The sequence below is a fragment of the Bombus vancouverensis genome, chromosome 4 (assembly GCF_051014615.1).
Source record: "Bombus vancouverensis nearcticus chromosome 4, iyBomVanc1_principal, whole genome shotgun sequence".
Taxonomy (NCBI): Eukaryota; Metazoa; Arthropoda; class Insecta; order Hymenoptera; family Apidae; genus Bombus; species Bombus vancouverensis.
The window spans coordinates 406,976-549,788 of NC_134914.1; the positions used below are offsets into that span (position 1 = coordinate 406,976).

A 142,813-nucleotide genomic window follows, 5' to 3' on the forward strand; every position below is an offset into this window, starting at 1 on the left:
GTGTCTTTGATTTTTACTATGAAGCTTCTGCTGCTTAAGTATGATTTGATTAATTGGTATATCTGCCCCGGAAACTGTTTCCTGATTGATTGTAGTAGGCTAGTGTGGTTTATTTTATCGAATGCTTTTTCGATGTCCATAAAGAGTGCCGTGCAGTATTGTTTTGTTTCCAGCGCCTGTAGGATTTCATTGACCAGTCTGTGCGTTTGTTCTATTGTGGAGTGTTTGTTTCTGAATCCGAATTGGCGATCCGGTATTAATTGTTTCTTCTCTATTATAGGTTTTATGCGGTCGTAAATTACTTTCCCTAGTATCTTAGAGAACACAGGAAGTAATGAGATTGGTCAGTAGGACTTGGTTTCGTGTGGGTCCTTGCCTGGTTTGGGTATCATTATGATTTGTGCCAGTTTCCAAGCTTTTGGAAAATATTGTATTCTTAGTATTGCGTTTACTATTATTGTGATTTGTCTTATCGCTTTTGGCGGAAGGTTTTTCAAGATTTTGCCGTTAATTAGGTCGATTCCTGGTGCTTTATTGTTTTTTGTTTTCTCAATTATGTTTCTGATTTCTTGTGCTGTTGCTTTCGGTATGGTGTAGTGATTGTCAGTTGGTGTACTAGTAGTTAGCGCATCCTCGTCCGTATGACTATTGTGGTTGCTGTTGTTGATGTTGTGTGGGGTGAATGTGTTGCATAGGTGGTTGGAAAATTCTTCAGCTTGCTCTTCTTTGCTTCTTGCCCATGTGTTGTCTGCTCTTCTGATTGCTGGTACCATTTTTGTCGTCTTCTTTATTTTTTTTTTTTTGTGGCTTTCCACAGAGGGAGTAGTTGTAGTTCTCGTGAGCAGATAGTGACTCGATGAACTTTGTGAACTCGTTGTTGTTGTGCTCTTTTATTTTGTTTTTTATTTCTTTTACGAGTTTCTTTAGGTGTTTTTTGTTTTCTTTTGTTCTGTGTTTTTGCCATTTTGCTTTCGCTTGTCTTTTTTCTCTAATTTTTTCGAGGATGTCTAGTGGAACTGTTTTTGTTTGTCTGTTGGTTGTTTCAGGTATAGTGGTTGCCCTTGCTGCTTCTTGGATAGTTTCTGTGAGTGTTGTTACTGCTTGATCGATGTGTTCAGATGTTTTCAGTGGGATGTTGCAGCTGATTTTGCTCTCTATTATTTCTTTGAATATTTGCCATTTGGTGGTTTTATTGCATAGCTTCTCTGTGCTGCTGTAAAGTATTGGTTTGTTTCTGTATGTAGTTATTATAGGCGTATGGTCGGAGTTAAGCTCGAGGCTGGGTGCTATGTTTAGTTTATTTGCGTTTAGTCCCTTTGTAACTGCGAAGTCTAGCATGTCAGGTATTTTGCTCAGGTCTGTCGGCCAGTCAACGCCGTTAGCCGCGCTGGAAACACTCGTTCCCGGCCGATCACGAAAGTTAAGCAGCAGCGGTCACGGAGCGGTCTAGGATGGGTGACCGCTCCGTGAGGCGTTGACGAAGAGGAAGGAGGCGCACCGAAGCCATTTTTCTGGGACTATCCAAGGAGCACGAGGCAGGCAGAAGCCCCCGGGACACAGGACTACCCTGGGAAACACCGATGGATCTGATATTTCTTATAGTCGGGTGGCGGCTGGCCGGTGCCCGCGACACTAGCCAGTTCGCCGATCCGGTGCGGAAATTTCGGAGAAGTTGGTGGCCCCCACGGAGTCCTGTGAGCAATCCCGACGGATCTGATATTCTCTCATAGACGGATGGCAGCTGGCGGTATCCGCGGCACCTGCCAGTGCGCCGATCCGGTGCGGAGAATTTCGGAAAAGTTAGTGGGCCCCACGCCTGTCAGGACCACGTCGAACCAGGAAGAGGCGTCAGGGGACGGGGTCCCCAGGATGACGCAGCAGGAGCGAGGCGCTAGGGGGCGTGGTTCCCCCCAGCGGTCCAAGAAGAGCAGGACGCCTCCCTTCGACAAAGAAGGAGAGATAGACGCCCGGGGGCAACCGGTAGTAATTCGGGAGAGATCCCGGGTGCATCTCGACTCAGGCGTCAGGACAGGCCACCGTGGAGGTTTTAGCCGGTACGAATCCGGCACTACCCAGCGCCCTCTCCCCGGAGGGCGCGGGGTGCGTATGAAGGTTTCCTCCACGAAAAAAAAAAAAAGATCTGTCGGCCAGTATGTGGGTCTTCCTGTGGATAATATATTGAGGTTATTATTTCTAATGTATTTTTCCAAGGTTCTGCCTCGAGGTGTGGTGATTCTTGATCCCCATAGTGTGTGCTTTGAGTTATAGTCTCCCGCTGCAATATACTTGCCACCTAAGTATCGGAAGTAGTCTTCCCACATTTGTGTTGTGATTTTGTGTCGCGACGGTACGTATACTGCTGACAACTGCAGTTGGTTGCTGTTAGTCTGTACGGTAACGGTGGTTGCTTGTATATGTTCCTTACTGACCTGGCTGTGTAGGTGATGTTTAATGTCGTTTTTTATTACTACTGCCGTCCCTCCGTGTGCTTTCCCTGAGGGATGCTTGGTGTCGTATACGGTGTAGTGCGGTATTTTTATGTAGTTTTTTATTGTGAGGTGTGTTTCTGAGACGAGTAGTATATCGATGTTATTGCTGTACAGGAATGTTTTAGTTTCTAGGGCCCTTTGTTGTAGGCCGCTAGGGTTCCAAGCTGCTATTTTAAGCGTGTCTATTTTTATTTTTTGCTCATCATGTTAGTAAGTAATTGTAACATGAATGTTATTTGTTGTATTTGCTGTCTGAGGACTTCGTTTTGTTCGCTTATCATTTTTGTAAGTATTTCGATGTTTTTTATGGAATGTTTTAATAGATCTACGATTTCTGTAGTGTCGTTGCTGTGATTGCTCTATTCTTGATTGTCTAAGGGTGACGACCGGTTGACTACTTGCGCGTAGCTTCGGCTACTAATGGTGTTGGTGTTACTGTGGTTATTGTCCATTACGTGCTGTGGATTTGGTGTTGTCATAGATTCTGTGTTATCCTGCTACGTGTGGAAATTGTTGTGTGTCCTGTTTCGAATCGGCGGAAAATGTTTGCCTTGAAGTTGCTTTCTTACTAGACAGCCTTTGTAACTCGCTGGGTGATTTTCACCGCAATTGTAACATTTTACGTCGTTTATTTTTCCCGTGTGTGGGCAGTTCGCTGTTAGGTGCTTTTCTGCGCATTTGACACTCGCCGGGTTCCTGTTGCAGTAATTTTTAGTGTGTCCATATTATTGACACCTCATGCATTGTGGTATGTCTTTTTTGTGCCTGGGTGGCTCGACTGTGATTAGTGTGTTTATGATTTTTTTAATATCGAAAGTTTTCTTGTTGTTATTTTTAGGTTCTAATTCTATTAAGAATAGCGGTAGTGGTTGCTTCGTATCGTACCTTGTAATATTGTTTATAGTTCTTGTTTGGTGGCCCATCTTTGCTAATTCGTCACTTAGTTTTTTTGTGTTAATTTTTGGGTGCAGTCCTCTTATAAGTACTTTGTAGCTCCTTTCCGTTTTGAGCTGGTATGTGTGGTATATGGCATTTTTCCCCTTAATTCTTTCATAACTTTTCTGTAATTTTCTGGTGTTTGTTTGGATTTTTATTTGTTCTAGTTTTGTTTGTTTTATTGTGTAACTATCCTTTCCAACAATATTGTTAGGTTGATCGATAAGCGGGTCTATTATTTGCGCCTCAACAAATATTGGTGGTGGTTTTGTGATGTGTGTTAATTGGGTTGTGGTGTTGCTTGTTGGGTCGTCGTCTGATTCTTCTGTTAGCGAGCTGAAGGAGTTTCTTAGCGGTAATTCTTGCAGCCATCGCTGCTTTTCCATATCTAGGTTGGCAGTTATTTTTCTTTTTTTGTTATAGCTGGCTACCTTCCAGCTTTCGTCCTGTTGAGTTGTTGCTTTGTTGTTTTCCATGTCAACTTCTATTGTGGCTGAGCAGTCCTGTCCTTGGTTTGTTGGTTGACTTGTTTTTAATATATCTGTTGTTTTGTGTATGTAATATTGATCTTGTTTGTTTATAATTCTTATCGGTGGAATATTTTCCATAGTTGGTTTGCTAGTCTTCTTGATATAGGACACGGGTTTCCACTTCTTGGCTATAGGCGTAACCGTTTGTAGTTTTCTCTTCCCCACTTGCCGCACATTCTCCGGAGCACTGTTTCACACGTGCGTTTAGCTCGGGCAGAACTGTTCCCCATAGTTGGATTCCATAGGTCCAGACAGGTTTTATTGCGGTCTTGTAGAGGATAATTTTATTCTGTATGTTTAGTTTGGAACGTCGGCCCCTGAGCCAATAGAATTTTTTTAGTTTGTCCTTTAGTTGCTTCGTTTTATCTGAGATGCGTTTTTTCCACGTTAGTCTCTTGTCCAGGGTCATGCCCAGGAATCTGACTGAGTCCTTGCTAGGAATTGCTGTGTTGTTGATGGTGACCTGGGGGCAGGTTTGTTTTCGGAGCGTGAAGGTTACATGTGAGGATTTCTTTTCGTTAATTTTGAAGCCCCATTTATGAAACCAATTTTCCATGGAGTCGAGACTTCGCTGGAGAGTGGATAAGGCAATTACCGGGTCTGCGTGGGTAGCTAATAGCGCTGTGTCGTCAGCAAATGTTGCTATTGTTATCTCGTTTGATATAGGTAATTCGGCAGTGTAGATGGAGAACAGTAGGGGTCCGAGGACACTACCTTGGGGTATGCCAGATTTTATTGGGAATGTTGTGGAAGAGGTGTCTAAGCATTTAACCATGAATTGTCTATTGGTTAGGTAGGATTTTAGGATGGAGTAGTAGGGGTGTGGTAGGATTAAGTTTCTATAGTAGCTCTTCATGCCATACTTTGTCGAATGCCTGTTGGATGTCTAGGAATACCGCTGAGCAATATTTGTTCTTTTCGAGGGTTTGACTGATCGTATGGGTCATGCGATGGATTTGCTCTACTGTTGAATGTTGTTTCCGAAAGCCGAATTGGTGATCTGGGAGTGTTTTCAAGTCCTCTGGGAGTGGAAGGAGTCGATTCGTGAGCATCTTCTCGAATAGTTTAGACAGGGTAGGTAAAAGACTGAGTGGGCGATAGGAGCTAGTTTCATATATCGGTTTTCCGGGTTTAGGGATGAGGGAAATCAGTGAGATTTTCCAGGCCTTAGGAAAGCATTCAAGGCGAAGAATAGCGTTAAAAATCGATGTGATTAGTGTAATCCCTTTTATGGGAAGTTCCTTGATTGCTTTATTGCCTATTAGGTCGTGCCGTGCTGCTTTCTTGGGATTTAGACGACTGATTGATTCTATAATCTCTGCAGAAGTGAAGGGTTCAATAGGAGGGGACATTTGGAAGGGAGTGTGCAGGTATTTAGGAATGGGGTTTGAATACTTTAGACAAATATTTAGCAAACAGATTGGCTTTTTCTATAGGGCTACGCGCCCATCCACCTTACGGACGGCGGATTGGAGGGATTATTTGTGGGGGGCGCATGAGTTTCCTGGAGGCCTTCCATAGTGAGTAGTTGGAGTCAGCTGTGGGGGACAAATTGGCAAGATATTTGTGAAAACAGTCATTTTTGTAATTTTTGATGATTTTGGATAGCTTTCTAGTTGCGTTGTTTAGTTTGCATTTGTCATCCGGTGTTCTATGGGACTGCCATACTCTTCTTAGTTTACGTTTTTCTGCTATTTTTTTTAATATGTATTGGGGATATTCTTGTTTGCTGATGGACGTCTTTGTCGGTGTGGAGAGGCGGATGGCGTTTATTATGCTCGTGTTTAAGTATTCCGTGGCTGCTTCAATTCCTTCCTTAGTTTTTAGTGAGGTTAAGGCTGAAGTTGAGTGATTAAAGACTTCTCTAAAGAGCTGCCAGTTGGTGTGTTGGTTGTGAACGGAGCCATTTGGTGTATTCTCGATGATTGTTGAACTGACTGTTGCTATCACGGGGGAATGATCAGAGGAGAGATCAGCCGAGGAGTTGATTTGGACGTGTCTTGATGAGATATTTTTAGTTACGAAGAAGTCAAGAAGGTCGGGTATTTTGTTAGTGTCGGTGGGCCAGTATATGGGTTGGTATGTGGTGAGGTAGTTGAGGTTGTTGGTTATTATGCTGTTTAAGAGGTTTTTGCCTATTACTGTAACCAGTCTGCTGCCCCATTGAGTGTGCTTGGCGTTATAATCTCCTCCAGCTATGAATCTATTGCCCAGGGTGTCCAGGAAGTTATCAAAGTCTTCTTTGGCGATGGAGTGTCTGGGAGGGCAGTATACTGCTGAAGTGGCGATTGTACCATGACAGTCTTCTATTGCTACGTTTGTTGCTTGGAGATAGTCTTCCTGGAATGATGGAAGTTCGTAGTGCTTAATACTTGTTTTGATTATGATTCCGGTGCCACCGTGGGCCTTTCCGCTGGGGTGTTGGGTATGGTAGAATTTGTAACCATTTATTTTCAAATAGTTTTTGTCGGTGAAGTGGGTTTTCGATACGAGCATTACGTCGATTTGCTGGTGTTTTAGGAAGAGTTCTAGTTCAAATTTGCGTTGTGCTAGACCGTTGGCGTTCCAAAGAGCTATGCGTCTTGGTTTTATTTTACGTCGGGGCGTACTAATTTATCCATGATGAGTGTTAGTAGCGATAGCAAATTATTTATTTGCTCTGATTGTTTCTCTATTAGCTTTTCAAGCCTAGAGACGTTGTCTGTGTTTGGTGAATTGGGGACACTATTTTGAGAAAGGTCCTTGTGGCTATTCGGATTATTTTGGATTCCTTGTACTGCTCGGGCATAGGAGGTTGAAGTAGTGGTGAATTTAGGAGTACTGGGTGTTTGATTGGTTAAGGGGATTGAGGTAGTAGTGAATTTAGGAGGACTGGGTATTTGATTGGTTACCTCTTTTGCTCTGAGTTTAGGGTACTTTTTTGTGTACAGGATTTTGTAGGCTGAGCAGCCTTTGTAGTTGGCAGGATGGTCACCCTGACAGTGGATACACTTCGCTGGGGTTTCCGGTGATTTACTGCACTGGTCAGTGGGATGTGTACCTGTGCATTTAACGCAGCGGAAGGTATGGTTGCAGTATTTTTGCGTGTGACCGTATCTTTGGCACCTTTTGCATTGCACTATCTGTTTTTTAACAAGCGGTGGTTCGAATTTTACTATTGCGTTCATTAGGCGACTGATGTTGTAAATTTCCTTATTGTTGTTTTATGTCTATAAAAAATAAGGATAACGGGTCTTTCGAGACTCTATGCCTTATATTACTTACGTTGATGACTTCGTGGCCGAGTTTGGAGAGTTCGATTTTGAGTTCATCTATGTCTGCTGAGTGGTGGATGTTGCGTAGAACCACTCGAAAAGGTCTTTCTTATTTGAGTTGATAAGTATGGAATTTGGCGTTCAAGGTCTTAAATAGCTTGATGAGTTTTCTGTATGCGTCAGGGGTTGTCGGCAGAATTTTTATTTTGTTGTTGTTAATCTTCAGGTTGTAGTCGTCCTTGGAGATATCTCTCTCTAAGGACTTGATCATTGTTTGTATGTCGATGATATCATCCACAAATATTGGTGGGGGAGGGGGGATTCTCTGTGCTTGTTGGCTTGGCGGCGGGTCTGCGATTTCCATGGCGTCGTTAGTGGATTGCAATACGGCGAACCTGTTGTGGGTGTTTATTTGTATCGTTGATTATTCGTTCCGCGTGTCGATCGTGTTTGGTTTTGATGTTTCTATTTTCCGTTTCTTTGTAATATTAGCGTCGTTGGTGCGGAGGGTTCTGCTGCACTTCTGCCACGGGGGAGGTAGCGCGGGGTAGTTGCGATTTTGCTCAGGAGAGCTTGATCGCGATTGCTGGGCCATCATCGAGCTAGTCAATTCAAAATGAATAACTAGTCGTGAGGCTATGAGACTAGTATTCGGGTTGGGGTTAGGTGCGTGGGACTGTCTTCTCCCTAAAGGGTAGGAAACACTTGGCTGTGTTCACTTTCGACGGTTGGGCGACACGTGTTGTTTTCGGACTTCACTGGGCACTAGAGACACGTCTGGACGCTTCCGCACTCAACAGCGAACTGGTCACTAACATATGCAGACGATATTGTGCTGATGGCGGATAGAGAAAAGGAACTAAAAGAAATGTTAGAGAAGTTCAAAAAATTTTTAAAGGAAGCCGAATTAGAACTGAGCACGGAAAAGGCCAAAATAGTAGTCTTTGAAAAAAGAAGGAACAAAAGAATACAAAGAAAATGGAAATGGGGAGAGCAAGAATTAGAAGAAGTGGACGAGATAAGATATACTAGGGTATATACTACAGAAAAACGGCAGTGATGAGAAGCACATACAAGACAGGAAAAGGAGAGCAACAATAGCAATGAAGTAAACATGGAGCGTGAAAGAAAGAATATTCAAACAGGACTACAAAAGGAGAATGAAGATGTTTGTGGGGCTGGAACATGGAAGAAAGACTAGATAGAATACAAAGGAGATATGCGAAATGGATATTAGGCTTAGATATGACAACACCAAATTATATATTGATAGAAGAATGCAAGATAATAAAAATAAAAGAAAAAGCATTAAAAAGAGCAGCAAGGCATGAAGGGAAAGCCCTAGAATCAAAAAAGGAATTAGTAAAGGAGTGTATAAAGGAAAGAGAGAGAAACTGGGGAAATGGCCATGAAGGGAAAAGAGCAAGAAAGAGAAAGAAGGAACTAGAAGAGGTGAGAAAGGGAGTGACGCAGATAGAAGCAGGAGAGGAGTAATGAAGGATGACAACAGACCAAATTATAGAAGAAAGAAGAAAGAGAGAAGCAGGAGAGAGTGGGGAAAGGATAAGGGAGTCCAAGTACAATATACACTACAGAAATATAGCCAAAGAAAAATTACCAAAGTACTTAGAAGGAAAGATGAAGTGGAAAGACAGAAGAATACTGACAAGATTCAGATGCGGAAACGAGACCAAAGCAAGGGAATACTGGAAAGAAGAGGGAGGAAAAAGATGCAGACTATGTAGAAGGAAAGAAGGAGACCTGAGACATGTAATAGAAGAATGTGAAATAACGGGAGGACCAAAGGACACAGGAAAAACGCTAAATGAGACTAACGCTAAATGGAGAAGGTCTAACAAAACTGAAAGCAATAATAGAGAAGAGAAGGGCAAATGACAGGAAGGATGCACAGCAAGGAGGCTAAAGACCGAAGTTGCAATAGTTTTTAGTCATTAGTTGCTAATTTGTAGTTTCTAGTTTTAGTTTTTAGAGATAGAATAAGTAAGGTAGTGCAATAGAATAGAGTGGAAAAGAGGGGAGGTAGACATATAAGAAGAGAAATAGACATAAGAGATGTAAAACCGAAAGTTTGTCCAAATCCGAAAGGCATGGACTAAGCAATAATAAAATAAAATAAATAGAACATTATTTAAATATTATATAAACATTATTTACATATTTTTATATAAATGTTTCATTTAAAGAATAAAAACATTAGTATCTAAAATAAATTTTTTGTAATCTGTAAAATTTATGTTTAAATGTTAATTAAATTAAATTTAAATATTTGTGTAAAAAACATATTTTATATAGTAACATTTTTATTCTAAATAAGCAACTTTCTTATTTTACTTGCTAAGATTTTAAGAAAAATTACAAAGCATTATTCTCTTTCAGGATGTTGATCTTCTGAGAAGCAAACTCAATAATGTGTTCCATGAAGAAGTAGTCAGCCATATTTGAACCTATATTAGACTTATTAATTCTTTATGAGTAAAATTTGCAATACTATGTCTTGAACTACAAAAAGGGAAACAATGAATATAGTTTTAAGACAATATTATTTTCAACAATACTAAGTAAAAATATTATTAAAAATCAATAACGACACTATAAAAGGTAATAGATAAAATAATAAATAAAATATTTTTCAAAAATAGTAATGTTAATATCCTTTTCGAACGAAGATAAATAAATATCTGATTGTAAGGCCTTTATTTAAGGGTTAAAAAACTCGGACATTATTCAAGCAGTATAATTCAACAACGCAGGGTTTAAAATGCTATTATTAAAATTTATTTATACAGTATATATCAGATAACTGATAACAGTCAGACTACAAAACATAAGTTAAAATTTATAAAATTCCTATTAACTTCATATATATAGTAACATTTTGATACAATTTGAGATATAGGTATCAATAAATCATTAGCATTACTAAATATTACTATATATATCATCGATAAAAAAGAATGAATGGAATGTTTTAATTAATTTATCAGTCACTCATTACAATAATTCAAGAAATAAATTTTTCCTCCATTTATTTCCATTTGATTTTTCTTACGCTTATATTTTTTCGTTATAAACAAAGCGACTACACAAAACTCTTCTTCATTTGGGTTTCCATTATTAACTATTATTACTTTTATCATTTTGTTATAAAAACAAAATGCACTACAGAAAATTTCCGTTCTGATCTCGTGGTTATATAATTAATATTTTAATTAATCGTCGAATAATTTTCGAACGTTGTTACTTAACATTAGTAATTACATCAGTGTACAAACTCGTCCTTCGCCCGAATTGAAGTTCAGTACGATGGAAAACTGAGTTTCGAACAGCAAGGCATATACTGTAAAATTCCTTTCATATACATATATACACATGTGTATATGTATATATATATAAATGATAACAAGCATTCTCTTTTCATTTTGAGCGCTAACAATAGAATATTTAAATAACGTAGTTCTATAATTTTTTATCTTCGTAGTCTTTACTTGCAGCAGAAGCCATCTTTGTTTAATATACTCTTTTTTTAATTATATTCTTGGAACTGCCGTATGGAACATATTTTTCGACACACGAAAAAGCATCTCATTGTAATACAAAACACTATCAAATAATATAGAAAATTAATTGTGAATAATTACAAAAAAAAATTGACTGATTCAATTTCGTTTCAACGACAGTGCTACAACGGAAGATAATGCTATCCATTTGAACAACAATAATAATATGTTATAAAGTAATTACAATATTTAAAATGATATCTATATATATATATATATAAACCAAACAGTAAACCAAAGTACAATTATCTTTTTAAATTATGTACATGCATAAATATATATACATTTAGTATACAGGGCGAGGCACTTAAAATACAAGTAGTAGAACCATGTCTTTTAATTAATTAAACCTCATTTCTGTTTATAAAGTTAGTATTCGCATATTATATGACTTCAAACAATGAAGAGTAAAGTGAAATAATAATTATGATCTTCTTTATGTCATTTATGTAATCTCTGATATTAATTGAAATTAATTAATATCTTTTATATAAACACATAAAATGTTAACCTTAAGATACATTTCAATCTTTATTGAATACATGCAGACATATTGTAAATTCTATAATTATATATTTCAGAAGCTTTTATTTTTAAAATTTTCATTGATATGTTTCTTTTTAACACGAATATATACTTATTTTTAAAACAATACTTTGTTATTTATTAGCATAATGCATGTTTCATATGTTTATAATTAAATATAAATATAGCAGCCAATTAATCAGATCATTCAAGTGATAGAAAATAACTTGAATATTAGAAAAACAGTAACTTATACATATGTTCAAAAATTACTTATAAATATAATACTGCTAATACATGATAGAAAATAAAACAATACTTCCTTATTCGTTAGACAAATTATTTTGGAATATATTATTTTACTAATGTACTTCAACTGTACTCAAAATCATTCCTGCCCAAATTAACAAAAATGAAAGTCGTGCAAGGAGTAATGTTTTTAACTCATAATTTTTAGAGAGAAAAAACAATGAAAGCGACTTTTTACACATATTTGTGACCATAATTAAATTTAAAAATAGTTAGTCTTTGCAATCCAAAACTAAAATTTTTAACAGTTAGTCTACAGGTGTGTCTTCCTAACTATTGTATTCTTTCTTAAGAAAATATACATATGTATACCATTATGTTATCTATTGTTTAAAATCTATTTATAATATTATATTTTCTTTTTTTCTCAATTATGTAAATAATTTGTTTATTTCAGCTTCTAATTGCTACTATACTATAAAGAAAAAAATTGGATTTTTGAATTATAGAATGAATAGATATCCATGAGAATACTGATTGCAATATTCGCAACAGCATTAAATTAATATTTATAAAAAATATTACATGTATATATATGTATATATATATTACATGTATATATATATATATATATATATATATATATATATATAATCATATTTACTACTATTACTTTTGCAGTAAGTACGATGAAATACAACATTGTGAAAAGAAAGTATTAAATTTCAATGTTTTAATTTCAATGTGATACATTAAAGAAGCAAATTTAGAAAAAATATTTCATTATTTATAGCTTATAGACATATTTGTGATGACTTTTTTGATAATGAAAGAAGATAAATATTATATTTCCAAAAAAAAGAACGATCGTATTGTTCAACATAAGACTTTTATTTTGATTCAATTAATTCAATTCAAGGATCTTAATTGAAATTTGTAAGAATCAAAATGTCTCACTCTGCATATTATAGTATACATATCCGGCATGTGTGAATTTAAGAAAATGGACTAATTTTTTGTAAAACACCTTCCATATAAAGTGTTTTGATAATTTCATTTTCGTGTGTGTCCTTATTCTAAATTCCTTTCGGATTATCTTAATTTTTATGTCGAATCTTCATAATTCTCTATTTTTTCCAAGACTTTCTAAGGTCTTTTTATATTTATAATCATCACAGGAGTGAATAACCGTCAGTAGTAAACAATTTTGGTACAATGTAACAATAAAAAAATAACTTAAAATCGATCAATGTAAAATGATTAACATCTTGTTTAAACGTAAAGTAGTAATATAAAATTGCACAAAATTTAGGTTGTATTATGTTTATTAATCAGAAGTTAATTTAGATCCTACTCGTAATCTTGTTTGTTAGATTTTACTATAACAAAAGGTATTAACAAAATAACATGGAGGTGAATTTTTTTGCGTTCTTAATCGCGCATAGGGTGATCTAAGGTTTGCAATGGATACAAAAAGATATGGCAGTGGAAGACCTTCATTTTATATCCCTATAAATATCGTTAGCTTACAAAAATGATAATATTTAATTTATATTAGAAATATGAAAATAGTAATAGAAACTGGAAATTAGAATACAAAAACAATCCTTATCATTTTGTGCAATTTTAACTTTTTATTTCTACTATCTTATAACAAAAGAAAGTATTGAACAAAATGCATCGAAAAAATTAATATAATATTACTTATAAAAGAAAGTTTGATACCAAAATTATTTACTATATAACTTTCACATCCTTGGAATGCAAACAAAAATATTTGCAAGATTGTATATGTAATACTAAAAATTGTGATGTGATTAAGATTATTTCTTCCTTCTTCCTTTAATATATTGTGATCAACAATTTCCTTTTAGAAGTGTTTCACTAATGTATTATAACATTAAATACAAAGAAAAAGAAAAATGTAAAAAACAAAAATTAGTTTTTTTTTTTTAGAAATTTTATACTTACGTTCGCTATATTTTTTTTCTCAAACGTAATTAATCTATAATACACAATATTTTTTTCTTAAATAGATATTAGTTCGTTAGAAATATTTTGTTGCTATTGTTTTTAGTGAATACGTTCATGCAAGCGATATAATAGATCGTACAATGCTCGTAAATATTAATAGAACGACTGCGCAACGGAATGACATATTACCTACGAGATTAATCGAAGCAGTCAGGTACATTTTCCATTTTAATTAATTTCTCTTCTAAAAATAGCTGAAAATAATACCCATTAATAACGCTTAAATTGCAGCACCATGTGAAAGAAGAGTTCAACACGATCATATATATGTGACGCAAATTAAATACTTTTTTCTTCCAATACTTAATACAAGGATTCTGTAAACTTTAACTTCGTTACAGGTCTCAAATCTCTTGCAATCTACAAAATTTATATTAGCTATTAATTAGAGGCAATCTCGTAATATTAAATAAGCCTTATTCAGCTTAATTTAATGGAAGGCAAAACATTTGCTTCAAGAGCCCTTTCTTCGGACTTTCATCTTCCTCATCATCGTAATTGTGTTCATCGTAATTACTAATGATCTCATTGTTATTGCTAAAGCCGTACGTAACATCTGTGATACTTAGAGAACTGGAGCATATCGGATTTTCGTACCGGAATGGAAAAGGTGGTGATAACCGATATTCGTTATAATTATTGTCGTTCTCATTCTCTTCGGAGTATGTCATTAAAAAAACATTGTTATGATAACCTCGATTTCTTGAGCCGATGTTCAATAGGGGATCGATTCGAAGCTTCGCAAGTTTGTCTTGTAATTCGTACATGTAACATGACTGTAATTGTTGCTGATTTTGAGTATGACGTGGCACAATAACAAGCGGTTCTTGTCACACGCAGTCTTCTAAAGACATAAGTAATGGGTTCACATACTCAAAGCCTTCGAATTCGCTTTGATCGATCTTGTCGATCACTCTCCTGCAAAATATTTATTTATTTATTATTTATTATTATCAATATATGTATTTATCTTATTAAGAAAGCTTATTCTAGTTTATAAATATATGTTTAAAGAAAAAATATGTAAAGCTAATACAAGTATAAAAGCTTAAGACATATCGTTGTCTATTGTATAAAAATAAAAAAACTTCAAATTGATTTATTTAAAATGGCATTCAAATTATTGACACAATTTCCACAGAAACTAATATTTTAATTTACTTGAACTGAATTAAATTAAAATTTTCAATAATTTTTCTTTGAACTATATATTGTCTTTTCTTTCACATTGAACCATATATTGTCACAAATCACTATTTTTCCAAATGTTATTCTATATTATTTATTCTAGTCATATAGACAGAGTTAGTTAAAACACGGGATCACACAACTTCCTAAGTTGTTACAGGAAATTCAAAACTAGCTTATTAATATATATATATATATATATATATATATATATATATATATATATATATATCGGGTTTACATTAGGGTTAGGTTAGAATTTACATTAGGTTAGAATTAGGGTTAGGGGCGTGAAACGAATCTTCGTTTGGATTACATGTTGTCGTTATGCAACAGAGAAGACATTGACTAGTGCAAATACGATTATCATAGAACTGGACAAGTAACCGTGGTAATCAGACACTCGAGAAGCTAATGACAATGATCCCAGGCTCAATAACGAAACCGCGGTCGACGGGATGATAGATGAACGTGCTCACAAAATCTAAGTCGGACGCGTAATATTCACTGGTCGTAAGGTGTTACTCTTTTCGTCGATGAGATCGCAAGAAGGAATGAATTTCCGTCCCGATGATGCCACAGAGGAAAACTATGATGGAGTGTATCTAAGGGCACGACATCATCGAATTCGTCGAGAAAAGCCTTCGTTCGGAAAGTAAGGGAAATTGGCGTTGCTGCTAATTGGTCAATCTCCATATCGGTGGTTAGAAAAAGATGCTAGTTGCCCTCGAGAGAAAGTTGCTAGTGGGAGACGTTGTTCGTTGGGAAAATAGGTCTCCGCTATCTTCTCCTAGTTGGGACAAAGACTGTTTGTTTGACAGACTTAAGATTTATAACGGACCCTCAGGCTAGCTGAACATGTACTGCGGAGACGCATCGACATCTGGCAATCATCTTACTCGAAGAATAGGGTCTGCGTGTGGCGAGCTACGGGACAGAGACCGTTGGAATGTTTACTATCGCGGGTTACAACTATTTCCTTTTTAAGGAGAGCTATAGAATTACTCCATGCCTTTGTTAGACAAAGCGTTCATCCCGTAACCGCGGCTACGTTCGGCGACTGGCTGTCGCCTCGAGCCCAAGCTCATTATCACAAATCTCGAACAAATACAATCGGATCGAAAGACGACAATTGTTTAATTACTCCTATGATAGAATCTAGATTACGGTGTTAGGGGATTATCCCGAAGTTCCAAAGGGGAGGCTTCGATGTCCTTTCATCTCCGACATATATATAAGTTATATATATAAGCTTATTCTGAATTAGGAAACTTAATATTAAAGACAACTACTTAAAATTTTATTCTTAGTTTAAAACATAAAGATAAATTAGTAAATTCTTTTTAACAAAACTTACGGATCATCCGGTGTTAAATGAACTGGTTCATCTGTAAATTCTGGTGGGAAGTTTGCTAGATCACGATCAGAATCTAATCTTGGTTTATAAGGTGGTGTTACTTGTTTCTGCTCCAACTGAAAATTTATTAATTATGTTTAATATACGAAATACATTTCTTGCATAATTAATATCATACACAAGGCATTTGAAAATGACTTATTACAACCATCGTGGCATTATTCTACATCTCTGGATCAATAGAGATTTGTAAAAAAAAAGTTCGAGATTTTACAATTAGCTTTTCTCAATTTTTACAGCCTCGCTATATCTTTATATATATACTCTATGCTTTAACATTCTAATATATTTCCTTTTATATTATTAGAATTACCATTTCCCAATCTATTGCTTTGAAGAAGGGATGAGCAACAATATCAAGAAAAGCAGTTGGCCTTTTACCACAACCTAATCTTTCGTTTGGATCTTTGCAAAGGAAACCTTTAAGCACGGATGCTGCTTTGACCGATAACGATCTTGGTATACGAATTGTTTTCTGCAAAATAACTTGGAATAGATAATCTTCGGTATTTTGGTCTGGATTTTCTGACGCGCCCGCAATATCAAATGGGCTGCGACCTGCAAGCATTTCATACAGAAGTACACCAAGTGCCCACCAATCTACAGAGAAACTGTAATCTTCACCCCGCAATATTTCAGGCGCTATATAATTCGGAGTGCCACAGAACGTAGCGGTTGTATCACCCTCTCTAACGCCTTCCTTGCACATTCCGTAATCAGTTAATTTCACGTGCCCTTCGTGATCAAGTAGTACGTTGTCTAACTTTAAATCTCTATATATGATACCTGCACAAAGAAATCATACATTACAATCAATACAAATACATTGTACATTGTACATACATCTCGTACATTGAATATATTCATGTATCATCCGATTATTGAAAAATCATGTTAACAATGGATTTATTCTAGAAAATTTAAATCTAAAATTATGTTATTATTCCCCATATAATTATTACTTTACCGTTTTCAATTTTTAATTGTTTTTGTACATCAAAAATTAATCAAATAAATACAATTTTGGAGATGATTTGATATAGTATCAAAGAAACATAATAAAAAGATTCAGTGGAATATACAAAATTTAACAAAGGATATTTCAGTGAATTGTAACAAACATAATTAAATGATAAAATTTTGCCATCATTTTAAATATTCAAAATTTAAGCATTAATATTAATGTAATTATATATAGAATATGTAATCTCTTCCTATAGAAACTATACCAATATGTTCTGTAACTAAGAATAATAAAAAGTTTATAGGCTTATATATGACTCCTATTTCCTATTTTTATTAATAACTACTTACTAATAACTAAAGAAATGGAACCTAGATAGAGATTTGTTTAACCTACTAAACGTTATAACCAATACTTCATTTTCATCAACCAATTTTATTTATTATTGTATATTATGTGCACTCTATGCAATATTTTCAAAATTCTTTTAAATAAAATCCCGCAATTTAATTATTTTGCTTTTTGCATTATTTCATTTTTAAAGGGAAATTAGGCCTAGTTCTTTCTGGAAATAAAAAGGAGCATTTCTTTTACCTTTTTCGTGCAAAAAGTTCAAAGCGAGACTAATTTCAGCTGCATAAAATCGGGCATGTTCTTCCGGAAGACGGCGTTGTCGTTGCATATGGAACATCAGATCACCACCGCGTACAAACTCGATCACAAAGAACAGACGAGAGGGTGTCTGAAAGCATGAGTGAAGTCCCACAAGGAAAGGATGATTCGAGGCGGTTTCGAACACGTGTTTTTCCGTTTGCACCCAATCAATGTCCTCGTCATCAGTTACTAAGGCCTTCTTAATTACTTTCATCGCATAAATCCTCTTTGTACGCTTCAATTCAACCATCAAAACTTTCGCATAGGAACCACGACCGATTACCCTAATCAGTTCGAAATCATTTAACGAGTATTGCCTCTGCATATCATTTGAATTATCAGCATCATTTAATGTATCCAACGGCAATTCCTCCCTTTCTTCACTTCCAGTTCCTAAAAATATATTTAATTCAATAAGTAATCAGATGTATAAATAAGTCTAATCTTATTTTATAATATCTTTTGAATAATAGGTTCATCTGTTTTTATGAAGAAATACTAAAATATTGATTTAATATAGATTGCTTATTTTAATATTTTGTTAAAAATCTTTAAACATATAATATATTATGTTGTTTAATACAGTTTAATCAATAAAAGATTGTTCTCAACAAAAAATTCTACTTGTATTGTTCAACAATATTCTACTGTTACATTTTTAATAATTTATGTACCATCAATATCAAATTCTTATATACTTTCAAATAATAAATCTTTCAGATGCGCCCTTTTGAATTTCCAGACAAATAATCATAGTTTACAACTAATAAAATCATACAAAGTTCATAACTTGTTTTTTTATAATTATCTTGTATATTAACACATAAATAAATTTTTTGCAAAATTATTTGCAAAATTTTTATATATTTATAAAATTATCAATTGAAACCTGATATATTTCAAATTGTCGATAGTCTCCTTTTTGTAATACTGTTTTACGATTCCTAACGAAAGGAAGGTAAAATTCATTTTCTTCTTAAAATTTGCATATAAATATTCAAATATCCTTACGATTGCGTGAATGCTCCTCAATAATTGGTGACTCTGGTATCTCATCCTCTAGATGAGCTACTGGGCTGCATTGAACAGAATCAAGCTGTTGTTGATCGCCATTTCTGTCGATCGTCTGCGATTCGGTGCTTGGCATCTGCTGCTGTTGTTGCTGTTGAACACTCAGGCATGGTTTGCGCACCACCTTGTGACATTTCTTGTGCACTAGTAGCTTGCACTGAATACATTTGAACCCCTGCCGACCTAGCCCCCAAATCCGATCCTGGCAGAACGCGCAAAACGCTCGCTACGAAAGTTAGACAAGAAATTATTTGCGAAAGTCACTGTTTTCACATTTTGAACATAACTCGAGTATCGTATGAAATCTTGAGAATAAGGAAGCAAGCTAACTTAATTGAAAGGTCAAATTATTGCTTAGGACTTCTTGTTTAAGGAATAAAAATATTATATTTGGTTCACTTTTATATTCGCAATATTATGTATTAATCCTTTCCTAAATAATAGGAATACAATAAAAGTAGATTTTTGGTTTAACAATAATTCCAGTTTTTTAAAAAGTATTAAATACTAATATATTAACAAGAACTTTACAGTTCTTATTAAAACCTTAACTTTTGAACAAAAAGCCAGATACTAAAAATTTTTGCATCTAATCAACATTAATATTATAATATTTCCAAATTCTCCTTTGTTACAACATGTATATAGAAAATTCAGTACCATCAAATTTCCATCGAAAACTCTAAGAACACCATCATTCATACAATCAATTTTCTTAATCATTGCCTACAAAAGTTCTATTCTACTCATATAGAAATTACTTATTCCTTTTGCAATTGTAAAACTTTTTACTTATAATAAATCAATAAACTTGTTATTTAATATAAAGTTATTGAAGTTATTTAACTTCTATCAAATAGTACTATCACATTCTTACTTTTACACACTAAACATTACACATGAACCATTCATCTCTGGGAACGACCTACGTTATTTAAATAACAGAAACATTATTCTCAGTCTTAGGTATTCAATGGACAAATCATTACTATAATCAACGATTAAATATAGCATTTGATGTTCAACATTCACTAGCCAGCAAGTTCCTCTGAGCAGAAATTATAATTTTATCCATCTGTGCGATCTGAATGATGATGCATTGCAAACTTGTGACACAGTATAATTGTGCGTGAATGATGTGTGGAAAATGAAAACATAATAATGAGCTAAAAAAAAGAGGGGGGGGGGGAGTAACAGTGGAGCAGTAAGTTGAATGAAATGATGCTTACCCGATTGAAACGTTTCGCCTGAAATATATGACCATTCACTCGGTACAGCTTCCTCCATCTACGAGCGCCGCGTCTGTAGATGCTTCCTTTGGAAAATGAAAAAACATAAATATCACGAATGAACCAGAGAATTGATCTTCAATATTTGTCCTGATTTTGTTCTCTTTTTTAATTTCAGTTTCTCTTATTACTTCATCCGAAATACTAATTGAACAAAATAGGCATGTGTAGGCACGTGTCAACGATATTACATGCGCTATCGTAGAGATTCGAATGCTTTTAACGTTAGTTTCTCCTTAATTATGGCAATATAACACGAATTTCATTTAAAGTTATAGTACAATCTCGTTTATAAAGTTACAGTATAATTGCATTTAAAGTATATTCCCGTTGGAATACCGCATTGAAAGATTTGCAGTAAAACTGCGATTGGCTGAAGTCCCTCCATATTCCCCGATAGTCAAAACTATCCAACTATTGTACAATCTTATAAAGGCAAAACAATCGTGTATAAAACTTGTAAACACGATAAGGTCATCTTGATATTTAAGCGCGCGATATTTGAAATTAGAAATATTGACAAACGCAGTAGAAACATATTAATCGTAATTAGAATCTTCTGTTCGGATTTTGTTAACATGTTAACATATTGAAGTCCAACGTTGCGTTGACCCAACATTTTATATTTTTATTTACATCATCAAATTCTGTTTTCTAATATTATGACTATGAATGGGAATTCCAATTCCTTTTAATATTTCGCTCGCTGTTTCATTTATTCATTTTTTCATTTATTTATAATATTACGATAAACTATGGCTTGGTCCTTAGTGAGTTAATATATATGTTACACCTGATCTTTGATCTGTACGATATTTAGCATCACATGATCCAAAGATTCAAAAGATCCAACACATATATAAAATTTCATTTTCGATAATTATCGAAATATAAAATTTTATATTAACACTCAGATACTTATACATTTTTAAACATTAATTCGGAATTCATTTTTCTATTGATTTTCTACATGAGTAACAAATTGACAAAAAGTTTTTACAGAATCGTAATTAATTTGACAAAACCAAAAAGTCTGTTAATCTTTATCGTATAAATAAAGAATCAGGTGTACATATAAATTCATGTAAGTGATGAAACTAAAAATAAGCGCGCTAAGATTATCCATGTTTTATGAAAACTAAAACAGATCTGCTTGATTTTAAATGTAGCAATATAACATTCGAAAAGAACAAGCATCGACGGAAGAACAGAACGATTCTCCTCAACGTTCTCCATTTTCTTTTATCAACGGTTGATATAGCCAGACTACTCATATTCCTTTATAACAAAATCTTAAACTTATTGTTAATTGAACAACTCGCTGGCTAGTATTATTGAAAAATCGTTGAATCGTGAAATACTGTATGTTAATAGGTTAGAAATTTGTTTCTTTGGTGGTGAAAACTCACTGTCTTCTCCCTGACAGGGCATTCCTGGCGCAGGCGGCACATTAGGAAAAACTGTAACAAAAGTAAATAATTTTTCACTCTCATATCATGTACTGCGTTTTCATTCTGTTAATTAAAATAACACAGACTAAGTTTGAGATAGGAATATGAACATCAAAAAAAACAACTATATACTTCTTTAAATAAAAATTTTATTTGACCTTACTGTTCTTCTCGCGTATTCTTCAGCTCATAATGACCCTCGCAAAAAGAGATTAATGTTTTACAAATATTATGGAATTTATATGATTCGTGTTACTTATTATTTGTAGAAAAAGACACTTTTATGATTACGAGAATAAACATAAAATTGAAACAAATCTGAAGAGAACAGTATGGTTGAACTAGAAATTTTACCTTGAATCCTAGAATATTATATGAATATCCTAGAATATCCTAGAAATACACAATAAATATATAATAAATTGAACATGACTAACTTGTTATGTATAGTATAATATATAGAATCTCTAATTTATTGTAGTGCACTCAGAACGATCAAAAACCCAGCTGTAAGGCACGAAAAGAATATCTTATGAATATTCAGTCATGCAAAACAGGCATCACTATGATAATTAGTCCGGGGATCTACTCTTTCCAATAACTAATTCATTACTAGATTTTTGTTTAAATTAATACGCTTTTGCTTTACGTACATTTACAACGGTTAACGTGACTTTCTTTGCCACTTTTGTTTGATCTACAAGAAGAAAGATTTCTACTTTAGTTTCGGAAAAAGATTTTCTTTTCTATGGAGGTAGTCCAAACGGCATAACACATTCAAAAATAAGAAAAACAGCAGTACATTAAAAATTGAATTTTCTAAAGATATAAATAATATGCTATAGAAACCTGAAATAATAAATAAAAATTAATTGTATTAATAGAGTAGTAGTAATTATATTAGATTTTGTAAACATGTAAATAACATGCTATTTATTATAGAAATCTTAAATAATAATTTAACGTTAATTACATTAATAGATAGAAGACATCTATCACGTCAGGAAATTTTGCTTCATGCTAAGAAATTTTATATTACAGGGATCAAATGCAATGCATTCATTTCAATGTTAGTACACGTATTGTCGAAGCAAGTAAACAAATTAGAAAAAATTAATAAAATTAAAAAGTCTTTGAGATAAAATATTTACTATAATAATATAATGAAATTAAAACAGATTTGAATATCCAACACATTCAACTTTTAGCGATTCATATTCACAATTGCGAAATTTTTCATTATAGGTGAGACGTGAAATAAATCAAGTATATATCGAAATATAAACATGCTTGACTTGTTATTATGACAAATTGTATTTAGTATAAATGATAATTAAAAGTAAGGGAATAATATAAATCGTAACAATACAATATATGAAGTTCTCGATATAAAATTGATCAATTTAACCCGTTCATACTCAATATTTCATATATGCAATATTGGATTTTAAAAATTCTAAAGATTCTAAAAATTAAAAAAATTATAAATTTATTTTCGGTAAATTTTAGTGCATTATGTCTCCCTTACTATTGTTAATAATTGGCAGAAATGAATTATTCCTAAAATCTAAAGAAAAATTTTATCTTAGAAGGCTAAACATACATACATATGTATGTAATGATACAATTTGAATTAACATAAAATAATTAAATATTTTGTATGAATATATAAAAAGAATTATTTTTATACAAGTTTTCTTGTACATAGGGGACATTACATAGTATATATACTTTTTCTATAGTTGCAACAATGAAGAAGGTCAATAACATTATCTTAGTAAATGGTAATCGAAACTTCTGTAATGTACTTCTATAGAATTAATATTTTATTAGCTAATTGTATACACTATTTTTTTGTGGCGACATTTTGTCATTTATTTGTTTTGAAGTGGTTTCCTAATATTTCTTATCATAATGTTTGCAAATTGGAATATATCTAGTAAATAAAACCATTAAAAATTATTTTTCATTAATACACGCGGCCTAACATTTTTATTCATATTTAAACTGTCCAATTTTGAAAACCCTATGAACTTCTCAACCAATTCCAAATAATATAATAGAAAGTATATGTATGAAGATTACATAAAAATACGATATGCGTATACGATATGTATATTTTTATTGATTTTTTATAGTAATCACACTGTACGAAATATTTTAATATAAAATAGCTAAAAATGGAAAAGACCTGTTACGTCCAAATATACGAGAATTATACATTATGAAATATATGTGTGTACGAACGAAGTTTTGTAGAAGCCAAAAGTACAACTGTTAAGCCATCGAATATTTTAATATTTTAGATCTAATATTTTTAATTATTGAGATGAAATAACAATTTTACTAATATGAGAGTGATATTAAGAACATAATAAATTTTAAAAATATTCTGCGATACGTGGAAAATGTAACTTATCGTATTCTTTGTCTGTAGTCTTCGTACAGAACAAATATTACGTATATTCAAAGTTAGCAACTGTCTAGTGACTTATGAAGGTGGCTATATATACGCATGACTATATATATAGTCACAAAATTATAAAGCTGCTCTTCATAGCTAACGAACAGTCCACTTATATAAAAGCATAAAAAATAATTTGAACCACGTTCAACACATTTTGATATATCATATATAACAATAAATGGAAATACTAACGTAGATCGTGCATAACGCATATCGTCGTCATAACGTTATATCTATATTTCTGTTTAGCTCCGTTTAAAACATGGACAAAGTAAAGATGCCGATATTAGGATAATATACGCAACGTGTTCCAACACTACTTCCAAATCGTGTAACAAAGATAACGATCTATATTAGATCTGGAAACTCGTCGCCTGCCACACAAAGTATATCTCCTACTGTTACTTTCAGTCCAGAACCTGATCATAAAACGCGGCCCGATAACGGATAACATTAAATTCGATTGATGCGATCGTTGTTATCGCTTTTATCGCCGTAGACCTCGCTAGCGTAGTTGCAACCGTTGTTTTCAATGTCCGCCGTTTTGTCTCGAGCGCGTTAATCGATCGCTCGAAACTATCGAACTGTGAAGCTACTATTATAGGAATTAAAGGAAATCTTTATATGCTGTTCCAATTTTCACGGCGAAATAAAGGGTAATATAAAAGAAAGGTCAGTAATTGGTAATTTAAGAGCATATCGTAATGTAAGAGAAAATATCTAGTGACATATTGTCAAGTGTTTAGTGCGCATATATTGTGCGCATATTTAATTTGGCATGAAATATCCTCATAAATAATGATTATAAAATGTTTGTTGACAAAATTTAAATTTTTAATAAAGAACTAAATAGAACATCGTAACATCTTAATATTATTCAAGTCATTTAGCTGTCTTAGAAAGTAATTTGAAACTATTTAAACAATTTAAAAATTGTAAATTATTTGAGCGATTCAATTATTTCAACATTAGATCCAGATTCAATACTATATCTAGATTAGTTTGAAGTATTCTTACACGTACACCAAACGATGGCACAAAACGATAAAAAGATTAATCAATAATATTAATAAACAATGATACAAACTAAATTCATTATCAATCAGTATATCATAAAATTTTTTAACAATTTATTTTTTACAAATCATATAAATGAAAACTAAAACAATAGCAATTAATTACAATACTTTTTATTCAAAACACTTTTATGAAATATTTGTATAAAATACTCATGAAATACCACATAGTTTGTAAATCAATAAAACAATTTTGATTTATTTAAAATACACGTCCTTTTACTTTTTTATAAAAGATTAAAATTTAATTACTTTGAACAACATACTTTTATTTTTCTTTCATAAATTAAAAAATCCGTATATTTCACCGTAGAGTATTCTTCTCAGTTACTTTTCTATCGACTCTTTAAGATATATAATACATATGTTCTATATGTTAAAAAAAAAGAAAAACAATTTATTAGTATATATATATATATATATATATATATATATATATATATATATACTAATTAATATATATATATACTAATTAATATATATATATAAATAATATATATATATACTATATTAGTATATATATATATATATATATATATATATTATAATACTAATACTAGTATATATATATATATATATATATATATATATATATACTAATAAATTGTTTTTCTTTTTTTTATATATATATAGTATATATATATAGTATATATATGTCGGAGCGCACATTAGAATTAGGGTTAGGGGCGTGAAACGAATCTTCGTTTGGGTTACACGTTGTCGTTGTGCAATAGAGGAGACATCGGCTAGTGCAAATACGATTATTATAGAGCCGGACAAGTAACCGTGGTAGTTAGGCACTCGAGAAACTAATGACAATGATCCTAGGTTCAATAACGAATCCGCGGTCGACGGGATGATAGATGAACGTACTCACAAAATCTAAGTCGGATGCGTGATATTCACTGGTCGTAAAGGGTTACTCCTCTCATCATTGAGATCGCGAACGAGAATGCCTTTCCTGTCCCGATGATGCCACAGAGGAAAACTATAATGGGGTGTGTCTAAGGACACGAGATCATCGGATTCGTCGAGAAAAGCCTTCGTTCAGAAAGTAAGGGAAATTGGCGTTGCTGCTAATTGGTCAATCTCCATATCGGTGGTTAGAAAAGGATGTTAGCCGCCCTCGAGGGAAAGTTGCTAGTGGGAGACGCCACTAGTTGAAAAATATGTCTCCCCTATCTTCCCGTAGTTGGGACAAAGACTGTTTGTCTGTTTGAAGGACTTTAGTTAACTAAACCTTAAGATTTATAACGGGCTCTCGGGCTAGCCGAACATGTCCTGCGGAGACGCATCGACATCTGGCAATCATCTTACTCGAAGAATAGGGTCTGCACGTGGCGAGCCACGGGACAGAAACCGTTGGAATGTTTATTGTCTCGTGTCGCCCCGAATATTTCTTTTAAGGAGAGCTATAGAATTACTCCATACCTTGTTAGGCAAAAGGTTCATCCCGTGACCGCGGCTACGTTCGGCGACTGACTGTCGCCTCGAGCCCAAGCTCATTATCACGACTCTCGAACAATTACAATCGGGTTGAATAACTACAATTGTTCAATTACAGCTATAGTAGACTCTAGGTTACAATGTTGCGGGATTATCCAAAATTCCAAAGGCTCCGCTGTTCTTTCATCTCCGACACGGCCTTCCTGACTATCACACGTCCTCGTGTGTAACTAAAATATCGTGTTTTCTTTCATTAGATTCAACTGACATTATTTACGATTTAACTAAATGTCCAAGCAAGTCAAGGGTCCAGTGCAATAACAAAATTTCGTTCGGAGGCTTGACAACACAAAACTAAAAGAGAACAAGAATTTGTAGCGTTATAATTTGTATTCAAAGTGCTAGTTGCGTTCTGTGAGTCGCCAGACCGTAATGACACGACAGATCATGTTCGATTTCGTACACTGATGAATCTCAGTTGGTTGGATCATATTGCTACGTTGGGTGTATCACTATGGGTATATTGCAGATGTATGAAACATCACAGTGGATATATTGCAGACACGCAAAACGTCACTGTGGGTATATTACAGATGTATGAGACATCACAGTGGATATATTGCAGATACGCAAAACGTCACTGTGGGTATATTACAGATACATGAGACATCACAGTGGATATATTGCAAATACGCAAACGTCACTGTGGGTATATTACAGATGTATGAGACATCACAGTGGATATATTGCAGACACGCAAAACGTCACTGTGGGTATATCACAGATGTATGAGACATCACAGTGGATATATTGCAGATACGCAAAACGTCACTGTGGGTATATTACAGATATATGAGACATCACAGTGGATATATTGCAGATACGCAAAACGTCACTGTGGGTATATTACAGATGTGTGAGACATCACAGTGGATATATTGCAGATACGCAAAACGTCACTGTGGGTATATTACAGATGTATGAGACATCACAGTGGATATATTGCAGATACGCAAAACGTCACTGTGGGTATACACTACGACCACAACGTGGTGTTAATGATCCTCTGAGGTCAGTGCACTTGCATCGTTATTATCACCATCGTTGTCACCACCACAGACGTCCATCTCAGCAGGGGCGCAACTTTCTAGCATCTTTCTCAGTCTGTCATGTCTGTCCTTATATGATTGTTTGCCGTCTAAGGTTTTTAAAGTATATCTACCTCCTTCCAAAATCTTTGCTATCTCGAATGGACTTCTGAATTTCGGATCTAACTTCGTCTAGTTTCTTTCCTCGTTTTTGCATAATACAAAATCACCAAGGTTAAACCTAACTACCTTAGTTTTAGTTTTGTCAACTCCACCTTTATCGTACCTAGCACTAATTTCTATATCCTCTATTGCCCGCTGTCTTACATCAGAGATATCTACTTCTTTTTCTTCGATATTATCGGGTATCAATGAGTCGTAAGGTCTTTGCTGTTCCACCAATTAATAGTTCCAATGGGCTCGATTTAGTCACGCGGTTGGTGGTGCAATTTAAAGCCAGCCGTATTTTTGCCAACCGCGTCTAGCCACGATCGCCCGGTCGTTTCTATGATCGTGAACATAATTTTCAACGTACCGTAATACGCTCTACCTGACCGTTGGCCCTACTCGCACCGGTTGAGATTAAGTGGAGTTTTAGTGTTCACCTTGCCAGAAATCTTGGAATTCTTTACCCGTTAGGACACCTCTCTTGGTCCGCTATTATCCGGCAAGGACTGCCGAATAAAAATATAGTACTTAAGTGCTTTACCGGTACTAAGGAAATCTACTTTGCGAGTATGATGCAGATATGCGAATTTAGTGAAGACGTCGACCAAAACAATGACATACTCTTTCGAACCACTTTTACCGCTTAGTTTGCCCGTTATGTCCACGTGAACTGTATGCCAAGGTATGCTGGTCTTAGGTATAGGATGTAATTCAGCTTGTATTTTACCTGAACTGGCCTTTGAAACTTGACAAGCGTGACAGTTCTCTACGAATTGGCGAACATACTCCGCCATTCCTTCGAACCAGTAACACTCGCACGGTTTCTCAAGCGTTTTATCCCAACCTAAGTGCATAATTGACTGTTGCACATGGTTAATAACAGATCATCTAAAACCTCTGGGGACAATGGACAAGCAGAGAGTTCTGCCTTTTCTCTGTATTTTACGATGAAGGGTACCGGACCGTAACTCATACGTATTCGCGACGTCTTCCGCGAGCTCTTCGTTCTGTAATTTATTGACGATCCCAGAAATTTGGGAGTCGCGACGTTATTCCACTAATAGCTAGTCTTCGGAGATTTCGGTCAGATTGATTTCCTTCTCTATGACTTCGTTGATCGTAAGGTGATCCAAGTCTACGGGATTTCGCGAGACAAAATTTACGTGGGCCATTCGTTTACCTTCCCGGTACAGAATGTCAAAAGTAAAAGTTTGTAAGTAAGCCCACCACCTGTAAACCCTGTCATTTAAATTTACCTTACTACTGGAAGCCTTCAAAGGATTACAATCGGAGACGACAAGAAATTCTCGTCCGTGGAGATAATGACGGAAGTGCTTGACGGCGTTTACAACTGCTAGCGTTTCTAATTCGTAGGAATGATACCTAGATTCTGCAGGGCTAGTTCTTTTGCTGTAATATTCCACTACTTGATTTTTACCTTCAACCCTGTGCATTAAAATGACCTCCTATCCATCCGAACTAGCGTCGATACGAAGTTCTATCGGGTAGTTCGGGTCAAATACCATTAACACCGGCGCGTCGGTCAGGGCGGAAATTACCTTTTGCCTTATTTTTCCATGCCTATCTGTCCAAGTCATGTTTTTATTATCGGAAGTAAGCGCATACAAGGGTTTCATTACCCGTGAAAATTTAGGGACGAATTTTCGGAAATAAAGGGCTAAACCTATGAACTGCCTGAGCTGTGTGACGGTCGTTGACGCAGGTAAAGAACTCAAGGCGTGCATTTTACCCGGATTGGGACGAACTTCTCCGACGTAAATTACATATTCCAAATAGAGTACCGATGCCTTTAGAAAAGAACATTTTGAAAAGTTAAAGGAGAATCCGGCTTTTACAAGGGTATCTAGTACGGTGTGCAATACTTTTAGAGCTTGATCTATCGAGTCGGCAATAATTAGGACATCATCCAAATAGACGACAACGTACGAATGGCACGTTGGCTGTTATACGTGTTTTCAAAGGAATCTCAAGAACGATCTCTCGTTTCGTTTGTTCGCAACATCGAAATCAGCAGCCGCTGCTGAATACAATGAAGGAAAGTGTAGTACAGATCACTCCGACCAAATGATTTCTTATGTTACCACAATTAAAAAGGGTCAAATGTTACAGAAGACTTGGCACGCGACTACTCCTGAGGGTTTCCGTAGTAAACGCTTTGATGGTTTACAAAATTGTAGCAAGGAAGAACATAAATATTAGAATATTTAGACAAGTATGAGTTGCAAAATTATTAGGGTTGTCCGAAGATATAAGAATCCCCATTTTCGACGGAGTCAGCATAGTATCGCCGTCCCGAAAATGACTTCCGGAAGAAACATTAAACGCGCACGCACTTATGTTATGCAAATAAAGGACATCGAATGGATCGAACAAAGGCACAAAAGAATTCGAAGAAAACAACAACTTATTATCCAAATTGTTCATCGAGGGTAATCAATGCTGTATACTTCCTAGAATTAGGATGAATAGGGGTTTGGAGAAACCCACCGGCCATGTCCAGAATAATAAAATATCTCGCTTTTGCAATCTCGCGACTCGATCCGCAATGAGGGGTAAAGGCTACCGATCCGCGACCGTATGTTTATTTAGTTCTCGAAAATCTGTCTATCATCTATCTGTACCATTGTTCGTCTTCACGAGTAACACGGGGCTCGCGAACGGTGAATTACTAGGCTTTATGATTTTTGGCTGTAATTAAGTCGCTTGTTCTATCACGTACTACTCTGCGCTCGCGAAGTCTATTAGGACTCCTTGTACGGCGATGTTAGGATCAATTAATTGTACTTCTAACTGTCCTGTATTTTTTTGTACGAGTACGTAGGGAACCCGTAACGGATGAATCTCTGAATTTTCGAAAAGAAAGATTAATCGACTTTTATCACTACCACGTACCTCACTGTCAACTTCATTGACATCGATCTCGTTTTCAGCGGTTTTATTACGGGCATGAATTATTTTTGTTTTACACATAGCGAGGCTAGTTTGTGTAATATTACGTCAAGATCTTGGCTTAAAATTTGACGAGCAATCGCGATATCGTATTTTTAAATAACTATCAGCCAGGACATGAAAAATTTATCTCTAACCACTAACACCTGCAACGGGCAAGATTTGAGCGATACGTTTAGTACCAATATCTCTTATTCCTCGCATTACTACTATATCAATCGTTCTTTTGCCAGAAATTCTCAAGACTACGGATTCTTTAATTAGCGAACACTCGGCTCCGAAATCGGGGTAAAATGGAAACGACTCACCCGGATGGCTTGATCTACCAGTTGGCGCCTCCACTACGTGGAAGTCGATTCGACACTCGGTATTGAAATTATATTCAGGAAACTGCTTTGTAAAGGATTTTCCTCCATAATCAGATTGGTAGCTGCGCACCATGCAGCGGAGTCGAAAAATTGTTAGGTTCCACACTCGATTCTTGCACTAGCGACGGAATTAACTCGCGCACGATGGTCGTAAGCTCTTGCACTGTTATAACCGGCACTGATCCCACTTCTGATGTCGGAGCGCACATTAGAATTAGGGTTAGGGGCGTGAAACGAATCTTCGTTTGGGTTACACGTTGTCGTTGTGCAATAGAGGAGACATCGGCTAGTGCAAATACGATTATTATAGAGCCGGACAAGTAACCGTGGTAGTTAGGCACTCGAGAAACTAATGACAATGATCCTAGGTTCAATAACGAATCCGCGGTCGACGGGATGATAGATGAACGTACTCACAAAATCTAAGTCGGATGCGTGATATTCACTGGTCGTAAAGGGTTACTCCTCTCATCATTGAGATCGCGAACGAGAATGCCTTTCCTGTCCCGATGATGCCACAGAGGAAAACTATAATGGGGTGTGTCTAAGGACACGAGATCATCGGATTCGTCGAGAAAAGCCTTCGTTCAGAAAGTAAGGGAAATTGGCGTTGCTGCTAATTGGTCAATCTCCATATCGGTGGTTAGAAAAGGATGTTAGCCGCCCTCGAGGGAAAGTTGCTAGTGGGAGACGCCACTAGTTGAAAAATATGTCTCCCCTATCTTCCCGTAGTTGGGACAAAGACTGTTTGTCTGTTTGAAGGACTTTAGTTAACTAAACCTTAAGATTTATAACGGGCTCTCGGGCTAGCCGAACATGTCCTGCGGAGACGCATCGACATCTGGCAATCATCTTACTCGAAGAATAGGGTCTGCACGTGGCGAGCCACGGGACAGAAACCGTTGGAATGTTTATTGTCTCGTGTCGCCCCGAATATTTCTTTTAAGGAGAGCTATAGAATTACTCCATACCTTGTTAGGCAAAAGGTTCATCCCGTGACCGCGGCTACGTTCGGCGACTGACTGTCGCCTCGAGCCCAAGCTCATTATCACGACTCTCGAACAATTACAATCGGGTTGAATAACTACAATTGTTCAATTACAGCTATAGTAGACTCTAGGTTACAATGTTGCGGGATTATCCAAAATTCCAAAGGCTCCGCTGTTCTTTCATCTCCGACATATATATATATATATATAGTATATATATATATATATATATATATCGAACAAACATTTATTTCCCAATTAGTGGAGTAAAGCTGCAAAAATTATTGAGATATTAATTGTAAATATTCAAAAAAAAGCTACAACCTGAAAAAGCTTTTTATTTCAATTTCATTGAATTTTAGTTAGAAAAATATAGAAAATCAAGCATCATTTTTATTCAGCTGAAGTATTCTAAATCTTCTCTATGAACAGAGAAGATTGAAAACAGATCTTTCAAATTTATGTTACAAAAGACAGCAACAAATAAAAGATAAAAAAGAAATTTTATATATCATATAAATTCAAAAGATAAAAATATTCTTTTTTTGAAAGTGAATACAATATTAAAATCATCTTCGTTTCCTTAAATGTGCTTCTTCATAGTTTTTCTCCTAATATAATACCCTTTAGCATCCTACAAAAATGTGTAACTTTCATATACATATGTACATATATTTTACATCTTTCTTGCCTTAGTCTTTTGAAAACAAAGGTAAGAAAATATTCTGAGTAGTCAATTGTAACTTGTAGTAGTGTACTAAAAGTACACTAATTTGAAAGAAAAAGATATTATATAGGCGATGTTTCATTTATTTCAGATTTTTAAATAGCTTACAATTATTTATTTTTAGTAATAGAAAAAATTATGCCGGATCAAAGTTAGTTGGTTCAAAATTGTGATTCATGATTTTCTTCTCTTAAAATAATTTTATTCGAGTTTTGAAGGATAACAATACCTTTCTCAAGTGAAATTAGATGTATAAAAAGTTATTGAAGCATTTTAACTTCAAGATATTTTAATTTTAATTGTTAAATTCATGAAGTTAAAATTAAATGTAGAAAATATCGATTGATATTTGAAAATATCAAATCCCGCTTTTAAAAAATGCCGCTGTCCTTCAAAACTTGAAAAAAGAAATGACGTTGGAAGATGAAAATCATAAATCACAATATTGATCACTCTAAACCAACTAACTTTATCCTGATACAATTTTTCTACCAATAAAAGTAATTATTTATATATTTAGAAATCTAAGATAATTATAGTACCCTATATATATTATAGAAGAACTATACTATTTTTTTATATATTAAAGATTTCTAGAATTTTGCGAAGTTGAATTCACTTGTTTTTAATGTAAAATGAAAAATTTCGGTACATTATGATATTAACTAAAAATATGAATAACGTTGATAAGATTTAATTTAACATATTCGCGATGACGTGATCCAGCATAAACAAAGAAAATTTATACAAAACCGTATACATGCTTATCTCCATAACGAATTTAAAAAGTTTCAGTCGCTTGCCAAGTAGTTTGCATCATATTCAAAAGTTTCTCAATAGAAAATTACAGAGCAAGCACATTGGATTGAATTATTAAGTTTCTTGTATCTTTAAGCATCGCAATCTTATTTTCAGCGATTCTGAAAAGTGTATTATGTATAGTATTTTGAAAAAATATATTAACAGTATCTATTTATATTATCTTTCGGAAATTGTTATCGAATATTTTCGTCTATGTATTTACTTATAAGGAGATTATGTTTGTACGTCCTGGGTAGCAACATTAGTGGAAAAAATTAACGTGTAAAAGATCATAATCTGAACCTCAATGTTCATAAACTGCTGTTTCATCTTTTGATAGCGAGAATTAAAAGATAAAAATTGACGAACAATAAAACCAAAAAGCAAATAAACCTAAAAAATATAATAATGAAAGTATCATGAGAAATATAGTGTAAGCCACTTAAGTGAATATTCTGTACAGTGCATAAAATGTAATGTATGGATATATGAGAATTGCACCGCATGTAGAGCAGAAGATGATCTTCAATATTACCTTTAGTCTAGATGGAGGGCAATATCGTATAGTGTATAATACAGTTCTAGTCAACGCATGAACTAATATCGGAAAAAGAGATTTTGTTTTAGTTTATTTTTATTAATTTGGACACTACGTTTGAACTTTCGAGTTTTTGTTATTTTTTGTTCATTATGAATTGATTAATTAATAATCCACAAATTCCTTTTCATAAATTCTCTAGATTCTGAAGAATTAAAATAATTAACTGTAGAACTATTTTATACAAATTCTATCCAAACAAAAACGAAATTAATAAACAACCGTTAAATTAAAAGGAACTTCTTACATATTAATAATCATAACTATAACTTGTTTTCAAATATTCATATCTTAATAAAAATGTTCGGTTTCTCTTTAATAAATCGAGAATTCAATAAACTTGTATTCTCAAATAAAATTTACTTTCAATAAAATTCATAAATATTGATAAAACATTAAAAATAATATTAATTAATTAATTTTCGAATGCGAAAGCACGTCATATGTTAAATATCTTAAACTGAAACAACAAACATAATACAATTTATTTGTATGCACAGAGACAGTGAAAAATGCAAGCTAGAATAGATAAAATAAGCGGATACGTAAGAGTCTCAAGTAAGAAAAAGACACTAGATTTCTCTCGATCGACATCGATCGGCTTCCTTCTGTACTCGACTCATTGCTCCATTCTTACCACTAAAAACCAGCTGCTCGTCTAAATCAATACCTATATATCGTGCAATCTGAAACTATCTATAAAACCAGGAAAAGAGAGAGAGAAAGAAAAAGAAAACTAAGAAAACAATAACTTCCAGTAAGTAATTAGAACAGAGTATTCTATTATCGTGCTTCGTAGCAACAAATAATCGGCCTTTTTAAAGATTGAATTGCCTTTAGCGCGGAGCCAGGTGAAAACCTACCCCAGGTGATGTCGTTGAACCAAAACTGCGAAGATCCGCTTGTATCATCGATCAAAGATGGCATAGTCGGTGCAGAATCCGGCTGAGGATTACACGGCCCGTGAACACGACATGTACTAGTCCCTATACCTCGATTAGCGGTCGCGTACATCATCTCTGTTGCAGTAACCTCATCGATATCAACCTCAGAAGTATCATCGATGCCTTTATCGCAGAGTAACTTAATCCTAGACGAGGAGGTTCCAGGCTGCGCGAATATATCGTCACGAGGACTGTTATGAGGCGAACATTCTGTTCTCAAACCGGCAATAGGCTGTTCGTATTCCGCTGAGTCGCTACTGGGCGACGGCGGGTAGGTGCTGGTGCTTGATTTGATTGGTCGATCTCGTGGCAGGACTTGGATAGCAGTGGACGAGGTGGAGGGTCCTCCTTCGACGCCAGGAATCCTTCGCCCAACAGCAGCTGCAGCCGCAGCCGCTGTAGCCGCGGAGTAAGAATAGAAGGAACCACCCTGTATCATCATACTGCAGGGTGGTTCCTCCACTGCGACACCAGGCCCTGTAGGCACGCCAGAGGAAGAGCCAGCGAGCTCACCTTGCACTTGCTGCACACCGTACATTCCCTGTGAAATTCCCGTCTCAGCTTGGTGATACTGTTGTTGCTGGTGCTGATGCAATGTCTGATGCTGTTGTTTATCTTTCTCGCGACGTGGCGACCGACCCCGATCGCTAACCGACGTTGCGCTCCAATAGCCCCACGCCATTTTAATTTAGTAGTATTTATCTTGAAGTATTTTTGTTTCGTCTATCCTGGCTGTCTAATATCGTCCAGCAGTAATACACCACTGGCTCCCGTCTTTTACTCGCTACTACCCTCTAACTCCCACCCCAAATTTTCCCTACTTTCCTTCCTAGAGGTAGATGCGCACGCTCTTTCTCTATCTCTGTCTCGTTTCAACTGGATATCTTTGCCCGGATTGTCTCTCTCCTTCTTGCTCCTCCGATGATCACTGTCCTCGTCTTTTACCCGTGGCCCGACCTCTTGCAGGAGAACCCGGCTGAGAATGCGACGAGTCAGCGCGATCGATGCTGGTTTATCGCCACTTTTGCTACCTCTTCGACAGCGATTGTTAAAGCTGTGATGTCACTAACTCTCGACATGAATTGACGACCATTGAAATCTTCCACCGCGAACTGAGAGGAGTGCTCTGTTATCGTTCCACGTTTCAGGCTAATCAACGTATAATACTATCTTTCTCTCTTTTGCCTCAATTCGAAGTTTTCGCTTTCTTTACTTCGTATTTTTAGTTCGTTTCGTGGTTTTGTTTTCTTTACGTGTCTTTTTGGGTAAATTATAATCTTCTAATGTCTAAATGCGTATGAATTGAGTGTTCAAACGTACTTGCGTGAGAAAACTTCCTAGTTAATCGGTCCGCGTAAGAATATCGACTGCTGTCGCGGGATTCGTTAACTACTGCCGCCGCCCGACGCGCTTTACTCCACGAAATGCGCAAACGCTGGAATAAAGGCATACTCTGGAAAACAGGACTGTTTCCTCTTCAACAAACTACCCGACCCTTCCCCCCCCCCATCTGTTTTCAACTCTTCCTCGTCCTCAATATTCTTCGCTTATTATGGTTCCTTCTTTTTCTGTAGTGCTCTCCTCGTCTTATTATTCTTTCACTGCGTTCACTTTTCACTCTTCCATTGCGTCTTCCGATTAGCACTTTTATCAATTTATTTCATCCTTCTAATAAGCGCTCTATTCTCTAGCGTTTTAACGGAAAATGGCTTTTTGTTGGTTTCTATTGGCATTTTGAATTATGTATTTTTTGTATACTGGTTGTTCCAGCAACCATGATACAATCGGCAAGGGGATGGTTCTATGTGAAAAAATAAATTGAAAATACAAGTACAGAATAACATTTTTTCATACGGTTCTTCGTTTTTGAGAAAATCGAAGTTGAACATTTTTTTAGTATATATACGTAACTTGACTAATTACCGACTAGATACGAATAAACAATCAACAAGAGGTTATTCTGCATGCTAAAATAAGTCAAAAATATAGAATAAAATTTTGTCATTCATGGTCTTGTCTCCAAGAAAATAGAAATTGTACGTGTTTAGTTAGAAACTGACCTGGTACACGTGCATGTACTTAATCGATTTTCAAATTTCACATAACACACGCGCGCGAGCGCATTTTCTTGAGTACTAAGAATTTTGCGAAAAATGTGATTCTACATTTTCGCATGTAAAATAATCTTTTATTGATTGTTACCGCCTATCCAAACCAGAATTAGCTAATTTTAAGTATACTTAACAAATTTAAAAAATCGACTTTTTTGAAAACAAAGTGTCATATGAATAAATTTTATTCCATATTTACGACTTATTTTTTTATGTTGAATCACCCCTTTACCGATTGTAGTTGCTAGGATATCCTGTATACTTAGAAAACTTATTTGTGTAGATTAAACTTAGTATAAAAGCTGATTATTAAATGTAGCACTAATTATTAAATGCGGATAATTATGGACTTACAGTACGTAAGGAAATATGTGATGTTCTCTGTTAATTAATCATAAAGATGTAAAGAATTATTTTTAAATGTTTAAATGTTGTTACAGGAAATGCGAACGAAAACAATGGTTTAAATTCAATCCAGTTAATCAGTAAATTAAGCTCGATTCACCATTCGTGTTATTGCAACATACTACGTAAGTGTATGTAACCAGTTAGAAAACACTATGACTCTCAAACTAATAATGTTTCGTGAAATATATAAAATACTCAATTATACATATTAAATATTTATTCGGATTTTGTCATATAAATTACGCGATATATATATAATGTGAAAAATGTGACATATAATATAGTGTATATATATATATATATAATACATACAATATATACATAGTATGTATAATATATATATATATATATATATATTATATATATACTATTCAATAAAATATGTAATTTTGTAGATTAGTATTATAAATAAATTATAATAAATATTAATATACATCTAGTAATATGCACACAAATAAATTTTCACATGTAGCATTTTCAAACTTATATTCCACTCATATACATACATATAAGGATGTAAGTAATTGAATTAAATTGTATTGTTATTTAAATTTGGCAATATTTTAATATTAATATAAAATAAATTGTTTTAGGTAAAACCTATTATAACTATATTTTAATTTGAAATGTTGCTTATTGCGCTTTAAAAGTTTTAATCCATACATTTGATAATATATTTTGGAGAATTCTTTTAAACAAAAGCTTACTACATGATTATATGGTATAGATCTATTAACCTGTATAATTAATGTATACTTTTGTTTCAAAAGAGGTATATTTATGTCCTTGTATTTGTGTCCTTTTATCTCCGACATATATATACTTCATTCAAATGTAAAAAAGAACTTTGTTAATATTTCTAAATTTCTCAAATAATAAGAAAATTTTATGAAGACACATATTATCTCAAAATATATTACGGTATAATAAACACTTACCATGTATAGTTATTTCAGTATCCTTTTCTAGTTCATAGAGACGCAATGCTTCATCCAATTCATGTTGGGAAGCAATCCTACATGGATCTCCTTCATCATCAACCCATTTCATTGTAAATTGATCTGGCCCTGCAGCACCAAATCCACATATTGTACGCATTTCTTCCCGTAAGGTGTCTACTGAAATGCCAGGAGTGATATACGTAATCTGCACTTCCCTAATACAAACATAAGTCATTATAATTTTTCTCTTTCTTTAAAAACTCATAAAATGATAAAATTTCTTGTTTTGTTACATATAATATACAATCGCGCGCGCATATCAACATGCAGCTTACAAAATTTAAAATCTTAATATTAGTTTTCATTAATGTAAAAAAAATCAATAAAAGAACATTATAGTAGAGATTATTTAAAAAGGTTAGCAAAAATTGATGGCTATGTTTATGTATATAACTTAATATGTTACTTTTATTGATGACTAAAGTTGTTCATTTTATTTTATCGAAATCCTACATGACTTAAACAATAATCTTCTTTTCTTATCTAGAAATAAATAACACTTAAATGATTTTATAAAATTATTTGATTTTAAATAATTTGATGCATCTTTAATTTTGAAGAACAATTATTATCCAAAACCATATAACAATCTTATGGAAAATACTGAATACTAGGAGTTATAATATAAATATAAAAATTATTTACATATAAATAGTTATAAATGGTCAAATAAAATCATAAATAACTGAAATAGTTATTGGTTAAGTTTTTTAAACGTTTTACCATGAAAACCTATTTTATATTTTTTTTTATTATATTTTGCCCTTTTTATTGTACTTTATTAAACTTTGTACATATATTTGGAAGCAAAATGTGTAGGATTTACTTAATTTATTAATACATAACTACTCTATCAATGTGGCTTATATATGCATAAACTCATATATTTTTATGTTTTCATTTTATATTTGATATTTATATTTTATATTTCATTTTATGTTCATCCATTATAAGCTTAGGTAATAAATGAATTTCAAATATAAATTAGAAAATAATATCACAAAAATTATTAAGTAGCTATGTAAGTAGAGAACAATATTTCTTTGTACATATTTTTATATCCATATACAATAAATCCACATAAAAATAATTTTATACCGAAAATATATACATATACACTGAATGCATGAGTACTATATACATTATAAGGTACCTAACGCTAATCCTAGCTATTACTATAAAACTGTATTAATACACATGTATCATTATTATACACAAAATATTTTATCAGCTAAGTAGTAATTTAAATAGTAATAACAATAATGGTGGTATTTTTATTGAGTTAAAAATAAGTCAATTACAAAAAGAAAATATATATATATAAACTAACTTCTTTTATTATTGAACGTTACTTGTATTAAGCTCAATAGCATTAAACTAATAATAGCATAAGTTCATGATTTCAATTAACATTGCCATATTCTAAGCAAAAATAATATCATAAAATAATATTAATTAATATCAAATTAATATTTATTATCATATATATATACTACCTTATCTTTAACAAAAAATTTTTCTATATCTATATTCCCAAATTTTCTTTACTATTTTAACTAACAATTTAATATACTTGTTTTATTAACTCTAACTTATTAAATTAAGATTCCAAATAAATCATTTGTATTACCCATTATAAACGATTTTCACTCGAATATCATCGCTTTCTATTGTCTGTGTAGGCATTTTTATTTGGTACCAGAACTCTTCTTCCTACTGAAAAAAGATTATATTATTATCAAGCAAAGCAACATTAATAGAAATAAATTAATTACACAATGATAAACATTGCAATAGATATTTGATTATAAATTTGTTATTTATTTACAATATTATACATTCTTTCCTAAATAACTTTTCTCCTCAAACTAGTAAAATATACAAATTTTGTAATTAAGATTTTTATATTCAGAAATAATATAATGTAACTGTAATGTTCCTAAATCAGTTACTATAACAGTTTATTATGACATAATAAACGAGAACGACATGATTAAGAACCTACAAATTCAAAAGAACAATTCTCTATATTTATTCTTATACGTTTTAAAGATCAATTAAAATAATTTAAACTTACAAACTAAAGTACTTAATGATCATTGTAATACACAAAAACTAGTTCAATTGAACTGTCTCAATTTTCATATACGTACAAGTTTTAATTCGAGCACGAAGATTTTCTCCGAAATATGCTTGAATTTCTACGCCAAATAAAATATTTTGCTGTATTTCTTCAAAAGAAAGAAACGCTTGTCTTATTTCATAAATTATTTGCTAGAAAAAATCATATAACAAACACAAAATTGGAAAGCACTTAACATAGCAAAACGCGTTATCACTTGGCAGCCGCCATGTTTATTAGATACACATCTTCCTAAGGAAATCTCTATTTTCCCTATAAAACGACGCATATGTATAGGTATATTCCATTTATCAGAAATATTTATCTTTCGAAAGAATTTATTAAAAAAATTTGAGCAAAAATTTAATTATCATCATTATAATTCCGATATCAACTAAATTATTTTATCTCGATTAGTTGATCGTGATCAGTCATGACTATATAATGAAAATTATTCAGTTTACTCAAAAATTATAAATATGTAATACCGCTTTTACAAGTGAATTTATATTGATATGATTTAAATTAATGTATATAACTATAATATTATACAAAATTTATATAGATGCATATAACAACGCTGTATTTAAATATTATGTACTTTTATTTTAAAATTAAATTATATATATAGTACTTGTATTTATATCTTACATGCTATTATTTAATTTTATTACAATATCTTATATATGAGTTATACAATAATTAAAATTTATAATTTATTAATACATCTTTCGTAATTTGTATCAGCAATCTATTTGCATAAGAAATTAAAAATCCTTGCTACTAGCACTTTATATTCTTCTTATTAACTTGGGATAGGATAGGTAATTATAAGAATTTTAAGGCGTGGTGAATTTCTGCAGTTATCTTCAATAACATTGCAAAAATATATAATTACATAGTAATTAAGAAATTTGTTAATAATTGCTATTTTATTAGAAAACAAATTTATATTTTACATACATATCATTTATAATTTCTTAAATAAATAAATATATATATATTTCTATCCTACGATTATTATGTCTTTTAAATAAATTCAGTTATAATCTACTTTACGAAACTATATCATACAATATTACATTTTACAAAATACTTTTTATGGATAGTGGAAATACTCTTTAATTATAAAACTTCCATTTATATACAATAATAATATCAACGGTTTCATATCAGTATATGCATATATTAAGAAATCGCCCGTCTTTTGAGTCGAAAAAAATCAAGATGGAGAAGAAGAAAAGGTTTCGCTCTGTGAAACAGACGGAGATGAATATAGTGTCTCTATCTTTGTCTGAAACATTCATAGTATCTATGTATACATACATGCGTGTTACGCATGCGCAGAACGGAACCTGTTTCTTGTCCTCCATCTTGATTTTTTTTAACTCAAAAGATGGACGGTTTGTAAATGCTTTTAGTATAGAATTGTCTAGATTTGTTTATGCGACCGTACCGTCACCAAATCCAGTGTTACATGTATATCAGTGAGAAAAACAAAAATTCATAAGTAGGAAAACAAAAATGATAAGAAATAAAAAAAAAATGAAATTACAAATAAAGAAATGGAAAAGATAAAGAAACAAGTGCTTCGGACAAAGCAAGGCAAGATCGGGTAGTTGAACTGTTAACATCAAGAACAGGTGGTGCTTGTATACCACCAGCAAAGTTATGAATAACATAAGTTGAGATCATTGATAAATCAGGAAGTCCATGCATAGGAAGTCCTAAAAAAATCTATACACGTTTACATTAATAAAGTTAATGTCAGTAATATGAGACTTATAATTCAAGAACTTGAAAGAAAATATTGTTAGAGGTAGAGGTTTGCTCGCTAAGTCTATTGTATAAGCTCAAGCAACATCATCAATGATTACATCCATTTATGCAGCCCTTACCACAATCATTAATTCTAAATTCTCAAATATAGGACACTTTAATATTGAAACATCTAATAATACAGTTTAAATGTTCTTTCAGAAAGAATGACAAACCTCTCTGTATATCTTCTGGGATATTTATAGCACATTTGCTAAATCAAAGAATAGCACTGAATGAGGCTAACAGTAAGATTATGGCTTTACAAATTTTGGCTTTCTTACTGGGAACTGGTGGATGACATAGTAAAGGTAAGATGGTAAATAGAATGGCTGATGGATGACTTGGTAGAAATACCAATTGCATTAAATTAAAAAATTAATTGAAATTAATTGAAACTTCTAGAAAGGCTATCAAAGCTATATTATAAATGTCAAAAAATATATTATATGAAGGACAAATAGATAAACAAATTCAATACTTAATTGAAGTTATATTTCAAGTTTGAAAAGACAAATTTAAGGATCATGAAGCAGCTTGATCTTGTAGAAGAGGAAAATCCATTTACTTATTTAATAACATTAGATGAAACAACAGATTCTTAAGATATATTAAATGTATTCGTCCGATGCAGAATATATTAATAATGAAGGTAGATATAAAGAATTAAATAGAAAAATATTAAATCCAGATGTCAGTGATTCAGAGAGTAAAGAAGAAAATGACAAAAAAGAAAGTTCTCATGAAAATAGTAGTACTGCTATGGTGGAAAGGAAAGAATATAATCTACAATAGTAGATAACACAGAGACAAATGTAACTGTATTTAAAAGAATCGTATGTTTAATAATACATTCATCAAAATCAAATTGATTTTGAAGAGTATGCGCACAAATTAATGAAAATGCAACTAAAACCTGGTAAAAAAACTGAAGTATATCATATATTCTTAGATTGTTGTGCAGAAATGAAAACATGAAACATTCTCTAGATTGTTGACTAATCAGTTTTGTGCCATAAAATATATCACATCATTTAAGTTCAACTTTTTAAGATTTATATCATATTTACTGTACTATTTAGATACAAATAAATTATGTAATGTATCAAAATTTTTTGCTCATTTACTATTTACTAATTCTATATTGTAGGAAGTTTTCTGTTGTATAAAATTAATCAAAGACATTACAACAAGTTCCAATAGGACATTTATTAAAATTTTGTTTCAAGAACTTCCCGTATACGTGGGACTACGGAAACTTCATCAATATGTGAAAGAAATCACGTTAAGACATGTATTTGATGGATTGTTTCTGATAAAACACTAGTTTCACAAGAAATTCTTTTTTTGTCCATTGATTTGGTTGGTCTCACAGACAATCTAAAGAAGCATTTAAAATTGTATCCAGAATCTGCCATAAAAATTTATAAATAAATATAAAAAAGTATTTTTTATTTTGTGTAAAGTTTTTAAATGACCTTAAGAAAACTTAGCATTGTGTAAAATCTAGCTCTTAAAATTTTTACGAACTATTTCAAAATAACCTGTTAATACTAAAATTTCCTATAAACTAATTCTAAGAAATTATTTTCTATAACAATATTTTGTTTCTTAAGATGTTATAATTTTGTCCCAAGATTCGTTTTTACACACAAGCTAGAGGGATTATAATATTTATACCATAATATTTATATAATATTCGTACAAAATTTCCTTTTATGTCATTCGTACAGATTTACCTGAAAAGTATTATTTATAATATAAATTTATGTTATTAACAAGAATATTAAATTTTTATATTTAAAGTAAGCTATTACGGACACTATGAAGGTATGGTGTATGCGGCGCGTGTTAAGTTCGCCCTGACAATGAACGCGGAATAAATGCACTTCTATCCATGAGACCATGTGGGTGTACCAGCATGTAGCCTATTTTGACGGGGGAATCACGTGATTAAATACTTAGCCGTCGCCACCCGCCACTACGACTGTGAGCAGACCGACACTATGCCACAACCACAACCCATAGATACGTAGCTCAACCATTTCGCATCCTTCGGAAGCAAGCACGGCTAACCGAGGCTCATCTTTAACGTGCATACATATATATATATATATATATATATATATACACATATATGTATATACATATATATGTATATATATATATACATCCACCACACACATACGTATACATCATACATTCAATAGATACGAAAGTACGATAGAGACGAAACTGCTAACGTGGTAGGTAGTGGTTAGACACACAGAGAGCGCGGTAGGAGGCCAAGCACTGGCTTGGTGTTCAGAAGCGGTGTTAACAAGGGCTACAGTGAACTTCGTTTGACGACATGATATTCGCGAGGCTCGTGTACAGTCTACGATAATCGTTTGTACCTAAACTAAAAAAAAACCATGAGTGTTCAACACGATCATACACATATACAAGACTATTATATACTATATACGTACATAAAATTATATATTATACATATACATAATTAAGAGTACAATGCTCTGTATGGTTACAAAGCTACACAATACATACATCTTTTATAAGTGCTATCTTCTCGTGTTTACGTACTCGTACAGTTAGAGTGTACGTGTGTAGATGTGTGCGTGCGCGCGCGCGCGTGTGTATTTGTGTGTGAGAGAGAGAAAAAAGAAGCAAGGTGGAGTATTTGTATCGCAAAAACGACGTTCCATGGGTGAGTGGGGAGGAGAATACAGTCTTGTCATAAGAAGTGCCAGTCTAAACAGTAATATCCAGACGAACTAATATCACGTGTAGACTGTGAATGATTCTTTCTCTTGTCTGTTTCATCGATGTATGTATTACATTGATAATTGACGTACGATGTCATAAAGAATAATGCGTGTCTTTTCGAGTAGTCGGTGTCTCGGTGCGATCGATATTACTCGGTCGCGATGTACCGAGTCGATTTATTCTCCAAGAGTGTCACTCGTCCTGGTGATGATATTCATCGATCGAACGTATCGTCGATATAATTACTGCGACAAATAGCATTAACGAGAATATTTAATTGGTTGTGTCGGTGGTGGTCATACGGTAACGACCGAGAGTGGCCAGTGTAAAGTGTAGAGTGACAGTGGCGACGACGGTGGCGGTGACTGCGACGGCGGCGGCAGCGACAGTGGTGGTAGAAATAGCTGTGGCGGTGGCGGTCGAATGGCGGTCGCGATCGCGATAGCTACTATAGGTGACGGTGGATACGATAATATCGCGGACGGTGACGATAGAAACGAACGCCAGTGATAACCAAGCTCGCGACACAATGCGCGTACATCGCTCCAGAGAACGTAAAACTGATATGAAAATAACGTAAAACATGGGAAAATATGCAAATGAAATCAGCGAGAGGTAGAAACGGAGCAAGTTGCGAGGAATAATTTCATCGATAGTGTATTCCAGTAGTGTATTGGTAATAAATGGAAAATTGAACAAGAACAAAACATTATACGGATTATACGTATATTGGTAGTGGAATGTACTGAAGGATTGAAAGAGAATTATCATGTACATGGAGGTTCCGTTGCGATGGACAATAGACTGCGGATAATATAATATTACAAGGGGAGAAGACACATGAACGGGTTAAGCTTGTTCCCGAGTGAGAAACAGAAGCAATGAAGATGGAACATAAGATGAACACTTTGTATCTTTAACCGAATGTTAAGCTTTTCCGTATAATGAGGAACGGGAGCTAATACGTCGAATTAAATATTCGGAGAGTGAACGTATATATTGTGGGTGTAAATACGCCTATATTATGAGTCGTACAAAATAGCGTGGTATGTCACGAGTCTCGGGAATTTCGTGTGAGGCTGTTTTATCTTCTGCAATTCTTTTCACGTAGATACGAATAATGGAGACGTTATTACCGGGGAATACGAACAGTCAATCGTATAGCCCGCAGCTGAAGACCGTGTTGAAGACATATCAGTTATCCGCTGTGAAAAGCTTACAGGGCCCGAGCTCAGCCCTGCTTGGTATGGACTGCAAAAGTTTACTGCAGGAACAACCTTGTTACTCTCCCAACCGATCGAGTAGTTGCGTTATCGACTCCGAACAGATCTCCAAAGACACTGAAAAGGACAATAATTCGTCGGTGACGCCTATCGGCCCTTGCAAAGTTCGCAGAACCGATCAACCACTCGAAGATTCTGACGAAGACCCGCAATTGGAACGATCAAAAAATATCTGTGAAAAGAGGGAATTGGAGTTTCAGATACCCATTTTAACAGCTCCAGACCAAAGTTGTTCTGAAAGATGTGAGACGATCTTAGAGGGCGAGAGAATATCGTGTTTTGTTGTAGGGGGCGAAAGGAGGTTATGTTTACCACAAATATTAAACACTGTTTTGCAAGAATTTTCTCTTCATCAGATCAATCAAGTTTGCGATGAGTTGCAAATCTATTGTTCACGATGTACCAGAGATCAGTTGGAAGAACTTAAGCATTCAGGAATCCTACCACGCAATGCTCCTTCCTGTGGCCTTATCACTCAAACAGATGCCGAGAGGCTTGTCAGTGCTTTACTACTACGGACAGAGTCGTGCGATCCCTCTCAGATCGGTAATCAAGATAACATCGACAAGAAAGCATGTACTAAAAATGACAATGATGAAGAATCCATTGTCAAGTTTAAGGTGTATCATGAGTGTTTCGGAAAATGTAAAGGCATCTTTGATGCAAGTTTGTTTGAGTCAGATGATTCAGTGTGCATAGAGTGTATCGAATGTGGCTGCCAATTCTCACCTCAACGTTTTGTCAGACATGCTCATAGATCTCTTGAAAATCGTACGTGTCATTGGGGCTTTGATTCAGCAAATTGGCGGTCATATTTGTTGCTTTCACGAGATCAAGAACATTATAATAAGTCACTTACTTTGTTTCGAGAATTGAAGGAAAAACATCTCACATTGGGTTCCAAGCGAAAATCAGAGGTATTGTATTCCCATATTGTTTTCATAAAATTCCTAATTCCTAAATTATTTTTATAAGTAATATAATATATTAAGTAGTATAATTTATAAGTATATATTTATAAGTAATAGAGGCAGAGGATGATATTATGTTATATTCACAAAATATCTAATTTTACATAAAAGAGATATAAACGTCAATTAATATTATGATTTCATGATACTGCTTATATATCAAAAAATAAACAGAATGGAAAGAAGAAAATAAAGAACCCTTTTACAGTTGCGGCATGATTCAGAAAAAATAAAACGAATTAGGAAGGATATAGGAAGAGATGATTGTCCAGGAATTTATAATGGAAATGGCTTAGGCATGTATCATCCTGTATCTCAGGTAGCCAATGCAACTGATCCATATCTACAAATGTCATGGGCAGTCTTTGAATTAGCGGCTAGAGGAGCATCAGCTTTTAGACCATGGAATACCACAAATACTTGCAAGCATAAGGATAAGTAAGTATATTAAATACAGTTAAAACAATTTGAGATGTTTTATAACATGCTCTTAATTTTTCATAAACAGTTCATCATTGGTGCCTGCGTATCTCAGTCGTGGTCCACCTGTACTACAACATCCAGAGCACGTGGTTCCTCTCTCTGAATGCAAACGTTTTGAACCACACTTTCAACCAAATGTAGCCTTAGCACCTATACCTGCACCATCAGTGCCTGTAGTACTTCCACCATCTGCTCACCACCAACGACGACATCATCATGATCATAAACGTTATAACCATCACACATCGAGTTCTAACGAGAAGAAAGAAGTTTCGTCGGATAATGTCAAATCTGAGAAAATATCCCCTAGTTCTGGATCTAGTATTGGTGTATATTCTGCATTCCCTTCTTACACACCTGGAAGCAATCAGAAAGAACTGCCTCAAAAAACTAAATATGAAATAGGTGAAGAAGAAGAAAGTAGTGCTGCTGTAACATCGTCTACGATAAATATAGAACCACCTTTGGCTGAAATTGGAACCTCTTCACTGGAAAGTGATTCTGATTCGGAAGGAACGGCAGCGATAGATTTGGAGGAAAGGTTATTAGCTTTGGAAGCACCACAAGATGTTTTGGAAATGGCGCGACGCATAGTTTTAGAAAATGCACAATTACGACGTCATCGACGTTCGGATGCACGTGAAATATTACGATTACGTAATCAATTGCAAATGCAGCAAATACAATCATCTAATGATGGTGATAAAAAGGAGGAACCAACAAACGCAGCGAGTGCAGCAGATAGTACAGAAGGTAGTGAAGAAACGGAAGCTTTATTACCATCAAATAATAAAGAGTCTGAACCTGTTGTTCTAGCTGTTAGTAAAGAATAAAATCAGTGATTAGAGTTTTTTAAATTATTTAATACAAAACTGCTCAGAAATTTTTTGCAACGCTCATCTTTTATTGGATAAGCATGCATTAAATTTAGTACTAGTTATAATAACGATAATGATGAATTCTAAATAAATAAAAACTGTTTAGGTTATGTGATAAATAGAGAGCCTTAAACATTATAACCATTAATTTGAAATTTTTATTGTAACCATACTTTGTTTATGTCGATTTTAATTAAAATCGAATGTAGATATTGTAATATAGAGGAAAAGTAACATAAGTTAACCAAAATTTACCATGCCATTTAATATAATTATACTTAATAGTCTTTTTAACATGTTCCGTGCCGCGTGGGGTGTATAAGCCCCACGCTGAACTTCCTGTCCAAGGCATTTGGAATTTTAGTGGAATAAATGTTCAATCATGTGTTTGTTAAAACAATTCCACAAATTAAAAAATAAAACAAAAATTAAATTTATTACTTTGATCTCTAATACGTCGTAAACAATACACCCCTTTCTTGATAATTATGTTATTTGCGCTATTATTAATATTAACTTATTTAAAAAAATTTAAGGCATAAGCAAAACTATCAATCGTAATAACGTGGGGCGTATATGTCTGACGCGGCCTGAATGGAAAGTAACAAAAAATCGGTCCAGCACGGAACGTGTTAAATAGGTTTCCTGTGCATATTAAATATGCCGCAAGATTTTTATGATCATTCGTTTAATTGTAAAATTAAACACTGGTCAGAAAATAAGAGATTAGATTGCTTTCCATTTACTTTTTTATAGTCATGATTGCATAATGTAAATATGATTCAAGTACCATAGATGTATGTTTATATTGATAATATTATCATGCAAAATATTGCTAAAGTACAAAAAATCTTTAGGTGCTATATTATTATATTAGGAATGTGCTAAGCAAAAATCTAGGTGTATTTCAACAGTTCGTATTACACCAGAATATCAGAAATCTCGATTATGTTCTAGTTATCGTTTTTATAGCGCGAAACAATAAAATTATATTTTTCGCTAGTAATCTTCATATTTGAGTGATTGTAAATAAAATAAGTTAATTATTTATACATTTCAAAATTATAAAATTATTATTCAAGCGATATACTAAATCGAGGAAATTTAATTTACATACAAAAATTATTAACTTTTTGTATGTTTAGTTATTCTTGTATTATAAAAAAAACTTAATTTCAATTATGAACAGTTGGATAAAGGATTGAAATGAATATTATTTTATAAAAAATGCGTAAAATCGTGTTATGTATATTTTCTCTCTCTCTCTCTCTCTCTTTCTCTCTCTCTCTCTTTCTCTCTCTCTCTCTCTCTCTCTTTATCTATCTTTGGATATCGATATTTATTTGTGACATTGTATCTACATATCATTTTAGTTATATATAAAATTAAAAGAATTTGACCCTGTGGGTTTTAAAACATTAAATGTGATTTATTACGAATATTTTTACACGATCAAAAATTAATTTGTATAGAGATAATACAACCAAGATTTTTATAGAGAATTCTGAAACGAAATTACAAGCACAACTGATTCTTATTCAATGTTATTTTCATTTTTATTTGCTATAATAGCATGTACATGCAATAATAGAAGCAACACATTTTTTCCAACTATCCTTGTAAAACCAATACTGATTTAGAGATGCATATATACCTAGAAATACACACTAGATATCTAAGAATAAAAGAATACGCGAATATAAAAATATAAAGGTATACATACTTATATAATATATATCTTTATATTTGTATATGTTATCACCATATATTTCTTCTTAATCTTATTAATTTAAATATTTGCGTATTCTTTTATTTTCTTAAATCTTTTGTCACTGTTTTATTTGTTCCATCTCACAATATGTAAAGTGAAGCATAATTTAAACCTAAATTTAAACTGAAATTTTGAAAATTCAATGTACTCTTATTAAATTATAACGACATGAATTTCTCTCTTTTTTTAAAGTGCTAGTTAAATATTTTAAATGTGTAAAATATTTTAAAAATTAAACATGTATTAGAAAGGTTGTTTTATAAGCTTTAAAAGCTTTTTGTATCAGGTACATATTAGAACAATATGATATAAATCTTACACATATTTACATATGATATAGCAAAGGAAACAGTAATTATATGTTTGTGTATTTGAAATATACATATACACATATTTCGAGACTGCTTCGGAGATCTCTTATCACGTACATTTTTCTAATGTAACAAGAGTGCCAGTAATTCTTGTATCATATTAAAGCACAACGCATTAAGAAATTTCCATTTTCAATTTTATTATTCATAAAAAAAAAACACTCGCTTTTTAAATCTAAGTAAATCATGAATTTTCAAAGCAATCTGTTAGAGAAAGGAAAAAATTGATAAAAGTGTATAAATACAATTGATAACGTAGGATAAATGCATTCATAATTGTACTCCATATAACATTTGATCAATATATATATATATATATATATATATATATATATATATATCAATATATATATATATATATTGATATATATATATATATATATATATATAACGTATGTTACATCGTATTGTTGTAATAATATAAGCATCCCACCTAAGGTGAACAGTGTAGTAATTTATGATTTTCATACACTCGGTTTATTATAGAATAACTAGAATATTGTGGTAAATAGTACATGTACGAATCGCATAGGAAGGTCGATTTTTTTGCATATATCTGAGATCTGCGTATAAAAATTTCGATAAAAGAATCATGTAACTGCCATGACTAAAGATGTATTTTAATTTCGAATGGGTGATGTATTTTAAGTTAAAAATGGGAAGTTTACAAATAAATACATAATATGCGACGCCTGACTTTATTAACATTTATGCACGAAAACGCGTTAATGTGGATTTCGTTCGTTCGAATAGATATTATTCTGCCAGTCGGCTCTTGAATTAATTAAGGTGATTTATAAAAAATAAAACGAGATGTTATTAAGTGTTTCGTAAATAAGAAATATCGTTACTGTTATGATACATTTAGTTCAATTTGAAAAAACGAGAAGACGTAATCGCGTGCGCGGGTGAATAGTAATTGTAGTATAATTATTGCATTATTATACGCATACGCTCAATATTGTGCGCAATATTGTATTCAATATGCGTATATTAATACATTAATATTAAAAAACTCGTTCGATTCTCATTTCAAATGCTAGGCTATAATAGAATTCCGTGCTCATGTTAGGTGTAGATATGAAATACCAATCGAACGAGTTTCCCATTGTTTTCTCTTTATATATCCATGAATCCAGGATTCAAGAAAATAAACTATTGAGCGATAGATAAAGCGTTCATTATGCTAAATATTCAGATGCAATAAAACATTATTATTCGACGCAATTTATTTCATAGAATTAAACGACCTTATACGTGATAATTATAAGATAAAATATGCGTAAAATATTGCTTTATGATCGAATTTAGTAATAATAACTAGTGTGTTTATTGATCCTTGTTAACATATATAAATAGTGTGCACACTCTTTCGAGGATAATAGAACGTTTTATTTCAGACTGACTTCGAATTTATTTTGTCGGTGAAACAAACAACAAACAGAAGCTATCGGCTATGTTAATTGACTAGTAATATGGAAACCATTTGTATTTACCGGGGACGTGGTATGTATGTATATTATGTTAGTAAAATGTGCTGAGATTCTTGCGTGAATTATCATGCACGCTATCAATAGTTTATTTTCTTAACTTACACTTACTCTTTGATAGATGGCATGATAGAGTTAAACGTACAGAAGCTCATGAAAGTATTTCAACACTTGTCGAAGAAAACTTTTACGTATATATATACGTAATATATATATATTGTATGTATTATATAAAACATTTAAAAATTGCAGTAGCGCTGTAATGAGACATTACTATTATCTTGGTTAAATTTGAAACTAATCTGAAAATGTATATACAAGTTACAAGATATTTATTGCGAACATATATTTAATAAAAAATTAATATGCAGCATGAGAGAGAGAGAGAGAGAGAGAGAGAGAATAACCGTTTGAATATATAATAAATGTTAAAAATTGCACTACATATTTTGTATCTTCTATGTACATTTTCTAATATATTTCAAACTACTAATATACTCATGGTAACTAAATCTCATCACAATGTTAGCGAAATATTAAAATGTCTTGTATCACGCACACAATATATTCATAAAAGTTTTTTATAAGTGTTCGAATATTTTCGTAAGCAACTGTAAATGTGTTTCGTACACTACATAATTAACGAATACTCATAAGAAATTAAATACATAAAAGAAGTGCAATATGAAAGTACAAAATTTGATGTTTTATTTGAATTTTGTATATTTTACAACAAAAAAGGTGCAAAAGTGACAAAAGAAATATATGGATGGCTTCTCCAATATTCTAAATTTTTTTTTAAATATATAAGACTTTCGAAAATGTTTTACTATCAGAATCTTTAATATATGTAAGGCCATGTCTCTGATAACGTACTTATATAGTGTTGAACTTTTGAATAATACTATCTAACTATAAAAAAAAATAATGAAAGCGGTTTAGAACAATTTAACATTATACAATTTTCTAATCACTTTAAACATTATCTTGAATTTTTGTATGATCGAATTTCTATATTCGAACGACGAATTCCATATTCTTATAGGTCGATATATAACGATGGATATATGAAATATAGCTCCAGTATTGATCTGATTTTTGGCATAATTGTAGGGTAAATGTATATATAATTATTTTCCAAAAAAATACTCATTGTTGAATGTATATGAGGGAAAATTGTTATAGATAAGGCTATTATCGTCATTTATATTAATTGAGATAATAAACGACGTTTCGATTAAATAAGATTCTTTTCATGTTATTGCTTCGATTTCTTTTCATTAAACTTATTAGTATTTATATCATAATAATTTATCCAAAAATAGAATCACAATTTATTTTCACGAGTATCTTATTTTTATTATGTAGTAAAGGTATTCTTGTTTCTCATATATGTAAATTTGGGAAATTATTAAGCATTTTTATTTTATTTATTTATTGACTTAAAAAATTCAGTATTACATATTATTTAATCTATGTAATTTTTGTATCAAATTTGTTATATACATATATACTCACATATCAATATATATTCATTAACCAAAAATAATTTAAAGTATTACTCTTTATAAATCTTTTTTTTTATATTTTTAAATTACTGCAAAAGTTGAATACCAGGTATATATTATTTAAGTTCTTGACGAATTATATTATAAACCAGAATATTCGTAATTAATTGTAATTATACAATCATTTATTATAAAATTTATATATAAAAATAACTTTTATATTTCAGTTGGAACGTACATGGCACCGTAAGTTTACAATAATAAGCTATCTATATGATCGTATAAATAATTATATGTATTATATTAATCTTAAATGCGTTTGTCGAATAACATCTTTATGTATTCATAATATCTGCATAATTTAAAATAAGCAATAAACTTTATACTTGTACGTTCAAGCTGTACTATTAAAAATACCAATATTTAAAAAATAACCACCTATCAATAAAATGGGATAACGAATTTTCTTATTTATAAGAAACCTTCTTTCGAAAGATGCATATTTTGAACAATATAAACAAACATTTGTTTGACATATTGTTATACAATAGTATATTTGCTGAAGCGCCGTCTACCTGTTGCATTCACGACTATGAATATCTAAATTTCAGTTTCATCTTCATCTAAAATCCTTCAGGAGAACGAAGGAGTAATTGTGTTTCTGGTTCGAGATTTTACCGTTATACCCACGATTATACCTTTATATCGTATTCGTACTAATAAGTACTAAAATGTTTGAAATACCGATATAATTTTTAAGATGTGAGAAGAGCGGATCATTTTTACTGAAATGTTTAATATATTTACCCCTTGTTATGCTTTACCTCAGTAATACCTTGCATCGAACGATTCATGTTCTGGAAATATAATTTTGTCTGAACTTTAAAAAAGCATAATGGCTTTTTTGTGTCCGGTTCGCATACGTCGAGGAAAGAAAAAGAAACGTGAGTAGTAAAATATCAAATAATTTTGTAAAGATATCTTTCAATCTTATTTTCTATTAAAAATGTAATATATAAAATACACTGTATGTATACATATATGAGCTGCTACATATATTTATTAAAATTGCGTCTATATATAATTACTTTTCATTGTTTATAATAATTAAATATTTATTGAGCGGAAAGAAAATATTTAAGCTTGAAATTTTACTGAAAATATGGTTAAAATTTTCTTATATATATTGAACAATAAGAATATATTAAATAAAAATATTGAGAATTAACAAGTTTATTATTGAAGTTCATAGTCATTTTTAAATATATTATTATCTTAAGTAATGAACACATAATAGTCTTTTTATATATAATTATGTGCTATTCTATATCCCAAAATTCTTTTAGATTCTTATATCCTTATAAACTATTTATTGTCTTGTAACATAAATTTATCCTGTTTTTATGTGTATTATATAATAAATGAGTTACTTAACTCTGCTAACTACTTTGAATTACAGGATCAAATATGTTACATATTATATATATAAAATAATCTTGATAATAATAATATAAAATAATTGTATAACACCATAATTTCATATAACTTTCATTTGAAACATCTTTTTATATAGCAAAAGAAATTATGCTATTTATTTTAGTGTAATTCAAAGTGACAAAGTTAGCCACCTTACTCTGAATATGAAGGAGGAAATATAGCAGTAAAAATTTTGAACTTTATATTACAGCAGGAGTACACAATTTTAATTTGGAGAAAGATTGCGCTGGTGGTGGCAGTACAGGACTTGGTTTAGGGACAAAAGTACCATTGCCTCCTGGTCGTATAACAGGAAGTGCTAGTATTGAGACACTGGTCCGAGTAGGTATAGAAAAAGAAAATGGTCTGTCACCAGATAGTAAGATGGTTATTGTTCATGATTTTACACCATGTGTTGACGATGAACTCCAAGTAAAACGTGGCCAGGTTAGCAATTTTTATAATGTGTCTTTATATATGTGAATAACGTTGTTCTTCACTGTGTCTGTTACTTGTTTACTTCATGTCTTCTAACTTCATGTTTTTATATTTGTTTTGTGTTTATAAATATTATTATTTATAAAATTTGTTATTTAACTTCATCCTTACATATTTATTTGTGTTATTTTGTTTTATTTCTTGCATGTTTTAGGTTGTAAATGTTTTATATAGAGAGAATGACTGGGTATATGTAATAGCAGCTGATACACGTATGGAAGGTTTTGTTCCGCATTCGTATTGTGCACCTTATACGTCTCAGCTTGCTGAATTAACACTTGCTACTCTTATGAATAATGTGAAAAAGAAATTACCAAGATCTAATGAGACTGATTGTGATTTTGCTGGTACAGGTCGTTCACAAATTGTAGATACGCAACAAACTGACACAGGATCAGCATCAGACTGTGAAAGTTATGCTCGTAATGTCACCACTGCTGATGTGAATGTTAATCGATCTAACATCACACAGTCTCAAAATTCTATTCAAACTATATCCTCTCAGCCAGATGTACATCCTTTCTTTAAGGTATGTATACAAATCTTCTAAATTTATATATTATGAATACTGCACAAGAAAATAACTTGTATAGTTTGTATAATCTTTAGAATTTACTAATTTTCAGAAAGATACATAATATTTTATTTCTATAATGCATGTTACAGGATCCATCAGCTGGGAGATATATTGTACTTTACACTTTTGTGGCTAGAGATGAAAATGATGTTAGTGTAGAAAGAGGTGAATTTGTAACTGTACTCAATCGAGATGATCCTGACTGGTTTTGGGTACTTAGACATTGTGATGGTAATGAAGGATTTGTACCATCTGGATTTGTATATCCAGGACATGTTCTCCATTCATATGCAACAACTACTACAACTACCACTACTACTACAGTAGCTACAACATCTACAGAAACACATGGTTTAGGTTGGTCTTCGCTCCTTTTTTATGAAAATTAACGTTAATAAAACGCGAAAAAACTTAAGTTCAGATTTATTTACAGTTTACAATTTTAAATATATATACATGAAGGAAGTTTATGTTAATTTCAATGTTATATAATAATATTCAGAATTTTCATTTGTATATTCTTAACAATTTAATTAATCTCGATTTTTTATTATGTTATTTTAAGGAAAAGGAAATAACAATATGTCAGGAAATGAGTCATTACAGCAAAAAGGTTTGCGAGATTTTCGAGATGAGACAAATGGCACAGAATTAGTTGTACTTTATGATTATAAGGCGCAGGCGCCAGATGATTTATCTGTGAGAAGAGCTGATTGGATATATGCAGATTTAGGAAATCAAACTGTAGATGGTTGGTTGTGGGCATATGCGCCTAAAACTCGAAAATATGGATTTATTCCAAAAGCGTATGCACGGCCTCCTGCTATGACGAGTTTATAACATATTAGACATACTTTTTTATCTTTTTGCATTTTATACATGTATTCAAATAATAATATACTATTACATAGTATTACACTCCAAACGGTATTCAACAATTTGGATAGACATCAAAGATACAATTTTCTCTGTGTAAGTATAATCATTAATAATGTTAATGGGGGGGGGGATAAATTGGAATTTAATTATATATATACGTAAATTTTGTAATATATTTAATGTACAGTAACATTAACATTAAGTGTAGCACAATCTGATGTAATGTGACTGAGGAGACCTTCATGCAGAACTATACAATCACCTGTTGAATAAATGTCTTGAGGACATTGTGCTGTTCTTAATGAATTCACTGGACCTGTGTATGTTAGGCAACGTAAGCCTTCATTATCAATCTTGTCCACAGCCTGTTGTGGAAGTAGTCGATATGCATATCATTTATCATGTACATAGGTATTAATCTTTTATTCAACTGAACTTTTTTATCAATCATATAATATACCTGAATACTACATAAAAGCTTGTCTGTTGTATTTCCAATATCCAGCCCAGCAACCCAAGCGATTATTATATTTTTTTCATGAAAATCTTTTTTTTTATTAATTTTCTCGTTAGATATATATTGGTCTGTACAATGTAGCCGAGCAGCCAGCACTGATAATGGTAAACGATTTCGATATTTTGGGTTGATTTGACTACCATTAAATAATTTTGCAATAGGTTCTCTTGGTATAAAGATTTAATGTTAATCAAATGCATTATTGAAATATTTGAAATTCTCCTTAATACATCTGTATGTCAAAAGTCTTTTCTTTACTATTAAGAATAAAAAAATAATTAAACAACTTTCAAAACATATTTTGTAGAATCATTCTAATATAAATACAATAAAGCCATATCTATCATACATGATATATTCATATATCAGTAGATATATCTCACAAATTGTTACATAATCATAATACTTATTGTTTCAAAGGCAAACTTTTTCTAAATTATTTTTTTTATATTGTTAATAGTAATGATTTTTAAACATACAAATACTTGATATTTTTTTCTACTTAAATAAAAAATTTTCATTTTTGTGTAATAATACTAATAATTTAAGTAATTACTAATAATTTAAATATACTTGTTTATACTCACGAAAGTTTGCCAGAAACTAAAAGAAGAGCCAGGCACCGACTAGTATTGGAAAATAAGGCACTAAAACTGACGATGAGTGTACTTTTGATACCTGGTTCTACATTCAGGATAGGTACCTCTGGATGATCAAAGATAAAATGATGCGTCAATGCTGAGAAAGCTACATTTATAGCACAATCAATTCGTGGGCACCGGATCGGTCTACGAGAACATTCTGCGGTAATTTGTCCGTTGACTTTTGCTTCTAACATATATGACTCTACATTTCTTCTCTTAAATAAGTTACAATAACTTTGTCGCTGTTTTTCTTTATCACAATTTCTACTTCGTTCTCCGCTCGTATTATTTTGGTTTCTAACTTGTTCATAATCAGAAGTATCTTCAAAATCATTATGATAATATGTTAATGTATTTCTATCGAAATTTTGTAGCATATGAGAGTAATTCTGATTCCAAGATTTGGTATATAATTGTTCAATGTTGATAGGATCGTACTGCCGCAATCTTTGATGATGTTTTGAATAATAGTCTGATCCCTGTTGTGAAATTTGCATCTTTTTCATATGTGTATATGTGGAATTCAAGCTGATATTGCTTTCTTGCAATAAATTCATGTTTGATTGTTGGCACTGTGTATAACAAAGAATGCAGCCAGGATCTGGAATATATATTTGTAATTTCGGAAAGTACTCCGTTAATTTATTGCATTAATTGATTAGATGAAATACAAAAATAATATGAAAATATACACCTTTTTATGAAATATGGAACTTCAGTTACAGATTTTTTATATGGTTTATTGTTAATAATATAATTTTAATTTTTACAAATTGTTTCATATGCTATCATTTTATTGAAGATTTAAAAAGATAGAATAAAAATTATGTATACTATAATTGTATTAGAATTGTTAAATTATTAAATCTCCAATAAGATGAAGTAGAATACTTTGCAGAAAAACTAAAATTATTATATACTTAATTATATTGCTAACAATAAACCATACTACTTTTAATAATATTTATCATTAGTTTATTTTTATTTTTAACAATTACTGAAATATTAATTTTAGAAAATTATGTTAAATAACCTGATTGCAGTGCAAAATGTTGAATACAACGTTGACATAAAGTATGCTCATTAGAACAAGGAACATTCTGACTAACATTAGAATTTATATTTTCAAGACAAATAGCACAGAATCCAAGTATCGTGTTTTCTAGCTCGCCGCCTTTTTTCCTCTCATCTTCGCAATTTAGTTCTTTTTCCTTCACGGTTAGAATTCTAAAATTTTTGTTTTCTTGTATCCTCTTTCCGTCATTCTGTTCTTTTAGTTCTTCACGCTGAAAGAATTCTTTCATGCTACTGTTACATTTAACCAAATTGTAAATTATTACTTTTAAAATAAAAAAACAATTCAAAATATACTTTCTTCATTTAATATTTTGTATTCCATTCTATTGTAGATTAAACCAAATGTAAGTTTTAACCAGATTAAACTGAATGTAAGTTCGCGCAATTATTTTTTAAATTAATTATATAAAAAATCTAAATATAATCCATAAAAGTAATTTTTAATTAAAATTGATTTTTCATTTATTTAAATAAATGTCTCGTAATTTTATTCAAATTAGTAACCGCATATGTAAAATATATTTTTATAAAAAATGGTGTATTTAAAATAAGTAAAAAAAATTTCTTGTAAATTTAAGATATAAATTAGTTTCTTCTTTGAAAGGGAATTCTAGTGGTGAAAAATTAAAATGAAATTCAATCTATTTATTCACAATTTCGAATCTGGCTTCCCTTGAATACTAAGTCACGTGCCTCGTTCTGATTTTTTATCGAATTGCAGTTTGCTTTATTAGCTCGCTGATTTTCTTTTTCCATCTTTTTCTTTGGATTCTCAAGTCAGCTCGTATATCACTTTGAACGATACTTCTTCAATTTTGTATATCGCGTTTCGTCGTAGCTCGCTTTCTTTACTACAAAATGTTACGGATATCATTATAACTTTTGCTAACTTAATTCATGCATTTTTTCTTTATTGTTCTATCAAAATAAATGTATATAATCATCGCAAGATTAATTTGAAAAAGTTATGGGAAAATACAAACATATATATTTTTTCATTCTAGACAAAGTTATAATTTCCAAAATGTCAATATGAAAAATGTAACTATATACGTAATTAACCGATGAATATTTTTTACTTATTTAATATTAGTTATAAAATTACAATTTTTATAAAATTAAAAAGAATAATACTTTGATTTCAATTTTTTTGTAAACATTACAAATTTTTTATTTGTATTTTTATTTTATATGTATTATATTTATTATATTTTACTTATTATGTTTTTATTTATACGTGAAAAGACAAATGAGAAAAGAAAATTCAAATTTTATGCAAATTATATATGTAATATTTATAAAATAGCAATAAGAGATTTTCACAGTGAAAAAGTCAGATAATTACCAAATTTCAAAGTATTGCTAAGTATATAATCAATATTGTATTATTAATTCCAGGAAAATTCTTCAATTTTCTTGACTTCCATAAATTCATGAACAATTTCAATATTTCCAATATTTTCGAATAAAGGGATAATTTAAACGTGCATATAAAATGTTCGTTAATGAAAGCTTTAGTTTTCCGTTCGCTGCAATTTACTACTTAAAAACGTTTTACGTACATTGACGATGTAAACTTCGATACGTATGATTTGCCGATTAGATTTGAAAAACCATTTTGACATCTATCTCCTTTGTCACTTCTCGAAACCTTCAAATATTTGACTACCCTTTGAAGATTAGAAATATATTTAACGATGTTGACGAGTATTATTGTCTTTCCTATTTTTATTATCTTTATTTAAAATTTTATTTATTTCATTTTTTCAAATTCTCATCGAAAAGATAATTTAATAATTACCAAAAATTTATGCCAATTATTTTATCTACGTCGTCCCTAATAATATTATTTATAATATAAGTACAAATTTATATAATATAACCATGAACAAATTAAATATTAATGTTAAAATTGGTATATTTATATGTAACACAAAAGTTATATATACATGTAAATATACAATATTGAAAATCTTACAAAACGAAAATCCTACTAAATACTAACGTTAATTTTAATTATTATCTTAAAATATAAAAATTATATTCTCAGTTCAGGAAATGGTACCATACATAGCTCAAGTAAAAAAGAATTACAGGCCAATACAATTTTTATTATCTAAATCTAGAAATATGTATACAATATTTACATAAAAAAATACAAATGAATTTCTATTAAATCATAGATGACAAATCGATATTATTAATGGCATTCATAAGTTTTGCATTTAATTATTAAAATCGGTAAAAAACTGCAAATTTTTAATATAAAGGAATTAAATGTAAATTAATTTGATTAATTTCAGATAATTTTATAATAATTGTATTATTCTAAAATTATGCTGTACAAGAAAAAGCTTTTAATAAATTATACGGCACCAAGGAAGATTGCCTAAAAACTTAATATGAAAACGAAAATTATTGTACAATTATATAAATTAAAAATGAAATAAGAAGTCTGTATAATAAATATAAATTCTACATAACAAAATTAATTTTAAAATTTTTTCTGACAAAAATTACACATCTTTTACATACGTATTTAGATACAATTTTAATTGATTACATTCTTATAAAAATTGATATCACTTTTTCTACATAGAAACAAAATATTTTTCAATTTGAATCATAAATATACAATTTTCTATAACATGAAAATTCTGCAATAAACATAGAGAATTGAGAAAAGCAATATATATAATTAATAAAGTGCGCTAGCAATAAACCATAATGAAAAATAATTTAATGAATATAATTGAACATAAGTATGGATTATGTACTTGTTACAAAATGTTATCATGAAGATACAAATTTCTTGAAATAACGTCTTTTTTTATATATACATTTTTAAAGTCCAAATTAAGTTGCTATATTTGATATGCATGAGATTTGCATACATTTTGCACTAATAAAATGTTGTTTTTATGTAATTACTTTTTATAAATTTCTTTTTTGATAAATAATTCATATTTATTTCTATTTTATAGCTACTTGTCAAACAAAATTTATACAATCAATATTATTGAACTTTTGTATATGACTCAAAGTAAAAAATAGTACAATTCCATTTATGAAATTATGTTTAAACTTATTTAAAAAATTATAAAATTTATAATATATCACATTTGTTTCACTTGATTGTAATTTTTATTCTTTATCTTGTAGACTTAAGAAAGAAACCATCTTTCAAGTTTGCCAATTTTTCTGTGCTTTTTGCATTATTTAAACGTAAGTCACCCGATAGTACGAAATTCCGGTTTTCACCTAAATTAATCATACTAAAACTTTTAGTTTTACTATTGATCAAGGAATTACCTTCCTCAAATAGTGACAATAATGGTAATTCATTAATACTTAATTGCTCTTCTTTTGGTTTTGGAACAGATTGATTACAATCAGTTAAATTTCTATTCAAAGACTTTTCACTTGATAAATCAATCGATTTTACTTCTATTGGCGATAAGCTGGCACTAAAAGATAAGAAATGTGTAGAATTAGATCTAAACTTCGGTTGTAAATTTATCCTGTTAAAGTCATTAAATTGTGCATCATAGACTTTTTTTGCGTTATTTAGGCCATTATCATTAGCTTCTTTTATTTTCAATGTATTATTATATTCTAAATTTGTAACATTATCAAATTTGAGATTCTCACGATCAGTCTTATGATCTATAATATCATCTAAACTTTGTTGTTTTTCTATGGAATTGGTATCAAGATTTAAAGATAAATTAATATCGCTGCTACTTTGAGATTTGTTATTATTAAAACCAAAATTGAAAACATTATTTGGCACATATTTTGCTATACATTGACGTATACTCATTTCTGTAAATTTCGAGCTGAAATTAAGTATATTTGTTTTTATAGGAGTATTATTTAACGATTTCGATACACAATTCTTTAAATTACTTTTATGTTTGTTTAACATTACTGAATCAATAACTTCACGTTTTACTGAATTTGATTCTTCAAAATGTTTCGTTAAACGCGTATTTACAAATGAATTTTTCAACATTTGAAAATCATTTGATAATTTTTTTGATTGACTTAAATTTTGCATGAAATGATCTGTATCTTGCAAAAGTTTATAGTTTAATTCTTGTATGAAATTATTTGATTTTGCATTTTCCTCGTTATAGAAATGTAAATCAGACATACTTTCGTTTTTACTATCATGATCAAGCACAGAATTCTTGACAGATAAATTATTCAAATTTTCTATGTTAGCTCCTAGCTCAAACTCCCATTGAGAAGATATTGCTTCGCTTCCATCAACCGATCTTTTCCCAAGATTTTCAGTATCTTCTTGTAACTGATAATCATTCTGTAATACAAGGGACAATTAAGAATTGATGTTTATCAATGCACAAATTTTTATAACAAAAACATAATAAAGTATTTACTCACATCATAATCTTGTATCCTATTATATTTCTTTAGTTGATTATTCATGAAATCCTTTATTTTACTGCCACTTAATTGGTTAAATTCTACATCATAGTTTGAATTCTTTTGTGGACTAACCAATTCTGCACCAACGCCTGGTTCTCTGGGTCCGTTAGCTATAAAATCTGTAAATGCGATTTAAAAGATATAATTAACATAAAGTTAAAAAATTTAACTATAAAGAATTATTGATCAAAATAATATGAAGTAGTATATACCATAATCTCGACGCTGTTGATGTATTTGATTACTAATCTCTTCCAACCTACGGAGACTTGTGGCATAATTAGTCTTTGCATCTTGTATTGCTTTTTGTAAACATTCGACTCGTTCTTTCTGAGTTGCTAACATTTGATCACACTGTGCTTTGACTTCGAAATATGGTCGCGCTTTTATTATGGAACGACGATGTTTTTCCTCTAGTTGTAACAATCTTTTCTCAGCATTATGAAACAATACTGCCCTTCTGTAATGTTCTCTACCACATTCTGCTTTTTGATTTTCAGCGTCCATAACCTAAGTCATAATGTAATCAAAATTAACTGAACTGAACTTTAATTTTTATTCTTTCTTCATCATATTCATATGTACATGTTTTAACATAATCATCACCATTTTTTTTTTATTATATAGTTTAATGTTTATTAATTTATCATATTTACTTTAAGCGTTGCATGATTTAGCATATCCTGCCATGCTTGATCAAAATTCCATTCATGTTGATGTGACATAAATCTACTCTCGGCTAATGCCACAGTTTCTTTTGCCGCCACATGAATTTCGCTTGCTCTTTGGAATAGTTGAGCTTGTTGTTGACATTTTATCTGTATCAAATTTTGCTCAATTATATCTCAAAATTTAATAAATATTTTAATTATGGTCTCACCTGAGCTTGACGTGCCACTTCAAGTGCTTCATAATAACACCTTGCTTTTTCAACGCAACTATTTCCTACTTTATTTAATATTTCCTTTAATCTTTTGGTAGTTTCAGATAATAGTTGCCTAAAAGCAGTGTGAGCTTCCTGAACAATAAATATTATATATCATTAAGAATTAAATATTATTAAAAAAAAAAACTAATACATTTATATACAAATTGAACATCATAAATGTTATGTAAAATCATTTAATCAATATCCTAATATAGCTTATACACAAAGTACAAAAAGCTTTTAACTTCATTGTCTGAAAGAATTAATACTTACATCCAATTCAGTTTCAAGTTTATTTATATCATCTGTTGCATCGTTCAAATTCTCTAACTCAATCTAAAAATTCAAAATGATTTATACTGAATAATTTTGTGGCACTTATTTTTTAATGACAATTTCTATATGCTATATATAATTTTGTCTAATATGCAACATATTAGTATTTTGTATTTTCAATGTTATAAAAAATTATAACTGGATTTCATATATTCTTTGAGATATTCTTTTTTATATATAGTTAAATTTCATGGAAGTATTTCTAATTATTTTAATTATTATATAATTTCTATTCTTTTTGTTTCTTAGTGGTTGATATTTTTACTATTACAAAGATTTTAATATTTATAATTACATATTTCCTATTTAATAAAAAACAGTGAATTCCAGCAGACAATTTTTACATTTGATAAATTATAGATCAAATAATAATTTTAATTTGTATAAATTACTATTTACAAATTATTCGTTAAAATAATAATAATTATTATTATAATAAAGACAATTATTATTTTGATATTAACAAATAACATTAAGGAAATAAAAATAACTACACGTTATACATTGTTTGCAACAATAGATATTATATATTAAACAACTATTTTAAGAACATTATCAAAATAATAATCTACAATTAAATAACTACTATTAGATATATACATTTATTATTTGACAAACGTTGAGAATGAAAATGAAGTGAAAGCAAAGTGGAACATGGTACCAGGCTGTATTAGGCATTACGTTTGCATTTAGTAATCATTTATTTACGCATATAACCTATAACTTTAAAAAAATATATATTTATTGGCATAAGCAAAACAAATGGAAAAATTATTTTTATAAAGATAATTACCTGTATTCGAGGATCTAAAGCTCCATCAACATTATCCGTAACATCCATCCTTTAATTTTTGGCATTTAAATGATTTAACTCGTCATTGTGGAATTCAACTCAATTATTCCGAGTTTATATGAATATACATAATTGTATAAATTGTAAGTGGTTTTCATAATAGTCTGCATGTAAAATTATTCGTTGTCTTCCAAACTGAAAAAATACACTGTCAAGCAATTATGCGTAACATTAAAGAGACTTCTAAAGAATGATAAACCGAACTAAGTATGTAGGATAGTATTATGTATATAAGTACTACTTACATACTAGTGAATACGGTCGCTTTCATTAACTATATAATTCAATGTATTGCGAAAAGACTCACTTATGGTATCCAACGCTAATAAACAATAAAAGTTGATTTTATGTCGAAAGATATGTCGATCAGATATTTTTTATTTGGTGAATGTTATAAGATCTTTAAGTCTTAAAATCGGAATCTTTTCTAAAACATCCTGTATATTACTTCCATTTACATGAAAATTTTTCTATTATAAAATTGTAATATTTATATATAATTATTATTGGAAAAACATGTATATATTCACAGAAACTTTTGTTAGAAAAGTACTAACCAGTTGTACATAAAGTCAATAGAATACTAAAATATGATTCTTGATGATTACAAAAATTATGTTTGTGTAATAACAACTTGTGCTAGTTTTAAAACAGTTTCTGATAAATCTGTCGTCTGCTATCATCTATAGGAATATCCACAGTAAAATTGTGTGACTTTCAAACTATATTGGCAACAATATGAACCATGGTTCTCATGAAACAGATCTCGACACTCACTAGGGAAAACCGCCCGAAAATTGAATCATGACCAGTCGTGAAAAATCAACATGGAAGACAGTAAAGTTAGTGTTCTTGCCAGATAGACAGAGATGAATAGAGTGTCTCCGTCTCTCTCTCTCTCTCTCTGAGATATTCACAGCATGTTACGCTTGTGAAAAAATGAGAATACTCACGTCACTGTTCTGGTTGTTCTACAATACTAAGCTGGACCACGCGGCCATGTGTGGAAGTTGTTCTATCCTAGTATATATAAGAACCTATTTAGTTCTATCATAAACGAGCCATAATCGATATGGTGTCACGCTACAAAAGCCTATTTCATTGTACGGTTCTACTTTTCTATCTGAGATAGATAATAACAATAATTAAATATAGTTCCTTCTATAATATTTATTTATTTTATATATTATTATTAGTTTATCATATATTATATCTGCTTCCGAATATGCTTCAAATTGTACCGTGTTTGGTCTCATTTTATTTTATTTAGAAAAATATAACAAATATGTTAGTAAAAGTTTCATTCTATGGTTGATACTATGGTTGATCGTTCGGGATTGATTGGCGTTTACACGTGACATATTTTTATATAATATAATGTATATGAACAATATATATGTATTAAATGGTTTCTAAAGATATATTTCTTACTATTTACACTGTCCTTTTTAATTAAGATATAATATTATTGTTCTAAAATGATTAAAACGAATCAAATAATCAGCTTTTTTGCGAAAACTTACAAAACTTTTACTAACATGTTTCTTACACTTTTGTAAGTAAAATAACACCAAATACGATATAAAGTGTATTATAACTAGTTCATAATCTTATATTATTTAAACAATGAAAATATATATATAATATAATGAAGAAAGTGTTATCAAATGATGGCGTTATAATCAACAAATTCTATTAGTTGCTGCTTTTCAAAAATTCGAAATAATATAACATTTTGAATTTTATATTATTATTGAAAAATGTTAAGCTTCACATTGTTATGTAATAGAAAATAAGTTACGGGAAATTATTTCTTAAATATGAAATTTATAAATAAAGTATGGTATAATCGCTAAATACATATAGCATTTGATATATCATTATTCATTTGAAATATTCGCCTACTACTTACAACATAAATGTCAATAAGTATATATAGATATATTAAATGTTTTTGTCGAATTATTGACATTTTTACCTATTTTCTTCTTCACCGTATTATTAAGGTATTACCTTTATATTGATTTAAAATGTAATGTGATTGATAAAATTTTATATTTGTTTCTATGACTCGAAAAATCTTGACAATTCCATGAGAATGATGTCTGGATTTCCGTTTTCTGATAGTTGCCCGCTGAAGTATACATATACACGTGAGTAGCGGTAGCACTCATTGGAGTGATGATCCTTGGATATGATCATTGGATAATCTAGTACATTTTTCTTTTAATAAGGTAGGTTATGAATTCGAAATTAACTTTATATTTATAAATGTATATGATTATAATATTTAAAGAAACACACTTTATTTAAAAAACGATGTTAATTATGATCCATATATATTTCGCAATAATATAAGTGTTACGTCCTGTGAACCAAACGTATGTTTTAATCCATCCTTCGACAGCTGTTTTTTTAACATATTTACTCGCACCCGCAATAATCTCAAAGAACCAAACAGAGCAGATCTCTAATTTTATAGGATATTGTATATGCTAACTTTGACTTCAGCACTTGGCCGCATGGTGCAGCACTAGTTCGGGAACAATCAGGTCTATTAGTGTGAGCATTCTCATTTCCTCTCTGACAGCAGTTCCGCCAGTATGATCGATAACCGCGCTTTCTTCAATCTTCATAAATGACATTATATGATTATCATGATTATTATTACTTATTACATAATATAATAGGATTGTATTGTTATTTTACGTATCCATAGATATAACACAAGCTTAAAAATAAAAATAACATTAAATCTGTAAGTTACAATTTATTAAATATGATATACATTTACGTATATTACTTACTATAAACATTTTGACACATTTTCCTTCACAATTTCCCCTAAGTTATAATTAAATTATTGCAATGTATGGTGGCCATAATATTATTTCATAAATACACATATTTACACGTGACCACTACTATTGCTGGGACAAAGATGTGGTTTTTACACCAATAATAAAGTAATGAGATTGTTATTTTATTTAATGGTGAAATTAATCGTCAGTCTTTTACTTTATATTCAATGAAAAACCACATATATAGTACATTAGGAAAAATATGATCTAATGGTATAATGTCACCTTGATTCCGCAAATATTGTTGTCCTAACAATGTTTTTACATAAAAGAAATACAATGTGACTTTGAAAAATTCGAATCTATCAAAAATTGATGGTTTACAAATGCGTAAAGTAACACAATTCTATATTGTACTATACACAAATGTACAGAATATTCTTGGTCACCTTCCTGAACATAACAATGTTTCTTTGCACCTGTTGAAACTACCCCATTGAACTTCTCAGTGGCTAGATTTACTACAACAACATAGTTGTTGGATTTTCCATGAAGTTCTTAAAAGCTGTTAACCACTGTGCGCCTACTGCACCGTCTACGGTACGGTGATCACAACTGGCAGTGACAGACATAAATTGGGTGGTTGTAAATCTAAAAAAAATAAGTCACTAAAGAATAAAATGTAAAATATTATGTAAAAAAAGAGCTGGAGAAAAACACTTACCCTTTTTCATTTTTGGCGGGTATTAACCTGGTTTCAGTTGTGCCTACAGCTAAAATGATTGACTGAGGAGGGTTTATGATGGCAGAAAAATTTTTAATACCAAACATTCCTAAATTTGACAAAGTGATAGTTCCTCCTTGGAACTCTTGCGGCTGCAATTTTCCTTCTCTCGCTTTTGTAGCTAATTCTTTTACATCCTTACTAATCTGAACTATACCCTTTGTGTCTGCACCAAAAACTATTGGTGTAATTAGGCCACTTTCTGTACTGACTGCTACATTTACGTCAACATTATTGTATCTAATAAAAAAAAAAAAAAAAAAAGGGGGAAAGAAAGAGGAAATTTAATCCATATGATTATAATTCCTGCTACTAATAGCAATTATTTATTACAACATATTACTTACTGTCTAATAACTTCTCCCAACCATGCACTATTACCTTCAGGTACTTTTTTACAAGCCATAGCCATTCCCTTGATAATGATATCATTTACACTAAGCTTTATTTTTTCTTTTTCTAACATCTTGTTAAATTGTTCTCGCATTTCGAGTGCGGCGTCCATTTTTACATCTATTGATAAATAATAATGTGGAATTGTTTGTTTGCTTTCCAGTAAACGCTTTGCAATTATTGCGCGGATACTGGATACTGGAACATCCATCCCTTCTGTTGTAGCTGTTGTTGTTGCTACTGTAGGATGAGCAGCCATAGCTGGTGCACCTACTAAATCTTTGGATGTTATGGATCCATATAGTCCTGAACCTCTTAAACCCTTTAAGAAAGTAATAGAATTATTTAAAATTTTTTAATTTTATATGACCTAAAATTTACCTCCAAAGCAAGGCCTTTTTCAGCTGCAAGTCTTTTAGCCAATGGGCTAATATATATTCTCTCTCCTGATGCAGTAGGCAGTGGTTTTGGGGCGGAAGGTGCTGCAGGTGCTGGTGGCGTTACAGGGGATGGTGGGGGAGTAGATGGTGGAGAAGTAGATGGCGTAGGAACACTTGATGTAAGGGTAGCTGATGCAGTAGTTGCTGGAGTATCGTCTTTAAAATCTTTGAAGGCAGCTACAGAACTTTCATCAGGGACAATTATACAAACTAATTTGCCTATAGCGACATTTTTTGTTCCCGCAGCTACTATAATTTTTGCCAGATAGCCTTCTTCTGGTGTTTCAAAACCCATCGTAGCTTTATCAGTTTCAATTTCAGCAAGTAGATCACCTTCATTCAACTTGTCACCTAAAATGATGATACAACACCAACAATTGTTAATGAGTTTATTATACACATGAATTATTTACATTACCTTCCTTTTTGTGCCAATTGACAATTGTGCCTGTTTCCATAGTAGGTGATAACGCAGGAAGCTGCACTTTGACATGATCTGGATAATCTGCATAATACCTTAACTGTTGTTTCCACGGAGTTACCGTAAAACGTAAGGTGTTATGAATTTGAATCCTAAGTATCAAATAAAAATGAATAAATTATTCTAAAAGAATGTGTAAAATTTTCCTTGAAATGTAAAAATACAAATCTATGCTATTAAGTATCCTGAATGAATAAGAGACTAATGCAAATCAAATATAATAAAATTGTCCTAAAATAGAGAAAAGCAAAAGAGGATTATGAAATCATTTGCATTTATGGCTTTGATTATCCTCATCAATAACAGGTGGAAATAATGCCATACTTGAAAACTTTTAAGTAGAATTGGAAGATAGAATGACTTTAAAATAACCTTAATCATAACCAATGAGGTAAATTTTAATCAGAGGACGACAAAACTTAGAACAATAAGTTAAGATGGTAATAACGGAAAATGAAATACCTTTGTACATATTTTCTGTGAAGACATCGTATGATCACAGATCTTACGGTATTCGTCCGCACAGAACTTCGTAGTATTGCGTTTGCCAATTCATTACGTAGGCCCGTTGTCGTTCGTATCATATCTCGGATGATTCGTGGATCTTTTACTACCGGTTTTAGTAGAAAGTGGCAAGAAATTCGACGTTACTGATCTCTTATTTGAACACTCGGACAATGAACGTGTTCCGAGCGTGTCAATGATGTAGGGGTTATCGTTAAGCACAACCAGAGACAGACGATGCAAATACCAAATTAGAGGTCGTTTGCAAGGTCACGTGGCTACAGATTTAAAGGTAGTTTTCACAAGCAGAAGATCATTTTTCGCAAATTATAGAATATGGAAAAAAAGTAAGAATAAAATAAGACGCAAGACATACCGTTTCCTTGTTGGAAACAAAATGAAAATTTATGTCAAGGTTTTCTGGCTTATAACCAACCGTGTTATTAACAAAATAGGACGGGTGTTCTGATTCGTTAACTAGTATAGTCTGATTTGTGTTTATTTCAGCGCTACGACATTGGTGGCGATTAGAAGAACTTGACGTTTTTGTACTTCTATTTTTCTTTCATACTTCTTTTCATTCATTTCAATTATAATAATAATTTGTGTAAAAAGAAAACGTACAAAGAATTGGAAATTAAACTGCAAAGAGATTGTTTTCTGAAATGAAGAGACGAGGTGTCAGCAAAATGGCGAAGATAAATGAATTTGATATCGTAGATCAAAATGCACAATCGAAAGTCGGAAAATTTACATTTTGGAATGGAGATGTTTACGACGGAGAATATAAAATAAATTATGATCGATTACTTTTGCTTAAGCAAGGTAACATTTTGTGAGATATTGCCCACTTTTGAAACTCTGTCAATTGAATTGCTTGTGTAGGAAGAGGCACATATACTACTGATAATTTTGATACCTATCACGGAGAATGGGACGATGATACGTTTTCTAATGCCGATATTCATATTAAGTAATAAAGTCTATTTCATGATCTATAATTAAATAAAATCACATACAATTTACTTAAGGTATAATAACGACGCTCAGTATCGAGGTAGAATAGATCCGAACGGAACGATGGTCGGTTTAGGAACATACATATTTCCCGATGGGTCCTCGATCGAAGCTATATGGCACAATAATATACCATCTACAAATATTATTTACAGAGAACCTCTTGGATTTGCGTGGATAGTCGAAGATATATCAGTAGATGTAAAAAGTATTTTTTTTTAAATCAAACATATCTATAAATTGAAGACTATAGGCCGAAAACATGATAAGTGATTTAAAAATTAGTTTCATCAAAAATATCGATCGGCATAATATTAGATATATCTTTGATTGTTTAAAAAATTTCATAGATTTATCTACTTAGCTTTTACGAAGCTTATATTTTTGTGCCTAAAGACTTATTCCTTTCTTTTCTAACTACCTTACAATGATTTACCTGTAAGTATATGACGTCAAAAAATTGACAAAAATGCATTTTTCATCTTTTCCATGTAGCTGTCCGATTCTCTATCATAAAAGATTGAAAAAAATGTCGAATTCGAAAATTATTATAAAAGATTCGGATTTGGATTAAAAAATTTCATATGTTGCAGTCCATCACGTTTTCCGCCGGAAACCATTTCTGGAACGATATATTGTCTGATGATAGTACCATGTGTTCTTCCAAATCTTTCGATCAAAGTGAATTGAATTAACCTGCTTAATCGAAGAAATTTGATTTCTCAGTTCTCTTTGTACATCGAAGGAACTGAGTATCGGCTTATAGGCGATTTAAACAGAGGATTTTGGTTTAAACTAAACACAGTTTTCTGTTGCTCCTTCATAAACTTTTCATACTCCCTCCTGTCTTTCATGGATGCCCAACACCTGTGCACCCGATGTATAATCAATATTTGTTTCTAATAAATTGTAATTCAATTAATCTTGGTTGAATATGGTTCTTACTTCCAAATTAGTAGAGAAGCGAGTCCGAGGCATACTGTTCCGATGATGATTACAGATGGGATGACTGCTCCGTGTACCAGAGTGTGACATTGCTAAATGTATCGATGTAGATTTAGAAAAATAGGTATAACAATAATGAGTAACGTGGGTTTTATGCATTTATGGGGAATTTGAAAGTGCAAAACTACACGGAATACACATAATATGCAGAAATATTGGATCACCCCATAAGTAATGCGGTATGATCACAGGTTTATAAAATTTGAATAGAAAACTTAATTGAACAGGATAAAGAATTATACAATATACGGGAAAATTCAACACTTATTAAATGCTAACAGGTCACTTTTTATTTTCATCTAGTATAAAAGAATCCACGACTGTTTTACTTATGGGATGACTTAACATATGTATACGTGCAAAATATCCTAAATATAATACTCTCTATATTTAATAGGTAAAACGATTTCATACTTAAAATAATTATGTTCACAAAAATATAAATTTGCAAAGAGTACCCGCAGTAATATTTACGAATATGGATATATACCTTGTTACCAATTTTTAAGGTGACAACATTATTTTTCTGAAATTCGTATACATAATGAATGAAACAGGTCGTTCTCTCCATTACTGTTTTCACGAAACAGTGGTGTCCGTTTCCTAAAATAAATATTATGTTGGCTCGTTGACGTCATCATATTATTTACTTACGCTCTTTCAATTTACCTATGTCAACGGATTCCACTCTTTCAATGTTGTAAGTGATAATATTCGTTTGACAAAATTCGTTTGCCTTTTTCGGATCCTCGACAGTGGCGTTAACGCAACGATCATAAAGAACGCACAGGCCACTGCCACCAGTGCTTATCGTTGATTCGCAATAAGTACCTCGATAATAGAAGCCGTCTGCTGCGGTAACGTTGCATCTGAACAACATTCGACATGTTTACAAAGAATGCAATAATTTAATACGAATTTGTAATATTGCAACGGAACAAGATCTTTTCGCAAATAAAAAATACGAACCGACATTCTCCACAGTCGCAGTATCCGTGACCAGCGCAAATTTCTTGACTTCCTGGTGCGATACAGAGTTCATTGGTTGATGGACACTGACAAGCGTTCCCTTCCCATCCTTCTATACATTGGCAAACACCACAATTGCAAGTACCCTTATTCGAGCATTCAATTCCATCCATCTATAAAAAGAAGATTAATTCCATCTTTAATCCTTTCAATGAAACGACAGGATTAGTTTTGGCCAAACAGAGTATGTTAGATATGATGTTAGATCTATCCCTGTAAGTGCATTTGACGATCAATTGGAAATAGTATATCTGTTAAACAGTATTTTGCAAAAGTATATAAAGAATAGTTCTCTTTAAATTTCATTAAATATATAATATAGAAAATACGATATAATAATAGAATAAATCGTCTGTTGAAAGTGCTACAAATTTTCCGAACAAACTGTAATTCGAGTATAGTATAATATGTAAATAATATGTAATATGTAAGTAATCCAGAATCACCTTGTCACACGCAGAGCATTCACAAAATTCTCCTTTGTATCCATCATCGCAGAAACACTTTCCGCAAACACAGTCACCTCTCTCGGAACAAATTTTCGTTGAGTTGTCTCGGATACACTGCTGTACGTTATTTGACAGTGAACTTTCATCACAATCACATGTTTCACCTGCGAGTTTTATCAATATTAAACAATTCCATTGCGAAGGAGAAATCAAAGCTTCTTACCGGACCAACCAGAGTCGCATTTGCATAAACCGCATTCATACGTTCCGTGCTGACAATAAGAACTTTCGGTATCTTTGCAATTACAACCACACAGAAGCTCAACATCGATTATTATATTTGACAGTTGAGAAGCCAGTTCATCCTCGATCACAACCCTTTGTCTCTGACAAAAATATAAAGTTATGTTCTCATATAAACCGTTATGTTCTCATTATGCCGTGGGACTGAATTCGCGAAGTAAATAAAGTCAAGGATGCGTGTCTGTGTCTCAAAATAAGAATATGGTTGAAAAATCAAAAATAAAAAAATTGCACTGAAAGCTTCATTTTCAATCCATAAACAACATGCGTATAGATGATGTAAGTTTTATACGAGTTAATATTTATAGTTTACACGTACCCATAGGTCTTTATCCCTTGGACATTCTTTGTAAGACAGTACAACCTTGAAATCGTACATCTGTCCCTCCTTTATGTCATCGCATTCCAAAGTGTTCCACTCCGAAACGTTTCCCTCGCCGCAGTTGGAAAAATACTTCATTATCAGCGGACTCGAAGAATTGTCGCGTAAGATCAATTTCGAGGTAATCCGATGATAAGCATTCTCAATGATATCCAGAATGTTCGAGCTGTCGCTGGTCAAAGTCGCGACCGTTGCTTTTTCTCTCAGCAACTTGACGATCTCTTCGTATTCATTACGACGCTCTTCCGTCACGGCGAATATTACATTGATCTTATATTCCTGCAATAGTCTTGACAATTCTGCCAGCGAGGAATAGTCGAATTGTGCGGCTAGAGAGTATTGTCCACGTTCGTCAAGATGACATTTGAAGTCCTGGCGCTTTACAGCACCACCTAACTGATTACGATACGAAGATACCCGTATGAGATATCTTAAAATTTCGATAATAACATAGAAGAGGGATAATAACATCACCGATCTCATTAACTCTGATATGCATATGTTATCATAGTGAAATTACTTAGAATATTGACCTTAACGATACTTGGTTAATCACGAATTGATTTTATACGTATCGAGGTGAATCAAGACAGTGAGACGTGCTCTTTTCTATGTATGTAACTACTGAAATCTCGGTTTATTAAATGATAACTTTTTCTTACCTTTCCATCGCCAGCGGTATGTAAGTGTCCATCGGTGGCCACTAAAATAATTTTTCGTGCCTGACGTGCCCAATTAATTTCATTGGTACAAACTATCGCCTGCACGAGTCCATCCAACGCTCCTTCCAAGTTGTCAACATTTCCAGTAACCTGGCTATTATTTACCTGAAATTCAATCCATTTAATCCGTTCTGAGTTTAACTTTCTTTCAGATAATCTCGTACTTCTGTAATGAATCGCTGAATGTCACCAGTTAACTTTAGGTGATGCCAATAAGAATAAATAGGAGAGCATTCAGTGTGCTCGCTCTTGCAAGGATTCTCCTCATGCCCTGGGAAGATATATGGCATCACAGGTTTGTCAGCGTAGCTACCGAAGCCTAGACGAAAGTTATTGGTGATGCTGCCAAACGTTTGACTCATATTCCATCCTAATCTGATCAAAGTTTCCTTGTCGTCCCTCATCGACCATGTTAAGTCCATTAGATAATACAAGTCTAGTGGATAATTTCTGAATCATTTTAAATCGTTAGATTTAATGAATTTTTCATTGATACATTATCAACACCTATCAACATCTTCGTAACAAAAATAATTTTATACTGAGTAAATTGAAGTTACGTTTTGCAAGTTCAGGCTTGTTCACCTTGTTCGTGTTATTTCGGAAATGGGTTATCTGTTAAACGAACGTACTTGGCCAGCCGATAACGAATGGGAATTGTTATCTCGGAATGAGGTGGAATCATCACTTTTATTCGTTGCGGCCGCAATTGTATCGGTATTCGTTCCGGTTCCATATCCTGAAAATTCGAATCCTTGATAAACTTTATCGTCCCTGGAGAACTCGTACGAATTTCCTGTGGTAGGCAACCGAATTGTTTCAATTTTTCCGGTGAGTTGCATCGCGGCCTTCCAATTGTTGAATTCGAATAAGACTGAAAGTATATGTAAAAGAGAGAGAGAGAGAGAATTTAAAGCGTACAACTGAAATTTCGTGTCTGAATGAAATAACTTCACTGATCCAATCGAAGAAGTATCTTGGGACATTTACCGAATCACTACACCAAGCACAAGAAGGGCCGGCTTGCAGGCAATTTTCACAAGTCTTCGCTGAAATGCACAATCTTAAAATTTTTCCTTCTAGAGTATTACATTCCCTCCATACGCAGCACAAGAAAATTACGAACAACAACTTGCAGATTCTCATCTTTATGACCGACGACAGAATACGAAATTGAAGTTAACATCTAGCAAAAATTCACGGTCTTTATCTGCGTCTTTCTGCGAAGAAATTGTCGGTTCATATTCACTAGAATATACTTCTATCTCTTTCGTTATTTTCGCGATGATGGAAGCGATATGTTGGAGGTAACTCACGTAATCGGCACAACTAGAGTCTCAATGTAACTTATTTGCACTGTGATAACAAAATACGGCGTCAGCGAACAGAAGAAAGAAGGCGGAATTACGTCGATCAGATAGCGTTTCGTAGTAATAGTAGCTTCATTTTATCTTGCAGATAAATCTGTGCCGATTTTTCGCGATCAACGACGGGTACCGTAAGATCAACCAATATTGATTTATTGATCCCGTGGTTTTTCCTTTTGATGTAATTTATTATAGCACTCGTAATGAACTACTGCCGAAGGATGAATATCTTTGTGACGCAAACATGTATGACTGGATGTAGGATAAGGTTGACATCGAGAGTGTTACTATTTCGCTGTAGACACATACAGCTCTAGTTGTAAGCTAACGTAATCTAGTGTGTCATTACATGTGTTTGATAGACGATATCGATGCTCCTATTTGCAAGCTGCACCCAACGATTAGGAGAAAATATTTGACAAAATTGAGTAGCTGCAATCCATTTTGTTCAATGACCTACTAATGTAGGAATTATAATTAATTCCTAAAGAATAGCTAAACTTGTTCCTCGTTTCATCCGAAAAGAAAGCCGTTCATTCCGCAGCGAATCGAAATTCCGCCACAAGCAGCTTATATAACGTCTACGTTATTTTTTTTATTTTAATTTATTCGCATTCATTGGTTATTTTTTCAAGGTGTCGAAATCACTGTAAAAGAAGCAAGAAGAGGTTTCGATGTCGACATCAATTTTAAATGAATTTACTTCTGTTTCACTGTTTGTACGCGTTTACTATTCGTAGCAAATAGTACGTGGAAACTGTGTATGGAAAAATTAGTTTATCTGAATTATGATACGATAAGCGTGCTGCTGCGGGTATATTATTATCCTTAGAACCGAGGTCAGAGGAAGAATTGTGAATAATTTATTAATAATAATGAAATAAATAAAATAATGAAAATTTATTTATCATTGTATTTTTCTTCATCAATATTACGTCGATCAGATAGCGTTTCGTAGTAATAATAGGGCATAAACATAAAACGTGTAATTATTCTGTATCTTTAGAAAATATTTCCAGGTATTGAGATAAATATATCGAGTACAAAAATGTGTGTCGTGTAAGTTGCACGATTGCAATGCGATGTTGCTGCAATGACACGGTTACTGAAAGCAATAAAAAACCACCATCATGTATACCGTTCCACTCATGAAACCATTGCGTTATCAATTATTGATATTGATAATAATAAATTGGTTTTCCAAATGGTACATTTGACTTTTTTCAATTCATTATAACTTTTGTCAAGAACTGAATTCTAAGAGTAATATCCAGCAGTGGATTGTATGTTTGCGAAGGTCGTGAAACTTTAGTGAAAGTCGGTCATTTTGCATTTTATATTCTTTCATGCCTCTTTGCATCTATTTGGGTACAAGGATTTTTGAGTAATTGGGTTGCTAAATTAAAAACGAACGAATTATCCAATTTGTAGAATTGTTTAAACATTTGATATTCATAAATAACGCTGAAGAGTGGAAAATGTGATTTTATTATAATGTTCGTTTATAAAACAATCATTTGTATATCAGGGCGGACATATGGCACTCTGTTTTTAAAACGATAGCGTTCATACGATACATTAGTTGCGTTGGTTCGATAAGTTTTATCTCGAAAATCGGTAGTTTAAATAGGCCAATGCGTAAGTACAATTGATACAATTTTTCCAACTTTATTTTTTCTATTTGTCATCTGTAAACTGTTTCGTAATAACAGTGGACAGATTTATTACACGCGATTGATAAATATACTTGTTTGTTCTTTTAGCCGAATTATCAATAAAAAATCTCAGGCTATTACAAATGTTCATTATACCGTACAAAGTAAATTATAAAAATTATACCTGTGTCGTATCTATCAATTTTTCTTATCTAACATTTATTAGCATTAAAATTGTAAACTTGTAATATTAGATTTATAACCTTATTATCGTACTATGAAATTTTATTATTGTACGAAACACTAAAGCGATCCTTAACAACATATATATATATATATAAATATAAATATATATATATATATATATATATATATATATATATATATGTATGTATGTATGTATGTATATATATGAAACTCTGTTGATATTGTGCAGTATTTTCCGAAAAACACAATACACTTACAATTATAAATAGAGAAATTCATGAAAGTCTCGGTGTATCTCTTAAAAATCTTCACTTCAATTCACTTCGTTATTCTACAAGACTTGAAGCCGTGTCTTTGGGAAATGGTAATTCTACAACTTTCTCGTTTCGCGAAACTTATTTTAATTTTGCGAAAGAACGACTCGCCTTGGAAACAAGCTATTTTGATTGTACATTAAAACTTGTACAAAATGGGTTTTTCACCGTTGCAATAACATGGTTATTATCTTATATTTATTACAAATGTTCCATGACTTCCACATACGCGTCATTTGTTCTTTCGATATGAAACTTTTTCAGATGACCAAATAATTATGGTTTCCTTTCGGAACTGGAAATACGTCTGGTCAATTGTTGATGAATAACTGTGGTGTCCGGATCTTTGGGCAACATAGTAGGAATAATTTCTTCTTCTTTCTTGGCAGGAGGAGATGATGAGTCTGATGGGTGAATCTTATTTAAAAGTAAACCTCGTACCAGCATGCCCGCACATTCCCACGGAAATGCCCTAAAAATCGCAATATAAATTAGTCTATTAGACGAAAAGTCTATTAGACGTCAAAGTGACGAAAAAGATATTTTTACTTTTTTTATTTTCTTATTTTTTATCATTTATCTTTTTCTCTTAGCTTTCTCTCATGAAACTTTTTAGCTTCATATTTCTATTGAATTATTTACCATTTCAGAATGAGCAAAATGCAAAGATAACCAGGTACTATAGCAACTTTTTCGTTGCATCGTATAGCGGAGATGATTCGATCCGCCACGTCGTTCGGAGTGAGCCTCGGCAAATATCTAAAAAATGCGGGGACAGATATACGAAATTAAATGTTTTACTAGTACATTTTTATTTATGTATGTGGATACAGGAAAAAAAGATTATACCTTGTTGAAACGTTATCAAACATGCCGGTGCTTCGAATGAAAAATGGGCATACCACTGTGCTATTAATGTTATATCCTTCAGCCTATAAACAAAGAAAGAAAATAATGGCATATTTGTTAAAATTAGTTGAAAGAAAGCAATGACATTGATGTAAAAAAGGTAATAAACTTACAACTAGCTCCATATGAAGAGCTTCGTCGAATCCAATCGCCGCGAATTTTGAGGTGCAATAACTCACCAAATGTGACACTCCTATATGTCCAGCCATACTTGCAATGCTCACAATATGACCTCTGTTATCTTCTATCATCGAAGGCAAGAACGCCTTTGTTGTCTTGAGAAAGAGAAGAAAAAAATTATTATCATCTCTAATTGCCTTAAATTTATATCTATGCATTCATATGTCTGTTAATATTAAATTGATTTATTACGAAACATTAAAATATCCTAACGCTAAATTGTACGATTGTCTCATTATCTTTAACAGTATGGGTCCCTCTATTTTCTTAGAAGAATAAAAAAGTTTATCTCAATGATAATAAAGTATACGAGTGCCAAATATATTCAGTTACATTTACAGAAACATGCAATGTTTGCTTGTAATTTTACATGCTGCTGACACAAGCAAATATAATTGTAAGACAAACTGTAATTTGTAAATACACTCTGACTACTTTACAGAATGAGCAAAGAGATAGAGAATCCAGCTAATCGAATTGCGAACGTTGGGAGCGGCAGCTTGGAGAACAATAATTGACGGTACTTCTCGGGGATATGGCCGTGACATCGGATATAACAAGAGACTCATTGGCTTGTGCTCTTTACAATGCTGTTAACCTACTTCCTTAGTCGTTAATCTATTTTTCTTCCGTTGTTCTTCCTCTGTTCATCACTTTCGAAAGTAGAACGGTCGGCGCGTAATCCGCGCATAACAAAATTGGGGTATCGAGGCAAGGTTCTTGAGAATCACGTATACGCGGAGTTTATATGTAATTCCTCGTGTCTTATAGAAGGAAGCATTTCGTTATGCCAATGAATCGACGAAATTGTGAAATGTGTGGTAATTCGAAGCGCAAGTACGCGTCGAAATTTTGCAGTCGAGGCTGAAGATGTGATTACATCCGAGGTTTGAAGAAAAGGACTTCGAGATGTCTCGAACAACGCGGTTGACAAACCTTGTCCCTCTGTTATCCTTTCTTTTTTGTCTTATTATTATCAAGCGAACATCAAGATGGATATCCCCATTGGAACGAGCTGATGACGAAACGCGGCTCATAAAATCGGTATTCTTCGACCGGCCGCGCTATAATTTTCTCCGTGCTCCGAATCGGCTAGCTCTTCTATCGGCCGAACGTTCGTGTAAGTCGATGATGTCTCGACATGGATGGTGTCCCCCTGAACTTTCACTCTGTACCTTGTTACGTCGGCCAATCTCCGGTGATTCGCGAAATCACCGATATTTATTTTGCTGGAAAGAAAGAGCTATTCTTAAGACAGTCTATGACGGACAATGTCGTCATAACTTTGTCGAAGAAAATGTTTAGGATTCGAAGACATCATCTTCGACGATTATGGTCGAATAGTCGAATGGAACAAGAATGTGATAAACATAATTGCTTTTTCGACAGTGTGTTCGAGAATTACGTCAATGGGAGTTCGCATTGGAGAACTCGATGCTGTCTACGCATTTGGCAAGCATACTCCTCGTGTGTCGCAACTCTGAGACACGAGTATACTGGAACTGCACGGCCGACTGGCTGCATCTATCCGACCGGTTTTCTCACCTGACCCACGGCAATACTTCTAAACGGAGGGAATATCGGGCCTAGGAATGCCTCTCACTCGGGCTTTACGCTGCGAAAGGGAGAATTGTCTTTGAGTTTAAACCGATGGATCTGTTACGAAATCCGATCATACAAAAGCCACATACGAGAAGAGTGAGAAAATTTTGTGAAGTGCCACGTTCGTTTTCAGAGTCGGATCTTCCATAGAAATTAATACAACACGTGCATAGCCTATCAATAAATTAAAAATACCGGTTCCACGTGTATTGCTTTAATTGCTTGGTTAATCATAAATTCGTAGGATAAGCTTCTGCACAGATGAAAACCTCATTATAATTTCGTAATTTCCAACGCTTCTGTTTTATCGCGTGATAAATTACGAGAGGAGAATTGAAATCGAAGATAATAAAGTTAAGATGAAAACATACCCAAAAGTGACTCATTACGTTAACTTCCATTGTTCGAATAATAAGGTTGTCCGGCGTGTCCAAAAGTCTATAGCCATTTCCTATACCTGCATTGTTTATCAGAATGGTTACCTGTAAGGTTTACATATGTAATCAATTGTCATAATTCGATTATGGTTACGAAACAGGTTATGAAACCGAGTGATTTATGTCATAAAAATATCGCGAAAACGCAGTAATAGCAATTTCGGAATACTTTATTTCCTTTAAATAAAAATTATACAGTACAATAACCATCGCATATTAATGTTCTGGTTAAGAGGTTTTTAAAGATTTTCCAAAGTCTTGGAACGTGTTTTCAAATTGAATGACATTGCGTTAACGATCTTCAATTATTGCATCGATTAAGCAATTCTCACCTTTCCAACTTCTTTCTTGACTTGCTCTGCTTTCTTGTAAATATCCTCCCGATCGCATAGGTCGCAAACATAACCATAACAGATACCACCTGCGGATTTCACCAGTTTGACAGTCTCCTCGATACCTGAAAATACGAAAGGAATCCCGTTAATAAATTAAATGGGCGACAGTAAACTTTCCATAAGGGCTGTGTTCTCAAAATCAGAAATTCAATGTTACTGATTAAGATGAAAATTGTATCAAAGAATCGTTATAACTAGACTACAGATCTTTATGTATCTATGGGAAATTTGAAGATGATTATATGAAATATTAATAGTACAGTGGAACCTCGATTAGAATATAAGAAAATAGTTAGACAGAGTTGTTCTTTGCAAGGAGGGTCAGAAAACAAGAAGAGAAACTGAAAGAAATTGTTACATTTTTACTCGAAACTTTACATTCTCGTTTCATATTAATATTCATGAAATAGTTCAAACTAAATAATTATTTCTCATTTCTTCATTAATACAAAATTATTCGATTATCGAAAAATTCGAACAGCATTATGGTCAGTTCGAATAATAATTATGGCTCTACTGCACTTTTCAATGTTGTTTATATTAGAATATTTTCAGTAAGACTTTTTACATATTGTCCTGTGTAGTATGGTTCAACTTAAACAATGATAAAATGCGATAAAAGATATAATGTCATCTTAGTAAACAAGCGCTTACATAACTGTACACAAACTACCTGATGCGATTTACAATATCACAACATATTTTGAATGCTCCAATCTTGATGTATAAAAAGTTTTCAGAAAGCTTATAAAGTTCGACTATTTCTCTATCTCCATAACAAGTCATCAGAGCAGACGAGTAAGGTCAACATACACAAGGATACGCTTATCAAGCAGCAGTCCCTCGATTACTGTTTCTTTTCACTTGTTTCATAATATGGTATTTCATGCAAATGAAATCACTTACTACATTCTTTATCCTGGCAAAGCTTACGAAGATTCAGAAGATTTGTAATTGCCGCTATCGCGCGCTGAAATATTCGCTAACAGCGAGAAACTAGGAAATACTAGGTCGCCCGGCAGAACACCTGTTGTCATTGGTTAATATCGTGTCTGGGTCTTTCTAGATCCTTTCCAGATTTCAAGATTTAGATAATTCAACTTTATTAATAACTTGTTCGTGATATATGCCACGGTGTAAATTCACAAAATGTAAGTTTAAATAAACTGTGGTGTAAATAATGTCATTAACAGTTAACATTACGAAACTAAAGAGAAAATTCATCTACGCTATCGATCATAAATACTGGGATATCTACTCTGGAAGACTAACCTTTTACATTGTTTAATATCTTACATTTTAAACTGCATATTCGAGTTTATTCCAGAATGGCACTTTTCCATTATGCTTCTCCAGGAAAATATATAACGAATTATTTATGATAAACGTTTCAATATTTCATGAAAGGTAATAACACAATTTATTATTTAGACTAACGTAGCGAGTGAATTAGACTTGGACCACTACAATTTTCAACCAAACGATTAAATAATTAGGAAATAAATGCATTTAGAAACATTCCATTTATGATAAACATCAGCAGATAGCCTAATACTTAGCGTTGACAGTGTAATTTAACTTTCTTTTATTTCTCAATAAGTTTAAAAAATCTGGACATAGCAGTGGATTGTTTGCCTAATCGAAAGAGCAGCTTTTCGCGGGTAGAAAGTCGAAACGCGTGGAGAGGCAGTTGTTTCGCTTCTTGACTAAGTGGTACGCGTGCTCACGTAGAATATGAAAGATAATTGCAACACAAGGAATATCCTGTTTCTAGTTTATATTACATCCCATACGATTGTTCCGTTTTCTCGGCAAAGTCTACCGAATCAAAAATCCGATCGGTTCCCTAGTTATTCGCGGATAGAGATTGAAATCACGTTCGATTGAGCCACGCTCAATGTGATTACAAAACCGCGGCGGTGTCTATTGGAGAAAAGTGGGCACCGATGTAGAAATCATGAGCGGGTGAACGAATCCAAAGGAACAGCCAAGAGAACCTGTACGGGAGAATACCGTAGTGGTAGCATAAAATTTCATATTTTTTCAACAATCAACCAGTTCGCCCAGGCCTTAAGTGTCGCGTTATATTGCTCTTTCTTGTTTCCTTGCGATCTGTTTGATCAACAACTTCAAAGTACAATTCATGATTTCTCATTTTTCGACGTTTATCTTCGCGTTTAAAAGACTGCGCATGTAATGACTGCTGATGCCATTCATTGCAAATGATACTTCGGAAGTATCTACTTAAAAATATTATATTTTTAGATATCGATAAAGCTGAATCGAATCAAATGATAAATATAATCAAAAATATTTGTAAACGAATGCAGTGTTCCAACATCCAAACAAGTAGGACAATTTCTAATTAGTCATACTCAGAGTATGCAAATACGTTATTACAAGTTTCTTCTTTTCATCAAAAGATAATTTGTTGCCGCAATTTCTTCCATAACTCTGAGGTGGTATTACCAGGTACGTGCGTAAAAATCAATACTAGTTTTATGTTAAAAGCAAATAACATTTAGTCACTAATAAAACTTACTTTAAAATGCAAATAACGCCACAGTTAGAGTTACTTCTACGACTACGACTAACTATGCTACAATAGTCACGATTACTTGCACGCGCATCGCCAAATCGTCGTGCATGTAGATCTCACGACGCTCAATGCTTCACTTTTCTTGTACCCTGATCTGAGCGTGTATTTATGGCGTGGGCAGAGGTACGCCTGGCTTTCTTGCCTTTAGACGCGGTGACATCACCTTTTTACCCGAACGTGCAGAGATCGCGCATGTAATTCTTCACGTGTAGATTGTACTTGACCGCTTGACCGCTTGACCGATCTGCGTGTTTAGTCTGCGCGTACAAAAAAATTCATTTGAGTTGCTGATGGAGCAACCCCATCCAATGTATTGCATGAAAACCATGTAGTGTTGTTGGGATAAGTAACATGTTATACTGTATGATGTATTATATATTATAAGATGTATGGTAAATATTATATAATAACATGATTATTTTCCAAGTTATTCCATTTGTTTATAATGCAATTTTCAAATAGAATCGAAGCAAGATTTCTCTATCGTAATTTTTATTAAATAATTCAATCGTTTGTTAATCTGTAAGTCATGTAAAAGACACTACAACCGAACTTATTTATTTCAGGTATAGTTTACCTCAGGTATTAGCTGAAGTATTCGTCACCTAGGTTTTAAGAAAAGAAGGCGAATACACGGAGGATTATGATTCACATTGGTTCACTCAAGATCTATGAAATTTTATGGAGACAGTGAACGATGAAAATCAGCCGAAGATACGTCACATCATTGATTCGAGATCATTAACACGGCCGAATTTCAAAAGGTTGTTCCGTATTCTGTAGTCATCGTCAGAATATAATAATGTTAAGTATGATTATTGCACAAGAGAATTTTCGTTCTGTCATTTTGTATTGAATTGCTTGTATTAATTTTTAAAATCGGATGTTTAGATTTGTTATTTATCGAGATTTATATACGATATTCTTCGGATTATCCATTTATTTATAAGTTCTCATATTATGAAAATTTTTCCCTAATTTTTATATATTTTCCATTTGTAAGCTAATCCTTCTAAGATCGAATACTTGTAGTTTGTGAGTATAATTATTTTTTGATTAATTACCAATAATAGAAATACATGTCTGATGTTTACCTAAAGAAACAATAAAACACTAAAATGTGAGCCCAGTTTTACCGGAAATAAATATGTTAAATTAAAAATTATAAAGAATTATCACGCGCATATACGAATGGAAACAAGAAATTTTGTGCTATTACTTATAATTTTCATTCAATTCAACTTAACATGACACAATTAACAAGTAATTATTAATTATAATAATAAAGGATAATTAAGAAGAATAATTGAGGCTGGGAACTAAAAACCTAATAATATAATAAGTGTCGTGATAATTCACGTGCATAAGTATTGTTTATTTTAACGCTTATCGTGTAAATAATTGTTATACATTGTCGATTAATAGTTGCTTATACCGGAAGCAAGAAAAATAGGTAATAGCGCTGTATATATAAATTTTATAAGGCCAACACGATCATGAATTTAATTTCTGCAACTTTGAAATGTAGAATTTAATTTGGATGGCTTCGTGGAAAATAGAAAGTGTTTCACATCGAGAGCTCTGGAACGTATCTTATCATAATTGTAATCTCGTTTTAAACGAGATAGGAACTCGTAACTCGGATGACTCAATCCTTTTCAGTTCCCAAACTTCACATAAGTAAGTAAATCATTACATAAGCAAAAAAATGTTCTGTATTCTGAATGTTTCTAATCATGATTCCACAAATAATGTAACGAGGGTAACATCTGATTGGCGAATGTATACCAAGGTTACCTAATATATACTATATATTTTGCCCTTAATTATTGTAATTTAGATTTCACACCACAATGATTATTCTCTCAGGTTGTCCAGTTTCTTTTCCAAGTTAGGACTTATTCACAGTATCCATCGTTACAGCCAAACTTTTTAAACTTTTAACTATTTTAAGAACGAACAGATAAAAAAATTAAAAAAGAACAAAGAAATAAAAAGCATGGAGCTAATAGTAAAAAGACATAAAGTAAAAATGCAAGAGTAAGAAGGGAGTCGTGTCTATTGTGTAAAAATTCAACAATGAATAAATCATAATCATCATAATCGGAAAGACAAATGGGAAGGACAAAACCGATAGTTCTCCACGATTTTTATATTCCAACCGGGATGAAAGCAAGGACGTAACGTGACGTTTGGAAATTAAGCACCGTGTGTTCGGTTCGATTGATTCGCGTTAGAAGTCCAGGCACGCTTCGAACGACCTTGAAATTTAGATGATCATCAAGAGACGAGCGTGGTTCGTGTAATGCGCGACTATAATTATCTCGTCGACATCAAGAAGGTGGCCTTCGTATTCTAGTCAAGGCCTAAACACTTGGTGGATAGTTCGTTCGTGGATCGAACACTTTCGATTTCGATGACCCGAAACGACCACGTTTCGTTTAATTGTCATGAAAGATATATAGGTAGACACGAATATATAGATCTCTTGAAACCTTTTCGTCTATTGTTTCAAATCCGTTAAGAAATTTATGAAAAATAAGATAATAGAAAAAGTGCTTGATGAAAATTCTTGAAAAACATCGTTTTATACGAGAATAACTATACAAAACAAATGTTTGCTTCTTTCAGGCGAGGATGATTGGTGCCCTTTAGGATTATTGCATTTATGAATTTTAAAGATGCGATAAGATCGTAATTCATTGACAAATTTCAAATGCAACATACAAAAAAGCGAGACGAATCGTATATAATATCGTATTAAAGGTTATTGATGGTTGAGAATTAGATTATGAATATACGACTGCCTACGACCCTCGAAGAATATATTATCAAGAATCTACGTTATGTTAAGATTGCATAATAGACGTTGTTAAGGAAGCAGTTATGTCACGTTAAGTTAGTCTCATGCTTGCCGGTGATAGCTCGTTGAAATCTGTGTCTTAAACGGATTGGTGTAGTTAGATAGTTTTCTGTTTTATGTCACTGTCTATTTCTAGCATCGCTACGCGATCTGTCTCATCGCCAGGTATTTGTTTGAGAATTTATTTTTCCAATTTGAAATTCCAGTAATAATCCCTGTCCCCGCTGAAACTGTTCTTAATTAATTCAACCTTAAAATTCGATAGTCACAAAAACAGCTTAATTCTCTAATCAAATTTATTAATTTCGAAACGGGTACTTACCAGCCTTATTAACGTCCCAGATGACAACGATGGCGCCCAGATTAGCTAGCCTGAGAGTGACAAGCCTTCCCAAGACGCCACCACCCCCAGTCACCAAAGCAATCTCTCCAGCTATACTCTTCATCTTATACTTCTCCGGGATAAATAATCTGATGGTATTCTTGATGATGAATCCTACCGTGAGGATCAGGAAACCGATCACGTTTGCGACGTCGGCGAGAAGAGACATGATCGACACCTTTTTTTTTTTTTGGCCAAATGTTTCAACTGTTTGGACTTGCTTCAACGTTTTATATACACGCAACTCTTCTATGATTCGAAGACGTCGAACGATCAGGATGTCATAGCTTGTCGCAGTTCGAAGAATGTATTAATTGCCAGCAGAAAAACCGTTGCTGGAACTACGACTAAAAACTGGATAATGCCGGAGTAAACACCGTATCTAATGCTCTGGATTTGTCTGGAAAACATAATTATTACCACTATGAAATAACAAATTAAGGACTTAAGGTTGGTCGTACGAGCGAGATCAATAATATATAACGATATATTATATTTATCGAATATTGTATTTTTTTCTGTCATTATGCGATTCGTTATATTTGATGATTACCGAACATATAAAAAGGATTTTAAACGAACAAATAGTTAATAACGTAATACGAATATTCCGATGAATGTACACAATTTCGTGTTCTAATCGATCGAGGAATGAAAAATAAATGTAAAGAAATGATATTTGCAAGTTCATCGACCAGCTCCGTTAGCTACTCTAGTGGTATAGAAACTAGTTTACGCTTTCTCCAAAATTTCGTATCACTTTCTTTTTATTCTCTTAGGAAATAGGACGTCCGAAGACGAGAATAATAGCGCAAAGATTTGGGACGTTACCTGAACTTTGTTCTTTTTAACGAAATTAATACTTCGTTTCCTTGAACGTTTCAGAACAGAATATTTCCGTTCGCTTTCCTATTACGCTATACAACTTCTACCAACGCAATTCACGATTTTTCCGGTAGTTGATGTTACGACGAACCACGAATATCCAGCATCGATTCACTTTCTAATGAGACGCGAAATTCACTTTCGATTTTCAGCCATGTATTCCACTCACGGAAAGCTCGTAATTTTTCGGTTACTTTCAGCTACAAAACCATCACGAATAAAATGATTTTTTTGTGTGTACGAAATGAAACGGATGAAAACGAAGATTAAACGTTATAACCGTTACCCGAATTCGTTTCGTGGTATAGTATCTATGTACTTGTTCGAATCGATGAAAGAGAAACAACATAACACGTATTACGTATAAACATTACAAGCATAAATCTTAAAAATCAGGAAACAGAACAAAAAGTACTTTTTAACTTGTCGAAAATAAATCTTAAATTTTTCGCGCGTAATATTAATTATGTAATACGTTATTATTTTCTCGCTATTACTCGATACATATATCACTTGATATTATTCGACATTCTTGCACGTTATTTATGACAATATTTTACGTCTACAAAATTAAACGACCATGTTCTAATTTATACAAAATTAAATGGTAATGTTCTAACTAATATAAAAAGCTACATTGATGATTTAAACCATCAGCGAATTTCTGTGTCACGTTTCGTGTGTCAGAACACAGCATCAACGAGGTACAACGAAACCATAATAATAATCGTGCACACGAAGCTTTTTATGTCGATCTAATTTCCTTCAATTATTCGATCTAGTTTACAACTGAATGATACTTCGATAGTTACATCGGGCATTCTCGATCATCGTTTTTTGAAAAATTTAATAAATGAAAAGCGAATTTCGAGCTACATCAAAAATACACAAATGGTGTTTATTATCAGATATCGCGGGAAGAAAAGAGACGAAGAAGACAAAATAACAACGACACTGACACTTTTCGAAGGATCTAGCGAAACTCGATTCGAGAAATCGGAGGGCTACTTTCAAAACTGTTCGCTTGCGAGAAACTATCGAGTATCGTTAATACATGAATTCAATTTGCGGTCGTTGTAAGCTGTAAGTCTTCCTTATCGTTACGCCTCGATATTTATAGAGTTCTTATACCAAGAAATTCCTCGTGACTTGTGATATATCTTAACGAATAAATGAAGATAAAAATGAAAAGAGATATTCCTCGATTCAGACGATTCCTCTTGTAAAATTTATAAAATATACACGATCGATTAACAATGTGTAGATTAGATAAAAAGGATCTTACTATCGGAACGTGGATCTCTTCTGGCGTTGCGGAGCCATTCGCGTTCGCAAACGAAAACAGGCGAAACACGGGTGAAACGAGGAGGGAACGTGCCAGTAAGGTACGAAAGTACGTACCTATGCGAAAGTCGCCCACTGAACGAGAGATACTCGTCTCACCGGCACTACGGTCGTCGGTCTACTGAATAAAACGGTGGCTTCGGTACGCCTTTACCCCCTCGACGATCTCCAGCAGCAGACTGCGAGCATCAGCCGAGATACATAAGTAACAAGCATTAATATAAGCGTGGTAATTGCACGTGCATCAATCAATTATCTTTTGTGTGTTATCTTTCTTTCCTTTGGGCGTTTAGATCGGTTGTCGTTGATCTAGAACGGATTTTTTAACACAATGAATATTTCTTAATAGAATGACGATATATTATAAGTATAATTATAAATTATTATTTATTTATACAATAATTGGTATAGTGACCATTTTGTTACGTAGACCGTATGGTGAATCCCAAATAAATAGAAAAAAAGATATACATAGGTTTAAGGTAGACTTTTGCAAAATATTTCAATGTAAAATTTACTACTGTACTTTGTAAATTCATTGGTAAATAAAGTGCACAGATGTAAGAAGCAATGATTTTACTTGTTACTCCGGTTTCTCCTTCGTTCCTTCGTCACGAAAACCCGTTATCCTCATCCAAATCGCTTCCTTTACCTTCCAAGATTCCCAAAAAGAAACTCGATTCATTTCATTATAGTACAAATAACTTCCAAGTTTTGTCAAAGAAATATTTCATGACAACTTCTTTTGCTTTTTGTCGCGTAAAATATTATGTAATCGTATCATGCATAGCTGACATCTGAAGAAATTCAAACCCTTAATCTCTGCAGATTCTCACATGGATCCGTTATAACGTAATCATTGATAGCTTCGTGACATCGTTCGGTTTCATCATGGCTCGTTGTTCGCGCAATTTACCAACTGATACACCGATACAACGGTACCTCGATACAAAACGTTCGTTGATCCACCGGCGCATTTCCTTCGGTTAAGGCGTCGCGTCGCAGTAACGAGACTTGACCGAAGGAGAGAGCAGCCTCTTGAAGGAAATAAGGCGATGAACAAATGAATTTTTGTGTACGAATATTCTCTATGCCTAGCTATATGTTGCTATATATCAGCTTTCATTGTCGTTGTACACACGATGGATACTAAGAGATACCAGTTTATCATGCCAAGGTGATCCAGTTGATATTCGAGAAGTAAAAATAATGTTCAGGTAGCAGATGTTTTATCTGAGAAGGAAGACCAATATTGATTGCGCGAGTAAAAATGATGGGAACTCTAGGCCCAGAAATTATATCTGATTATTACAATTATAGCTGACTATTATTTGGAACGTTAGAACAGAAATACTATTGCTATGGAAATTCGAATCGAACAATGTTTACTCTGTTCTCCTTGATATCGATAGCGTGGCTAAGTCTGAAACAGAATTTTGATTTATCTGCGTCAAGAGATATCGTTTCGTATAAACACAACATTGATAATATCCATATATGAATGTTTCATTTTAAAAAGAAAAATTACTAATCGTAGCGAAGAAATAAGATTATTTTTAATTTTACCCTTTTCCTTACGATGAGTACATATATGTTTGAGAATTTCTAATAAACTAAAAGGCTGCCTAATTATTTTGTAAATTTACGATGAAATGGAAAGTTACATTCCACCGTATAACCATTGAACTTGAAATACAAGATATCTTTCTCTTGGCGATTTAGCAAAACTACAGGTTGTTTCACGAAGCTCGAGAAGAGCGGCAGGTGAAAGTGACCGATTCCGAATAATTCGGAAGTTCTTGTCAAAACATTTCGCATTAAATCAATAATTGATTGTTAACGATGTTGATCGCTCGAAAAATTTTTGTGACGTTAAAGTGTGGGGAAGGGAAGAAGTAAAAGATCATTAGCACCGAGTTTTCGTAATGATCTTTCCAAGAAAACCGCCCCCTCTTAACAAATCCCGTGACGTTAATAATAATTATTATATTACTCATATTTTTATTATCTTATTTTGAGCACGTTTTAGTAATCTAAAAATAAACCAATTAACTTTTTGGCATTTATCTTCTTAGTTCAGATACATTCCACCTTAACTCCTTGAAATACCATTTTTGATGATATGAAGTAATTACAATATCACAATTCGATTAAAAAAAATTTTTTTTTTTAACTTTAAGATTTCTTTAAGAAAAGAAATGATTATTTGTAGAAAACAAAGATAGTAAAATACTCACCATTTTTATTTTGTAATTTGGAACAAATAGACAGCTAAAGTATGTTTTAGGAGTGAGCGAAACCGTTAACATTCGAGATACATATTTGAGTAGAAAGGATCTTGATAATCGTTGTCCAAGTTGTCGTTTGCTTCTCTAGATAATTACTAAATAGGCAAATATGAAAACGTACAGATGTTAGGACTTTGGAACCACTTTTTGACTCTGTATGCTTTTATATATATTTCACTGTATATGCATTCTATTGTATGAATAATTTAAATGATTTATAATCTAAATACACTAATTTTGTAGATTGTGAATTTTCATCTTTAATTTAAAAATTAAAATGAGTGTACCGTCAATTTTGAAAAATCGATTAGAAATTTAGCAATTTGCATATGTATATACACATGTAAGTACATATTTTGTACAGAGGGTTATCAAGTCTTTGAGTTTGCGTCGCGTCGGTAGATACATTTGAGATAGAGATACTCGCCCATAGATGGTGTTTCTGTATCGGAAACTTGGTAGGTTTAATTTGTAATGAAGTTTAATTTCGTAAAACAATTATAAATTACCAAATATTTTTCGAAAAGAAAACAATAAAAAAAAAAAACAAAAAAATATTATCTTTTTTCAGAATACATAGGTATTACAGGCTACATTTCGTACTATGAAGTACGCTTTGTAGGATTACTTTTATGAGGCATATTCGTGTTTTCATCGCACGTGCGCCAATCCTTGAGCGCCATAAGCGATAAAAGAAAATTTAGTATGTCCTGTCTGCTCCAAAGGAAACAATAAAAGTGTACAATAGCTCGTAGTGTTGTTTACCTTTCATTTATTCATTAATTCATGTACGACTCATTACGAGGATCAACAGGTTGCATGGGTAATGAAATGGCAGCGCTGATCTGGCATTGTTCCACACTTGTTTCTCTGCAACATGTGATTTATCCCTTGCTATGATCGAAACTGACGAAGGTTTTTTGACGAAAGTATTTTTTCAAAGAGCAAAATTTTAATAATCAAGCGATATGATAATATGAGATACGCGATTTGCATCGAAAATGATAGTTTTAGAGTATCTTGTATCCTGAAACAGTAGGAGTCAAAAGTGTAAAAAATGTAAATTACGGAATTTTTCCTCCTTCGTGTTCTATAAGCACGGATCGTTAATAACGTTTCCATTTCTCTACTTTTTTCGTCTTTTGTAGAAAGAAGTACTACTGACCTAGATCTGGAGTGACGTCCTTTCACCCGGCATTCGATAAGTTTTGCTATCTTCCTACGCTTATGCTACGAAACTCATTCGTGTGAACTGGATTCTCTCTGTAATTCGAATTACAATCACGCGTGTAAGTACATGTACGCGAATTATCTTCAAGTACAGACGAACGTACATTTTCCAGTGTGCGTACATACGTGTATAGTCGAAAAACGAAATAAATCGTTTCGATTGTGTAAGCTGGAGTATTATAATGCTCCATCTACATTTCATGCACGTAATTCGAAGATTCACTTGAATCTCGTAACTTTCTACCCGAAGAAGAATAACACAGTCTGATGGATTGCAAATCAATGATCTCCGGTAATTTCCCGTAATACATGTATTGTCCTCTTGCAACTTTGATGGTAGCAAAGGAGGGAAGAATTCGGAATACTGAAATTAAAAATATAGCAAGTAATTATTTCTATAGAGACAGGTGGGACAACACTGCCTTCCTTAATTAAAATGTCTTATCTGGTATTTTTTCAGATTTCAACATATGTACATTGAAATATTTCAAGTTCCACGTGTATTTTATCTTTTAAGTAAAATTATATATTACACAGGCTGTCATAAAATAATAATTAAATATTTTAAATTCAATGAAGAAAAATCAAAAGATGTTACAAAGAAAATGATAAAATTTAAATTTCCTTTAGGTGTGGTAAATAGGACATTTCAACTAAAGAGGGCAAAATATTAACGAAGACCATTGCAAAATAAACGATAATAATATCGATGTTAAGAAATAAAGAAAAAGATATTAATTAGGATAACTACTTTCTTTAACTATTCTCTTTGAATCTAAATATTTTTTCAACGAATTAAAAATTTATATTAAGGAATTAAGCATTGCAATTGAATTGAATGTGAAGGTATGCAAGAGTAACAACAAATCCCTTGGTTCATCATTTTCCTAAATGGAGATTACAATTTTTGCAATTTTCTTTCTATACCCTTCATGCTCTATATATGTACATACACATATAGCCAATGCAGTCAACCGCGTGCTAACGCGGTATAAAATGATAGGATAGATAAAAAGACAGGAAGAGAGAGGAACTTTCACCATAAAACCCAGCGCAGGCTTTTTCTACGGTATTAGGGATCTATAGCATATTCATCTCGTGAGATACTATACTATAGTAAATCCAGTAGTGTATAGGAAGCGGGTTCTTTTGGCGCTACTTCAGCTTCAATCTCATCATTTCCTTCGTTATTATCTGATTCTTCACTGTCTGAATTTATCTTTTGGACTACATATTTTCACAACAAATCGTATGTATTTATATTTAATAAAGCCCACGTATATTGGTATTATATATGGTATATATATTATACGGTATATGAAAAAACACATCAACAGAGAAATCTAAAAAATATTTCTTTACAAAACTGTGAATCAGTAGTCAAATCAGTGATTTAAATGCAATGGTACGATACGAGGACGGGGACTGTGTAGGTGGGGAATAAAGAAACACTCTTACAATACCTTCCAAGAGGGTTTCTGACTACGTGACTGAGCACAGTTTAAAGTCACGCAAAGCATCGCGGGTCTTGCAATTTAGTCAGTGAACACCAGTCGATCAATTGACACAGAGGTGGATAGATAAAGTAAAATATAATTTTTCGAATCCACGTATCTTTGCACCGTTTCTCGCATCTAAGAAAGGCAACAATCTCAGAAAGTGTGTTCAAAAGGTAAAGAGATAGTAACCGTTTCAAAAGTCCGTTTCGCGCGTTACTTTAAATTAAACGATTCGTCCGTAACATAGTGGAAAAGTGGAAAGTCATTTTTTATTGAAGATAAAATGGACTAAAATAAATATAAATAAATTTTATACTAAAATAGATAAAAAGGATAATTGCTTCCGTGATAAAATGGCGATCAAAAGTGTTGGGAAAGAAGAGTGTAAAATCAAACTTAACAAACGTAACAATTATTAAAAAAACAACGTACTTACGTAGTAGTTTATAATCTATAAGTGATATTTTTCATTTTATCATATAAAATTAAATTAACTGATTCTCTTAAAGTTTGAATCAAAATCCTAAAAGCCCAAAGTTGCGTGTTTCTTTTCTCAATGTTTCCTAATATGTATACGTATATTTCTTACACTTAAGTTTCCATATTCGTCAAAGTTAGCTTTTGCCCAGTTAGTCAACCGTAGATTTGATCAAATAGTAACGGTTTCAACGCCGCCACACGAAATAAACCTTTTTTTAAATCAACGATAACAGAGAATCGAAGCTTTGCTACCTTTTATTCGTACAAAATCGTCCAAATATGCAAACAAAATTTTTCAATTGTAACATAACATCAATTTTATAAATTAAAATTGATATAAAAGAAAGAAGAGAAAAAGAACCGGAAATGCGGGAAGCCGATCGTTTGATGCACTTTTTATATTCACGACTCAGGCAAAATGATTCCTCTCTGCGAATAATCAATCCGATAAATATTCAACCAGAAGTGTCCGACGATCATAGAATAAATTGTATAAATGATACATCCTTGCTTGGTCCCCGTTAAGGAAGCGTTTGCTCGCGCGGTTGGTGCATTGACCGGAGTTAACAACACCAGTAACCGCAAATCGGCTTGCTTCCACTACTCGCGTAGGAATACCGTAATGCGCATTTCTATCCATTATTGAATCTTATTAAACCAGCAATTTCTACTTCTCATAGAAGCGGAGAATAAGCAAAAGAATCGGTCCTTTATTGAGCGTCCAACGGTGGTTAAAAAGCGAACACGCAATACTTTGGAAAAAGGTGAATCATGGATGCAATAAGACTTGAATACGTAGCGTGAACTGCAATTAATGTTGAAAGAGCTATTTAGATCCGGGGAATGAAGAAACATTGCATACTTTATGTCGTAATTTTTTGGTGAATGTCCAGTTTGGGTAATGTAATTACTTTCTAAAGCATTCCGGATTATATGTATGGAAAAACAGATTCTTCAATAATTTTGATTTGTTTCTTATAATGGATTTAGTCCCACTCTATTTTTTTTTTTCTTTTCTTTTTAGACAATTTCAGTCCAATCGTATTTTTTTTTTTTTGTATCGTTAACAGGTGAAGAATTTGCAATAATAAGGAAGCAGCCGTGATATTCAATATTATTTATTGGAAGCGAAAGAAAGATAGTATAGGTTTCATATTCAAAAATGCAAAAGTTTGTTACTACGAATATTAATTGACTATCAATTTATAGCACGTTTAAAAAATAACTTGATTCTGACTGATTTTGAGTTGACTTCTATTGGTTCAGTCAAATTATCGAAAAATGCAACTACCTGCATATTGCCACAACCCCTTCGAATTTTTCGTTTCAATCTTTCCTTTAAAGCATTGAACATCTTTTTGTTTGTTAAAACAAAAGCATTAAAATTTGAAGACTAAAGGATTAAATTAGCAATATCTCTTGTGGTTCAAGAATATAAATGCAGCTACCGGAATGGACCATCGTAATATACGACCTTCTACTTTTTACGGGGATGGCGATTATTTACATAAGCGAAGCTATTATTTTGACGTTTATTCCGCGACGTTATCGCGTGAAGTCTGTGAAAGGTGAGATCGCCCTAATAACGGGAGGTGCGGGAGGAATTGGACGATTGATTGCAATTAAACTGGCAAATCTTGGAGCACACGTTGTTATCTGGGATATTAATAAAACTGGTAAGTCGTAATATTCTTTAATATTAAAAAAGAGAAAAATATTAATTATTTATGACTTCATGAACGTTCAGGACTTAAGGATACAGTCCAAGAGATTAGACGCAGTGGAGGAAAATGTTGGGGTTACTATTGCGACATCACCAGTAGGGAAGAAGTTTACAGAATGGCAAAGATAGTGCAGATCGAAGTTGGCTCGGTAAGTAAAATTGCTAAATAAATAATAAATAATAAACAATAAATTATAATTTATCTATCATGATTTGATATTTAGGTAACATTATTAATAAATAATGCAGGTTACGTATATGGAAAAACGCTTTGGGAATTACCAGATGACGAGATTATACGTACTTACAAAGTGAACATTCTATCCCACTATTGGGTAAGTTAAAATGAACGATGCTAAATTAAAAATGAATAAAGCCAATTCAAACAATATTTACATTCAACAGATTACCAAAGCATTCATGAGGGATATGATGAAAAATAATCACGGTCATATTGTAACTGTAGCAAGCGTGGCAGGACTTCTAGGGACCTATAATTGTACTGATTATTCGGCGACTAAATTTGCGGCTATCGGTTACCATGAGAGTCTCTTCACTGAACTGAAAGTAAGAAGACTTGTCTTATAATTATCCTTTGTTAGTCTCTTTTATACATAAGTATTTTGCAATGTTCCTAGGCTCACGAGTACGACGGAATTCACACCACTTTAGTTTGCCCCTATTTTATAAATACGGGTATGTTTCACGGGGTAAAGCCAAGGTATGCAATAGGCTCCATAAAACCGTAACTTTTATGATTTAATAAATCTATAATAAATTTATAATTTATAGACTGATGCCAATGTTAGAACCTGAGTATGTTGCGCAAGAAGTTGTATCTGGAATATTATTAAATCAAGTAATCATTGTATTACCTGGATCAGTTAGATACCTCCTGCCACTGAAATGGTAAATCGTTCGAATTTTCTCTATACCTAACTAAACTTGTATAAAAAATTGATTATAATATTATTTCTTTAAAAGCTTATTGCCAGCAAAATTATGCTGGGCATTAATGTATCATATCATACAAGGACCACAGTCTATGATGATGTTCAAAGGAAGGGGGGAAATACAAGCATTGAAGAATAACAATAACGTTGCGATAATGCTCAAAGAAACTGTACATTAATATATAGAAATTCAACCGTATTTGTGTTAAGTAGAGATTAGCATGACATGAATTTCATTCATTAATACCAAGTCTGAATATTTATTTGTAAATTATTTTCGGTGACTTTCTTTAATTTTTAAATGTCACGTATATTTGTAATATAATGTAAAACAAGTTCACAATAAATCGTAAAAATAATGTAACCCCTGACCAAGTTCCCATATAGATATACCTGTACCCAACTCTGCTGCAAGATCCAGTCGATGTAAAATAGAATATAATGTGGGATAAAAGATAATTCCACTGCCCCCTGATGACCTGAAATACATCCCTAAATTTTATCTTATACCGAATCAGTTTCACCTAAACTATAAATTCTCTTATGATCCTATATCTTACTTTGATTCAAAAAAGTGTTCTTTGCTGTTATCGTCCCATTGAATTTTCCCCTTAAAGGATTCGAGAATTTTCAGGTAATCTGAACCCAGGATGGCTCCCCCACCTTCAGGTGTGTAATTGTATCCATATAGATTAAGACCTAACAATATTTGAGCCCTTTTAGGGCCCATCTCAGGTACTAATAATTCTACACATTCCCTCGCCCAATCAAGTGGGCTATTAGGACCAGGTCGTTGAATACTTGAATAGTCATAAGTCATTAAAGAGAATGCTTTTAAATATGGCGATAATTGATCAAATTGATCTTTGTTAAATAATTGCACATTTGGGCTGAAAAATTGAACAATAAATAACATATACAGTGTCGTGATATTCTTTTTTATAATGTCTTGTGGCTTTTGAACTTAAATATTCTATAATCTGCTTATAATAAGCGTAATATAACAGGAGTTACCCTCTTGAAGGTGGCACTGCTAAAATTGTATCCAAATTATTGTTCTTCAATTGATGAGCAATAAACTGGATCAATGCTACAACAATCTGTGTATCTACACCTGTTAATACAAACTGGTTCCATATCTCCAATACGTACCCGTCAAAGTGGAAATTCTGAGACATTGTACCATAACTGTTACACGTTACCGATAACATTTAATGTAACATATATGTTTTTATGGGTACCTTCGCTGTATCCACAAGTGCTGAAATTAGTGTAGTTTGTTTATGCGTATCACTATATAATCCAACAATATCACTGACTGACCAATGTTCAAACAATACTCTTGGTAAAACTATAAAATATAATTATGAATTTACATATGTATGTTTATTTAAAAGAAACGTGGATTATATATTATATTGGAAAGTTGGCATACTTTTTACATGATGATTTTCATTATTTGTTGCTTTCATCTCTTTCAGCCATTTCTTCTGAACATCATGGGTTGATAATTTATATGTCGATGCGTTGCCTTCTGGAAATGCCAACCATACTGGCGATACCATTGTAAATTTTCCATGAAATATTTTGGAAACCTCAATTCCATTATTATTCCACTAAGGAAAACACATATATAAGGAAAACACATATTTTCATCGATAAACTTATTTTATGTATTGTCAAAATCTATTATTAAAATTTACATATAAAGTATATTATACCTGTACCACAAAAATTAACAAACTTACCGGTGTAATATATCCTAAAACTTCTCCTGTGAATCGTCTACGAGTTGTATTAGAAAAATAAAATCCCGATTCTCGAATAATATCATGTGTCTTAGGGTTTTTTACCACTAAGACTCGGCTAAATACATCTTGTCCCACGGGACCTTTCTGTACAATGCCAATATGTATAAAATTAGACCACAAATACACAGTCCGTAAAATTCTTATAATATTTTTTTCTCTACCTTAATTTCAATTTTTCCTTTACTTTTCTTGTTATTTCTATCTTTGGGTGGTGACAACGTACAATTTGATAATTCAATAAATAACAATACGCTAATTATTAATGTAAAAACATTCATAATAATTATATTTTAGCATGAACTTATTGAGAACATAAATTATTTCTACTTAGAATACGTGAATGATACGTAGAACATCATTTAAATTATTTTGCTCATACTGACATCCGTGGAGAAATGAGAGTGCTCACGCATATTGTTCTAGTTGTTCTACAGTACATGTGCTGCACCACGCAGCCAAGTGTTGAAGTTGTTCGATGCTAGCATCAGAGAGCATTGTTTTAATGTAAGCATGTAAACAAAAGGCAGTCGCTGGGTACTTTGAAAGCAGAGGTGTTGCTCGTAAGCAATCTATTTTAAGCATTTCTGTATTAAGTTTCCAATCTTAATATATATAAAATTTTAACTTAGATTAAGATTAGAAGAATTAATAAGTTTTACTTTTTAAAAAAAGTAAGATGTATCAAAGTCGTGGATCGTAAATTAGCCAGGATGTCAAATCTTGTCTGTAAAATTAATTTACTTTTCTATTTTTATTATTTTTGTAAACAAACACACGTGCAAAGCAGATACACCATGTCACATATTATTCGCAGTCTATCAACTGTTGAAATTATTATTAAAATGAAATTTAGGTTTCATTATAACAAAAACATTATTGCAAGGAAAGTAAATCTAATGTTAAACCTAAAAAGTTATATCGTGTATAGCCCTTTGACTACTATTGGCGCCTAAAGGCGCTTAAAAATATTGCTCTTATGGTACTGTAAGCACCTACAGGTGCTTAACCAAGATCGGTTTACTGACACGAAAGGCGCCTATAGGCGCTCGGGAAATTTTATCGATCATAATTCCGGCAGATCTTATTTCAATCAGACGTAATTAAATGTTAATTCAGCAATTACACATTCCGTTAGTAATATATTAACTGTGCATAATACATTTATCTTATAGAACTATGTAATTGCAAGAAACTCATATTTTAGTAAATTTCATTTATATTTAATAAAACAAATTTTACAAAAATACAACTCAGGTAGAACACATGAATGTACATCAGAAAGTAGAAGTACTGATAGTGAGCCTTTTCATTTGACACAAAGGCATTTTCATTTTTCGTTCCCATACTTAAAAAATGCAGCAATTCGGAAAAACACAAGGCGCAAATGTGTAGTGTGTAGAAAACATAATAGAAGAAGTGCGACACATTACAAATGCATGAAATATTATATAGCATTATATATTTACCCATGTTACGAATTGTGTCACACTTTACTGGATCATTAGATATATTGTTAAAAAAGTTTAATGTTAATGTTAAATTTGTAGTATATACACTAACAATTGAATTCAGAATACAAAGAAACAAATAATATTATTTTAATGTAGTGAAATTCTGTGTTTTGATTACATAAACATACTTTCTCAGAAATGCACGCCTAACGAAAAGTTTTACCGTTCTCGGTGTCCGTCGTGCCTGATTTCCTACCCTATGGTACGGCTGGTGTGTCTCAAAGTCTGCCGCAGTCAAAGGGACAGAGAATATATTAAAATTACTGCGTCATTTCAGTGATTCATTATGTGTTGTGTGAAAGATTTTCTTCTCTTCTCTAAAAAAATGTGATAAAGAATTCCTCTTTTTGAGACAGCTAAGTTCAATTATCGCTGTTACCTATCTCGGATAGAAAAGCATGAACTTTTTCATAGAATGTAATTACAATGAATTCCTTACAATGCAATAGACTTGTGTAACGTGGAACTAAATAGGTTCTTGTATATGCTAAGGTGGAACTCATTCAGCGCTTGGTCGCTGAGGGCAGCACTAATCTGGTAACAATCGGAACCATAAGCGTGAGCACTCTCATTTCCTTTCTGCTGATATTGTTAATAGAATGATAGAATGATAGAATGCGCTACTGTGAATCTGCATGCACATAATCATGTGTATACATATGTACATATATGTTAGCTTGAGCAGGTTTGAATAAAATGATATTTTTGTTACTAGATTAATGCATAAAGATAAATACATATAATACAAAATTAATCAGTAGATACAGAATTATGTATTGATATAAAATTTGCATTAATCGGATTAAATCTTGTTTTTAATTGGATTAATTCATTTTATGTAAACTTTAATATATAGTTATTATTCTCGTTAGTTATTACAGCTATTTTTTTCGTTAAATAGGAATAGGTTTTAATCGGATGGTTATCCAATGTACAATAAGTAAACAAATATAGATGATTGGAAATTGCTGCTTTGATACATTTTTAAGCCTTTTTTTTACCACGTGACCACATGATATGTATTTTGATGTAATATGGCGCCTTTAATTGTCACAGTGTAATAAAATTTCTAAAAGGATGTAAAATTCTTTTAAATGTTAAACTTGAAACTTAACACAGAATGCCGGTTGATATAAATCGATTAACGGAAGGTTGGCTAGAATTGGAAAGTGACCCAGGTATAAAATAATAGCCTCAAGAGTATGTTATTTTAATAACTATTATCATTAAATTATCTGTATGCATTATTAAAATATAGTTTGTTTTGACATAATATACTATATATCTCACAATATAAATATAAAAATGGATGTACATTACATAAGAAAATGTTAGTTGAAACAATTTGGTTTTATTTTAATACATTTATATGCCGTCACTGTATCTATATTGTGTTTTAACTTTATTGTAGTCAATGGAAAAGCATTTCTGTTCTTCTACGACATTTAAGTTATAGTATATTTAAAAGATTTATATTGATACGTATTTTATATTATTAGGTTTATTTACATTGCTATTGGAGGATTTTGGAGTAAAAGGTGTACAAGTAGAAGAAATATATGATCTACAAAAATCGTTGGAAGGTCCAGTGTATGGTTTCATATTCCTATTTCGTTGGATAGAAGAAAGGAGGTCCAGACGTAAAGTTGTAGAACAAGATGAAAGTTTTGTGAAAGATGAAGAAATTGTTAACAATATATTTTTTGCACAACAGGTGCTATAATTTTTATACAAATACTTTATATGTAATACTACATATAGTATTTACATGCAAGAATCTGTTTTTGAGTAACCTATCGTTTTATAGGTTGTGCCCAACAGTTGTGCAACACATGCACTACTCTCTGTATTACTTAATTGTCCAAATATTCATTTGGGTACAACTTTATCCAGGTTGAAGATGCATACATCTGGTATGTGTCCAGAAAATAAAGGATGGGCAATTGGTAACACACCTGAATTGGCTTGCGCTCATAATTCTCATGCAATGCCACAAGCCAAAAGACGGCAAGATAAAAATACTGGAGTCTCAACTGGTAGGTTTACTGGAGAAGCTTTTCATTTTGTTAGTTATGTACCAATTAATGGTAGATTATTTGAGTTGGATGGTTTAAAACCATACCCTATGGATCACGGTCCATGGAAAGAACACGAAGAGTGGACTGAACAATTTAGAAGAGTAATTACCGATCGTTTGGGAATGGCAACAGGGGAACAATTGCAAGATATAAGATTTAACTTAATGGCTGTTGTTCCTGATAGAAGACTTGCTATTTCACATAAATTAACTATGTTGAAGACTAATAGACAGATAGTATTAGAGGCATTGCAACAACTTGTTAAACTAAGTCATCAAGATGGGACAGAGAAAAATTCGAATGATACCGAGAAATCGGATAAGTCATACGAGAAAAAGAACAAACCTGAAGAGGAAAATGGCTTGTCTAATAAATCAGAGATTGATGAAACTACATCAGCACCAGCTATTACAGTTGAAAGAAGTAGCGATTCTACTATAGATACCGAAGAACCAGCTTCAAGCATAACTTCCGGAAAGACTGAATCAAAGTAGGCAAAAACTAAACTAAATAACGTTCATATTTACGAAGTACTTTATTTTTCAAGCAAAGTTATAGTATAATATATACATAAACGTTTCAGTGGTATGGAGAAAGTAGTAATGTGTGCACTGGATTATGCTACGCCTCTCAGAATCCAAACTTCACCAGCACACAGCTCCTCCAGTACTGATACATCTTCTGAGATTGGATCCGCATTTAATTCTCCAACGCAAGGTAAGTAAAAAGATATTCCTATTTTATGTTGTCTTGCAGAGACTTTTTATTGTACAAACTTTCTTAGTTTGACAAAATATTAAGTCATTTGGACATGTCATTCTTATAGATTTGATTTGTGAATTATCTGAAGCAGAATAACAAATATAGTAATGCGAATCAGACGTGATATCTTTTGTTTTTCCATGTTCGGTACATATATTTTTATTTGGTACATTTATTTTAATTATATTATCTGTACTTCCAGTTGAATTTGTACTTCCCTTATTTTTATTTTCTATACATTTATTATAACTTTCTGTGTCACATGTTCTCGCATATGTATTAAATGCTGTGAACAAAGGACATGAATATTCTATTACAGAAGCCATTTCAGGTTCACATGTATAATACTTAGCGCAGTTGGTAATATTTGGCATTCGAATATTTTTTATACACGGAATAAACTGAACATATTGTTGATTCAATTGATAAGCCAATGATTTATATCTTTCAATAGTCAAGTATTGCTTGTTCCCCAATTTATCGGTAATTAGGATTATAGTGTTTTCATTCTTCACGTTATCAAATACCGACGAATATTTCGTATTTAATACTGTATCATCAACATTATTTTTTAAAGTTGTACTACTTTCAGTTGTGTTATGCAATTTCATACCAGTTATAATAGTATTTTGTAAATTATTGTTTTGTTGAATATAGTTTTGTACAAGATAATTGTTTAATGGTAGGTTTGTAACAAGTCTAGAAGGCGTAGATGATGATGATGTAGATGATGCTAAAAGTTCCAGTGGAATAGTAATTTTTTTGTAAAGTAACAGATGATGTATTAATTGATTCAACATTGAATAGTATTTCTTATCATCTTGTGTTTGTAAATGACCATTCTTCTCTTTATCATTAATTTCGGAAGCATTGTCCACGTTTGATTCGTGTTCCATTATTTCTGCAAATTCAATCAAAGGATATGGAGTCACCGTTTCTTGATCAGAATAATCAGGGATGCTATCAGTAGTATATGAGGAATCGATAAGTTCAGAAAGATTCCATGGAACTTCTGTTAATCCAACATAACTTGTTTCGTTTGGATCGATCAATTCAGGGATATCGTATCTGTTTGTTATAACAGACGATTCTGTCGATAATGTGTCGCATTCCCAAGAATCGCCAGGAAGAACACATATTCTTAAGTACGGCTGGAATATCTAACGATAGAAAAGTGTTACAAATTTCTGAAAATCGTAGGCACGTTCCTGTTAACTATATTGACGCAATGATCTTACCAAGCCCTCGGTACATTTACTGGGCACCCAAACGTAACCGCCACCAGGCAAATTTACGCAATTGTAAAATACGGTGCAACTAGTGGAATGTGGTTTCTTCGATTCTGGACATTTCGATGACTCGATCACGATTAGAATAGAATAGAAAATAAAAGCTACCAGTTTCATTTCGTTGTACTGTCGCGCGTGCTGTTGTATAGCAGACTAAAATTCTTTTAGTTCGGTAGGTGGTATTATTTGACTTTCGCACATTCCCCCGTATTTCGTCTCCTTTGACACCTTTGAGGTACCGTTATTCGACCTATCCTTTCTGAACGTTTTCGTACCGTTTATCGTTATACAATCGCAAGTAGGAAAAATGTTATAACAGCATTGCTTTCATGTAATAAGACTGAAACAGCTACCTCTTTGTGGTAAATAAATTAGTTTATTTATTATATATGAAGCTTTGATTTATAGCATGGGGATGGAATTCTGGCCAGAGCAGTCCAACGTCGACGAAAGATTTCAAAAAGTTTGTTGTAATTAGAGTATCTGGGGATGAAAAGAATGAGGCAGGTTTAAGTACGTATATAGAGCCTATTGTTTCATTATGTCTTGTTAGTGTGGTGTCTTCTTATACTGTATGGTAACAATACATGAAATCTATATCCATAAGTAGGTCGTTCTCTTGGGAACATTAATATAAATGGAAAAAGATTAGTTTCCGACAGCGGGCACTTACATAAGAAGGTCTGCTTGTCGGGAGAAGTTAGAATACCTCATGCCAGAGTAAAGACTAGTAACGGAGACACGGTTACCGAAGAAAAGAAGGTTGAAAAAATCGATCCGAAATTATGTACGAAATACCCGGAGTTGTTTGAACCGCATACGTTCGCGCCCAAAGATCTTCTAGCATTATTGAAGAATTTAGAACACGAAATTAGTATTTGTGAGACTAGCTTGAAAGACGAAAACGATAAGAGGAACAAGTACAAGGTAAATACGCTTTAAAACGTCTATCTATGTTTTGCTTAAAATTTAAAACACGAGATAATATAAGAGTACTTTGTTCTTTGTTTTAGATTGACGATTGTCGTAGAACACATAACTACGACGAATTTATCTGTACCTTCCTTTCGATGCTTGCTCAACAAGGCAAATTAGCGGAATTGGTCCAACAACATTTGACTTTAAAGAAACACACTTCCGTATCAGTGAATAGGGTTCATAGGTAAGGAATTTTATTATGATTTCGATTTTACGCGACAGATTGTTTAATACAGGGATTATTTATAGATCTTCAAAGAAGACCGACACTCGTCCAAACTCATCACGTAGACGTCGAGGTAGAACAAAGTGTAAAAAACGAAAATAATCTTGGTAATTGAATCGAAATGGTAATAATGGAGCTGTTATCCCACCTATCGAATCGTCAATAAATTGTTGCAAGGACACAATTTCAAAACGACAACAAGCATGTAAAAAGATTATACTATTGTTGAAGAAAAATAGAGATTGTGTTTCACTCTTCGTAATACTTACGCAGCATCAAGAGCGCCGAACTATCAGTACTTCTTTTATTTTCTTACGCAGATATTCTTTAGACAATGGTAGATCGACAGCAGTGTTGATTATAATTCTACTTTTTCCATTTGGACTTCAATTTTTGTCACAATTGACAATTATACTTTAGAACTGTACAAATTAACTTTATGATATATTTTTTATATTTCTTTCATATTAATGCGCGGTTTCTACTGTCACACTATGTTTATAGATACTATGAACCTATTGCGTACTCTTTGCAGTGTGTATTAGTAATCTTTATCTCTGCATCTATTATGTTTCATAAGAAATATATGGTTTCTTAGATACGAACACTGTTCTTTATTTTGTGTCATGTATTATGTTTCTTTTAAATCGCTATTTTAATAAGAAGATTAGGGGCGATGACAAAGGAAGTCGTCACAAATATTGTCAAAAACATTGAAAATATTTATTTCGGTATTCATATACAAGTACACTACACGCTGTGGATATGTCACTTAGATCTAAATACTTATATCTCCGTACAGCCGGAGAAAGAAGGATCAAAATTCGACTTGGAATCATGTTTAATCGTAGACAACGGCCAACCGAGTCTCTAAGTCGCTTTACCATACTGTAAACTGCATAGGAACTGTATTCGAAACGTCCTCAAAGAAGCTATTTCAAGAGTGCAAATATATAAGGGGAGACACGATGGTTCAGAAATGTTGTGAGTTAGAAGTTCCTTCTCCGGCCGATGTTCGTTAACGCCTTCGATATTTGCGCCATAGTTTCATCGGCACGAGTAGCGTGCTTTTTGGCAAAAGAAGAAAAGAAAGAAAGAAAGGTGCAATTATGTACAAATATCGATTCATGGTCGCTGTGTTCGAAGGTAATGTTTTCTCGTGGGCAAGTAATCGTGAGATAAAAGATTATTTGGAATTTGTGAGTAAAAACTTTGCGACGATCACCACATGCGCACGGTTCGTGTGGCATTCTCTCTGTGACCACAAACGTGATCACGAATTAACACAATCGTTATTTACAAAGTACACGGATACCTGATTTTTTCCAAACACCGACTTCTTTCACTTTCTCTCTCTCTCTCTCTCTCTCTCTCTCTCTCTCTCTCTCTCACAATGAACGTGCTTTTAACCTCGAGCTGTTAGAAAATCTACAATTTTAATGTGGGCTGCGGGATAGAACATACAGCTTCGTTATTATAGGCACTCGTGGTATGTTACATTAAATCAACTGCGAAACGATGCACATCGTGTGCGACTATCGAGTCGTTGGGTCCGAGTGTTCTACATTTACCTCGATAACGAATTAAGAAAAAGGAGAAAAGAAGAGAAAGAAATTATATTTACATCGATACGTTATAAATGAGCACATTTTTCCGACAATTGATGAAAGAAATATTAAATCTTACACAACTCGTCTCACTACTCGACTCCCTTTTACTCTGAGCAAAACTGTGAAACGTTTGAGCGGCGGCAGCAAAAAGGAAAAACTAATTCATCGAGTATCGTTGTCGGCGATCGTTCGCAGAAAATTATCAACAATAATAATACAAACATGCCGTATAAAATATAGAAAATTCACGCGAGGAAGATAAAAAATACAAACGAAGTGAAAGGAGAGAAAGTAGGGTAAAGGGGGAGCATAGAAGCACGAGGAAGAATACAGATACGAGATCCTTCCGCGAATTACGCCGATTACGATTAATACAGTCTTGTGATGTGTCTTAGAAAACCTTAAGAAACACGCATATGCCGCAGACCTATAACGCGTTCGATCTGCTCAGAGATGTGTTCAAATATGATCGAGCTATCGTAATTTTGAGCCTCCAGTCCGTGATCATTTCTCCGACATCATAAACGTCACAGAAAGTAGCGCGATCGCCGCAACCAAATAGTAAATAAGTAACACGCTGTATTGTTTATTCATCTCAAAACTTCGAAGCAATAATTTTTGTTTTCCATGACATAGACGAAACCATGTAAAAATAGTATTTTCGACAGAGAAACACCAGAAATTATGTATCGCGTTCTTCATTTAGATTCTTTATATTCTTAATGCTACATTTATCTTCCTCTGGTCGAAATACTAATTTTTCACGTGGCTCACGTGGCGTATAAGCAGACGATTCATGATAAATAAAGGTTCGTTTTTTCTAAAAATGTAGTAGCTTCAGATTAACGTTTCGTGGCTTATCATACTGACGTACAGCGGGAGGCGTCAACGAACGAGTGGATCGAACGATTCGAGAATAATCTTCCTCTCTTTGCCTTTAATAAATAGTAACGGAAACATCGGGACAACGAATCGGTAGCCATCGTTGAGTCACTCTATCGCTTTGAGTTTCATCGTCGTTCGAATCGTAACGATGAATGACGCGTTCGATCGACGCTTCCGGCGTTCGCTAGAAATTTCGAAAAGAAAAGTTCCTCCGATTAGCGCGCGTTCTCTACAGCTTCCTCTTCTTTCCGGCGGACACGATTTCTTCGGTGCGATAATAGATCAAATAAAGAATCGTGTTACGCTCTTTCTTTACGTGTAACACCAAAGCGTTGCGCGCGTACAGACACACACAGAGACCATTCGTCTTATACTCTCACGATATCGAAAAATACGTTAATTTGAAGAAAAAAAATATATGTATATATCATATGTATATGTATATATGTATATTCCTTGCATATGTGCACTATGTATACATTACGTAACACCTATAGGCTCGCTTAATACTTTGAATACCGCGTGATTCCCGGTACATGATAAATCCCGTGATCCATCGTTCCTTCGATTAGAGGAAAAAAGAGAAAAAAAAGAAAAAAAAGAAAAAAAATGATAAGGAAAAAAGACTCGTAAAACAACCAGTTGGCGTCTTGTTTTCTGCTCGACTTTCGCTTCTCGTGCAAATTGCTTTTAACGATTGCACGAAGCACCAGCGAATAGAAAACAAATCTGGAACGTACACACGCACTCCTGCTCGTTTATACGTACATATATACATATGTGGTCGCGTTAATCGCTAATAACGAATGTATATTTATAAAGAAAAAGAAGAGGAAGAAGGAAGAAGAAGAAGAAGACAGGAGATGATTTTAGACAAGATGCAAAAAAAAGGAAAAAAAAAAAAGAACGTTGACGAGGTAACGCGATCGGTAAAAGGATGAAGGTTCTCTGCTATGTACTGGAAAAGCGATCGATGTTTTCGAGGCGCAATTGACTTGCACGGGATGGGAATTGGCGTTATTTGCGTATCGACTGGCAAGGTTGAATTTCAAGGAGAAGACATTAAGCAACGTGTTGGTGCGAGATTTGAACGAGGACGACAGAAGAATCGTCAGACAGAGACAAATAAACCTGGAATCGAAGCCACACGTTCGAACACCAATAAACACTTTGCTTTCCTCCTAGAAATTTGCCACGGATTCGGGCCAATGTTGCGCCACGCAAACATGGGTCGACGCGAACACGATGAACGGTTTTTGGGAAAGAGAAGAGATCGTGAATCGATAATACAAGGATGTTATTACTTTGCTCGATAACGATGCAGGGGAGTGGAGGCTTAAATCGTTAAGGATAACTGGCGGTAGTGAGATAGCCGGTTGCGCGACCAATTTATTAATCGGGAAATAAATTCGTAGTTTTCACGGAAAGAAATTCGATTCTCGTTAATCGGAAGATTTTCGAAGTCGTTTGCTAATAATTTTACATTTTATCACGAGATACGTATATATATACTATATATATATATATATATATAACATACTAGGAATTTTTATTCAGCAAGGATAAATACAAACGAATCTGAAGGTCTTCGTATTAACGAGATCGTTTCTCTGCCGTCAAGTATATGATACGAATCGAATATCGAATATCCAAATTATTCGAATCGTTGCTCGAGTTTGGCGCACAGTAGCAAATAAAACGGTCGGCTCGATTAGCCGTTGCACTTTTCGAATCAGCAAATGAACTTGCTAATGACAACAATGATAATAATAATTAAACAAAAGTATTCTAAGAAAGTCTTACAGTATAAATTACTTATAGTCTAGGATGTCGCATCTTTCTTATCGTCTAACTCGTCGTTACGATACCGCGGGACATTGGATGGAGTCCCATTTTGGCAAACGGGGCAACTCGAAAGCAGAAAAGCGCACCCGACAGTTGATTCGACTGATCCTCGCATTCCGCCGACTAAAATCGAATAATTTTCGACTGCCGAATAAAACAGCTATACCGTCCTTTTTATACGCTTCGTCTAGTCGATCTGTAATCGTTATCTGATCGATGAAAAACGGCATGCGATTTGTTTCACGCGATATTGGTCGATACCGAAGTACACGCGAATGCAAAACCGGTAGTGGTTGTTCCAAGAATGTACACTTCTCTACATTCCTTACCAACCTTCTCTGTCGTTCTTTACTCGCTCTTCAATTTACGACGAAAGAACGAGATCAAGCGACGATCGTCTGATCGCTATTTCCTTCTACCAACTAACAACAATCGCTACACTCGTTGAAGCGTTCGTGCGCGTGTAACCAGCGATCGAAGAGTACTTTCTATTTCTTGTCTCCCCCGTTTTCGATGCGATATGAGGAATTGCCGTCGTGTTGATCACCGTCGCACTTAACCTGGTACAACTCGAGGAGCAACGCGTTGGACAGTTGGCTCGCTCGCTGCGAAAAAGCCACCAAGAGGATACGACGATCTCTTTCACGGCCCATTGACTGTGGCGTTTGCGGGTAACGCGTGTCCCGTGACCAGACTGCTCTCCGTCGGCTTGCCGATACGGAGTATCGACTGAAGGGAGGCAACTTCGGAGGCGAGACGGTCCAGCCTCGATTTCACTTCCCTCTCGCTCTCAGGAACGGTAGACACGCTGGGGCCGGTCCATTCGGCGCCCAAGGAAATGCCCGAGTCACGCTCGTCGCTGGAACCTTCGTTGTCCCATGGTGGTGACGCTCTGGGTCCCGGTTCTTGTTTGATACCCTGAAGCGCGAGTAACGCGCTGGCCGCGTCCTTGTCGCCGATACGCGACTTGTGCCTCAGCTTGTGAGGTAGACTGTTGTTAGCCGCTGGATTCTGCGAGCTGACCACCAATTGCGGACCTTCGTCTCCGCTGCCGGATGATAATTCAAACGGCGATTGAGCGCGACGACCACGAGATAGGTTTAGAGCGCTGGTCGTGTCGAGGTGCATCGCCGGATGAGGATAAGGATATTGAAAACTTTCCGTCTCAGGGTACGAGGTCGTTTCGGGAACGTACAGCTGCGCGGGTGACCTGGGCGATCGTGCACCGCTGACTGGTTGATGGATCACCGAAGTATGCACAGGACTTGGTGTTCTTGCGTAGAGGAGAGCCGCCGAGGCTGGCAGTTTCGCCCTTTTGACGATGGGCGGGTCAGCGGGTAGAGCCGCGAGCACGTGTTCCGTGCTTATCACAGACTCACCGCATATACCGAACTTATCCCTGATCGCCTCGAGTTGCGCCTTCAGGATGTGGTTTTCCTTGCTCAGCTCCATGACTCGTTGCTCGAGTACCATGTCGTTGAAACGCCTTTTCTCTCGGGACCGTTTGGCTGCCTCGTTGTTGCGTCTCCTGCGGTCCCAGTAGCTGTCGTCCTTCTTGTTGTCCGGAATGAACTCCCGTTGCTTGCGCTGGGAAAATAGCTCTTTTCTGATGTCGAAGTTCGGAGGGAAATTTTCTGGGTGTGTCACCTGTTGGGCGTCGTGGTGATGGTGCGGCGGCGGCTGCTGCTGCTGCGTCTGTTGCTGCTGCGGCTGATGATGGTGATGATGTTGCGGAGGTTGCTGCTGCGGCGGCGGTGGCTGGTGCTGCGGTTGATGCTGGTGTTGCTGTTGCTGTTGCAGAGTCAATGGAGCACCATGGTGTGCCGGATGCGTCAACGGAGGCAACGGTCCATGGGCATCGTGTCCACCATGAACACCGTGACCGGCGTGCGCCATTGTGTGGGTGGCCGGCATATTGCTGTTCAAACACGCGGTCTCACCATTGATAGGCGATCCACTCTGGCGGGCGACAATTTCTGCCACCATAATTTGTCTTCTTAGTACATCTGCGAAGGAAAAACAAGTTGCGAATTAGATAAGACAGGTCGGGATAGAGACGATGCGTTTGCAACAATATGAATACAGTTTGGCGTCGAACGCGTGCGAACTAATCCGGCAGAATTAATAAGATCGTATATTACGTCGGTGGTTAAAGTGTCAGATAGCAAGGAGAACGATTCCCGAGTCAACACACGGGACGAGTTTATTAACGGCGGTGATGTAGCGCTGCGTGCCAAACGATCGCGATGACGAAAAGCGCAGCTTAGTGACAAGGCAACCTAGTCACGTAAGATACAAATAGATCAGAATGCGAGTATATTTACATTTAACAATTGTTTGTTTGTCGTGATTCAGCGTTTCTCGTATTCGACGCTCGTCACTCGTAAATACTAGAAAAATAGTAAATACGTCGTAACAGTGTTATTGGAACGCGATGTTCGCCTCTTTCGGACCTTCCAGCAAGGTCCTTCCAGCTTTTCAGTGAAACGTTTATTAATCCAAAGTGACGCAAATCCGTGGTGTAGCGAACGCATTTGCGATCCTAGCCACGTACGAAATGTTGTAGTCCTTGTGCGGTACTGTCACGCAACAGTCGAGTGACGGACATTACGAAAGAAGGTCGCGCGATACGGAATCAGGAAGAAGAAAAACAATGTCGAGAGATTTCTACAGATAGCCGACCTCCTATGCCGTCACTTTTTGTCGTGATCGTTGATTACACACGGTGTTTCAGATTACGATCCATACCGATCGTACGCGGCCTGCCTTTCCGGATTCGAATCGCAGAGACTTCAATTCGATCGACCGCGATTCGCGATGTGACTCAATGTGATCATTCCTTTCCCGTGACATAGCGCGTAATAATTGTAACAGACTGCATGTTAGAATTGTAATCAAACTGCTGGTTAATTCGATGACGCACACTTATGAAAATCGATCGTCACATTTGAAACAACTGGAAACAGCGCTTCGATGATAATTGCAATTTCTTGGAACGATTGTTCATTCATCTAGCTAATTACCTGCATCACGCGCCTGGGGAACGAACGTAACTTATCCTTATTTAGTCTAATTAGTGTAGCGAACAATTTGAATAAAGCATAATTAACTCGAAACTTTACTGTAATACCGTACTGTTGACAAAGTTAACCTAATACAAAGCAAATGTGTTATACATATGTATACTGCAGCTCGTTACAGTATTTCTTATCTACGAAAGCAAATACTAGAGAAAAATTCCGGAGGTGAGAGAACGGTTGCCAAGTAGCATAGTCACGCGCCGTTAAGTGTACGTTTAAGGTGCATACTCTGTATACATCAAGAAACCATTTGTATTCCGTGAGCGTGCATCGAAGATCATTGCCTTAACGCCGTGTTTGTACGGTGAGCGCGTTAAATCGTTTGTATAGCGATTCCCGATGCCAGCAGCGTGCAGCAGATACGCCGCTTATTTTGGGCCCTCGAGGACGATCGTTCTGTTGAGCAGGCGTGGGTGTGGCGACAGCAGATCATGCTCAACAACAGGGAGAGTATCTCCTCTCGTAAAGTTCCGTGACCGTTATACGAGAGAGTACGGAGCGGACAAAGGTGAAGAATTCCGAGAGATCGAGGGACGTGCACGTACTGCCAACAATACCGGTCCGGGCAACGCCGAGCACAAGTCGCAAAATAGCCTTGGGTAAGGTCGGGCTATTCCCCAAGGTCGAAGATGTCAACGAACCCGCCACCGTTGCCAGTCGACCAATAGAAATTTGTCGCCCCTTTTTCGAAATTAGTTTTCAACTATCAAAACGAAACGATCGCGTTTGTCGGTGCATAGTGATTCGATTTTAGTCAAACGATTTGTTATTTCGAGCACGTAATGTGGAATCGGTATTTGTATTTTCATTTTATTCATACATGTTATTTCTTATTTTAATGGCGCGCTTGAATTTTCTAGGCCCGAAAGAAATTCGAATGTAATTTATCTTTAATCATTTCTAAGATATGGTATGTAGGAAAATATTTGACGCGACGATACGCGAGTCCCCTTCGGTCGCACCATTGTCGCGACGAATGGCGAAGTTCGCGCAATGTTTACGATATTAGAACGCTCGAGATGTAACGATGACATACGCTTGAGCTTCGCCCCGGGCATGCGGCACAATTATGTAAGTGCTCGCGCGATCATTTCCGCAGATCGGTCATCATGTGCTCGAGTATTACGCCACCGATTCTCATAACGTGTTAATTGGACGCGATAAATGTCGGAAAATGATAACATTTGATTTAATAACTTGGTGTAATCTATCGGGAGGAAAATAAAACTGTCTTCCGCGATAATGCATGACCTACGAACAGCGATCGAGTCTATTCAATTATCGAACTTTTATAGCCACCTATTTATACAATGACCTACATACAACTCGGAGCAATTAAAAATAATTTGTTTTTGGGATGATCGAACGTTATTTTCGTGTCGTGTCTATCGTTGGAAAACGTGTGAGTATTAATTCGAGTGATAGTTATGTAAGGAAGCACGTGTGGCTGTGCGATACTTGCCACGTGCCATCGGCCGTTTACGGGTTGCATCGTGGAAATACTTATTTACCCAACCTTCGGTATTTATACTACGAAAACGATGTTTGGCTTTTACAACTACGTAAATAGGCGCTTGCGTGCTTTAGTTAAACGGAAATACGTCTCCTTCCTTGAACGATTATGTCTTACGAGAACACGCATCAATGTCATTCCATGAGAAAATAAGGTTACATTTTATTTCCCATACGAATTACGTTTTGAATATTTACATTCCAATATAAGTTTAAACATTTGTGTTTGGAATTAACGAATTAGTTTATTTCCAAAAGAAACAAACGACTTGAAATCTCCCGCTCAAAGCGTTCCATGTAACGCGCAGCTACGTCAGCGCACGTATCTTTCGATAATCGAAATTTCAAGATCGGGATACGCGGGCAAATTTCGATAATCGAAGACGCGTCATTTCTAACATTGAGCGTACCATAGCGACTTTCCGATAAAAAGATTCGAAGAAAGACATTCTGTACTCGAATAATTGTTCGAGACGTTTATATTTCGTGTACGGGAAACGCCTCGAGTGAAATTTAATTTATGGTGTGTGTGTTTATTGCGTGGAGAAGGAATAAACCAGCATACACTTCCTCTGGCACTGTCTTCTGTCAAGCATGGCTATAAATAGGTAGGTATCATCGTGCTTTTTTTCAATTATTCACGTTTCCACCGTTTTTTAAGCTTTCTTACATCTTTCCATCCACCTATCAACTAGAAGAATTTCCTTCCTTTATACTTCACGTCTTAACACGTAATGCGATTATTAAAAGCGCCATAGCTCTCGCGAAACAATTTAAGAAAAACGGGAGATCTCTTTAGCCATTTTCTGAAAATGCTCATTGGTCATTGTATCGGTTTATACATATTTATTCTCTCGCGTAATTAATCTTTTAAGGGGCTTTTATTAATACTCCGTATTGGTTTAACCCTAATGGGAAACAGAATACGCGTGTCGAGTAGATTAGGGTAACGAACTCGTGATGCAACGGGAGGAAGCGAGATGGCATGTTCGTGCGCTTAGAAAAGAGTAAGAGGAACCGAAACGGTAAGCTTGTGAATTAACTGTTGAAGCACGCGGCAGAGAGTTACGTAAGGGTCTCGTTGCATCGTGTACGCGTGCGTTTCCTCTATCCACGTGCTATACGCGCTTGTTAGAAGTGAATGTCAGCCGCTTATATCGTGGAAGCCCCTCACTATCCCGGTAAATATGTCAACGTATACGTGGATCTCTTCTAATCACGTACTTCTGGCCGAGAAACGTGCCTTCATGACCTCGCACAGACGCAATTTTACAATCTGCCATGCGTCCTTCCATCTATCGATTATGTATCTTCTGCCTTAAGTTACCTCCGTGCAGACTGCGTCACGGTTAGTTAGAGACTGCACCACTCGACGCTTCTGGGAAACAGACGACCAATATCGACGTTTCATCATGCAGGAAATTACAATTTTTGCGTTACCATCTGTGCACGATCTTTCATCGTTCCTCGCTAGAAGGCAGTGACAAGGATTTAAAAGGAAGACGCGTAGAGACCTCGATACGCTATAGCGGTCGCGTATAAGTCGGTCGTCTATGGTTCGCGCGTATCACGTTACATTTTCACATCGGCAACTTTGTAGTTCAACTTCGTTCCACTTAAACCTGCCGTTCTCAGAATTCTTATTTATGCCTATGTAATGATTTTCTTATTATTGTCGGAGTTCTTGTTACTGAATGCTCCTCCGCAGTATAATTCCCTGAATGTTAATATCTTCCAAAAACTCAATTTTCTCGTTAATTCATAACAGGATATACGTGCCGTGATATGATATTATTTCCCACTGTATTCAGATACTAATAATAAGTAGATATTACTCGTAGAAACAAGGAACAGGAAATGATCCCCGAAAAATTAGTAATCGTTTATTCGACCACAGATTAGATAATTAGACTTGAGTAGAGAATATGCATTCTTTTAGAAACCCTGACGATCGACTCGTAACATAGAATAGTATAGTTGCTAGAAAATGCTCCGTGCTATATACTCAAATCGATTATTTCTAATAAGAATATTCAACAGTACGATATTCTTATCAAGTTCGTCAGATCTGTCGCTTGATTTTCATTCACAATTAATGGAATCAATATACGAATATAACTATAAGTAAGGGGATTCAAAACGACAGGGTATCTAGTTGGGTAAATGGGCATTTAATTTTCGTTGCAACGCCAAGAGGTGTATAACCGAGACACGAAGCCCGCTCGAAATTGAGCAATCACCTGGAATTTCACTCGCGAAGTTACGTATACGCGAGCTCGCGTGACTCACATCGTCGCAGCTAGTTCTATCGATTCGACGATTTTTGTTAGAATAGAAAACATCGCCCACATAAAATTTCTGTCGTGACGAAATGCACGTAGACGCGGTGCACGCCAACTTAAGTGTTCTTCCTACCGATATACGTACAATTTCCTGAAGCGATTACAAATAGCTTCCATCGAATCACCGAATTTTCCGTCTACGTAACACGAGTCCACGGAACGCGTTATTTCGGTGTTTCGAAACCGAGTTCACGTGCACTTCCGTCTCGTGTATCTTTTTAATTTCGCTCGATTCCGCCGCATGACCGACCCACTATGTTCTGTAACGAAAGTCTCACCATATAAGTCATTTACAGTCTCACCAAAGTGAAACACTGTAAATTGGTACTTAATTTTGATTCATTACAGGCGAGGAAAGAAATTTCTTCTCCGTTTGGATTAGCAGTAATCGACTATCTCTGCTTTGCCTCTGGATATATACATACTTCGAGGAACCGAATCACTCGGCTCGGATATACGACACGTTCTCGGTGAGTCATATTTAGCCATTACATGTTTCTTTATGTGTATATTAGCGTGCACTAACGGGAGCCCGAGGAGCTGGCGTACGCGTGACGTGACGCGGTCCTGTGTATGGAAATACAAGCGAACGCGCACGCACGTGCGCGCACATACCAGGAACGTAGCACAGAGGGACGAGGTTGTCGCCCCTTTCTCGTGAAACTGGAAAATTTATCGGGAGTAACGAACACGCGCGGCACGCTGCCCGCCCTAAAACTTTACGGCCCCTCGTAAACGCTGGCGAACGATTCGTTAGAGCTAGAGCTAGAGGATAATAGAGGGGGAGACTTGTGTTCCGAACGTGAAATTATTGAACGGCCGTAGAACCGCGATTGGGATAATTTTGCAACGTTAACGATCGCGGGAACACAATTTCCCTCGAAACGAACGATAAAAATGGGAAAAGTCGCGCGCAATACTGGGTGCACGGTAATTATAAACGCGAGAAGGCGAACGTAGCGAACCTCGTACATATTCGGTTGCGCAAACGTCTTATAACGCTATGGTCGTATCGATGGACGCTAGGATTGTGTGGGTAGCTTTCGTTCTATGTTCGGGGTCAATATTTCTCCATGGAGATAATAATAGCGAACCCTTGGCGCGCGTTACGCACACACGAAATAATTACGTAGTATTGGGCAAGCGTTGGAATTGATCCGACCGGCGTGAGTCGCGTTGAACGTTATTGCCCCTTCCCGCAGCCCACGTTTCCCAGTAATCACGTTTCCTCAGAACAGTAGTAACGTTTCCGTGACGCTCCAGAACGACAAAATTGTTCCGTTATAGACAATGCGGACGTGCCTTTCGCGTGTATCAAATGTCCCAATAATCTATCGTATACAGTACAGCCACGAACATGCGATACGACTCGAACTATCGTAACGAAAAAATTCTCGAGTCTATTCGAGCGACGCACAATCCAGGCGACGCAGCGCAACTAACGAACCACGCGACATAAGCGATGCACACGTGTTGCGCGTGTTGCGCGAGTCATGTTTCACCTTCTGCTTAATAGTATTGGTGAACACGCGTGAATCACTCGTGTGCTGCACAGCAAAAATTACACGCTGAATTCACGGCTCGATTCTTGAATTATGAATCGTAATTGGATCGATCTGCGTATGTCACGTGCATCGATCGACTCGTACCGGTCTGTTGCGCGATGCGACACTAGCTCAGTAACTAGTGACGCAATTTAAACGAACACACTACGTGGACAAGTATACATGTACGTACGGACAAACACTGATGCACGTACGATTCGTATACGCGCGTTTTTTTACGAGGAAATGTTACGAACGGGGGAAAGGGTTTCCGTTATGAATTCGATTTGATCTGAAAAGTAATTCGACTCGATGGAAAATTCATAAATATCGTACAACGCGCGCTGTTTGCCGCCACGCTATTAATAACTAGCAATGACTTGGTCAACCGGCCGCGGTTGCGATGAATGATCTTACGACGCAGTTGTATAATTTCCTGTTTATCTTTTTCTTGATTTGCGGATATTTTATTTTTGATCGATGAACATAAAATGGATATATAAGACAGCGCGTCGTATTTTACCAGTCATTCAGGATTATCGAGTTCCACACTCGGTACTATTCGACCGCTGCGTTGATAACGCTATAAATAGAGAGGAATAGAGCGCGGTTGGGAAGATAATATCGTTAAGTGTTTTATCAATTAGTTGTTTGCATTCTTCTACGAGGAAAACACGAGAACGATCTTGTCCGGTACGTTCTCGTCGATTTCGGAACAAAATTCTTGTGGAATGGATACAGGCGACTTATGTGGCCTATACCTTCTGGTAACAACTGAGAAGCCGGTTACTCTGCAATCACGAGTATCTGACTAATTCTTCTGAAGCGGAGGAAAAATTATGCGTGTCGGAGACACGGGTTTCGCCGTCACGCGTATCCACACGTGTAGAATCGTCACAGTAGTTGCGCAATGGTCCGAAGCGGCGCACGTGGTCGTCGAACATCAGCTTCGTTTTCGAGCAAATATAAGCTGTCGATGGCTTGCTTCTTCGCATATGAGAAAATTCGATTCCACTCTTGTCGATGGAAATATTTCTGGCCATTCTTCCAGTTTCTCATTGTCTTCGCCGGATATACGTATTCATCGAGTTCGTTGCTTTTCTGGTTCGCTTCGTTGGTTGCGTAGCGCGGAAATCTTCTTCTCGTTGACAGAGGAAAACATAAGAGGAAGGAACTGATCCAATTTAATCTCGTTTTAATGGCGCTAGTATACTCGGTTTCGTTAATAATCTCGTATATACAGTCAAATTGTAAATTGCGAATGACGAGGGACGAATCCGTTGACCCGATGCCAACTAGCAATGCTATTTGTTTTTCTTCTGACACCAGCTTTTCAGGGAACGCGGCGTACGACTGCAATGAACGGATACGAACGATCGTCCTGGCTCTTCGTAGAAATTTATTCGTACGATATTTCACGAACGCATCGTACGGTGGATCTAACGCGAAAATATGATTCGGCATTGATCCGGCATCATTGATCGAGCCGATGATCGATAACGCAAAAGTTACGATTATACAATCGATCGCGCAAGGGAAACACGGCTATCGTTCGTCGAGGAACCTCGAGGCACGCATTGTTCCCGCGTGACCGCGTCCTTTTCTTCTGGTTGCTCCAAATCGTCTCGACTCGGCCACATGACGCACAGTTACGTAACGGCCAACCAAAGCACGTTGTTTTCCGTACCGCAGTGGCGATGCGCGTAATATACCGACTATAACACGCCCTCTTTGCTAACCATCCTTTTCACTTTTCTTCGTTCGTAAATTCTCTATCCGTTTGGATTTTCAAGTTCCCTCGGTAGCCCGCCACAACCTTGTTCCTCGCTCTTTTATCAGCATCTTAAGGACACGACCGTTATCTGTCCCATTACCCTGAAACTGGACACGCTGGTTATCAAATTCCTCGTGTTCAACGACGTGTCGACCGCCGCGTTTCTCGTATGTCGTTCCTTCCACCGCTCTTTTTACCGAGAGGAGTCTCTCTAACGTAATGATAACGTAATAGATATAGTCGATTTACTGTTGTAGACACGTTCCGTACCACGTACCACGTACCCACGGCATCGTTACGTAATATTTGAGCGTAGGTCTGTTTCAAATCCCTTCATTCAATCGGTCTCGCTTATCGACCAAGAATCTGCTGGAATAGATAACACCGGAAGTCTCCGGACGATCGTATAAAGGCGCTAGTAGAGCAACTAGAAGTTGCTCTCGGGATACTTATGTCATCGATTAGCATATGCTATACGGTTGTCGTTATTCGCTTGAAAACGATGGTCGAGCGATATCGTCGAAGGTTGCAAGAAATTTCTTTTCGCGAGACATTTTTAGCGGTTAAAAAGGTCGTATAGGTCCGCGGTATTTAAATAAGAAACACAGAGGGGAACGACGATACGGAGGAGAAGAGCGAGCGTTCCAAAAATGCGGGGATAGAAACGCGCGCGGGCCTGAAATAGTTCTCGGAGTACGTCGAACTTTAAGTACAATACATAAAGGCACGTGCACAATGCTAGCCACTCGATACGGCTCGGCTGTGCGTGTTACGATTGCGGTCAGCGCTCACGTAACAGCCGACCGTTGATACCGTTATCGGACCGACACAGGCATTTCGAACCGGTCTCCGATTTCGTTTCCCGCTTATTATGCAATTGGTCCGCGATAACGCGACCGCCAACTGAAAAACGAAAAAAGGCAACTCGCGACACGCGTTGGCACTCTTTTTCCCCTCTCCTTGCTCTTTCTTCTGTCTTTTGCTCCTTCGTGTTTTCATCATTGTTCACGCCCCGATACGTTACTCCGCGTATCCTGTTCGATTTTCGAGCACTTCGTTAGGTACAGTTAAACGAAACGGTTACACAAAACCGCGCGTCTCGCGCGTAACACATTTCGGGAAAAAATTGCAGATGCTACGTATGCGTAATCCTGTAATCTAAAGACGAATAGTAGGTTAGGAATACGCAACGTGATTTTACAGAAGTCTGAGAAATTATACGATAATTAGATAAACGAGCAACGAACTGAAAGTTAGCGCGCAGACGTTGATCGATTCGATAAGTCAACTCATTTATTTCTGAATAGAGTTTGCTTCGAATTTATTAAATAATCATGCAGCGGAAATCGGGCTTCCTTATTCGTGAAATTATATTCACTGGATGAAATCATCCAATTGTCCTATTATTTCCTAGACGTTCTATGTGTACAATCGATCTAACGCGTATTATTTCACTGTTGATTCAACTTGACTTTTGACGATACGCTTAATCTTCGGTCTCACTATTGCGGCTATTTTCGTCAGTGATAATTCCGTGGCCCTTTTCAAGCCACGCACGACGATAATTTCCTTCGTTATCAGGACGCGTACAAACAATAGGGAAATCAGTGATGTCGATAAAAACAAGCGCGACGACAGAGAGACAAAGTACAAAGAGTAATCACGCCATGTCATTGTATCGTAATTATTTGGCTTATCTGAATTTTTGCACGTTCCACGTGAGCATCGTCGGTTGATCGCGTTTCTCGTCCGGCGACACGTGACCTGAGGTAACGTGTTGCCCGTCCGCGAATACGTTTTCCCTACCGAACGGCGCGTGCGGTTACGTAACGAACACGTGGAACGGATACCAATGACGAATAGACGACGTTCGTTAGTATACGTTGCGTGTACTAAGTTGCTTGGATCATCGACGATGTATTTTATGGATGCATCCCGATCAAACTGGACGGGAAAGCACGCGATAGGAGAGCGGCCGAGTGGGCGTTTCGACTGATAAACAATGCGAGACCGGCTTAAGAAATAACACGCGGTGTGTGATGCAACTGGCCGCGGTGCATAGTATAGAAATGCTCGCGCAATTCGCGCGCGCCGGTTCTAGCCTAGTGCGCGGCTTCTCTCTCTATCGTTGCTGTTCTCTCTACGGTTGTGCTCTCCCGCCACGTGACTCCTACACGTGCACGCCGTGTTATGCTAGACCATTCACCTTCGTTGCATAACAGAAACGCGAAAAGGTCATCGGGAACAACGGAGCCTGATATTTCCTAATATGATTGATAAATCGCGAGCTCGATCACGCCAATCGGTCAATTAGGCTCGATCACAAGCATCTCGACGATCTTGCTGTTCCTTTTTAGAAATCGGCGAACGCGTTCCCGACGATTCATAATTACGCGAAACGTATAGTATCTACGAACGTGATATAGCGAGGTCGTAGAATCAGTGGCCGAAGTAGGCAGCCTAAAAAAAGTATATAGCGAGTTGAAGATGTTCGGAAGATCGATTCTAAACATCGAAATAAAAACGAAAATTGATATGTAAAAACGTCCGTCGGCGCTTATTACTTTGAGTTGCAAGAAATTCAATTTTGCGTAACGATCGACGCCGGTCCTCGATGACTTAATTTACAACTTCTTTCTATTTCGGTCCCGTATTATAGATTTTACGAGCGAACCAAGGAAAACGTACAGAAACGAAATGATCATTATCTGCTCGTTTAATCCGATGTAACACTCAGAAACAGTTATCACAGTGCACGTTATGAAAATTTCTTTCGAACTCGATGTGATCGATGAACGTGCGATGACGCAATGCACGATCCGCAATATCCGAGCCGGCCGCTACTTAGCACACGCACGCACGAGCACAAGAGTACAGATGTAATATATCAAACTCTACACGTATCTACACCAAAGAAACCGTATCGAGAAGGAGATACATACATACTTCTTGACGATTCGTAGCCGGCTATGCATACTGTGGTACTGCGTCCGCGCACCTCTATGCACGCGAATATAATACCTCCGCGTCATGCATTTCCGTGAACGGTAGATACCGCTAATCCGGATTGATGTGACACCAAACAATCTAGATCGACCGTTTCAGATAACGAACCATACACAATGCGAATCCGCTAAGTCCCTGCTGACTGACTTTGTCGATATCATTCGATATTTCACCATTGCGATATGCTTTGGATATTTGATGCAGCACAAAGCACAACCTTGGACGACGAATCGCGAATCCACGTATACCTACGAATGATAATTAGCCCTGGATACCGCTCGATTGCGTCACCTTGCAACGTGATTCGCGATAAATGAATTCGAAGGATCGAAACAATAGCGGATAGATAAATTATTAATAAATAAGTTTGCCGATGATGATAGGATTATTTATAACGCAAGTGTGTGTAATAAGGTGTAACGTACACCTTCGAGTATTTTTAATTTCTAATGGATAATCGTGCAATCGATCGGTTGCACGAACAAAAGTTGCAGTTTAAACATATGTTCGCGCATTAGAAATCAAATATACGTTGTAATTTCTATTCTGGGATAATCTCTACTTATCAATACCTTCGCGATAACATTGACAATCTGCATTGTCGATATTCACCGATAACGGTGCAGCGTCAAATTTCCAATCCTTTTAGCTGTATGATCTACGGAATAACTTGGACGACCTTCAAACAGGAAAATTTCGACGATCGAACAGGACTTTCGTTGCTTTATCGCTAATCACTTTTAGTTGCCACTGCCATCCCTTGCCCGCGATGTTCGTGACCGTTTTTAAATTGCTCGCGTTTGACCAAGCAGAAATCAGCCAGCGTATCTTGGTATCTTGGTATACATACACGTGCGTGCCCTTCGCTTCAAGTCCACGAAGCTCGTTGCCTTGTTGCACACACGCTTTACGCTACGACGAGGTTGAGAGTTTTGCAAATTAGGCCGTGGCCCACTTCGCCTGCGATAGTGAGAAGGTGGCGGCGCGGCGGTAGTAGCGAGAGAAGAGTAGTGGGATCGATCGAGGATGGGGGGATATACAGAGCGCAAAACACGATCGAGAATGGGGGCTGGTTGAACAGTTCCCGTTTCGAACGAGGATCCTGATCGGTCGAATGCTCTCCGAAGCGACAACGACCCCTTTGGAAATCGCTAGAAATCTACAAAACTATTCCAACTTTGTTCGTTCCTTTCAACTTTCCCACATTTTCCTGAATTATTTCTCTTTTTTTAATCGGTTCGGCTAGTAGCAATATCCATTTTTTCAACTCCACGCTATAGAGTTAGAATATCTTCACGACGAATACGTGCCGTCGAACATTCGTTTGGGAAACCAGCGACAATACCGTCCGGTTGTACGTTATATTCTCCGTGTTGAGGAGAGATAAGGATCAAAGTCCTCCTCGCTTCGTCACGAATGACGCAACGACCGCTGCCGCGTTGCTCACGCGTTGCACGAGACTTTCGTAAGCGCAGCCTTTCCTCGCTTCACTCGCCGCTCGTTGCCTCGTCCATCGAAACGTCCTAGTCCGTCACGATGCTCGATCGTAAAATAATTCCATGCTCCCTTGTCCTTCGTTTCAAAAGAACCGTGCAACGCTTTTCTTCTATTTTCTTATTCGCGTTGAATACAACGATCAATGTTCAAAGAGCGAGCTAATGATTCAGGCGTTGATAACGCGATAAGATAGGCGAAGCTGATTGGAACGAAAACAATGAGTGCACGAGTTTATTGCGCCCGCGAATTGCAGTCAGACGTTGCGTCAACCGAATTACTTTTGAAGGTCAGAGTCTCCGAGCATTCAGGGTCGTTTGGCAAATATCACAGGCTCGGATCGATAATCGTGATTCTCGATCGATTCGACGAGCGAGTAGGTTTTGCCGCTTCCATCGATTCGAAAAACACCCGCCTGTCACGTACGCGTCGAAAGTTCACTTTCGATATAGCAGAAGTAACGAGGATTTATCATTGGTAATTATTCGCAGGGCAATTCTGTTTCTCGAAATTGGGAATCGGTTGTACTCGATCGAAGCACGTATTCGCGATAGTTATTTCCAACGGGTTTAGTACAAAGTCCTGGCGCGTGACAAGTTGCCAGCAGATAACGTTCTATTCTACAAATTATTACAAGGCCGCCTCGAGCGTAATCATAAGTATTCGTTTCCGTTTCGGGAAAAACAACGGATTCGTGATGTCGATTTGATCTGATCGCACCTGTGTTCTTTGAAAGTGTCGTTGTCGAACGAAACGGGGATAAGAACGCGCGATCGGACAGGAAAAATCGGTGTAAAGTTTGTAACATATGTCGTTTGGAGTACTCACCAATTTTGAAAGATTCTGACGAGCACGATCGAACGACAGTACAGCGATCCACTTTGCCTCCTCTAGATCGATGAAAAGAGACGGTGCGCTGCACTCGTCGATTGATAAACGGTCGAACGTGTAAAGTTTATCCGCGAAACACCGAGATAGTCACTGGCTGAGCGTAAAGTATCCCGTTCGTCGAACCAACGTAACGAGAATCACCGTCATAATAACGTCTGCTATCGCGGCTTGCGATCGAACCGTTTTCCCTCTTCCACGGGTAAATCCAAGCGAATCCCTCGAGAGTGGACGGTAATCGTGTCGTATATTTATATCACACAAAACGGAGATGCAGAGTACTAAAAAATACGGAGAGAACCAAAATGTGTTCGTAGCGTGTCTACGATGTGGCAAAATCCAGTATATCGTTTAATTTCCTTCTCTTTCGCCGATGGAAAGGAGAAACAAAGGCACACGTCGAGAAACTAACGAGAGCACTGATCGTGTTTTCGCGTGAAAGCGTGAATGTACGTAGATCTCGGACAAAGAACGCGAAACCAATGGACCGATCTTGCTTAGCGGTGAACACGATGAACTTGAACTGTTGGCGAGCAGGTGACAAGGAGCTACGTGTTAGTGTCAGCCCCTTGCTAATCGTCCAATTACTTGAGACGAGATAGCACAATACGTCTTGCGCGCAGAAACACACGTCCGATCGCTACGGTGTCGGCCTGCAAACTGACTACACGCTGCGTGAGACTCGCGACTCGCGACTGCCGTCTTGGCCCCAATGTCGTCTGGCTTCGAGTTTGATGCGAGAAGGCTGACGCGGTCACGTGTGTCGGTGTGTACGTGATCGTGTCTACCGGCGTTGCTCTTCGACCGTGGTAGTGACGAGGTTTTTGGTGGGGAGGAGCACAGGTCCACCCGCCGGGGGAAGTTTATGCCTGGTTTATGCTCGGTTTATGTGCACTCCCCACTACCGGCCGGTCCGCACACAGTGCCAGGCGGCTCTGCGTCAGAGTGCCGCGACCATTCCCCTCCACGCCGTGTCGTGCTCACCCCCACTCGCTGCGCTGGTAGGTGCACCGCGTCAGATCTTTTGGCCGCGTCGGCACCGAGACCACGCAGCGTTTGCCGTACGACGTACGCGCGATTAGATTGCGTCGCGCGGCGACACTGAACGCTTCGCGAGCGATGCTCCATTCTGAACGTCGTAATACGTCTTCACTTCTTTCGATTCTCTTTTTACTTGCGAATTACTTCTTACGAAATATTTGAAAGTTCAGAGTACATATCCACGTAACGTAGGATTCCATGTTATAGCTTCATTCGTTGTTGCATTCTTGCCATAAAAACACGACCGTTTGTTTCTATTTCGCTTGGAACAAGTTTGGAGCAGTCTTGGAACCTCGCGATGTTAGACAAGAAAAAGTTTGTTTCGATAGGATTACGAGATACGATAGATAGAGCGGATTAGAACGTGGTTTCGACCCATGAAAAACAAAGAGTTAGACCGGGCCGGGCCGGGCCGGGCCGGGCCGAGTCGAGCGAGCGCCACTTGAACGAGTCTGTTGCAAGGACCCTCCACCTCTTGCTCCACCTCCGTCCTCTATAAACCGAATGCCAGACAACGAGGGCATCAGCCCCCATGAATCACCGCCGGTCACCTTCACTTTTTATGCAAGTTTGTTCTCACCCGGCCTCGCCGGTTGAACGAATCCTCGTGCCTCTTGACGCAGGATCGATACGGAAATTTGCGTTGCAACGTAATCACGGTTTCAGGCTCGTTTGTCTGGAAATTAAGCGAGACGAAGACGGTAAATATTGATCTCGCTCTCCTTTCATCTATCTTTACATCGTTCGAAATATTCTTTTTCTATAACTCGTCATCTTGTGGGGTATATGTATATATATATACACATATTTTTAATATTATTGTATGCGTTATATCGCCACGAAACAGGCATGCACAGGCGATAAATCACGCGGTATATGTTGATCGCGTCGCTTTTCTGCCGCGATTCGACAGTCCGATTTGCATAGATCGCTTATATGCATAATGATCGTGCGAGCGCGCGCTTATGGCGGGCGAATTTGGAATTTCAAGGACACGTCGGGACGTGCACTGCCTCGATATCTGGCGCGCGTGCTCCTCGCCGCTGCAGTTTCCTCTGTACACTGCAACGCGCGGTTTTTCTCACCGCGCGAATCGGTGGCGCCGATAAAAATAAAAACTCTTCGCCGCTGCCGATCGATTGGGTCGATGCCAGTCGCGAAAGTATCGAGTCCTCAACGATTCGACCGGAATCTCGTTAAATAACAAAGAAGAAAAGAACGCCGCGCGTAGGATCGACCGTTTTCTCGTAAATTGCGTCGATGCATCGGTCACGCGTATCAAACCGTTCCCTAAATACCGTATTTATTACTATTGTGCGACTGCGTATTAAGTTTATGGCTGCAGAGCACCTCTTCTTACTCTTACTGTGCGCAATAACTATTTCTAAACGAGATCCTCTTCGTCTTTGGGAACGTAGTTGCCTTGGTTAGCGACACGTGCGCTCGTCTATCATCGAAAGTGGATAAAGTTCAGGGTAAATCGTTTATTTAAGTTCGTCTTATAGGGTGGATAAATTCAATGCGACTCTGTTGTTAAATTCGCTATTCGAAACGTTCGGTTCGAACGCATAGAGGCATTCTTTTCGCGAATTACGCAATGTTTGTACGACTCGTAGAATTTCGTTCGGTCTCCCGATTGTTGTCGGAATTTCTAAATCATTCGAGTGGGCGAACTTCCAGTTATTTTCAGCCGCGCATCTACGCTATTTATGCTTCTTTGCATTATTCAGGGTAATCTTCTGCAAGCCCGTTGCGCCTTCCGGAAATAGGTAACGTCGGGGGGTTGCGATCTAAATATATTCTCGAGTACACGGTACGGAGTAACCACGAAGGGTTGAAAATTCAGGGTTAAAATTCAGGGTTGAAACCTAAAAATACCTAAAAAATAATCCGGCATTTTCAATCGCTCACAGGGAGCGTAATTAAAAGGATCGATGCAATTCTACCACCGATTGAGCCGTGTTCGTTGTTAAAGAACATCGATACCGTCGATCGTTAAAGTTTTTACAGAAATTACTGAACTGCTATAATTCCACGGTATATTAATATATTTCTACGCTAATGGGATGAAAGGCCCAATTAATTAAGCAACGTATCGCGAGATCGTCTCCTAGTATATTGTATCGAGCTCGTTTCTCTCGACTTTCATCAGCGGCGTAATCCGCGACGTTTATTTTGCATCGATCGTCGAGGCGGTTTTACGCGTGGAAAGAAGCCCGTTATAATTAATCCTGCTCCTTTCTCTACTCTCCCCTCTGTCAGCATCGTGTGCTCAAAGGGGACAATCGCTTAGACGAAACAATGGCGATCCACGTTTGAAGCTGCACACTGAAAATTTCCGCGTCGTTCTTGGTTCGTTCTCAGGAAATCGGTTCTCGTCGGAAGGTCCATTTGCCGTCCGTCGCTGGTTCAAAATGCGGCAGTGGAATTTTAAAAAGAAAGTCTAACAGCCGGCTCGGCCAGTCACCTCGTTTATCGCAGCCTGTAACGCGCAAGGCCGCGGAGGGACCTCGACATCTCGATTAAATCGAGCTTTCTTCGACGTTTCGAAATCCTGGTGCACGACCGGTTTACCGCGCGACTCTTGCGTCGCCACGGTCGAATGCCGAGTCTTTCGATCGGCTACCAAACAACGCGAATCGCTGAGAAAATTGGCGATTCGAGTCTAGACGATAGTATCGCGAATCATCTCATGTCATGTTATTTATTTATTTGTCTAGTAACCTGTTAACCGAGGAAGACCAATTGATTTTCTTTGTAATTTCTTTCTTATGGACTCCCACTCTTTTCCACTTTTTTATGTATAGAAAAAGAATAGAAAATAAAGAAGAGGAAAGGGGATTCAAGCACCGGTTTTATTTTATAAATAAAGAGTAGAGTCGAAAGTACTACAGTTTTCTATGCTAGAAAACGAAATAGGAAAGAGGAATAAAATAGAGGAGAAGAGAAAAGAAGAGCGAGCACCGCACTTGTCTTATAATAGTTATATTAATAGAGCTAAATGAATAATATGATTACAATGATTGCAGTAGCTTACCGTTGAAAGTGCGGTTTCATGTAAGAGTTGAGGTCGAGATTTCGAAAGACCTTGTAGGTCTATAAAAAAAGTCTTCGTTTCCGCTGATGTAGTAATTTATGTTTGCACTTTCAGCACAGTCTGCTGATATTTTCCTCGCTTTAGAAATTTTAACCAATTTGATTAGAGTTATTTAGGTAGAAAGGGAACAATCGTAGGATATGTTATTCGTTGATTTCATTAAAGATGAAAGTTGAGGTTTATCGAACAGGTATATTTCTGAAACTGGCGAGCATGCGAAACAAACAAAGTGATTCATAATTCCGTGTAACATGAACGTCGGTTATCTTGTTTTACGAGTTGCAACGAATTAAAGAAAGCGGTCGATGCATTATGCATCACGCTCGCGCGCGTCGCTGTACCGCCAGTGTATCCAGCCATTTCGCCACTTTATCTCTTGAGATAGGAGTAACAGCCATCGATCAATTGCGGAATAGTTGATACCTTGATTTCTCGATGGTAAACATCGGATTAGGTTATGCTTTAATGGCGCGTCTTGCTGCGATTCGCTTCTAACTCTTCAAACTTGATCTTTGCTTAATAACAACCATCGAAAATTCTAGCTCGGCCGGACGCGTTGGTTAAGCGAATCGGGTTTCTATGTGGTTGAATCCGAACGTGGGAAATCGGCTGGTCCCAACACTTGGCGTCGCTCTCGATTCGCTTCGGTTCAGTTGTGGAATGATTAATAAATGATAATTGGACCGATCGTTTCTGCACTCGGCCGCTTTCGTAATATATTCGCGATCGTTCGCGTTATGGAAATATGTCGGCGAAACGCCGCGTATTATCTAAGAATATTTTCATCCGACCGATGCTCGATCGCGTGGCCGTTAAATGCAACAACGCTCCTAAGAGAGAGTGGATATTTTGAATAAACAGCGCCGGTAACAGCAGCTCGTTTAACAATAATTTGCCCGTGTTGACGTGCTCTCTCCCTCCCTGATTTTTTCCTTCTTTCTCCGTGGCTGTGCAGCGCGGGTAGACATTAAGGAGAAAGTGTAACTGTTCAAGTAATAGTGACGATGCAGGTGTAATCCGGATTGCGCGTGCGAATGTTTTAGATAGCGTGTCTGCATTTCAATTCCGCGCGTATACGGCCGCCTTCGAAACTCTGATGCCGGATACACGCACGCGCGACACCTTGTGTTCGAGGCTAATTAAATCGTCGCATCGTCAAATAGAAATTTTTCAAGTGTATGCACATCATATAGTATATGGGCGCGCGTGCTTTCTTCAAACAGATGACAGATACCGGAGAGAAATTGGTCGTGATTCTTTCTTTTTCCATTTCGACGTTTAAAGATAAAATTAGATATTTCATCACTCTTTCTAGATAATGGGAAGAATAATAAAAATCTGGAAAGATAACGAGAGATAATAGGAAGAGACAAGAAAGAGATCGTCGGAGGTCAGTCATTTAGCTACGAGGGGGAAAGCCGCTCGAGAGATAATCCTCCAATTATTCGCATTCTCTATAGCGAAAAATAATACTTACGGCGCATAATGTTCGCGTTAGTCTTTGTGAGCCGTAACTAATAGGCGAACGATTGGTACAACGGGTGATTAGCGACATTTGCGTCACCCCGTGAATCAGCCACGTCAGATTATTAATAGCAAGCAGCTCTAACGCTATTCGTGCTAACGTGGTGTTACGAATTGTAGATAACGTAACATTTGCGTCGGTGAAAATTTGACGCGTTATCGTTGATAACGTTGCATCACTCGTAACGTTGTCGAGATATTCCATCGTATAGAAACATGCAGTTACTACGCGTGCGACGTGATTTAGAATTTGCTAGTGTGATTCGTTACGAGAGCATCTTACCGAACGTTCACCAGCTTTCTGCAATGCGAACAATCCCGGGAAAGTTGAACTCTGTCTCGAACGAGAAGTCAATCGCATACCTATCTAATTCGACTCTCCAACAAATTTCATTAGTGCCGTTTATTAGCGACGCTGTGTTAATTAATTGGCTTTGTGTGGCACCATTGTTATCGAATTAAATTACAACGCTGTCGACAGCGTGCAACCGAAGCGCGTATAATAGAGTGTCGTCGTTTTAATAGAAATCGAGAAGTATCGTTAATTAACTTTACTACGGCCTTCGAATTGCTAATTCAACGGAAAGACAGACTTTTAACGTTTTAAGATCGTTAGCATATTTTTGAATTCAATTCAATTCAAACGAAAAATTTTCCAACGATATGAAAGTACGATTCGCAAAATGGGCCAAAGAACGCAGCAGCGTTAGGTAGACGTTCGTGATTAAAGAGAAAAGTGAAAAAATGAAGGTTCTACGAAGAAAATTATCGAATATAGCCATTCTTTTTTTTTCCTCTTATGATTCTTATTTTTATGGAAAAAATCGAAGTTTGCGAAGCTTCAGAGTACTATCAGTGCATTCTTCCAAGCGTTTAAAATAAACTCCGCGTTATTAATAACTGCCGTAGTTAATATAAGTACGTTTATCACGGAGAAACACCGTTGCACGGAATTAGTAATCTAATTGCCAATGGATCGGATCGATAAACCGAACGTGCCAAATACAGATACACCGCGCACCTCTAATTCACCTCTCTCTTATCTGCTGTTTATTACTAGCCCGGGGTTTAGAAATCGAACAGAGGACACAATCTATTATTCGATATATCGAACATTAGAGGAACTATGCAGAGGTAGTGAGATCCCCCGGCGAGTTCACCGACCCCTGTATTTCAAATCTCAAAGACGAAAACGGTGCTGACGTTCGCCTGTAGTTCCGTTCACAGCAGTCGTGATTTTCATCTATACCGGGTACTTCGAAAGTAAGAATTCTATTTCTTTATCGACGGTAACGATGTTTCATACGACGGTTTGGTAAGAACGGGAGAATGGTTAGTTTAAAAGCCGAGTTTAGAATTTACTTCAAGAAAGTTTCTCGTAGTCTCGTCAAAATTGTCACGATGGAAAACGTTAATAGAGCATACAAGAAAATCCTGCGTGTTAATTCTTTTAAACCTGATCGAGCAGCGATCGAGTTGACATCATATGGGACGTAATGCAAGCGTTAATCGCTAGTTACGTTCTATGATCGTGAAGCGACTCGTTCATTTATCATTTCTCACATTATGTATCCCTAATGTGCATCCCATATGCGCATATAAATCACAAGCGTTCGTGATTTTTACCGTCTATAATCGAATAAATAACTCTTCAAATTAACGTCGAAATAAAATAATCGATAAAACGAAATAGATAAGAGTGAAACAACATTATAGTAACGATTTTATCGAGTCTTCCAATTACAAAATCTTCAGATATGAAACAGTAAGTTATTGCATAAAATCGCGATTTCCCCTAATATTTTCAATCAGATTAAAAGATTTATCGTTTGTGTACGTTTCTTTTTGGCCACCCTGTATAAAGGACGGGAGCCTACTTGGCTCGCGGACGGTACTTTCATCGACCAAGTGAAAGCAATATGAAAGTGCTTGATTGCAAAGTAGAAAGGTGAAATGCACGATAAAAAGACGAAGCCGTTACGTGCGTGTGTGCCGGCCGACCCATTTGAAGAGTGTTGCTCGTGAAAGAAAGAAAGAAAGAAAGGAGCGGGTGGAGAGTGACGGTGGGGTGGGGGGGGGAGGAAAGGGGGAGGAAGGATGAGGTCGATTACGCCGAAGGAAGAGAGGGACGAAAGTTCGTACGGTGCATGGCCCTTGATTTTAGTGGCTAAGGTCAACGGTACTCGACCATTCTTTTTTCGTAGTGTAACCATTCCTTACGAACTTTCTTTACATAACTCGTAACGCGTAATTCGTTCGTCCTCGTGTGTTGTTCGTTTCGATTCTGCCATTTCTCTTTAACGATCGCGAACATCTAGCCTCACTCTCAGCTGTACTTTTAGAAACGCACTTTCTTTTGTTGCCATTTTACTTTGGTTTATCCGCAACGAAATGATCGATTTTCTTACCCGGAACAAGCGAAAAATTCTGTTCTCTAGGTATTGTTGGCTTTATGTTCTGTATCACTGTATCTTTGTCACAATAGTTCACTTTCTATTTCATCTGACAAGTACGAAACCTGATAACTTACAACGCTAAATACACGTTCATTTTTAATGTTTACATCATTGGTTCCTTTAAAAAGATGGTCTTACTTGATTTTCTCGTTCTTCTGTTCTCATATAGCGAAGCCAATAATTAAAGATATAGAAAAATGGTTGGCGACGCATTGTCCACATCTATCGATCTGCATCTTTAGGTAATCTCGGCACGCTGAGGGTTAAAGGTGATTTTCGAATCTTTTGCGGAAATCTCGAGGAGATTCGCGATAGGATGCACGAACGATCGAACGTTCGGTGCATGAGTATAAACATGCTTCTCCGCGTGGTACCTACTATAAATATTTTGAAACGTAGATTAGTAACATCGAACTCCGGGGGTTGCTGTATCTCCTTTGCCAGTTTGTAATTGTTAAATTATTGTAACATTCGTGCGAGCCTGGCGATAAAGCCTTAGTCGTATCGAGCTTGGATACCGAATTATCGTAACGGGGAGGAGAGTTATTTCATTTGGCACGGGTCAGTACGGTGATAACTCTTGCAGTTTCGCTCAGATAATGCCCCCAGTAGCACGCCGTTGTGAACAAGAAAGGAAGCACGTTAAACCCTCGGGTTTTGTAACTCTTTTTCACGACATTTCATTCTAAACCGAATCAAGATGTCTGAAAACTTTGAATATTTGTCACGTTTTATCCATACATTTATTTATTTATTTTAATACATATGTACGACGCTGTAGAGTTTTTTCGTTTACTGTTCCACGAGGATTGAACAAAATATTCGAATAGCTCTGTATTTGCAAACGGAAGAAAATCCGAAAATGAGACAAATTGCGTAAGAATAACACGTGGCGTCCTGATCAGCAATATCAAAAACGACGCTTGCAAACTTTGAAGGAAAACGTAGCCTAAAGGAATATGGCTTCGGCTCGACTGTAACCTGTATCGCGAGTGTGACTCAATATTACAAGGCAAAGTGTTAAAACAGGAAAAGCACGCGAGTAATATGCTTAGCCGTAGCTCTTCTGCTCTTTCGATCGTGCTCGTTACGCGAAATCGTCGCGTTCGATTTGCTCGCGTTCGCTTACGCACGCATCGACCCGGCGCAATTACCCGACCAGCGATAGAGATTCGCGTGCACCGCCAGATGTTCCGATAAATCGGCCTGTTCACCCTCCCTGTCCCCTCTCCGTCTCTGGCACGATTTTTGCCAGTGGTGGACGGGTTCTGGGAACGCTCGCGAGGACGACGCGAGATTATCGCGAACACGCCGCTTAACAAAGTCTTCCCCTGATGCAATAACGCGCCGCGTAATGCTCGAGGCCGATGCGTAACGTTCCGACGTTACTAGCATTCTTTCCACGTTATTCGACCCTCGCACACGTTTCCATCACAGGTGATAATCATAATGACTCTAGGAGATAACGTTGCCTTCTCAGAATTTCTGATTACCTTGTGAAGGAACTCGGGTTCGTTGTTTGAAATTTACGCGTGATCGTTACGTCTTACGTCGCTGCGTATGGAATGTCGTTTCTCCGAAGTTTGCACGAACTGGATTATCCCTATAGTTGCTAATTATCAATTGCGTCAACGAGGGAAAAATTGTCCAAGAATTACGTTTATCGAACAAGTCCCGTTACAGAAATCACAGATTACCTTAAAAGAAATTGCAGCACCTCCATTCGCAGAGTTTTTCTGAATTCTAATTGATCGTTTGAGAATTATTAGAAATCTAACACCACGATCACGAGTTGGCCATTAGTGAAGTATACGAAGCGCGTTAAATGTATGATGTTTTGAAGAAACCAAGCGCGATTAAAATATTTGAAAAAATAATATTTCACATACACCAAACTAATGGCTTGACGATAGGAAACAAATACATCGTCCGAGGAGAAAAATAAACAAAACGAGAGTGTTTTTTCTTTTCTTCGGCTATTGCATCGTTTGAGTCTCGCGGAGATTACCAGGCGAAAGATCGAAAGGTCAGAACGATGATTTGGTCGTTGACGCATCGAAGGCCTCTGTTTTCCATACCTCCGTTTGCGTTACATCGCCGACTCGTGCTGGCTCGTGGTGATTGACCTGTATCTTTCTACGTATGCGGTTATTTTCGTTACGCTGCTATCCTTGGCTTCCCTCGATCGTTCCCTCGTGATTCGATTAAAATGAATTTCGAGTGTACATGCCGCAACCGTCTGTGGTCGTGACACGTACAGATCAAAGTTTCGCTTACGTTGCGATTACACGAATCCTGACGAACCTTAGCTAAACACAATCGTCTTAGAACTAGAAACGATCCGTGTTACGAGCGAAACAATTAAGATCGCTTCGTTTCCCAATATCTGCGAAATTTCAGTTTCACGTTACGGCGTTTCTACGTAGATAAACACTTCGTCTTGGCACCGCGTTCTTCGAGACCTCCGTTATTAAAAGATTTCTGTGCAAAATTACAAACCGATCGTTTCCGCGAGTCCGCTACTTCTATATATCTAAGGAAGGGTTTAAACTCGACAGCAAAATGATAATCGTTTCCCAATAGGCACGGAGTGGCGTAAATCGACACGAGGATCAGCGGCTTGGTCGTTGACGCTGGGTTATCGATATCGCGTCGATAGCAGGTTCTCGTCGTTGTCGATACCGGTGCTCGACGTATTGGGTCAACAGACGGTTGCTCATCGCTGTTTACCATTCCGACAATCGCTCATTAATTCCGCAGGTGGCTGCACGATGCACGATCCGTCGCGCGCGACCGCCGCTTCCATTATAAATAGTCGCCAATCGTCGATTAATTAACGCCGACGCGACGATACCGACGATACAGCCATGTAGTTTCACGCTCTTTCACGGTCCCAGCCGTTTGTCCACGCTTTTTTTCACTTGCGTAGGGGGGAGGGGTTAATCTTACACCGAAGGATTTTAACCCCCTCCTCGACCGCTGCGCGTGAACTCACGCGTATCACCCGTGAGCGAGAGCACGCGCACGCGGCGAGAGCACGGAAAAATCGATCGTCGTGAGCCGAAGAAAGTGCTGCGAGACGAACGGAGGGAAGCCGCGGAAGCTACACACAGTGAAAGTTACATTTTTCCCCCTTCTCTCTCCTTTCCAGTCGCTCTCGCTACCCTTCGTTCTTTCTCTTTCCCGCCTTTTGCGTTTGCTTACCCGGCGCCGTTAATTCCGCTACAATTGTTATGCAATTTCCACGAACATCGATCCCTATTTCGGTTGACTCGTCGGTTAACTTATTAACCAAGAAAAACGACCGACTTAACTGGTCGCGCAGGTTTTTAATTCCTTAGATGTAACTAGATCGCGGATGTTCGTGCACTTGTGGCAAATTGAAACGCGGAACATTATATAAAATAAAATTTCGTTGAGTGTTTCTAATAAATGTAACAAGTGGATGCCCTAATACTTACTGTAACGAGCTGTATAACTTAAAGGCGCATAGTGAAAGTGTTGGTAGTTGGTAGTAATAGATACATATTATCGAACGATAAAAGGCGAATTATGTAATATCAAAATCGAAGCTAGAGGAGTTATCTAATAAATAAACAAACAGTTTACGCAAGAACGTCGAGGTTCTTGTTTTTATGAAACCACGAGATTCAATTTTTTGTACGATTATAGAGTTAAAGGTCGAACGTGATGAAAAAGTGTCAATACGTATTTATGGCAGAGAAGTTCGATTAGCATCAACAAGGTCATTGCTCGGTCCTGCGCTCGATCGCTCGATTTCGTAACGTTTTCGGCGTTCATTTACACTTGCTAAGGAAGTAGAAAAAGAAAGGTGGGAGCAGCAGCAGCAGCAGCAGCAGAGAGAGAGAGAGAGAGAGGGAGAGAGAGAGTGTATGCAAGGCAAAGGGGGCCGTAGAAAAGGAACGGTTGGTCGTGTCGCGTAAAGTCAAGTTAGCTGGCGTCCACGTAACACCACTCGTAACCGCAGAGCGTATAACGCCAAGATCACGTGCCGGCGAGGCAGGAAATCCTAGGCAAACACCTCGGAGAAAGCAGTACTCTTCTCACCACACACACAGATCGAGCCAAATGCAAACTCGCCACACGCTTCAGTTTTTTCTACAAGCACCCACCGATGGAACCTGCACGACGTACAGCTTTCTTCCCGAGATCGAAGCGGTAAAGAAGGAAGGAGAATCGAATAGTTGCAGTTAGTCACCGATAAAATATGGCTGTTCGTTCCCAAAAGTTGCTTACCTTCTTTTTTTTTATCAGGGTCATCTTTAACTTAACTACCAACGTTTGTTTTAATTTCGTCCTGTTTTGTTCATTCTTCGAAACTTTTCTGTTAAAACGCATCAATTCAAAAACCGTACACCGTATGTACCTCTGATAATTGGGCTGAAATTATATTTTCTGTATATGTGGGTATATTTCACTTTACTTCGCAATAATAACTTGAAAATAAATACTATATGTATATTACATGGCAATTACGAAAGGAAAATGTTCTTATTTGTATGCGTTGCACTGCAATCGTTTCCTAAGTTTCAGAAAATGAGAAGATTTAGATGCATTGTTGAAGAAAGTTACACGGATATAGAGTCTCAAGGTTAGAAATTAAAAAAAATTCGCCACAAATGAGGCGATACGTAGGACATTCGTTCGAGTTATAAATATTCAGCGATCGTAAACAAAATCGCGCAGTTAGAAATGGTTAATGTTTTAAGAAAAATTATACACGTACATAGTTAGCAGAAATGCAGAAAATCTTGAAGAGATAATTATTTTTCATATCGCTTATTTGGTATCCTTCGTCGCTTTTATTACACTGTCAGAGAATTATACGAATCGGTAGATGTAGTAACCGGTCTTGTATGATCGGTAATCCATCCATCAAGATCACGGCCGAACGGGGCTTCGGTTCTCGAAGAAAATAGCCTGATTTTTTCCTCAACGGGCGGCCGCGTCGATACACGAGCAGCGACCTTGAGGGCCTTGCCCTACCGGTGTCCGTGATCGTTGGCCTTCAAGGTCATTTTTCTCGCTGCACGCAGGATATGTCAACCGCTGGCTGAAGAGTGAGTCGCGAACCCTGTGAGCCTCTAACGTTTATCTGCTGGTTACCTTTGGTCGATCGAATGAATCAGCCTGGTAACGCCTCCGGCTGACAAAGAGGGAAACCTTGCGATGATGAGGACGATGATTCAAAAACGATGACCAAACAAGGCGCATGGCGTGATCATATTCTCACGGGGACGAGTAAAAATCGGGATAGTCTCGTCACCGGAAGCACGATTCAGGGTGATTACGGCCGTGTAAGAAGCGCCATGAACGTGTTGGGATCTTCGTTTCTGCGATTTTCATTTTGCCATTGTCACGTTTATAAGAAACGATATGCCTTGATAAATCCTTATGAGTAAGTCGGATGAATATATAGCGTGATCGAAACGTGTTCGCATCTCATATAGATACTCGTATACAATATACGATAGAATTTGTATAGATGTCGGACGTTGCTATAGCCTAACATTATTACTAACTACAATTAGACACGATACTCTTATCGTGTTTTTCGTCTACACGTGTCCTTCGCAACGGACGTATTTCTATGCAATTAGCAGTTAAATTAAAGTACGGAAAGAGCGTACTCGCGTTAATATACAAAGACGAACGTATTAGACTCCTGTGTACAATACCTGATCGATTAATACGAGGATATATTTCGAGACTCGGTTTTCTAATAAAAGTTCTTTAGGATACGTGCATCGAAACGGGGACCTTCGACCCAGATACTCGGTTTATCTCGTACCCAATTTTGCGGTGTTGGTATTGTAAAATCAGATAGCGGTTCTATACTCTGAAATGCGAGATGTATTCGCTCTTTTACGAGGCATGGCTCTAAAATTAAGCTTACAAGTTTATTTATCGACTCGAGTTTCAACCTGG

The 142,813-nt window shown here is 35.2% G+C and overlaps 15 protein-coding genes and 1 long non-coding RNA gene across 38 annotated transcripts; 7 read left to right on the top strand and 9 right to left on the bottom strand.

Moving 5' to 3' along the window:
* Positions 1-14,285: 14,285 nt before the first annotated feature.
* Positions 14,286-41,178, bottom strand: aPKC (protein kinase C iota type). Of its 2 annotated transcripts, XM_033342815.2 has the most exons (10): positions 40,945-41,178; positions 40,422-40,507; positions 38,729-38,946; positions 21,588-21,638; positions 20,119-20,204; positions 18,830-19,115; positions 17,759-18,211; positions 16,514-16,986; positions 16,141-16,256; positions 14,286-14,513 (listed from the first exon to the last, which is right to left on the bottom strand). In XM_033342815.2, exons 2-10 carry the CDS (start codon positions 40,475-40,477, stop codon positions 14,426-14,428), a joined length of 1,827 nt encoding a protein of 608 aa, XP_033198706.1. In that variant the 5' UTR covers positions 40,478-40,507; positions 40,945-41,178; the 3' UTR covers positions 14,286-14,425. The 2 variants fall into 2 exon arrangements, with proteins under 2 accessions (XP_033198706.1, XP_076474356.1); XM_076618241.1 differs by lacking the exons at positions 40,422-40,507; positions 40,945-41,178 and adding an exon at positions 35,191-36,994 and having other exon boundaries at positions 38,729-38,855.
* LOC143302636 (uncharacterized) lies at positions 24,290-35,307 on the top strand. The gene is made up of 3 exons (XR_013058271.1): positions 24,290-24,768; positions 34,828-35,084; positions 35,168-35,307. It is a non-coding gene; the product is annotated as an uncharacterized LOC143302636 (long non-coding RNA).
* A 1,962-nt stretch (positions 41,179-43,140) lies between the features above and the next one.
* Positions 43,141-44,185, top strand: LOC117161383 (pre-mRNA-splicing factor CWC22 homolog). The gene is given in 6 exon segments (XM_076617667.1): positions 43,141-43,259; positions 43,261-43,353; positions 43,355-43,511; positions 43,514-43,591; positions 43,593-43,705; positions 43,707-44,185. Coding segments are annotated over 6 exon segments (891 nt in total). The 5' UTR covers positions 43,141-43,161; the 3' UTR covers positions 44,059-44,185.
* Positions 44,186-44,936: 751 nt separating this feature from the next.
* LOC117161356 (uncharacterized) lies at positions 44,937-53,146 on the top strand. The gene is made up of 3 exons (XM_033342812.2): positions 44,937-47,697; positions 47,960-48,189; positions 48,260-53,146. The coding sequence occupies exons 1-3, from the start codon at positions 46,618-46,620 to the stop codon at positions 49,065-49,067; spliced, it is 2,118 nt and encodes a 705-aa protein (XP_033198703.1). The 5' UTR covers positions 44,937-46,617; the 3' UTR covers positions 49,068-53,146.
* A 1,717-nt stretch (positions 53,147-54,863) lies between these two features.
* On the top strand, positions 54,864-58,159 carry LOC117161387 (Dachs ligand with SH3s). Of its 3 annotated transcripts, none has more exons than XM_033342861.2 (6): positions 54,864-55,196; positions 55,940-56,175; positions 56,381-56,755; positions 56,893-57,160; positions 57,369-57,775; positions 57,870-58,159. In XM_033342861.2, the coding sequence occupies exons 1-5, from the start codon at positions 55,148-55,150 to the stop codon at positions 57,641-57,643; spliced, it is 1,203 nt and encodes a 400-aa protein (XP_033198752.1). In that variant the 5' UTR covers positions 54,864-55,147; the 3' UTR covers positions 57,644-57,775; positions 57,870-58,159. The 3 variants fall into 3 exon arrangements, with proteins under 3 accessions (XP_033198752.1, XP_033198753.1, XP_033198754.1); XM_033342862.2 differs by having other exon boundaries at positions 57,886-58,159; XM_033342863.2 differs by having other exon boundaries at positions 57,891-58,159.
* Positions 57,776-60,253, bottom strand: LOC117161382 (uncharacterized). The gene is made up of 4 exons (XM_033342856.2): positions 59,877-60,253; positions 58,787-59,444; positions 58,143-58,365; positions 57,776-58,047 (listed from the first exon to the last, which is right to left on the bottom strand). The coding sequence occupies exons 1-4, from the start codon at positions 60,145-60,147 to the stop codon at positions 57,859-57,861; spliced, it is 1,341 nt and encodes a 446-aa protein (XP_033198747.2). The 5' UTR covers positions 60,148-60,253; the 3' UTR covers positions 57,776-57,858.
* Positions 60,254-62,865: 2,612 nt separating this feature from the next.
* LOC117161386 (uncharacterized) lies at positions 62,866-67,570 on the bottom strand. Of its 6 annotated transcripts, none has more exons than XM_076617794.1 (10): positions 67,047-67,205; positions 66,797-66,959; positions 66,430-66,624; positions 66,237-66,359; positions 65,574-65,636; positions 65,253-65,390; positions 65,029-65,190; positions 64,585-64,882; positions 64,328-64,491; positions 62,866-64,244 (listed from the first exon to the last, which is right to left on the bottom strand). In XM_076617794.1, the coding sequence occupies exons 4-10, from the start codon at positions 66,312-66,314 to the stop codon at positions 63,072-63,074; spliced, it is 2,076 nt and encodes a 691-aa protein (XP_076473909.1). In that variant the 5' UTR covers positions 66,315-66,359; positions 66,430-66,624; positions 66,797-66,959; positions 67,047-67,205; the 3' UTR covers positions 62,866-63,071. The 6 variants fall into 6 exon arrangements, with proteins under 6 accessions (XP_076473909.1, XP_076473907.1, XP_076473908.1 ...); XM_076617792.1 differs by having other exon boundaries at positions 66,735-66,959; XM_076617793.1 differs by having other exon boundaries at positions 66,430-66,637; positions 66,735-66,959.
* A 1,669-nt stretch (positions 67,571-69,239) lies between these two features.
* Positions 69,240-72,246, bottom strand: muc (dihydrolipoamide S-acetyltransferase muc). Its single transcript, XM_033342848.2, has 6 exons — positions 71,851-72,246; positions 71,326-71,480; positions 70,849-71,258; positions 70,422-70,789; positions 70,015-70,314; positions 69,240-69,941 (listed from the first exon to the last, which is right to left on the bottom strand). The coding sequence occupies exons 1-6, from the start codon at positions 71,970-71,972 to the stop codon at positions 69,812-69,814; spliced, it is 1,485 nt and encodes a 494-aa protein (XP_033198739.1). The 5' UTR covers positions 71,973-72,246; the 3' UTR covers positions 69,240-69,811.
* Positions 72,247-72,375: 129 nt separating this feature from the next.
* Positions 72,376-78,444, bottom strand: LOC117161374 (integrin beta-nu). Of its 7 annotated transcripts, none has more exons than XR_013058211.1 (14): positions 77,790-78,444; positions 77,432-77,673; positions 76,964-77,249; positions 76,740-76,904; positions 76,015-76,473; positions 75,616-75,778; positions 75,390-75,556; positions 74,884-75,056; positions 74,584-74,783; positions 74,405-74,517; positions 73,855-73,946; positions 73,606-73,776; positions 73,346-73,531; positions 72,376-72,552 (listed from the first exon to the last, which is right to left on the bottom strand). XR_013058211.1 is itself a non-coding variant. In XM_076617966.1 (14 exons), exons 2-13 carry the CDS (start codon positions 77,943-77,945, stop codon positions 73,632-73,634), a joined length of 2,361 nt encoding a protein of 786 aa, XP_076474081.1. In that variant the 5' UTR covers positions 77,946-78,019; positions 78,116-78,444; the 3' UTR covers positions 72,856-73,531; positions 73,606-73,631. The 7 variants fall into 7 exon arrangements, 6 of the variants coding, with proteins under 6 accessions (XP_076474081.1, XP_033198737.2, XP_076474082.1 ...); XM_076617966.1 differs by lacking the exon at positions 72,376-72,552 and having other exon boundaries at positions 72,856-73,531; positions 77,790-78,019; positions 78,116-78,444; XM_033342846.2 differs by lacking the exon at positions 72,376-72,552 and having other exon boundaries at positions 72,856-73,531.
* LOC117161377 (uncharacterized) lies at positions 72,558-73,612 on the top strand. Its single transcript, XM_033342850.2, has 4 exons — positions 72,558-72,717; positions 72,778-72,865; positions 72,924-73,110; positions 73,503-73,612. Exons 1-4 carry the CDS (start codon positions 72,558-72,560, stop codon positions 73,602-73,604), a joined length of 537 nt encoding a protein of 178 aa, XP_033198741.1. The 3' UTR covers positions 73,605-73,612.
* A 1,191-nt stretch (positions 78,445-79,635) lies between the features above and the next one.
* On the bottom strand, positions 79,636-92,094 carry LOC117161388 (estradiol 17-beta-dehydrogenase 11-like). Its single transcript, XM_076617973.1, has 8 exons — positions 91,880-92,094; positions 89,650-90,109; positions 83,803-83,927; positions 83,405-83,515; positions 81,365-81,526; positions 81,192-81,274; positions 80,985-81,101; positions 79,636-80,814 (listed from the first exon to the last, which is right to left on the bottom strand). The coding sequence occupies exons 2-8, from the start codon at positions 89,876-89,878 to the stop codon at positions 80,619-80,621; spliced, it is 1,023 nt and encodes a 340-aa protein (XP_076474088.1). The 5' UTR covers positions 89,879-90,109; positions 91,880-92,094; the 3' UTR covers positions 79,636-80,618.
* A 4,881-nt stretch (positions 92,095-96,975) lies between these two features.
* Positions 96,976-100,290, top strand: LOC117161443 (estradiol 17-beta-dehydrogenase 11). Of its 4 annotated transcripts, XM_076617974.1 has the most exons (9): positions 96,976-97,128; positions 98,116-98,199; positions 98,867-99,111; positions 99,183-99,307; positions 99,383-99,493; positions 99,564-99,725; positions 99,797-99,879; positions 99,951-100,067; positions 100,143-100,290. In XM_076617974.1, the coding sequence occupies exons 3-9, from the start codon at positions 98,874-98,876 to the stop codon at positions 100,288-100,290; spliced, it is 984 nt and encodes a 327-aa protein (XP_076474089.1). In that variant the 5' UTR covers positions 96,976-97,128; positions 98,116-98,199; positions 98,867-98,873. The 4 variants fall into 4 exon arrangements, with proteins under 4 accessions (XP_076474089.1, XP_033198888.1, XP_033198887.1 ...); XM_033342997.2 differs by having other exon boundaries at positions 98,116-99,111; XM_033342996.2 differs by lacking the exon at positions 98,116-98,199 and having other exon boundaries at positions 96,977-97,128.
* Positions 100,291-100,342: 52 nt separating this feature from the next.
* Positions 100,343-102,361, bottom strand: LOC117161441 (chitinase domain-containing protein 1). 2 transcript variants are annotated; one of them, XM_076617972.1, is made up of 7 exons: positions 102,084-102,361; positions 101,860-102,006; positions 101,547-101,727; positions 101,353-101,462; positions 101,126-101,280; positions 100,672-101,001; positions 100,343-100,603 (listed from the first exon to the last, which is right to left on the bottom strand). In XM_076617972.1, the coding sequence occupies exons 1-7, from the start codon at positions 102,198-102,200 to the stop codon at positions 100,402-100,404; spliced, it is 1,242 nt and encodes a 413-aa protein (XP_076474087.1). In that variant the 5' UTR covers positions 102,201-102,361; the 3' UTR covers positions 100,343-100,401. The 2 variants fall into 2 exon arrangements, with proteins under 2 accessions (XP_076474087.1, XP_033198886.2); XM_033342995.2 differs by having other exon boundaries at positions 100,343-100,590; positions 102,084-102,357.
* Positions 102,362-103,714: 1,353 nt separating this feature from the next.
* calypso (ubiquitin carboxyl-terminal hydrolase calypso) lies at positions 103,715-109,371 on the top strand. 3 transcript variants are annotated; one of them, XM_033342987.2, is made up of 10 exons: positions 103,715-103,850; positions 103,926-104,118; positions 104,335-104,611; positions 104,933-105,147; positions 105,241-106,001; positions 106,095-106,228; positions 107,971-108,075; positions 108,170-108,489; positions 108,576-108,724; positions 108,790-109,371. In XM_033342987.2, exons 3-10 carry the CDS (start codon positions 104,554-104,556, stop codon positions 108,866-108,868), a joined length of 1,821 nt encoding a protein of 606 aa, XP_033198878.1. In that variant the 5' UTR covers positions 103,715-103,850; positions 103,926-104,118; positions 104,335-104,553; the 3' UTR covers positions 108,869-109,371. The 3 variants fall into 3 exon arrangements, with proteins under 3 accessions (XP_033198878.1, XP_033198879.1, XP_076474086.1); XM_033342988.2 differs by having other exon boundaries at positions 103,716-103,850; positions 108,173-108,489; XM_076617971.1 differs by having other exon boundaries at positions 103,717-103,850; positions 104,335-104,633.
* On the bottom strand, positions 106,222-107,975 carry LOC117161439 (uncharacterized). The gene is made up of 2 exons (XM_033342989.2): positions 107,512-107,975; positions 106,222-107,433 (listed from the first exon to the last, which is right to left on the bottom strand). Exons 1-2 carry the CDS (start codon positions 107,677-107,679, stop codon positions 106,252-106,254), a joined length of 1,350 nt encoding a protein of 449 aa, XP_033198880.2. The 5' UTR covers positions 107,680-107,975; the 3' UTR covers positions 106,222-106,251.
* A 94-nt stretch (positions 109,372-109,465) lies between the features above and the next one.
* LOC117161440 (uncharacterized) lies at positions 109,466-129,463 on the bottom strand. 3 transcript variants are annotated; one of them, XM_033342993.2, is made up of 3 exons: positions 128,687-129,463; positions 114,754-115,112; positions 109,466-114,693 (listed from the first exon to the last, which is right to left on the bottom strand). In XM_033342993.2, exons 2-3 carry the CDS (start codon positions 115,090-115,092, stop codon positions 113,749-113,751), a joined length of 1,284 nt encoding a protein of 427 aa, XP_033198884.1. In that variant the 5' UTR covers positions 115,093-115,112; positions 128,687-129,463; the 3' UTR covers positions 109,466-113,748. The 3 variants fall into 3 exon arrangements, with proteins under 3 accessions (XP_033198884.1, XP_033198881.1, XP_033198882.1); XM_033342990.2 differs by having other exon boundaries at positions 109,466-115,112; XM_033342991.2 differs by lacking the exon at positions 128,687-129,463 and adding an exon at positions 126,301-126,320 and having other exon boundaries at positions 109,466-115,112.
* Between the last annotated feature and the right edge of the window lie 13,350 nt (positions 129,464-142,813).

Bases quoted from the DNA above. Each gene is read 5' to 3' on its own strand.
- calypso (XM_033342987.2), top strand. From the start codon at position 104,554: ATGCCGGTTGATATAAATCGATTAACGGAAGGTTGGCTAGAATTGGAA. The intron at 106,229-107,970 runs GTAAGTAAAAAG...TTTGATTTATAG, and splicing joins ATTTAATTCTCCAACGCAAG to CATGGGGATGGAATTCTGGC. The intron at 108,076-108,169 runs GTACGTATATAG...TATATCCATAAG, and splicing joins AAAGAATGAGGCAGGTTTAA to TAGGTCGTTCTCTTGGGAAC.
- LOC117161382 (XM_033342856.2), bottom strand. From the start codon at position 60,147: ATGAAAGAATTCTTTCAGCGTGAAGAACTAAAAGAACAGAATGACGGA. The intron at 59,445-59,876 runs GTTATTTAACAT...TATATATTCCAG, and splicing joins ACATTTTGCACTGCAATCAG to ATCCTGGCTGCATTCTTTGT. The intron at 58,366-58,786 runs GTGAGTATAAAC...CTTTATACCAAG, and splicing joins TTAGTTTCTGGCAAACTTTC to AGAACCTATTGCAAAATTAT.
- LOC117161386 (XM_033342858.2), bottom strand. From the start codon at position 66,314: ATGCCTAATACAGCCTGGTACCATGTTCCACTTTGCTTTCACTTCATT. The intron at 64,883-65,028 runs GTAAATATGATA...ATTATGACTTAG, and splicing joins TAAATCATGCAACGCTTAAA to GTTATGGACGCTGAAAATCA. The intron at 64,492-64,584 runs GTATATACTACT...TCGCATTTACAG, and splicing joins TCAACAGCGTCGAGATTATG to ATTTTATAGCTAACGGACCC.
- LOC117161388 (XM_076617973.1), bottom strand. From the start codon at position 89,878: ATGTCTCTTCTCGCCGACGTCGCAAACGTGATCGGTTTCCTGATCCTC. The intron at 83,928-89,649 runs GTAAGTACCCGT...TCGTATTTTCAG, and splicing joins CTGGGACGTTAATAAGGCTG to GTATCGAGGAGACTGTCAAA. The intron at 81,275-81,364 runs GTAAGTTTATTA...CTTTGTTTATAG, and splicing joins CTCTTCATATGGAGCTAGTT to GCTGAAGGATATAACATTAA.
- LOC117161387 (XM_033342861.2), top strand. From the start codon at position 55,148: ATGGCTTTTTTGTGTCCGGTTCGCATACGTCGAGGAAAGAAAAAGAAA. The intron at 55,197-55,939 runs GTGAGTAGTAAA...TTTATATTACAG, and splicing joins TCGAGGAAAGAAAAAGAAAC to CAGGAGTACACAATTTTAAT. The intron at 56,176-56,380 runs GTTAGCAATTTT...TGCATGTTTTAG, and splicing joins TCCAAGTAAAACGTGGCCAG to GTTGTAAATGTTTTATATAG.
- LOC117161377 (XM_033342850.2), top strand. From the start codon at position 72,558: ATGAAGAGACGAGGTGTCAGCAAAATGGCGAAGATAAATGAATTTGAT. The intron at 72,866-72,923 runs GTAATAAAGTCT...AATTTACTTAAG, and splicing joins AATGCCGATATTCATATTAA to GTATAATAACGACGCTCAGT. The intron at 73,111-73,502 runs GTAAAAAGTATT...CATATGTTGCAG, and splicing joins TCGAAGATATATCAGTAGAT to TCCATCACGTTTTCCGCCGG.
- aPKC (XM_076618241.1), bottom strand. From the start codon at position 35,953: ATGGCGTGGGGCTATTGGAGCGCAACGTCGGTTAGCGATCGGGGTCGG. The intron at 16,987-17,758 runs GTAAAAGAAATG...TTCTTTGTGCAG, and splicing joins GAACTTTTTGCACGAAAAAG to GTATCATATATAGAGATTTA. The intron at 16,257-16,513 runs GTAATTCTAATA...ATAAATTTTCAG, and splicing joins AAGCAATAGATTGGGAAATG to TTGGAGCAGAAACAAGTAAC.
- LOC117161443 (XM_033342997.2), top strand. From the start codon at position 98,874: ATGCAGCTACCGGAATGGACCATCGTAATATACGACCTTCTACTTTTT. The intron at 99,308-99,382 runs GTAAGTAAAATT...TTTGATATTTAG, and splicing joins TGCAGATCGAAGTTGGCTCG to GTAACATTATTAATAAATAA. The intron at 100,068-100,142 runs GTAAATCGTTCG...TTTCTTTAAAAG, and splicing joins TACCTCCTGCCACTGAAATG to CTTATTGCCAGCAAAATTAT.
- LOC117161356 (XM_033342812.2), top strand. From the start codon at position 46,618: ATGGAGACGTTATTACCGGGGAATACGAACAGTCAATCGTATAGCCCG. The intron at 47,698-47,959 runs GTATTGTATTCC...ACCCTTTTACAG, and splicing joins GTTCCAAGCGAAAATCAGAG to TTGCGGCATGATTCAGAAAA. The intron at 48,190-48,259 runs GTAAGTATATTA...TTTCATAAACAG, and splicing joins ACTTGCAAGCATAAGGATAA to TTCATCATTGGTGCCTGCGT.
- LOC117161374 (XM_076617966.1), bottom strand. From the start codon at position 77,945: ATGAGAATCTGCAAGTTGTTGTTCGTAATTTTCTTGTGCTGCGTATGG. The intron at 73,947-74,404 runs GTATATATCCAT...CGATACATTTAG, and splicing joins CCTTAAAAATTGGTAACAAG to CAATGTCACACTCTGGTACA. The intron at 73,777-73,854 runs GTAAGAACCATA...TCGGGTGCACAG, and splicing joins GCTTCTCTACTAATTTGGAA to GTGTTGGGCATCCATGAAAG.
- muc (XM_033342848.2), bottom strand. From the start codon at position 71,972: ATGATACGAACGACAACGGGCCTACGTAATGAATTGGCAAACGCAATA. The intron at 71,259-71,325 runs GTAATGTAAATA...TCATCATTTTAG, and splicing joins CAATTGGCACAAAAAGGAAG to GTGACAAGTTGAATGAAGGT. The intron at 70,315-70,421 runs GTAAGTAATATG...TTTTTTTATTAG, and splicing joins TTGGGAGAAGTTATTAGACA to ATACAATAATGTTGACGTAA.
- LOC117161441 (XM_076617972.1), bottom strand. From the start codon at position 102,200: ATGAATGTTTTTACATTAATAATTAGCGTATTGTTATTTATTGAATTA. The intron at 101,728-101,859 runs GTAAGTTTGTTA...TGTTTTCCTTAG, and splicing joins TTTTAGGATATATTACACCG to TGGAATAATAATGGAATTGA. The intron at 101,281-101,352 runs GTACCCATAAAA...ACAATGTCTCAG, and splicing joins CACTTGTGGATACAGCGAAG to AATTTCCACTTTGACGGGTA.
- LOC117161439 (XM_033342989.2), bottom strand. From the start codon at position 107,679: ATGAAACTGGTAGCTTTTATTTTCTATTCTATTCTAATCGTGATCGAG. The intron at 107,434-107,511 runs GTAAGATCATTG...TTCTATCGTTAG, and splicing joins GTAAATGTACCGAGGGCTTG to ATATTCCAGCCGTACTTAAG.
- LOC117161440 (XM_033342990.2), bottom strand. From the start codon at position 115,092: ATGGTGGCAGAAATTGTCGCCCGCCAGAGTGGATCGCCTATCAATGGT.